At 41.0% G+C, this 144,179-nt stretch overlaps 6 protein-coding genes and 2 long non-coding RNA genes across 12 annotated transcripts in view; 5 read left to right on the top strand and 3 right to left on the bottom strand.

The window, feature by feature from the left end:
• The window catches only part of ctdspla (CTD (carboxy-terminal domain, RNA polymerase II, polypeptide A) small phosphatase-like a), a 26,873-nt gene extending 11,770 nt beyond the window's left edge, over positions 1-15,103 (top strand). The window contains exons 2-8 of one of the 2 annotated variants that reach the window (XM_061666559.1): positions 3,454-3,626; positions 5,957-5,989; positions 8,472-8,573; positions 11,803-11,859; positions 12,633-12,725; positions 13,212-13,397; positions 14,345-15,103. In XM_061666559.1, coding sequence (XP_061522543.1) covers positions 3,454-3,626; positions 5,957-5,989; positions 8,472-8,573; positions 11,803-11,859; positions 12,633-12,725; positions 13,212-13,397; positions 14,345-14,470 — 770 coding nt within the window. In that variant the 3' untranslated portion in view covers positions 14,471-15,103. The remainder of the gene's footprint in view (positions 1-3,453; positions 3,627-5,956; positions 5,990-8,471; positions 8,574-11,802; positions 11,860-12,632; positions 12,726-13,211; positions 13,398-14,344) is intronic. The other variant, XM_061666561.1, reaches the window with a different exon arrangement.
• A 1,135-nt stretch (positions 15,104-16,238) lies between these two features.
• vill (villin-like) lies at positions 16,239-33,572 on the top strand. 2 transcript variants are annotated; one of them, XM_061666556.1, is made up of 20 exons: positions 16,239-16,755; positions 20,069-20,158; positions 20,280-20,354; positions 20,932-21,122; positions 22,295-22,403; positions 22,596-22,706; positions 23,986-24,191; positions 24,807-24,885; positions 24,961-25,059; positions 25,137-25,290; positions 25,982-26,082; positions 26,150-26,287; positions 26,362-26,520; positions 27,536-27,715; positions 27,803-27,948; positions 28,155-28,299; positions 28,931-29,119; positions 29,204-29,272; positions 30,322-30,555; positions 30,630-33,572. In XM_061666556.1, exons 1-20 carry the CDS (start codon positions 16,708-16,710, stop codon positions 30,741-30,743), a joined length of 2,637 nt encoding a protein of 878 aa, XP_061522540.1. In that variant the 5' UTR covers positions 16,239-16,707; the 3' UTR covers positions 30,744-33,572. The 2 variants fall into 2 exon arrangements, with proteins under 2 accessions (XP_061522540.1, XP_061522541.1); XM_061666557.1 differs by lacking the exon at positions 16,239-16,755 and adding an exon at positions 17,202-17,449.
• plcd1a (phospholipase C, delta 1a) lies at positions 32,968-50,997 on the bottom strand. Its single transcript, XM_061666558.1, has 15 exons — positions 50,589-50,997; positions 45,703-45,861; positions 42,305-42,533; positions 42,097-42,226; positions 41,142-41,370; positions 40,864-41,065; positions 40,374-40,518; positions 39,563-39,715; positions 38,549-38,698; positions 37,130-37,286; positions 36,115-36,231; positions 35,854-36,032; positions 34,343-34,478; positions 34,107-34,256; positions 32,968-33,572 (listed from the first exon to the last, which is right to left on the bottom strand). The coding sequence occupies exons 1-15, from the start codon at positions 50,617-50,619 to the stop codon at positions 33,481-33,483; spliced, it is 2,259 nt and encodes a 752-aa protein (XP_061522542.1). The 5' UTR covers positions 50,620-50,997; the 3' UTR covers positions 32,968-33,480.
• LOC133396566 (uncharacterized) lies at positions 45,447-47,873 on the top strand. The gene is made up of 2 exons (XR_009767386.1): positions 45,447-46,407; positions 47,415-47,873. It is a non-coding gene; the product is annotated as an uncharacterized LOC133396566 (long non-coding RNA).
• A 3,508-nt stretch (positions 50,998-54,505) lies between the features above and the next one.
• Positions 54,506-70,734, top strand: dlec1 (DLEC1 cilia and flagella associated protein). Of its 3 annotated transcripts, none has more exons than XM_061666320.1 (39): positions 54,506-54,581; positions 54,779-54,900; positions 55,098-55,220; positions 55,288-55,444; positions 55,830-55,943; positions 56,032-56,189; positions 56,263-56,471; positions 57,559-57,643; positions 57,726-57,813; positions 59,068-59,241; positions 59,322-59,458; positions 59,546-59,638; positions 61,136-61,226; positions 61,291-61,453; positions 61,542-61,734; positions 61,992-62,068; positions 62,137-62,305; positions 62,388-62,484; positions 62,763-62,893; positions 63,167-63,328; positions 63,406-63,536; positions 63,821-63,971; positions 64,236-64,352; positions 64,426-64,547; positions 64,626-64,811; positions 65,020-65,087; positions 65,156-65,307; positions 65,806-65,921; positions 66,011-66,081; positions 66,147-66,346; positions 67,111-67,251; positions 67,323-67,445; positions 68,203-68,297; positions 68,377-68,461; positions 68,530-68,727; positions 69,591-69,740; positions 69,821-69,971; positions 70,366-70,486; positions 70,565-70,734. In XM_061666320.1, exons 2-39 carry the CDS (start codon positions 54,808-54,810, stop codon positions 70,668-70,670), a joined length of 4,998 nt encoding a protein of 1,665 aa, XP_061522304.1. In that variant the 5' UTR covers positions 54,506-54,581; positions 54,779-54,807; the 3' UTR covers positions 70,671-70,734. The 3 variants fall into 3 exon arrangements, with proteins under 3 accessions (XP_061522304.1, XP_061522302.1, XP_061522303.1); XM_061666318.1 differs by having other exon boundaries at positions 56,257-56,471; XM_061666319.1 differs by lacking the exon at positions 54,506-54,581 and having other exon boundaries at positions 54,750-54,900; positions 56,257-56,471.
• Positions 70,735-73,425: 2,691 nt separating this feature from the next.
• map3k22 (mitogen-activated protein kinase kinase kinase 22) lies at positions 73,426-120,558 on the top strand. The gene is made up of 18 exons (XM_061666152.1): positions 73,426-73,748; positions 85,484-85,570; positions 86,583-86,627; positions 94,190-94,299; positions 96,067-96,104; positions 100,921-101,020; positions 101,806-101,922; positions 102,191-102,305; positions 103,409-103,542; positions 104,655-104,728; positions 105,753-105,814; positions 109,884-109,955; positions 110,534-110,704; positions 111,728-111,876; positions 112,774-112,905; positions 114,308-114,437; positions 116,261-116,438; positions 117,766-120,558. Exons 2-18 carry the CDS (start codon positions 85,552-85,554, stop codon positions 118,001-118,003), a joined length of 1,884 nt encoding a protein of 627 aa, XP_061522136.1. The 5' UTR covers positions 73,426-73,748; positions 85,484-85,551; the 3' UTR covers positions 118,004-120,558.
• LOC133396368 (uncharacterized) lies at positions 104,267-104,947 on the bottom strand. The gene is made up of 2 exons (XR_009767364.1): positions 104,590-104,947; positions 104,267-104,466 (listed from the first exon to the last, which is right to left on the bottom strand). It is a non-coding gene; the product is annotated as an uncharacterized LOC133396368 (long non-coding RNA).
• A 3,389-nt stretch (positions 120,559-123,947) lies between the features above and the next one.
• On the bottom strand, positions 123,948-132,072 carry LOC133396821 (xin actin-binding repeat-containing protein 1-like). The gene is made up of 6 exons (XM_061667053.1): positions 131,743-132,072; positions 131,444-131,522; positions 128,931-129,076; positions 128,645-128,692; positions 126,687-128,355; positions 123,948-125,969 (listed from the first exon to the last, which is right to left on the bottom strand). Exons 1-6 carry the CDS (start codon positions 132,070-132,072, stop codon positions 123,949-123,951), a joined length of 4,293 nt encoding a protein of 1,430 aa, XP_061523037.1. The 3' UTR covers position 123,948.
• Positions 132,073-144,179: the final 12,107 nt, after the last annotated feature.

The raw sequence follows: 144,179 nt of genomic DNA, 5'->3' as shown, positions 1-144,179 counted from the left end.
GCAGGAACATGTGGACTCTCAGCTATGTTGTTTGTGTGCAAACGGCAGAAAGGAAGGCGGCGTTCAAATGAGGAGAAGGTGGAGCTAGTATAGGCCGTCTCACCACAGGAACTCTCCCGCCCATCTCGAAAACCCCGTTGGTCCGCCCTTTCTGGCGGGAAATATATAGAAGTCCCAAAAATGGAGACAGGAGAATAACATGTGAGGCCATCTGAGGAGGAAGCCTGATTCAAACGTCTTGAACATGCTAAGCCACGCCCACGGAAATGTAAAGTGGTCAATCACAGCACAGCGTTTTCAACTTTCCTGGCAGGGTTGATCCATTTTTTAAAAAAATGAAATGAAGACTCAAAACAAATGAAACCCAGGCGACTGGCCACATAGCTAGTTTGATGACTGGCCAAAAAACATGAAATGGAAAAACCAAATGTATATACAATATTTGCATTGATTGCACTGACTTAGGCGGCACGTGTGCCCTGCGATTGGCTGGCAACCAGTTCAGGGTGAACCCCGCCTCCTGCCCGATGATAGCTGGGATAGGCTCCAGCACGCCCGCGACACTCGTGAGGAGAAGCGGCTCAGAAGATGGATTGATGGATGGATGCACTGATTTAAAAAAAGTGAAAAAGTGATGAATAAAGTAGTAATAATTAATATTTTTTTTTACACATACATACATTACATAATTCATGTTAAAAAAAGATTATTTAATGACTGTTTATATAGTATTTGCATTGATTTAGTTTTTTCAGTATTTAAAAAAGTAATAAATTAAGTAAACGAAACAAACAAACATATGGTTTACAAGTAATTTATGGATTAAAAAAGATATTTGTTTTTCTCTCCGCTGTTTTTTCCCTCTCATCAAGGTGTCATATCCATATCTTTTTACTTTATTGTATGTTTAATAGTTTTAAAATGATAAATAAAGCAGAAATGCTATTTTTTTTATATTTACAAAAAGTAAATAATGAATGAATTAAAAATGATTTATCAAAAGTATATATTTGCATTGATAGCCTTGATTTAAAAAAGAATAATAATGTATATCCATCCATCCATTTTCTGAGCCACTTCTCCTCACTCGGGTCGCGGGCGTGCTGGAGCCTATCCCAGCTATCATCAGGCAGGAGGCGGGGTACACCCTGAACTGGTTGCCAGCCAATCGCAGGGCACATACAAACAAACAAACAAACAACCATTCGCACTCACATTCACACCTACGGGCAATTTAGAGTCTCCAATTCATGCATGCTTTTGGGATGTGGGAGGAAACCGGAGTGCCCGGAGAAAACCCACGCAGGCACGGGGAGAACATGCAAACTCCACAGAGGCGGAGCCGGGGATTGAACCCCACTCCTCAGAACTGTGAGGCAGACGCTCTGACCAGTCGTACGCAGACCGTGCCGCCTAATAATGTATATTTTGATGGAATTTTAAAATATAAATTCTTATGGTTTAAAAACAGATTTAACTCCTAGAAATGCATGCTTTGGATTAAAAGCTAAATAAAGGTATGTATTTAAAAAAATATATTTCTTCATTTTTTTATTCTGTTAATTATAAAGTAATAATAATTAACCAATGATTTAAACAAAAATATTAAATGATTATCTTTTTTTTTATTTAACATTTTTATTTTAATATTTGCATGAAATCAATTAACCATGTCTCAAGAAAGATGAATACAAAATCAGTAAATGCATTTTAATTAACCAATTTTAGGGGAAAAAAATAATTAATGCATTAAATATTACATGACTCTTGATAATGTCAATGCTTGGTGGGCCGGATTAAAAAAACAGAATGGGCCATATGTGGCCCATGGGCCATATTTTGTTCATCACTGGTATAAATGAAGGCCTGTTTTTTCCCCCCAAATCTAGTAATAATTATGTTTTAGTTTTGTTTGACACTGTCATTAAGACTTTAATAATATGGTTTGTTATATTATTTTTGTGCTGCACTTATTCGATGCACGTACAGTAATATCGTACTGGTACCGGTGTATATTTAGTAGTTTTGTGGGAAGGATCCATATTGAGCTGTAGACTACAAAGATGCTGAGAACAAAGACGGCGTACTGCCCACGTCCCGTCGGATGCAGTCGGAGCGACCCGGGCACGGTTGAGGCGTCGATCTGAAGGCGGCTTCAGCACGCATGGCTAACTGGACCGCGTTTGTCACATTAACCAAGAGGAGGCGGCAAAACGCATCGGTCCACTGTGAGGCGCAGATATGTTGATTGCAGCAGGGTCGCATTCCCCGTTTTACTCAAGCTTTGTTTGGCACGTGTATCATGAATAGAAGAAATAAAAGTACCCATGCCTGAAAATAGAGGTAGTCTGCAATTTGGATTTCATGCAGTCGTTTTGAACATTTCCAGGAACTTGTTCTAGAGATTTGGATTAGATTAGGTTAGCTTCGATTCAACTTTATTGTCATTAGACGTCACAAGTACAAGGCAACAATTGGATGAAATGTATCCTCCGTTATTAACTGAAAAACTCCCCGTTTGCTGTTTTTGTGCTCAGGCTAAGCAATAACAATATTGCTTTGGTGCCATCTTGTGTCATCTAAGTACCAAGGAACTGTTGAAGTGAGTTGAAGAGCTCCACATAGACAAAAGTAGTGCATTGGTGCCATTTTTGGGCATCTTTGTTCCAAAAGACTGTTGAAGAGAGCTGAGGAGCTTCATTTAGACAAAAGTAGTGCTTTGGCACTGTCTTGAGACATCTCGGTGCCAAGGAACTATGTTGGAGTTGAGGTAATTAACACAAAAGTAATGCTTTGCAGCCATCTTTCGGCATCTATGGGAATTATAGAACTTTTAAAGAGGGTGCGTCAATTACTCGTGGATTTTCACTTTTCGCAGCAGGGCTAGGTCCCTATTCCCCACTAGTAGCAGGATTGCGGGGGCACACAGAGACCTTGTCTTGCCGCGAATAGCGGAAATCCGTGAATAATTGAGTTCCTGTAATTTTGTGTGGGTGGAGCATGGCAGTGGAGCTTGATCAATCACCGTAAACCAATTGCGATTGGCTGGCAACCAGTCCTGGGTGCACCTGCCTCTCGGGTAAAGTCAACTGAAATTTTCTAGACTCCAACTCACCCACTACCCTAATGTGGACATGCGCTATTGAAAATGGATGGATGTTTTTCCTTCTTTCCAATCTCTATCTTTTGCAGTACAATGCATGCTCTGTAGGGTTTAAGTCTGGAGATTGACGAGGCCACTCTAATACCTTCCAGTTTTTGCCGCTCATGAAAACCTTACTTGTTTTGGCAAGTTGTTGTTTTGCATCACGGTGGACTAGTGTTATGCTCATCTCACAGTTCTGAGGTTTGGGTTTGAATCACGACGCGGGCTTTCCTTTGTGGGATTCCATTTGATGGAGGGCTGTTATTTTTTTGTGCCTCCGCTCCATTTACATCCCCTTTCTCTTCCAGTCTCCCAGTCCAACAGCAGCCTCAAGAAGCACCGAAGTCGGAGCATTTTCAGCCCCTTCTTCTGCTGCTTTCGCAACTACAATGACTACCACGTGGAGCCGCCGTCCGCCAACAATAAGTCGCACGCCCTGCCGCCGCCGCCACCTCCCGAGGAGAACGGCGCTCCTCCCAAGGTGAAAAGCGCTCGTCTCTCTACATGGTGTGCGCTCTGCACTTACTGTTGCCAGGAGCTTGTTGATGTGTTTTTTTAGTCTTCCTGCCGCAAATGTTTCCAGCTGCTTCAAACTCGCTGAACCCAGAGGTTGTTTACCATCCACGGCTAGCAGGAACAGGCCCGCTGCCCATGTAGCGTTCCGCGCGATCGAAAACAACACCCTCACTTTCAATTTGTAGTCCGCCCAGCACAGCACATATACTACTCAGAAAAGGTTACAGAATTTCGGGTGAAATGTCAAGATGAATCTAACATGCACTTTGACCTTTTCAGGTTATACTAATTGAACCTTCTCTAAACGTCCCAGTGTTCAATATTTCAGTAGTTTTTGCACAACTCCCTGTTGCGCTGAACAGCAAAACTCACAGCAGGTGTTTGATCTATGACTGGACCAATACATTTCCTGGTTAAATTAGAATTGATATTTAAACAGTCCTCTTCATCATGCTGTTCACATTGTGCAACAGATACACAATGACCAGAGGATTCACAAAACGGCGTAGAAGTCCTAGTGAGGACCTGTTGTGAATTTTCTATTACAACCCCAATTCCAATGAAGTTGGGACGTTGCCGATTGCATGCAGTGATTTCTCCAGATTCTCTGAACCTTTTGATGATATTCTGGACGGTAGATGATGAAATCCCCAAATTCCTTGCAATTGTACGTTGAGAAACATTGCCCTTAAACTGTTCGACTATTTTCTCACACACGTGTTCACAAAGAGGTGAACCTCACCCCATCTTTGCTTGCGAATGACTGAGCAATTCAGGGAAGCTCCTTTTATACTCAATCATGGCACCCACCTGTTCCCAATTAGCCTGTTCACCTGTGGGATGCTCCAAACAGGTGTTTGACGAGCATTCCTCAACTTTCTCAGTCTTTTTTGCCAACTGTCCCAGCTTTTTTTTAGAATGTGTTGCAGCCATAAAATTCAAAGTTAATGGTTATTTGCTAATAACAATCAAGTTTATCAGTTTGGACATTAAATATCTTGTCTCTGTAGTGTATTCAATTAAATATAGGTTGAACATGATTTGCAAATCATTGTATTTTGTTTTTATTTCTGTTTAACACAACGTCCCAACTTCATTGGAATTGGGGTTGTAAATTCAAGTTGGCCTTGCGACCACTCGCAAGGCCAACTTGAATTTACAACTCTCTCGATGTCGCGTGGTTGCCGTTAAACGGGTCGCGCATAACAAAGCACATTGCACGTCATTGACAATAATTATTGAAGAATTGAAATGGTAATAGTAACCATTTGAAATGTTTATTAATATACTGTAAACTGTTTTAGCACTATAATTACCGCTCATTAAAGTTGAGTATTTAAAGATATTTATTGAGTATTTAAAGAGTACACCAAAGTACCATAAGGTACAATTTTCCCGTGATAACGCGAGCATTTGACACCCCCCAATCCAAAATCTGACACCCCCCATCCTGTGGCATCTATCAGCAGGTTTCTAATTGCTGATAGATGCCACAGGATGGCAGCAAAACACTACTAATGAAGCTCCTCCACCCACTTCAACATAGTTACTTGCCACTAAGATGGCGCCAAAGCAATACATTCGTATTAGACAAGACTTTGGTCTCGGCACCAAAACAGTAAATAGGTGAGTTTTTCAATGAGTAGGCGAATCTGCAAATTATACTGCAGTGATATTAGAATAGTTAACTTTTACAATTGTGTGACACTTAAGAACAAGCGCGTACCTGAATTGATTCTTATAGCAACTCAATTTTCGACATGATGGTCCACTGTAGCTTTTTTTTTTCCCCCTCCCCATTTCCTACAAAGTGGACTGTGTGTTCAGTGTGACGGATTGACCCCTCCCGCCAAACCCCTCGACATTAGCCTTGACACACAGTTTGACCAGTGTAGCGCGGATGTGTGAAGCTCAAGTTCCAGGCAGCGGACGAAGGCATCAAAAGCCTTCCAAAACGCTAAAAACGGAACGAAAAATAACTTTGTCATCCCTGCTCGTGTTTACCCGAAACATGTCTCGCGTCTAGGCCTGGAATGCGCAGGCCTCGAACCTCGCTGTCGAAAAAAGTGGAGTTAGTGCCCCTCCCGCATGTTTGTCAGAGCCCGGTCCAGCTGTATTTGTCATTTACAGGAGCTCAGTCGTTTGCTTCCTATTGACATGCATCCCGCTCCCTTTCACTCGCTGTGCATTTATTGATTACAATATTGATGTACTTGCAGCGATTTTATTTTATCATTTTTTTCTTTTTTGCTCACTGCTCTCCTCTCCTTCCTCCTCTGTGTTTACCTCCTCCAGTGTGACCAGGTGCAGGTTGCCCCCATCCCCAGTGTATGTATTGTTATTATTATTATTATTATTATGTTTCCCCATCTTGCTTGCTTTTGCTTGTAGGATTGTCCTTTACCATTCAGGCTGCATGTTTACAACCATCAATTCTAATCAATCGTACACAGTGGATCCCGCATATTCGAGGCTCGGAACCCGTGGATTCACCTATCCACAGATATTTTCTTTCCATTATTTTTTTCCTTTTTTTACGGAAACATTTCCTTGTTTTTCTTTTTTTTTTTTTTAACTATTCGCGTTCAGGGCCAATCTCCTAACACCCTACCCCGCGAACAGCGGCCAATCTTCCTTTGTCTGTTGCCATTAAACTTTATGGAAGGGTGTGGTATGAGGAAAATAAAAATAAAATAGAATGAGCCTTTATTAGTCTCGCAATGGGGAAATTCCAGTTTTACATCATTACACCACTCAAGAATAATGTGAAATAATAAAATATCCCAAAATAGCAATGTACATATTTACGACCGCTGAATTTGAGCAGCAGTGTCTACGTCTTCTGTATATAAATAAATACCGTACATGCCATGTATGCATAAGTGAAGCAAGAATAGTCAAAATATACATGTATCAATAAACAGGCTGTATACAATCATTGAATGGCAAACTATACATGAATACAGTAAGTACAACTGTATATATGCAGGGGTATATTTGAACAGCAGCAAGAATAGTCAGCAGCATTGTATGTTGCAAAAAGTGTACGTGGATCAATGAACAGTCGATATATACATTACGTGTTGAATGGCAAATTATACATGGATAAGAAGATAGTAGCATATATGCACAAGTGAATGTGAACAACTGCAAAAATAGTCAGCACCATTGCACTGTATGTCGCGAAGACTACTCGGGTATCGAGTCAGGTCAATAATCAATATTTATAAGCAGTTGTGTATGAAATAAATGGACTGGAGCGACAACTTCACAGTACATGATTAACTCACATGTACAAGATCTATGCTAGGCTATGCAAAAAGCAGCAATAATAGTTAGCGGCATTGTACGTGATGACGATAAATGGATCAACAACAGTATAATGTATTTGCGGGGGAAAACAGCAGTAGGAACATTGTGCTGTTCTTTATCGGGATGGCTTGGCCTTGGCGGAGGTCTGCGCTCTAACTCTGTGCCATTCTAGTTATGATAGGATAATACATATTGATTTTCCTTTGAGCCCGACTGCTGTCTGGCTTCACATTGCATCAACAAATGGATCTTCTTAGAAGGCTTGATTAAATGAGATGATCCGTCTGTTACAGTACATTCAATTGTCAGTACACTGCATTAAGAAGACTGGTGTCCATTTTTTAATTATTTTTTTTTTTTTTTTTTTTGCTTCAGAATCCATGCCGTATTTCTGAAATGATGCGAAATAAACACACGCGTTAACATTCGCCCAGCCTGTTTCAAGCGGTATCTCGGAAACACAGTTTTAGTGTGTCGTTTTGTGGACCTGCACGCGTCGCATTAAACACGATATCATTCAAAGTCATTGTTGTGCAGTTGCTCAGAGCAGGTCCCCGACAATAACTGAAAAATACATTATAGATTTCTATATTGCAGAATGTGCGTGCGCTTTTGCGTGCACGCGTGCCCCCTGCGGCCATACCATCTGTCCCGTCGCGTTCGTCTGTCAGTCTGCGGCTCGTTTGGCAGAAAACTCGAGTGCTCTTCCTTTATTATTTTTTTCTTTTTTTCCGCACTGTCCCCGAAGGCAGCACAGTCACAGAGTCACCATGAGGTCACCTTAAGCAGCCACTTTGTAAAGTAAAATCGCAACAAAACTACAAGCACTACTCAGTAGAAAAACAGAAGTGGTTGCAGGTGCATACGGTTGAATATATTGACATGACTATATTAAATAATGTAACATGTACAGTATATTTAGAAACATTTCGGATTGCATGAACTCGTGCTGTCGTTGCGTGCTTTATCTTAAGAGCAATCATCTATGCAGTTCATATAGAAAATATTCATAATTTTATTTGGATTAAAATGTTCATTTCATTCTTGAATTTTATTTGAATTGTATTTATTGTACTAATTACAGTCCCTCAAGGAGAATTTCAATTTATAATAATAATAAGTCTTTATGAACCATTTTATCCATTTTAGGTGCCTCTCTTAAATATTATTTATTTTAGTGTTATTTTTTTCTTGAGTTCATCATTTAAAAAAAATATATTTTCCCATAACTGTAAAGCCCTGGAGAAGGCAACATCGTGTGCAAGATACTCTAAAATTGGGGGGAAAACATTAAAATTATACATTGAAAGAAAAGAGATCCGTGTTCATATTGGCACTTTATTGATATTATTTTTTTTTTCTTCAAACTGCGATAAAAAGGAACCAGCTCACTCAATGCTCTGCGATTTGTCTGTGTGACAGCCGTTTCCTCTAATGAAACTGTGAAATTCATTCAAGTGTGTGTGTAAGTGTGTTTGTTTGTGTGTTGCCTTCGCAGCCTCCAGCCAAGTTCCTCCTGCCTGAGGTCAGTATAGCAGACTATGGCAGGAACTGCGTGGTGATCGACCTGGACGAGACACTCGTTCACAGCTCTTTCAAGGTATGGTGCCGTAAAACCGCGTTTAACGAAACCCTTTTTTCAATGTATTGTTCTATTATCATATTTTGCCAAGTGTTGTTATTTGCTGTCTGAAAACGTTGGCATCGGTGATCGGAGTGTAAAGCCTCCAACCCAACAAGAAATTTTAAGAAGTTACGGCGTAGTAGTCGACCCATAATGCATTGCGCCCTAAGCCCTGTTTATACAGAACCTGTTTGTCAGGTAACACCGCAAAAGCAGCACAAAGAGGCTACGACGCCCTGGAGCCGCAATATTGCTGAGTTGACATTCCGCAAAAATCAAACAATACCTTGTAAACGAATTGTTTTTTTTTTTTTTTTTACCGTATTGGTGCAATGCATCATGGGATATATTGCTTTTCTAGTGATCATCGGTTGTTTCTCTACTTTTCAAGATGCATTGTCGGCTATAGTGTGGGCAAATTTTGTGCTCCAGGGCTACATGTGCTTTTAAAAATGGACAGATGTGGGAGGTCATTTGTAGATGAGAGAAAAAATTAAAGAGAAAAAGTTCAAATGTGTATGTAATCGTAGTTTTAATAATTAATGAATGAATTAAATACAGTAGTTTTATTTTGGTGTATTTCATATTTATAGTTAAATGTATTACAATTTTAATTCATTTTATATATTAAAATAATACACAATTTGAATACTTGGAGTAATTCTCCTTTTTGATTTGATTATGTATAATTTCATTAACAAGTGATTTAAAACTTCCCAAGAATATTTTACATGTATACATAACTGTCGTATTTTACTGATATTTTTATTTGATGATTTGATGAGATGACAGCATTTTTCCACGTGGGTGTTGTGTATAAACGGCACTGACGAAGAAGGAAAAAAAAGCGGAAAAATACAGTACCAGGATGGAAGAAGAAAACAAGAATGTTTGTCATTTTAGTCTAATTTCTTATGATGTATCAAGTAAGACAAACGCAAACAAATGAGACTTTTCTTCATGATTTGATGAATATACTCTGCCGGATAGTTGACTTTTTGCACTGTCTTATGGTGGACAACAGTACAGAGTGTAGCGGGTCCGCCCATTAGTCACAGTCACATGCGAACAGCACGAGGTCACGCGCAAACACACATGGGAGTGTCCGGCAGGCTGTTTTGCTGTACCAATCCGTCAGAAATCACCCAAACAAAACAAAATGAGCGACCGACGATGCAGCTTCTTATTTACAAAACGATGCCCAAATAAATGCTCACACTTCGTAAATCAACAGGAAATGGATTCGGGCCATGCTATACATCAAAAGCGTTCAAACCGAAAAGCCTGCGGAACTTCCTGCACATTGACGTCTCTTTGGGAAGGTTCGTAGGTTCAAGCCGCTTTAATCCATGCAAATTAGAATGCTGTACAAAAGCGAGATGTGTATGGAACTGCGGCCAGAAATAGCCATGTTACATAACACATGTGTAGCAAGTTATACTGCGTGTTATGTATGAGAATGGTACTGCTTCACAGCCACTTACAACACTGGAAGTGCTTCAAATATTATGTGACGTTATTATGAATTAACCCAGATTAGCATTCTGCAATTATCCTGAATTGCAGTCAGAATTAATTGTAACAGTAATGAGCTCATGCCGTTGTTGGCTGAGGGAGAATTATTTGATGCAATTGTTGTATATCCATTTATTTATAAATGCACTACTTACGATGTTTATTTTTTCCAAAATTATTTTTAGTTTCATCATTTTATATTGTTTTTGTTTAATGTTTTCATTTCTTCTCATTGTTTTATTTTATAATGTTGTCATTTGTTTATTTTGTAATTATTAGTATTTTGGTATATTTTGTTGTTTGTATTTTAATTTGTCATTTAATTTTGCATCTATTGTTTTCACATAGAATTTATTGTTGATTTTTTTAAATTTGTTTTTATTGATTCCCATTACTATTTATTATTTTATTAATTTGTTATTTTATTAGCTTTTTTATTTGTTTTTTTTAGTATTCATTTTTCATTTTATTTTTCTAATGTCAGTTTTTAGTTGTATTTACTGTATTGACACTTTTGGAAAGGTATTATTGGATGTTTAGTTAGTTATTTTTATTTTGTATTTTATATTTCTATTTGTTATTTTAAATTATTTTTACTGTTCTTTTTATGTTTTGTAGTTTCTAATTTTGTTATTGTTTTTTATTTTCAATATTTCCTTTATCTTTTTCCAATTATCTAAATGATTGTTTGCTTTTTTGTTTTAATTATTTTATTAGCTTGTACTATTGTTTGTTAGTTTTTTAGATAGTTCTTAATTTAATTATGTATTTTAAGTTTTGTTTATTATATTGAGACCTTTGGAAAGGCGTTATTATATATACTTTTTGTTGCTTTTTTTTCTTTTTTCATTCACACTATATTAATACATAGTTGAGAGAATGGCTGTGGATCATGGCCATGCAGTATGTTAGGACATCAGCAGTGGCACGCAGTTTTAAAGCTATTTCAATACCTACAGTTCCCCCTGCTGGCTGAGTTGTAAACTGCACTACCTGTAAGTGCTGTAGTAGTAGTAGAAATGATAGAGATGGCAAAATCTGCTCCAGGGTCAAACTTAGGCCATTATGACAGTGTTTTAACAGGGTGTTAATTGTCATGCCAGTGTAAAATAATACCATTTAAAAAGGTAAAAGTCATTTGATTATTGTTTCTTTTGGATTTATTGTTATGTATTATTGATTTATTTTCTCTTTTCAACCAAACTCAGCCAGATATTTATTTTTTTATTTTTATTTTATTTTATGACTGAACCGTCCGTACATTGTAGGACTTTAGGGGTGTTTTATTTTTTTCACCTCTGTCATCGGGAAGTTGAGAAGTCCATAGTGTAGCCAGACAAAGGATGTGGACAGTTACTAAACCTATATCCATTTTTGCAATGAGCAATTTCTTTTCGTTCAAACGAGTGCAATCAGACATTTTGATGAATGATGACTTATAATACTTCTATCGTCCTCACCTTTTCTATACATCAAACGATCCAATCAGCTCACAGCATCCCAGCCATTTCTTCCTTCTTTAATCCCCCTCTTCTTCTTATCCTCCACCCACATTGGTTCCTGCGTGCGCCTCCTCCACTTCCTCCCCAGAGTCTCACTCACAGCGTTTTTCACCTCTGCGTGCCCCCGACACTCGTTTGTGATTGATTGGATAACTCCACGTCATCTTCTTCTCTCATGTTCCCCGCAGCCCATTAGCAACGCAGACTTCATCGTTCCGGTGGAGATTGATGGAACTGTTCATCAGGTATGCGCTCACATACGTTCAAAATACCAAATTAAGGCATAAACATTTAGTTTCCACCCCCCACCCTCCCATACAATTTTTGAATTGGACATATTGCTAAAAGACAGCAAACTAGAATAATTATGTCATTTACAAAAGTACATCTATTGATAATTACTATAACATTGAGTGCATTGATTTTTTTTGGATTTTTTACATTTTTATGTGATTCATCAATTATTTTTCGTTTTGTTTTATTCATAATTGTGGTGTTTTTATTTGTTATTATTTAAGTTATATTTTCTATTATTTTATTTCAAAATTACAGGAATAGCATCGTTTTACATGATTTCGTTTTTGCACTCATTGTGTTTTTAATTGTGCAATTTTACTTTATTCTAATTTTGACTTATTGTCAATTGTCTTGTATATTATAAAAATAATGTTGTTGATATTTTTATATTTTATCTTATTCTTTTAGAATATTTGTTACTATTATTGTTGTTGTTGTCGTTGGATTTTTCTTTTGACTAATTGTGTTGAAATATTGGACTGGATGATAGCATTTTCCGGCCATGTGGAAGCAGCAGACGTCATCGACGTGTAGCTGCGACCTGGTTCAAGTAATCCAGGATAGGCTTTCTGCGTCCAACTCAGCCTCTTCTTGATTACTTGCACCGGGGAGCAGCGGCTATTCCGCGAACACCCGCCGAGCACCAAGGCACCGGAAATATAGATTATTATGAAACTGGTCAAATTTCCCATCTAAGGTATGAACTAATGTTGTATTTCAGGTGTACGTGCTGAAGAGGCCTCACGTGGACGAATTCCTGCAGAGGATGGGGGAGCTGTTTGAGTGTGTCCTCTTCACCGCCAGCTTAGCCAAGGTCAGCACTCAAGTCCTTGAAATATCCTCACAAAATCACAACAGCTGCTGTAAAAATATGATTTAGTCATATTTTCTCCTACCTGAAACAGGTCAATATTTTGAAATGGTAAAGAAGAAGATTAATAATAATAAATATTGTTCGGACGATCAAACATAATATAGACCCCCAAAAACGAAAGTAAAATGATCATATGCAGTATTCATATTTTGTCCCTGCTTCAACTAAATCTCTAGATTTTTGATCATGAAAAAATATTACCCACACTATTTATCCAACATCAATAGTGACACACATTTATTGGTTAAGTAGTAAGACACCCTTGCAGACACGTGTCAAATGTTGCCGCATGCTTTGAATGGAAAGCCTGTCGTCCAATGGGAAATTTCAACACCAAGGGGTGCTATGTTGTGGGGAATAGCTTGAAAATGGCACAAAATATACCCTCGGTCCGACTCCTACTGACCCGCCGTTTTGCGTTTTCAGTACGCAGACCCCGTGGCAGACCTCCTGGACCAATGGGGGGTGTTCCGCGCTCGACTCTTCAGGGAATCCTGTGTGTTCCACAGAGGAAACTACGTCAAAGACCTCAGCCGGCTGGGCCGAGAGCTCGGCAAGGTCATCATCGTCGACAACTCGCCCGCCTCCTACATTTTCCACCCCGAGAACGCCGTGAGTCCGCATGCCGACGTCGCCAACGGTTTCCGCTGTAGTGACCCATGTGCAAAACTTTATTGACATCAAAGACACACATATTGAAGAAAACAGCTTTTGAATAGCTGTTCTCTGTCGTGACTGAATTTGACAGCAAGAATGATGTCTGTAGAAGAAAATGGCTTTTAAGTAGTTGTTCACTGTCGTGTCTAATGTGCAACTTTGACACCCAAGTCTCATGCATAACGACATTTAAGCTTTTGAATAGCTGTTAAATGTCGTATCTGATGAACGTTTTTGGCATCAAAGACTCCCACATATTGGGGAAAAAAAGATTTTTGAGTGGATGTCTCCTGTAGTAACCGGTGCACAAATTTGACGTCAAAGACTGATGTATAGAGAAGAAAAAAAGGAACTTATCATTGTAGTTTTAGATGCACAACATTTTGGATGTCAAAGACACACATATTGAGGAAAATGGCTTTTCAACAGCTGACCTCTGTAGCGACTGATGGGCAAGTTTAAAATCAAAGACCGGCATAAAGAAGAAAAAACATTTTTGAATCGTCTACTGTAGTGACTGATGTGCACATTTGACATGAAAGTCTCACATTTAAAGTAGACGAGAACTAACGACTTGTGACTCATGTTTCATTTTGGCATCATGAATGATGCCAACCAAATGTCAATTGTTGCTGTCGTGACCGATGCAGATCTCTTTTATGCGATTCAAGACACATGCGTTTAGAATAACACAGCTTTAGAATAGCTTTTCGCTGCTGTGGCTGATCCGCAAAATTGACATCCAGACTGATGCAAATAGCAGAAAGCGGCTTTTGAGTCGCTGTCCTCTGTAGTGACTGTTGTTTTGGCTCTGTGAACTAACCAAAGTTGTGTTTTTTCTTTTTCCCCTCTCGGTGGTGGTGGTGGTGGTGGTGGTGGTGGGTGGGGGGATTCTCCCTCAGGTGCCGGTGCAGTCGTGGTTCGACGACATGGCCGACACGGAGCTCCTGGAGCTCCTGCCGATCTTCGAGGGCCTCAGCAAGGAGGACGATGTTTACAGCCTCTTACAGAACCTGAGGGACAGGTAGCGGGAAGCGGACCCCTGCGTAACTCCCCCCAAAAAGACTCCATGTACATACTCCATGTTTTTAAGAGGAACACATACTTCAAACAAGTACTTTTTCTATCAAAGTCATATTTTAGTTACCTAAAAAAAAAAACAAAAAAAAAAAAAAAAAAAGAGATTGTGTTCCAGTGTGGGTGACTTTTTTTTTTTTTCTCGTGCAATATGTTATTTTTTCTTCTCTTTCAGAATGAAGTGCCTTTACTTACATTACTGTGCTCGTTTTCTCATGTCGGGTGTAGGGGGGCGTTCCTCAAATCCCCCCACTCTCCCTGCCAAAAAACAAAGAAACAACAACAAAAAACATACAAGCTAAGCGCTAATCTGAATTATTGCCACACTATTTAAGAAGAAAATATGATTTTGTTGGATTAAATTAATGACAAGTTACTGTTTTGAGTGATTTCATTTCTTTCTGAGGAAGCGCATCAGCATCCACTGATTAAATGTTGAGAAAAAAAAATATTGATTAGCATAGATGATATGAAAATCTATTTATTGGGGGGTTCAGCAAAAGGTTTCGGGTGCATAGTAATATATTGAAAAAAAAAACAAAATGGTACTGTACAACATGATTAAAACTGCAAGTTTGCACACACCCCTTTTGTGCCATTGTGTGTTGTTCTCGTAGACTTCTTATAAACTAATGATGACACTTTTTTTCTCGCAAACACATATAACAACAACTCCATCCATCCATTTTCTGAGCCGCTTCTCTTCACTAGGGTCGCGGGCGTGCTGGAGCCTATCCCAGCTGTCATCGGGCAGGAGGCGGGGTACACCCTGAACTGGTTGCCAGCCAATCGCAGGGCACATACAAACAAACGAGTCGCACTCACAGTCACACCTACGGGCAATTTAGAGTCTCCAATTAATGCATGTTTTTGGGATGTGGGAGGAAACCGGAGTGCCCGGAGAAAACCCACGCAGGCACGGGGAGAACATGCAAACTCCACACGGGCGGGGCTGGGGATTGAACCCGGGTCCTCAGAACTGTGAGGCTGACGCTCTAACCAGTCGCTACCGTGCCACCTTTATTCTTAAAATGGTGATTTTTATTTATTTAATTTTTTTTAAAATTTATTTAAATTGTAGCTTCTGTTAAAATTCAGACTACTCTAATTATTTTTGTTATTACGGGATTCTCTTAAAATTTTGATTTTTTTTTTCTTGTATGTGCAATAGCACAACTCTATTCCTGTAAAATTAAATTCAAATATTTTTCTTTTACTATCCTAACATTCCCATAACGTGAGACTATTTTATTCCAATAAGAGTAAGAATTTTGCTCAAAATAATGCAACATTGTTGTAATAGAATTCTGACTTCATACTTGGAAAATTATGCCTTTTTCTTTTAAATTTATGAAATTTTTCTTATAATGTTACTTAATTCATGTAAATTAAAGAAAAAATTTGCCACAGGTAAAAAAAATATATATATACGTATATACGTATAATATATATAAAATATATTATACGCTTTTCATCATAATATTCTTACTTAATTCATGAAAAGTTAATATTTGTTGGCCCATAATAATACAACTTTGTTCTCAAAAAACAAAGCCTTTTTGTCAAGTTAAATATTTTCTTTTATTATTATCTCATAAAATTAAGACTGTTTCATTTGTAACAATACCTTCTTATTTTCACAAAATTCCTACTTTTAAAATTACAACTTTACTCTTGTAAAAATAGGATGTTTTTTAAGTCATGATAATGCTACTTTGTTATCAGAAAATTCACTTTATTGTTGTAAAATCGTGACTATTTTTATCGTAATATTACGACTTTAGCCTCACATATCTCTGACTTTATTCTAGCAACTGGCCTTTTGTTATGGTTTACTAGCCTTGGAGCATGAACATAAACACACCGCAGTGAGTGAAGAATCCAAATGAAACCAACCAAGAAATGAAATTTGAGGGTGTCGAAAAGGAGGCGACGCGGCGGATGCCGCCGTTCAATGATCTGCAAGCCGCTTAAATCATCAATCATCAAATGGATATCAAGTGGTTAATGTGCAACTCGGAGGAGCTTAGGCTCCTCGTGATATGCCGAGGTGAACTTTTAGCTTTGGCTCTGCTGAGCCCATTGTTTGTTTGTTTTTGTTTTTTTTGTTGTTTTTTTTGCCCTCAAGTTTTATTGTGCAGGCTTTTCTTTTGTGCCTCAGACATGAAGTGAACGGACCTTCATCGTGATGATGACGATGAGGACAGCATCCACGAAGGATAAATCAAAGACGAAGGTATGACTGTTTTTAGTTGAGGGGCCACATTCACCCCTATTCGATCTCATGTGGGCTGGACCAGGATATCTGTGGATTGACAAGCTATGAATAATGACAATTCCAAAATGTTTCCATTGTTTTGGTGCAAATAATTAGTACGTTCTGAAAATACCCTTGTTGCAAATCAGATGAGCAACCTGAAAATTGAGTGCCATTTCAACAATATTCGGAATCAGTTTTTCCATTTACACGTGGAACGTACAAATCACAGTGGATCTACAGTATATAAAGTATGTACCATTTTTTTAAACCGCTTGCTATGAAAGACAAAAAGCGTTCCACCAAACCAGCTTCTTTTGAACTGAGGCTGTTGACTGACACTTAGCAATATTCAGTCTTTTAAAATATTTCTAAAGAAGCCCAGTATTCATTTTCACAGACCTGAATTGTTCAAAGTGCAAAGGTCGCACAGCATTCCCCAGTTATTTGTATTGTTAGGCAGCGCTTTCTTTTGCAAGCGTGTATTTGCAGCACCTTCCCGTGCGAGAATGACAGGACAGGAAATTGCAGGTGTGTTCAGGGAGTGGGCCTGGAAGTAAATACACCCAACCCATGCACACACGCACATACACACATATTGGCTTGCACACAGCACGAGAGGTTCGCCAGTGATTGTTTTTTTCCAACCTGCACAGCTCCCAACAAAGCAAAGGTAGGTTTTGCTTTTATTCTGGTGCAATGAATATTCAGTATATTTTTTGTTTGGTTTTTTTTTTCTTTGGAAGTCATAATACTGCACTACATATCCATATAATTACATAGAGTACGTTTCGGTTGATTTATGATTCGAGCGGCAAAGATGACAGGTTAGTGTAAGTTAATTGAAATGGAACCAGTCCTTCCTGTTGCACAAATATGGATTTTTTTTCCCTTTTGTTGTATGTGTATTTTCAATGAGCTCAGTTTACAGTCCCAGCTGCTCTTCTTTTGTTTGTGCTAACAGACAAGGTAAACACCACTTAATGAATGGCCGCACTTTATTGTTTACATTACTATTACAGACTTAGTTTTTTTTCCGCCGGCAAAGTGGAGAGTGGTATACAGTATGAATGTACTGCATGTATGCTATTCTAATGTGCTTGGGAAGTGAAGCAAATACATTGAAATACAATGCTAATAATAATGATAAAGTTAATAAATTGTGTTAAATATTATATATGGGGACGTAGAGAGATGTCAGTATATGAATACGATACATTAAAATGTGTGCGTGTGTGAACAATGCCATACATACAGTGGATATAAAAAGTCTAAACACCCCTTTTGAAATGCCGGATTTTTGTGATATAATGAAGTGACACCATGCTAAAGCATTTCTAAGCTTTTGCCGTAATTATTGTGATCTATCACCTGTAGAACTCGATTGAGAGAAAAAAAAAAGTATCTGATCTTTGAGAGGGGAAGGAAAAACAAGCAACTGAGATGTGGTTGCAGAAGTATGCACACCGTCTTCTACTGTAACTGGAGATGTGACAACTGCTGAATTATTCTTTCCTGCTGTTTTTCTTCAACTGGAACTGGGTCCTTTGTCAAGGAATTATGAACAGTTCCAAATATCCGTCAGTGTTAGCACACAACCTTTAGTCTTCTGCTAAAAAGCAAAAAAAAAAAAAGAAAATCTGGAAAAGCCTACTAGAACAGCTGAAATGTATTTGAGTTTAATCGGAGGCACTTTAAACGGTGGGTGCACACTTGTGCAGCCACATTTTATTTATTTATTTTATTTTTATTTCACAGTTATAGTCCACATTAATGGTTCAAAAAAAGGTTTGAAAATATTTCTATTTCTTTCTCATTTTTTTACATCACTAAAACCTGGCATTCAGCGGTGTGTAGACTTTTCCCCCTGAACCATGCCGAGTCTACAAATCATATTTAATTTTCTTTGAGACACACAGTATTGGGGGAAACCAAAGAAAGTTACATGCTGGTATATTAATAATACAATTTAAAAGGGTTGTTGCTAAGTCACTCCTTTTAGCTTTTGCTTTAGTCTTTGCTTCTTATCAATTCATTTGTCTCGCTGCCCTCAGTGTTGTTTTATGATATGATAAGACTGCAGCACACAACGATCCTAATGAAGGCGTGTTTGACATCACCTCATCTCACCTCCATTTTCACCGCCATGATGCAATATGCACCATTAATGTGCTCGCTGTATTCTAGTGGCCGCATTTGCATCGACTTCGTATGGAGCTCCTTTGCTTATCGACGTTCCAATCGCGAGCGAGCCGAGCGGTCATTCGGGAAGATTACAAGGGCGTGTCATTGTCACGATGCTATTGTTTTAAATGTACTTTGCTCGTCTTCACCGAGACCACCATCTGTCTACGCCAGGGAATAATAATGATGATGATGTCTAGGCGGCACGGTGACCGACTGGTTAGAGCGTCTGCCTCACAGCTCTGAGGACCGGGGTTCAAATCCCGGGCCCGCCTGTGTGGAGTTTGCATGTTCTCCCCGTGCCTGCGTGGGTTTTCTCCGGGCACGCCGGTTTCCTCCCACATCCCAAAAACATGCATGGTAGGTTAATTGAAGTCTCTAAATTGCCCCTAGGTGTGAATGTGAGTGCGGGTGGTTGTTTGTTTGTATGCGCCCTGCGATTGGCTGGCAACCAGTTCAGGGTGTACCCCGCCTCCTTCCCGATGATAGCTGGGATAGGCTCCAGCACGCCCGCGACCCTTGTGAGGAGAAGCGGCTCAGAAATGATGATGTCTCTCAAACGAAGAAAAATGTGACGCTTTCACACAGCACATTCACAACAACAACATGTTATTATATTATTACAGCATTGTTTGTCATCAAATTATGATTGAATTCTTCCAATTTTGTAGCAAAATTAAGATTTTTTTATTCTTGTAATAAGCCTACTCCAGTCTTTTTTCATATAGTTGTGGCTTTACTCTTCGTAATTGTAGTCATATTTGGATTGTTTTCTTCTATCAGACCTTTACATCACAAAATTGTGATGTTATTCTCATAAAATATTACAGCACTATATTTGTAATTTTACAAATTTAATATTGTAAAATTACAGCGTTATTGCTATAAAATTACAACTTATTACTTAATTATGAGCCTATTTTGACTGTATTTTTTTTACATGCATGTAGACACCATCAATCATCACTTTACCGAGTACATGATATTTGCTCACTTACAATTGGGTTTGCTCACATGGGAAAGTATCACAATCTGCATAAATCAGTCATACAGGTATACTAAATGATATAAAATTCTTGTTCCTGCTTTCAATGCTTGTGTGCTTCAGTCCACAGTACACACGATGATGAATGAGGCCAATAAAGATGCGTTCAGGAGTGTCAACAGAAAGCCCGGCCTTCAGATGTGGACCATTAACGTGAGTCACCCAAAAAAGCAAACATCAGCCATTGTTTACTTATTTGATGTGGACTTCATAAACGGTTTATTTTCAACATTTTACTTCACAACTTTTACTTTTTCTTTTCAATGTCCAACAGAAGCTGCAGATGGTGCCTGTGCCGGCCAGAAGCTTTGGCAACTTCTTTGAGGGCGATTGTTACATTGTTCTGCATGTGAGTACTCTGGAACCCACCTTCAATATCACCGGAGTGTTGATGCACCCGCTCCTGCCCTGTACATCTCCTAAAAAAACAAAACAAAACAAAACAACAATCCCAAACAAACCCTTAAAAACGTCACACTTAGGCAAATATTAAATCATGTAAATTAAGTATAATAGAAAGGTCCGTTAACATCTGGAGAGTGTTGGCGCACCGCCTCTCACTCATATACCCCCTCAAAAAACAAATAAAGACAAAGACCTGAAAAAAACATACAGTGCGGGAAAAAAATGTAAATGTGACTAACATTTTAATTTCACACATCCCAGGGGGTGCGCACACCAAAGCGAGTGTGTACGTGAGTTTACCTGTTAACATCCCAGGAGATCCCCCCCCCCCCCCCGCCCCCCCCAACACCTCCTAAAAAACAAAAACAGAAAGAGTCCAAACAAAGTCCTGAAATCCATCACACGAGGAAAATACTTTTAAATAGAATGTACATGTGACAAACAATGTAATCTCACGCAGCCCTGGGGGTGCGCCAGCCACAGTTTGTGAATCCCTGACATAATACTGTTCTGTCCACCAGATGAGTCAGAACATGGGCGCGGCCGACATCCACTACTGGATCGGGAACACTTCGTCGCAGGATGAGCAGGGAGCGGCGGCCGTCTACGTCACCCAACTGGACGAGCACCTGGGCGGTGCGCCGGTGCAGCACAGGGAGGTGCAGGGCCACGAGTCGGCCCGCTTCAGGGGCTACTTCAAAAACGGCATCATGTGAGTCCTGCATTGTGACCTTGAAGAAAAGGGGTTGAGGGTGCAATACCTGGGGGTTTATGTTTCGCTGGCATTTGAGCAGCTGGTAACGTAATTGGTCGGAATTTTAACCCGTTGCTGGCCAAAATAATAATAATACGCACCATTTTTACATCACTGGCCTTAAAATGCAGTCTAGAAAATGCATCTTAAGCATCTTTATAATTATTTGGTCATATATTTATGAAATGTTTTATTATGTATTTTGCGTATAAATATATTTTAAATTCATCAAAAGTTAAAACTACTCCAGAATTTTCCCCAATTCTCCCTATCATGTAAACATGTTTTTAAATAAAATAAGCATGAATAAAAATGTACATTTTCTAAACTGCAATACAATAATTCGATTTTGATAGAATAATCTTGCCTACATTATATATAAACAAATTAACAAACATTCACAAAAAGGTGGTCAGATTTATTTATTAGATTTAAAAAAAATTATATTTATTTTTATATGGTTTTATATAGTTTGTGTATATTTGTATATTGTTTGTATAATTTTAGATTGTGTTATTAAAGTCAAAAGGTTTGTCTCATCATTAATGATCCCTTAAGTTATTAGGTTATTATTATTATTATTATTATTACGTCAAAGCCTAAAACTCTGCAAAATTTGTTTTATTATCGAAATATAACACAATATTTAATGTAACTATTCTGTTTTGTTCATGGTGTTTGGATGTATTTTCAAAAACTTTATTCTCAACCAAATATCAACAGAAAGCCTTTTGATTTTTTTTTTCTTTTTAAATGAAAAACCCAAAAATAAATTTTCCTCCCTTTTGCCCCATCACACAAAATTCCCTCAAACACTATCATTTTATTGTATTGTTTTTTAATTTTTGTACATGCTAAGGATGCAGCTATACTAGTGTTGCAGCGACTGACATAATTGTTGGGAATTGTAATATGTTGCCAGGTAAAATAATTAAACAGTGTTCTCGTGTCTTTATAGCATCATTAGCCTTCAAATGCAACCTCCAAAAAACACACAAAATGAGTTTTTACCATATACGTCACTATTTGAGGCCGTTAACAAAGCACCACCACGGGGCCTGGTGTGTGTCTGTTTTGTTTTATGGCACTTGAACTTTGCTTGGGTACGTTTGTTCCCTCTCCCTGTGCAGCTACAAAAAGGGAGGCGTGGCCTCAGGTTTTGACCACGTGGAAACCAACGCCTACAACGTCCTGCGCCTGCTGCACGTCAAAGGGCGGAAGCACGTCACGGCCTCGGAGGTGCGCAAAAGCAAATAGCACGGCAACAATACACACGCAGCCTGCTCTCGTGGGAATTTAGTGGGATTTTATTCAAAAATTACTTATTAGTAAAAAAAAAAAATACAAAAAACCTGACATTTTAGATTGGTGTGACATTTCCCTTCAATATCAGCATTTTATGGAAACATTTGTGTGTGCGTGTGTGTGCAGGTGGAGGTGTCATGGAAAAGCTTCAACACAGGCGACATCTTCCTTCTGGACATGGGCAAAGTCATCGTGCAGTGGAACGGAGAAAAAAGCAACAGAAGAGAGAAGCTTAAGGTTGACCAATTTAATCCGAAAAGAAATGGAAATATCTTTGTACAGTCATCATACTGACTTTAAATTCAGTAATGATTCATTTAAATAGCTTATTTTCACAACTTTATTCCTGTCAAATTGCTGCTACTTTAATCTTTACAAATTATAACATGATTGAAAATGTAAATAAAAAAAACCTTTTTTTTTCATTGATGACTATGTTGTACTCTAATGTGCGTTAGATTTTGTAAATATATTTATTTGATATATTTTAGTCTGAAAATACTTAAATTTGTAAGATTTTTGCAATTGTATGATTGGTTTATATTATTATGTTTTATTTTTAATATATTTATTTCTGTTTTATTTTTATTTGTTATTATTGAATGCGGCGGCACGGTGCCCGATGACAGCTGGGATAGGCTCCAGCACCCCCGCGACCCTAGTGAGGAGAAGCGGCTCAGAAAATGGATGGATGGATATTATTGAATGCATTGATTATGTCAAAGCTTTTTTTTTCTTTTTTTCCTGATGAAAAACTTTATATTGCTCTCTAATATGTTTTAATAACATATATTTGATTTAATTATTGTGCTTTATTTGCATATATTTCCCAACATTTTATTCTCTAACAATATTAACAGAAACGTTTCTATTTTGGATATTTTTAATTTAGGTTTTATTCTATTTATTAATGCCCATATCATTTAATATTATGTACATATATATTGTATTTTAAAAAAGCAATATAAAATTGTCATTAATTTTCCATATTGTTAAAGCCTCTAAATATTATTATATATGTTCATATATAAATTTTTATATATTTTTTGTAAATAAACTCTTTTTACAAATATTTACATAATTTTAATATGAAGTATAATAAATCATATTTAATTTTGATTATTATACTTTTTTGAAAGAAATTGTATATATTTTCAAGAGCAAACAGCCTTTTATTATATATATATATATATATATATATATATATATAATGTAATATGATCATTTGATATGTATATATTACCTGACTTTTTAAACTGACTTAAAATCTATTTTGTTCCTTCACAAGAAAGCAAATAATTTAAGTCTATATTTTTTTGCAAGTGAAAAAAGTCATTATACAGTAAAAAGATGCGCATATACTTTATTTTCAAACTAACTTGCTGCCTATTTTCACATGCTCATACAACATGACCCTCTTTTTTTTTTTTTTTTTTTTTTTAATTTTTAATTTTTTTTTTTATTTATTTTTTTTTTTTAAGTTCACATGTGACATGAATGTTGATGTTTTTCCCAGGCCACCTTGCTGGCTCAGGAGATCCGGGACCGGGAGCGAGGCGGTCGGGCTCAGATCGGCGTCGTGGAGGGCGGAGACGAGCGCGAGTCGCCCGAGCTGATGAAGACCATGACGGAGGTGCTCGGGCAAAGGAGCGGCCCGCTCAAGGCCGCCGTACCCGACGACGACTCCCGCAAGGCGCACAACGCCGGCGTGAGGCTCTACCAGTAAGGACTCTCCGTTCATTCAAACTTTAGATCAGAGGTGGCAGAAGTACTCACAACATAGTTCCTTGGCACAGTGATGCCACAAGAGATGCAGCAAAGCCCTACTTTTGTCTAAATGAAAAAAAAAAAAGTAAAGCCCTAAGTAAGTAAAAGTAATGGAGGAAAAAAAAAAAAAGTAAAGCCCTATTTTTGTCTAAATGAAGATGCTCAACTCACTCTTGGTTGCAAAGACCAACGACAGTTGGTCTTTGCAACCAAGATGTCATAAGACTAAAGTAAAGCAATATTTTTGTCTATGTGAAGCTCTCAACTCACTTCAACATAGTTCCTTGACACCACGATGCCACAAGATGACGGCAAAACACTACTGTAGTCAAAATGAAGCGCCTCAACTCCCTTCAACGTAGTTTTCGGCACCAATATGCCACAAGATGGTGTCAAAGTAATACTTTTATAGCTTTGGCCTGAGCACAAAAATGTAGGGGAGCTTGCCAATGCCGAACTGTGAAAATGTGCGGGTTTAACTGTATCTAAAAATGTTTTGTACTTGTTACTTTCTACCACTGCTATTGACATGCATAAACGGTAATTGTGTGTGTGCGCGCTTCTCCTCAGTGTTTATGACGTCAGTGGGAATCTGGTGGTTCAAGAGGTGGCCACGCAGCCACTAACCCAAGACCTCCTTCGGTCCTCTGTAAACACTTTACGCACCATCTATGAAATCTAGTGTCGTTGCTGGTGGATTTATTTGATTTGGTCAATCTGTCAGGACTGCTACATCTTGGACCACGGGGGCTCCAGCGTAATGGTGTGGAAAGGAAAACACGCCTCCAAGGAGGAGAGACAGGGTGCTCTGAACCGGGCGGTGGTGAGCGGCGAGCCCGGCAAAGGTTAATCATTCACAAGAAGCCACCGAGCAGCCGTTCCGTTCTGTCTGCGTGCCAGGGTTACATCAAGGCCAAGAAGTACCCGGCGAGCACCAGCGTGGAGGTGATGTGCGAGGGCGGCGAGTCGGCCGTGTTCAAGCACCTGTTCAAGGAGTGGAGGGACAAGAATCAAACGCAGGGACTGGGCGCCACGCACACCCTGGGCAAGATAGGTAAGCCCCGACAAAAAAAAGTGGAATTGAAAATTGAAATCAAGTCGAAATAACAATCAAATAAAATAGAAAAAACAAAAATGTGTTTATAATTGAATTAAATCAATACAATAATAATTGAAATACATAATTCAAAACAAGAAATAAAATGCAAAAAGGCGGCACGGTGGCCGACTGGTTAGAGCGTCAGCCTCACAGTTCTGAGGACCCGGGTTCAATCCCCGGCCCCGCCTGTGTGGAGTTTGCATGTTCTCCCCGTGCCTGCGTGGGTTTTCTCCGAGCACTCCGCTTTCCTCCCACATCCCAAAAACATGCATTAATTGGAGACTCTAAATTGCCCGTCGGCATGACTGTGAGTGCGAATGGTTGTTTGTTCCTATGTGCTCTGCGATTGGCTGGCAACCAGTTCAGGGTGTACCCCGTCTCCTGCCCGATGACAGCTGGGATAGGCTCCGGCACCCCCGCGACCCTAGTGGGGAGCAGCGGCTCAGAAAATGGATGGATGAAAATGCAAAAAAATACCAATTACGTAAATACATAAAATAATATATACAATGAAACAAAACTAAAATAGGAAAGTAAATGTAATAATAATAATAAAGGGCCATATATTATTTATCAGGTAGTACTTTGTGTAAAAAGTTGGAGAACCACTGGAATAGATGTTGAGCCCATTTCCGTCTCTCCCCAGCAAAGGTAGACCAGGTGAAGTTCGACGTGCTGGAGCTCCACGCTCGTCCCGAGCTGGCGGCGCAGCAGCGCATGGTGGACGACGCCTCGGGGGAAGTCGAGGTGGAATTTTCAACAGTGAAACCTGCTCCTCCAATGTACGGATGAAAACATTTCACGTGTATGTCAGGTGTGGCGCATCGAGAATTTGGAGCTGGCGGAAGTCAACCCGAGAACATACGGACAGTTCTACGGCGGCGACTGCTACTTGGTGCTGTACACGTATCGCGTATCTAACAGGGAGCAGCACATTCTCTACATGTGGCAGGTTAGGTTGTTTCAAACGCATTCCTGCTTCTGTTTGTTCCGATGAAGTCCTTTCCAACGTTCTTCTCCCGCCAGGGGCGTCACGCCACCAATGACGAGGTGACGGCGTGCGCCTATCAGGCCGTGCACGTGGATGCCAAGTACAACGGCGCCCCGGTGCAGGTCCGTGTGGTCATGGGAAAGGAGCCCCGCCATTTTCTGGCCATCTTCAAAGGCAAACTTATCATCTTTGAGGTACGCCTAATTTAGTTTTTGTCAGTAGTGGGAAGTAATGAAGTACAGATACTTTATTGCTGTACTGTAATTTAACTATTTTTTTGTGCAGAGGAGTTTTCCCCCCCAAAACTAATCTAAATGGGTATGGTATATAATTGATAGTCAACATAAATGTTTACTTTTTGCATTTTTACTTCAGTACATTTTCAAGTCTGTAGAGAATCAGCAGTAATACCATTTGTCTTTCTTTCAACTTTGTGACATAAATTAAACCCACTTGTATACTGGTCATCAGTAATATTCTCATTTATTTAAAAAATGGTTTAAATTAATAAAATAAAAATGAATATAATGAAAACTAAACAAAAGGTTTAATTAAAGAAATAAAATGATATCACTTATAATATTGATAATAATCATCATCCTCATCTTAATGATGATTAACCAAGTAAATTCTAATAAAATAATCCAATAAAATGGATGAAATAAAGTAAAACAATGCAAATTTAAAAAATGTAAAAACTAAACTAATAAAAAATAACATAAATAACCAAGTAGTTTTAAAATAAATAAAAAGAATAATCGAAAAAGAAAATGAAATAAAATAATAAATACAATAAAATAAATGAACTGAAAATTATCTTCGGGGTGGGGTACTCAAACTAAAAGATTATATAATGAAAAGAAATGAATTAAAAATGAATTAAATCAAAATGCAAATGAATTACATTAAATTACAATGAATTAAAATAAAGTGGCAGAGTAGTGGTTCACCTTTCTGTCACACAGTCGAAAGGGTTCCAATCTCGGCCCAGAACGTCCTGTGTGGAGTTTGCATGTTCTCCCCGTGCTTGCTTTCTTTGGCTACAGCTTCCTCCCTCATTTCCAAAAACATACATGGTAGGTTAAATTGAAGACTTTAAATTGTCCGTTTATGGAATAATATTATTCCAAAAATGCATATAAAAGAGGCCTAATAGAAGCCTCCCCCAAAACTTGATTGAAGTAAACAAATGCTGCCGTGTGTGTGTAGGGTGGCACCGGTCGACCCGGCGTGGTCAACCCCGTGGGCGGAGCCAGGCTCTTCCAGGTTCGAGGGACCAACGAGCTGAACACCAAGGCCACCGAAGTGCAGGCCAGGGCGTCGTCCCTCAACGCCAATGACGTCTTCCTGCTCAAAAGCGACCACTCGTGCTACCTGTGGTACGGAAAGGTCGGTGCTCGTGTTACGACCGCGTGATTGTTGTTATTAACGCGAACGGATTTGAATGTAAACGGGTCGGGTTTTTCTGTCTCCAAGGGTTGCAACGGGGACGAGAGGGTGATGGGCAAAGCCATTTCTGACGTGCTCTCGAAGCAGGACAAGCAGGTGGTGATGGAGGGTCAGGAGCCTGCTGATTTCTGGGTAGCCCTCGGAGGGAAGGCCCCCTACGCCAGCGACAAGAGGTAAACCCAGAGGATATATATACTGCACAATTGCACAGTGGGGAAGTCATAATTTGATCCCCTGCTGAATTTGTAAGTTGGCTCACTCACAAAGACATGAACAGTCTCAAGTTTTGATGGTTGTTTTTTGGTTTCATCTGACTCTGGATAAAGTCACAATAACAATAACATCAAAGTCACAATAACAATCCCCATTTTCCCCCCAGCTTCCAGAAGGAGGAGCCTCTTCACAGCCCTCGCTTGTTTGAATGCTCCAATCAGACGGGTCAGTTTCGGATGACCGAAGTGGACGACTTTGCGCAGAGCGACCTGGATGAGGAGGACGTCATGCTGCTGGACACCTGGGAGGAGGTGACGCGTCACACCCGCTCCATTTCCTTTTTTCTTATGTGTCAGCCAATCCTGTTCAAGACTACAATTGTGCTCCCCCAGCGATCTGCGTGTGCCTCTCAAGACCTATGCGTTTTCTTTGGCATTCTGAGGCCTATTCCAAACATGAGAATATATTCTTTATCCTTTGCGAAAATGTATTAATATTACAGTAGCTCACTGAGTCAGTTGTGAAACACTTCTTCATATGTGCCTCTGTCAGTATTGTACTTCAGCCAGGTGGCCAAGGCACACACATCAGAAGGAGCAGCACAATGTCCATTGAATTGGAGCAAATACAGTAATGCGGCAGCAACTGTTTAATAAATTTTTTTTTTCCTTATTTGCTGGGAGGCTGGAACAGATTCATTCGGTTTCCATTAATTTCTATGGGAAAAGATGATATGAAATATGAGTGTTGTGCGTCACGAGCGTGGTCATGGAATAAACTAAACTTGTATCTCAAGGCACCACTGTATTACACACCCAAGCCATTAAATAAGTGCATTCTCCATAATGTGTTCCCTTTAAATGACAGGCAGTAATTATAATTCATATGCCCACAAAAGCACTGTACATGATTTGTTTTTTAAAGAATATGAATCTTCCTCAGATTTTCCTGTGGGTGGGAAGCTCTGCCAACCAGGACGAGACCAAGGAGGCGTGGAACTCTGCCCGCGAGTACCTGCGCACCCACCCGGCGGGCCGCGACACCAACACGCCCGTGGTCTCCGTCAAACAGGGCTTCGAGCCCCCCACATTCAGCGGCTGGTTTCACGCGTGGGACCCTCACAAGTGGAGCGTGAGTAGACGAGAAACTAACATGTGGAGCCAATCATCTCAAAGACGATGAAGATGACAAGTCCGTTCATTTTCTTGTCAACAGGCGGGGAAGTCCTACGAGCAGATGAAGAAGGAGCTGAACAACGACGTGTCGCTCTCACAGATCAATGTTGTAAGTGATTGATTAAGGCCTATTATTCTTTTTCTATAAGAAATTTGCACGCCACTGACTGTACTGGCAGAAAAACATCTATGATTCATCAAGGTTTCTGTCACTAAAGAAGGGGAACATTTTTTCCCCCCCATTAAAAACGATCGTCTTGCAAAAACCATACAATATACAATATATATGATATTTTTCCAACAATACCAATAATATCATGTTGCCATCATTGTGTGATATATGTATTGGAAGAAAACCATCTGCAATACATTACGATATCGATTTAAATGAAAAAGTCATCTCGCAATAGCAATACGATTCACCAGTAGCAATATTTTGACAACGTTACCAATGATGTCACGATATTGCCATTGTGCAATATTAATATGTTACCTCACCATATCTATATAACTAAGGAAGGGAAACGTTTTTAATATTTTTTACAGTTGAATATTTTTCGGCGGCACGGTGGACGACTGGTTAGAGCGTCAGCCTCACAGTTCTGAGGACCCGGGTTCAATCCCCGGCCCCGCCTGTGTGGAGTTTGCATGTTCTCCCCGTGCCTGCATGGGTTTTCTCCGGGCACTCCGGTTTCCTCCCACTTCCCAAAAACACGCATTAATTGGAGACTCTAAATTACCCATAGGCATGACGGTGAGTGCGAATGATTGTTTGTTTCTATGTGCCCTGCGATTGGCTGGCAACCAGTTCAGGGTGTTCCCCGCCTCCTGCCCGATGACAGCTGGGATAGGCTCCAGCACGCCCACGACCCTAGTGAGGAGAAGCGGCTCAGAAAATGGATGGATGGATGAATATTTTTCATATTTTTCCAATGATTTATTATAATTTTTTTTGGTCACAAATCCTACTAAATTAAAACATATTACCCAGAACATCCTACCAGAAGAGACTTGTATCAGTCACCCAGTGATGTTTTATTTTTCTGAAATTGCTTATTTCAAAACAGAACTAAAGAGTGTCAGTTTTCTACGAATTTTAGCCAGAACGCTCTCTTGGCATCATGTGTGTCACTCGCTTCCTTCTCTCGTGCCCTGCAGAACCTGAACAACACAACTTTGAATTCAGGCGGGGGTGGTTACCAGGCTCCCGGAGGCCCCATGAGCCCCCCTCCATTCTACAGGGGCCATTTTGGGGACTCGTCCCCCCACACCAGCAGCCCGACTACATCCCACCCATCCTTCACGGCCCCCGGGAAGCACGTGGCCTCCGAGCTCCTCATCAACAAGCCCGCCTCGGAGCTCCCTCCAGGCGTGGACCCCTGCCACAAAGAGGTCAGAGGGCTGAATATCGGTTGTGCACTAGGGGGCAGTGTAAGTGATCTGTAACCTCGTGTTCTCGATCTCAGAACTTCCTGTCGGATGACGACTTTGAACGGCTGCTCGGAATGGGCCGCTTAGAATTCCAGCGCCTGGCAATTTGGCGGCAGAACGAGCTGAAGAAGAAGGCGGGGCTGTTTTAATGCCGTCGAACCTTTTTGAACCAGATTGAAACCCGCGATGAAAAGTTTTTACACCCCCCGGTTAAAACCATAAATACACCACAAACTATGAAAAAAGTTGAAATTTTATTTTTATTTTTCACTTCAATATACTTCCTTGGCACCAATTACTGGAGTACTTTCCTATTTAGACAAGACTATGGCGGCATCTTGTAGCAAGAGCACAAAAAATGCAATTAGATGAAAAGCTGAACATAATTTCCACAGAAAATAACACAAACAGGTGAATTTGTGAATAGCAATTAGTGAAAACAATAGTGCATAGGCGGTGCTTCACTGTTTTTCATTATTTATTCATTTATGTAATTAAACAGTTTATTGATATTGTAAATGATCAAATAAAAATAGTAAAACTTTTTTTTAATTAATTAGAGGTAAATTAATCATAAGTCTATTCTACAATTTCTATCATTAAAATAAACTATTTTACAAATTAATTTTGTACCTAATTTATGATGTTGGCGGCACGGTGGCCGACTGGTTAGAGCGTCTGCCTCACAGTTCTGAGGACAGGGGTTCAATCCCTGACCCCGCCTGTGTGGAGTTTGCATGTTCTCCCCGTGCCTGCGTGGGTTTTCTCCGGGCACTCCGGTTTCCTCCCACATCCCAAAAACATGCATGCTAGGTTAATTGAAGTCTCTAAATTGCCCCTAGGTGTGAATGTGAGTGCGGGTGGTTGTTTGTTTATGTGTGCCCTGCGATTGGCTGGCAACCAGACCAGGGTGTACCCCGCCTCCTGCCCGATGACAGCTGGGATAGGCTCCAGCACGCCCGCGACCCTAGTGAGGAGAAGCGGCTCAGAAAATGGATGGATGGATGGATATATGAAGTTTCCATTTTAAAAGTCAAATATGGCTGTTGCACACAAACGTTTGCCCACCTCTTGGTTATAATTAAAAAAAAAAAAAAACATTCTCAGCTGAAAAAGTAATTTAATACCTAATTTAATATATTTTATATACAGGGTCTCTGCATGTTTAGGGAAGGAAATAGGACCACTCGGAATGGGCGACTGCAGGGCTCAATCTTATACCATGGTTAAAAGATTTGCAATCCTATTATTTTGTTTATGTATATCATCGAATAAGTATTACAAAAATCAATCACGGGAAGTGACGGTGATTGCCTCCGTTCATGGATGAATGTTTTAATCTTCCAGGGAACTACTGCCATGTGAGTTCCGGTGGGGGTGATTATATATAATTAAGGCAATCTTTTGCGTGTGCAGAGTGACAACATTTCTACTCATTAGTGAATGATGCCCTCTGTTGCTAACAAAAACAGTGGCACCTCAACAACTGCAATCATATTATATTGTACTGTATTCAATACTGATGAAAATCAACCAGAGGATGTAATTCACATGACTTCAGTTCATGGATGGCAGTCACATTCCACCGAGCCCATTTAAACTTAGATTCTAACCAGAACAGCAGCACTTAATCAGTGTTGCAGACAAATTAAAGTGTGGAGTCTTAGCTGCATGTTGAAAAGGACTTTCCCTGTGCTGTTGTAAAGACGATCGTTGACACGTGGTTGGGGAACGTTGGAGCTGAAACCAGCTGAACTTGCACTAACCAAATAAGTGGCAGGTAAACAACAACTGCAATCATATAACTGTATGTTGATGTACTGTAATAAAAAATACAAACCAGAAAAAAAACAAAAACTGCCAACAGAAGTATCTGGAATTATTTCAGTTCATGGATGCTATTGTTCACACGCCGCTGAGCCCATTTGAACTCTGTTAATAAACCAAAAAGCAGTACCCACGGTAAGTGATCAAAATTTTTGGGGCATGTTCCGGGGGGGTACGCCATGCGTCTTAATTAAGGATAATATAAGGCCTTCAATTTTGCAAAAGTCTCCAAAAGGTATTTCATTTCGAAGACGAAAAAGATCATGACAAATTAGTCCGTCCACGTTGGATTTTATGTTTCCAAACTGGTAAGCAGAGCTGCATTGAGTTTTGTTGAATGGACAGATTAGTCTTATCTTCTGAGAGGCAGCACACAATTGATTGCTCGGTGAAGTTGTCAACATGGGGCTGGTGGGGGGGGATTTGTGTTTGATTATGTGGCTATACGACACATTCACACAGTGTAGTGTATGAAGTGTTGCCTCCAAGAGTGAAAATGCTTTTATTGTCTTCTCGGGCCTCCTTTAATACAATACAACGACAATACCTTGCTGAAGCTGATGGTTTTATTTGAGAAGTAGTGTAAAAATACAGAGAGACATGCAATTGTTTGGATTATCAATCGGAGAATTTGCCTCAATGGGGAAAAAAAAACTCCATAATAGTAATTCAGGTTTTAATACACAGTTGATTACTTGACATAACAACCCCCAAAAATGAGGCTTTGTGCGTTAGGATGACAAAAAAAAAAGTCACATTAGATTTGCTGATACAGTCTAGTAATGGACAATCAGATCATATGTTTAGACAAAAATATAAGAAACGTCATAAAAAAGCCTCAGTGTAGCCCGTCAGAAAAGTCCATCCATATAAATTAAATACGATCCTATTCAATATTCACTGCTCCAACCTGAGGTTATTGCCCCCAGTGGGACAAATATATTTGAATACTTTCTTTACCCGTTCATCTCGGCTGTGTTATTATGCAAATGTTGTTGGATTAAAAAAATAATAATAATACAAAAACTGATATGAGTGGAAAATTTAGTTTCTTCCGCACTATTGAGTGTCCAGGAGCATGATGTGCAAGAATAAGCCGGCGGACGAGACCACATCGCCGTTCTTGTTCAGGAGCGGAACGTGGCGATAACCTAGGAAAAGTAAAATAAATATATATATATATATATATATAGATATAGATATATATAGATAGACAGATAGATAGATAGATAGATAGATAGATAGATAGATAGATAGATAGATAGATAGATAGATAGATAGGGATAACACCAAATTTAACACACCTGCTCCCAATCACACACATGTGACACTTCGTGATACACTCATGAGTCAAACGACACCGGCAAGGGAAAATGGTTAACTGGCTAATTTTCAGCCTGAGGTTTACTCACTTTTGTTGCAAGCGGTTTTGACATTAATGGCTGTGTGTGTTATTTTGAGGGGACAATACATTTACACTTATACAAGCTGTACACGGACTGCTATAGATTTGAGCAGTGTCATTTCTATAGTCATGTCACATTAAAAGATATCGTCACGATAAAAAGAAAACTTTAAAAAATATATATTTTTGGGCAATTTTTTACATTAGAAACACAAAAGAAAAAAGACGTATCAATTCTATTTCACAAACAAAAAATGTTTTTGTGCGAGATGCTCATTACCGTTCTGTACGCAGGTGAGCGGCAGGCAGTACTGGCCAATGAGATCGTTGGCCGACGTGGCGTCGTAGTCCTCCACCACCAATCGCAAAATGACCAGCTCGGGGACGGATATGTCGAATTGGAACCGTTCATTCCACATGGGGTTGAACCCTATACAAAAAAAAAAAAAAATGAATATAGTATGTAACACCAGGGGCGCTTCTGTATTCGTGTATGTGTGTCTTTGAGCAGTTCACCATTGTTTTCGATGTAGTGCGTCTCCTTGCTGGCATTGTCTGCCCGCACGCCGTGCACCTCCACCCTCACCAGGGGGTCCACGATGGATTTCTGTTTATCAACGTTGAGTTTGGGCAACTGTTGGGCCGAGATCACCTACATGGCGTCCCATAACACAACAATTACAATGGGAATAACTTTTCAAAGGCCGGGATGCAATAGTATATAAAAAGTTCCTTCCCATCCATCATTGCGCGAGGAAGTTGGCAACTTACAACCATGCGCCACATACACACAGTGTAGTGTATAAACTCAAACATATACAAGTACAAATTACAACTTGATGCTCTCTCTCCTAATATTGGAAAAAAAATTACAACTTGATGCTCTCTCTCCTAATATTGGAAAAAAATTTTTTTAAAAATTCTCCACTATAAAAAAAACATGGAACAATCTTTACATTTTGGCAAAAGTTACTTTTTTTTGTCAAATGAAGTCTTTTTCTGGACGAGTACATTTTTTTTTATTAGAGCAACTTTTTCTACTATTAAAAATCTTTTTGGCTGTGCGGTGGGCAACTGGTTAGAGCGTCAGCCTCACAGTTCTGAGGAGTGTGGTTCAATCCCCGGCCCCGCCTGTGTGTAGATTGCATGTTCTCCCCGTGCCCGCGTGGGTTTTCTCCGGGCACTCCGGTTTCCTCCCACATCCCAAAAACATGCACGTTAATTGAAAACTCTAAATTGCCCGTAGGTGTGAATGGTTGTTTGTTTGTATGCGCCCTGCGATTGGCTGTCAACCAGTTCAGGGTGTACCCCGCCTCCTGCCCGATGACAGCTGGGATAGGCTCCGGCACGCCCGCGACCCGAGTGAGGAGAAGCGGCTCAGAAAATGGATGGATGGATTAAAAATCTTTTCATGTAAAATATTTTTTCTCCTATTGTGTTTGCCCCCAGTATTATAAAATATTTTAAAATTTAGATTTTTATCTGTGATGACTTTTTCTCCAAATAGTAGAAAAATATCATAAAATTGTCACTTTTTCCCTCCTAATATTACTGGGTTTGTCTCATGAAATTACAATTTTCTTTCTCATGGATTAAATTATTTGCTCGTAATATTATTATTTTTTCTTGTAATAGAATTGTTTCTTGTGAAATTATGAATTTTTGTCCTAATTACATCCTTAACGTTTTCCTCCTAATATTAGTAATTTCTTGTAAAATGAAGACATTTTTTCTTATTTTTAATTTTTCTTACACATTTTTCTCTCTCATGGAACTAGAATGTTTTTTCCCCTATTTTAATTTGTTTCTTGTCCTTCTCAAAATGTTAAGGTTTTGATGTGAAATTCCAACTTTTTCATTTTTGTTTCAATTTCTTCTGTGTTTTCAGGCTCCAGACAGTAGTTGGTGTTGCATCGTTGTACATTTTCTTTCGAAGAATGAAAAGTTTTTTTTCGTTATTTCTTTTTTATATTAGGAGAAAAAACTAAACGTTGAAGCCTGGTGAGCGTGTCTGCTAAAAGCCTCACCATGACATGGAGGGACTTCTTCTTGAGCCAGGATCCCGCAGAAAGGACGTTGGGATCGAACTGAGACCTGGCGTCTCTTTGGAATTCCGGCTTGAGGATGTAGCCGCACATACCGTTGGGTAGGAAGCGTCCCTGGTTGATGTGCATCTCTTTGTTGGGGGTCTGGAAGTTGAGGGCCACTGCCAATGCAACGTTCATGTTACTTTCAATGGAAGTAGATTGTTGGAATTGCGAATGGGGAATAGGAATGGAGGGACACACCTATTTGGCAACCAGCGTTCCACATAGGTACCGGGTTGTAGTTGGAGGAGTCGGTTCTGGAGCCGGCAGGGTAGATCCGGCTCAGCTTGTCTATGTTGTGGTGGATGAAGGCAGTGGCTGCAAGGTTTGGTTACAACACACTTTGTTCAAATGGGACATACTGGTAAATTCCTATATCAATGGCTTGTACGCAAATGTTTTCTCGTTAAAAAAAAAAGAAATAATAAATTCACCTAATTTATTTTTCAGTCATAGAATGAACTTTTTTGTTATATTACATTTTAATTTTTTTAAATGATCAAAATATTATGCATTTTTATCATCAAATTACAACTTTCTAAAATCCTGATCTTACGTAATGATCTTGTGAACTCAATATTTCTCTATTTCTTTTCCTCTGCGAATTTTGACTCTTTTCTCCCAATATAAAATGATCTCGTTAAATTACTCCTTTTCAATTTATTTTTTTAGAAGAATTATTTTCTACTACTGTTAAATAATAATAATAATAATAATAATAATTGTCCTGTAATTATTTATTTTCCTTTAAAAAAAAAAAAAAAAAAAGAATCACAATTATTTTCCCCCTAATGTTACACACATTTTCTCATAAAATGCATCTTCCTCTGACTACAACAAATTTCCTCATATGATTCTGCCATCTCTCATATAATTCTGACATATTCTTCTATTGTAACATTGTCCTCATAAAATCTTTTCAAGTATTTCAAAAGTGACTCAGGCGTTAGCACAGATTAGCATTGATTAACTGCACTAACATTATTTCTGAAGCAGCACATACTCAAATGTTTGACTGAGATGCGGACATGAGTGTATATCTGTACATCAATTGATAAATGTAATTTGACGTCTTAGTGATGAAGTGCTGCCTCTACTAGTGAAAACACAATCCATGATTTTACTGTCTGTCACAGAGATGTTATGAAGACACCTGGGAACCATTTTAAATAAAGAATGAAAAAAAAAAAAGAATAATATTTCTCTTGGTGGTCACCTGAGTTCTCAGCCAGGTTGAAGGCTTTGCTCTCCTTAAAGGAGGACATCTCGTAGAAGTCCAGCTTGTCCCTGGCATGTTCGAAACCATTGAAGTGGACACTCTTGCAGTAGACAACCACGTCTGACAGCTCCCTGGCCAGTGTGAGCTTTGATTTCTGAAAAGAAAGTGGTGATAATAATAAAATTCGGAAGTTTTTCTTGTGAAATGGCATTTTTTTCCCCCTCATAGACAACAGGTATGTCTCACTAAATTAAATAAACTCATTCTAATTTATTGAGATGGCATACCTAAATAAATTGCGGAACAGAAGCCTGCAGATGACTATAGATCTGATTTATTCTAAATTGTCCGTAGGTGCGATTGGTTGCTTGTTTATATGTACCCTCTGATTGGCTGGCGACCAGTTCAGGCTATACCCTGCCTCTCGCCCAGAGTCAGCTGGGATAGGCTCCAGCACACCCGCGACCCGAGTGAGAATAAGCGGTACGGCTAATGAATGAATGAATGCTCTTTTCTAATTTATTGAGATGTACCTGTACGTCTAACTGAATTGGGGCAATGACGTCACGTGACGTTTTGCACGTTTTCCGCACATAGTCAACTCACGTGTGCCCAAGAAGCCAGCGGCGCAAACACAATGGACGTTGACGACTCTTGACGAGGGATTGGCATACTTAAACTGGAAATACAATCACTACTTCCGAGTTTCTCTCAAGATGACAATACTAAGGTTCGTTGTACACTATGCACACACACACGCACCTTCATGGACAATCGGCAGGGTTGCTACAATCTGTGTCTCTAGCCTACCTACCTACCTACCTACCTACCTACCTACCTACCTACCTACCTACCTACCTACCTACCTATCTATCTATCTATCTATCTATCTATCTATCTATCTATCTATCTATCTATCTATCTATCTATCTATGTCTATCTGTCTGTCTGTCTGTCTGTCTGCCTGCCTGTCTGCCTGCCTGCCTGCCTGTCTGTCTGTCTGTCTGTCTGTCAAGAGTCTTTAAAGAAGTGTGCTGAGAATGGTGTGCTTGTTTATATTTAGCTGGTTATTTGGCATGTCAAGTCTGCTCTAAGTTGCTCATTCAATGTGCCTTCAACTACTCTCATATTTAAGTAATTTTTTTCATGTTGATGACATCATTCTGTTGTGTGGCATACATTACCAATTAATGGGTACGGTTAAGCTAATGCTTTGTTTTTGTACTATGGATAAGTGATATTCCTGCCACTTGACAGCTGCTGAAATTAACTAAAAAGTTACTTTTTTCAAATTTAATTACTTTCGAAATCAAGTAATCAGTAAAGTAACTAAGTTACTTTTTCAAGGTAACTGTGGCAACACTGCCAGTAATGGTCTCACATTTTCTTTTAATGGCTTATGATGACTTCACACACCTTTTGGGGAGGTTTTTGTCCATTTTCTTGCTCCGCTGCCTCGTCCTCCTCGGACACCGTGCCCTCTGAGATTGTGTTGTTGTTGTTGTTAAATGCGGCGTCCAGTTTGTTCAGGCGCTTTCCCTTGACCAGAAACTTGCCTTTCAGCTCCTGCAGAACGCAAAAGACTTTGGGAAACTATCCTCTAAAACAGTGGTTCTCAAATTGGGGTTCAAAGCTTTACTTTGAGGCACGCTAAATGTAATAACCAATTGGTTAAAATTCTGACTCATTTTCTCATTTTTTTCCTCATGAAATAAAAAAAAATTATAATCAAAATACTTTTTTTTTTTCATATTAAGTTTTCCTTGTGATTTTTTTCACCTAATATTCAAATATTTCACATGATTTCAAGATGGCAACTCGCAGCAAAGTCGTCAGTGTCTACATATTAGAGGATAAATTGGTCGATATATAGGCATACGTTGCCTTGTCCGATTTCATGAATGAGCCTGAAGACTAAATGATGTTACTCCTCATATTATTCATTCATTTTTACCATGTCTTGGAATGCCTACTGGCGTTTATTCCTGCCTTTGAAATTGGAAGCTGTTGGATCATAGTTAAAATCATGTGACCAGAAGATGGGTTTTGATTGGCCACCTGACTCTCTGCCCTTAGCACCAAGCTCAAGTAGCGCGCACGGTGAGATTTCGCTTTATGAGGCAAAAAATATTATATATAATATAATATAATATACATTTTAGATATTCGTCTCAAGGCCTCGTGAGGCAGAAAACTCACTGAAAAATCTCTCTAATTACTTTTTATTCAGCAGATGGCACCAGTGTGAGGCAGGTTTTAGCTAAATTTAACCCGCTAGACGCTTTCTTGATAAATAATCGCGAGAGGGATCGGAAAAGTCGTAAATTTGTCAACAATGACAGTGCTTTTGTAAACTGGCTGATATCTGTTTGCAGCCTCTAAATGTTGTAATAGAGTGTCTCAAGTAGGAAAAAGGCCACACACACTAACCTCTGGTGAGGGAAAGGTGGTGGGTACAACGTTCCCAAGGGGCTTCGTGACCAAAGCGTCCCCCAGGATTGAGATTATGTAGTGGGCCATGAGCTTCTGCTGGTCCACGCTGCAGTGGTTCTCCAAGGACAGGATGACCGGGTAGTCCGATGTCTGGGTGAAGGAGTGGATGCCATGTTAGCAAAAAAAAAAAAAAAAAACCTGGAATGCTACAATTTCCCAGCAAGGTAAGATAACACTTATTTAAAACTATTCAAAACAATATTTATTTCATGGCTGGATTGTCAGTCAGTAAATGCTCCTGGTGTTACTTACAAAAAAGGCCAAATACTCTACGCTGCCAACACTGCCGTTTGAGTACGCTTGTGTGTGTGTGTGTGTGTGTGTGTGTGTGCATGTGTTGACCACAAACTGCACTCGTTGTGGTGCTTTTTCAGTTTGAGAGATGTTTAGGGTGTTACATATACAGTTGTAATATGCCGGCTACTGGTGTTTTGTGGACATTGATGACATTGCTTCAATAATTTCTTTCTTTAAATTATGTGTTTAGTTGGTTATAGCTGATCATACTGTGTTTGCTGTTGGTTAGGGTTGACATGATGATTACGTGTGTTAGTGCTGCATGAGTAGAGTATAGGATTATCAAAAATATGTAGCAATAAGTACTGTAATAATAATCCCCCCATGCATTTCATGCGCCCCCCTTAATTCACTGCCATTGACGGCTGTAGAAGTCAAATCTCCATGTGAACTGGGAAGGCTGGCATTAAATGAGTTAAGACTGAAGTCTGGTGACGGTGATGGCAGGCACCCGAAAGGCGTAGTCTTTAATGGCCTTGATGACGTCCCTGAAGAGGATTTTGGAGGTGAGTGTGTAGCCGTGGTAGATAACGGGCTCTCCATTGGCGCCGTCCCAACAGTCCAGCTCCACGCAGCGGCAACTCTTCATCAGAGCTCTGAATAAAAAACGAAACTCTACGCCTGAGTAAATCAATGCCTACTACTCTGCTGAAAATAAAGGCCCCAGGTCGCATTTCAATTAAATGCCAAATACTGCGGAGTTGACTAAATGCTTGCAGCCCTACTTCAAATAAATGCCCAGTAGTCTGCAATTGAGTCAATAAACGCAGTCCTGTGCTGAGAAAATAAATGTCCCTCGCCTTACATCAGATAAACACCAAGTACTGAGTAAATGAAAGCCTAGTATTTTGCAATTGAGTAAATAAATAACCCCCGGCCTTATTTCAAATAAATGCCTAGTACTCTCTGCAGTTAGTCAAAATATGCCCTATTTTCTTTACCTGATGTAGGCCTCGGTGCTGCTGGGTCCTTTGAGCTGGTCTTTGGTCAGGTACGTGTTATGCGAGGAGGAAATGTAGTAATGGCTGAGAGGCTGCGTCATGTCCTGGCAAAGGTTCTTGTAGGCAGGGTTGAAGATGTTGCAGTCTTCGTGCTGAAGGTACATCTGGAAGCCGTCTTTGGTCATGTGTTTATTCTGTTTGACTGAAGGGATAAAGAAGGTAAGGAGGACAAACACTGTAAGTGTTGTTTCAGTTCAATTTTCCTGATGTCTACCAACCCGTTTCATCCATCTCGTATTTTTCGATCAGTCTCAGAGCGTCCGATATGGTCGCGTCCTCTCTCTGCTCATTCAGCAGGAAGTTGAGCAGATCCGGAACGCTCAGCTGACCATCCGTTTGAGCGTAGTTCCCGTAGATTACATCTATCTCCTCTCGGTGGGTCAGAAGCTCGTAAAACGTCTTGATCTCCAAGTCTTCCAGGTAGCCCGAGTTGGACTGGTCACATTTCTACAACCCCATGTGGATTAGCTAGATGGTCTGTGCTGGCCGAAACACTAACAAAAGCACTGACCAATATATCCAAGCGAACTAATATTTGTTCCATGAAATTGTATTAGTTTATTCCCAACAGTTTGTAGGTCAAAGTGACTTAAATTATATTAGCAATGAGACTTCTTTAACCATCACATATCAAATTTGCCTCACAGGGCCAGCTAACTAGCCCACAGTAACAGCAGCATTTTCCCTTCTCTGATTGATCAGTCAGAACAAAACCTGTTACAGTGTTCCCTGACATTTGTGATTGGCTACTCACAAATTCACCTCTTCGCGGATATTTTGTTTGACTTGTCCGCCGTTATTCGCTGAAAAACTAAAAGCCAAAGGTCCAAAGCCCTGCTTAATTTAAAAGTAGTGCTTTAGCACCATCTTGTGCCATTTTTGGTGACAAGTAATTATGCCAGGTTCGTCGAGCAAAACACATCTACAACTATTTGCACACATGAATACATTTAATAATAATAGCTCTGTATGTATTGTTTTTGTCACATTATTAGATAAATATGGATTCTGAACCTCTCCAGATGACGTACGTGGCACAGTTGTGTGTAACTATATTGCGTTTTTGTATAGCATTTATGGTTTCTATAATTGCGATGTGATAGTGGTGGTAGTCGTATAAGTCCCCAAAGAAGAGACTCAGGTACCAAACGGAAGGCTTGCCACTGTACCCACCTTAAAAAGTTCTTCGGCGTACGTGTCGTCCACCTCGATGTTGATGTGTCGCAGGAAGCGCTTCAACTCCTTCAGGTTCATTTTGTTGTCGTTGTTCTTGTCCGCTTTGCGCATGCAGTCGATGATCCAGCTGGCAATCGGATGCAAGGATTTGATTTGCAATTGAACTCTCTAACTTAACATTTGAGGACATTTTTGCCAAGGATACTGTTCGCTCTTCTGTTGCCGGCTGAGGTTGCGCATGTTGGTCATGACTTTCTCAAAGCTTTTGACCCACTGATTGGCCTCCTCCTGATTGCCAGCCATCAGGTCCAAGACCTTCTTGCGGCCCTTGAAGACGATGGAGAAGCAGCGCTCTTCTTCACTCGGTTCCGTGTGTTTGTTGAAGCCCTCAGACTGGCGGCCGTTACGCACCGAGTCGATGTCGTCGACGGAGACTGCATGAAGAAAGGCAGGAGTTTGTGGAAAGGATTCTTTGGTGGTGTGCTTAAAGATGACGGTCAAGGCACACCACACACATCGATCCATCCAAACACAATCAAGAGTCTCGGTCACCCAACCAGAAGTCGATAAAACATAACCCCGACTAAGCTTGCTACCTGATTGACTCGGAGTCGGAAGTATTCAGAGTTGCCCCCACACAATTTTTACAACTGGATCAGCTTTTACCCTAAAATTTGCAAAGAAGTAGTTTCCAGTGTCCTATGAGACCAGACTGTCCTCAGGCTGGAAGAGGGAAAAATACTTTTTTATTCAACACACTGCATGATATGCTACTTCCGGCCAAAAACTGTAAAAAAACGAAAACCGGTGAGCACTATGCTATCACCACTATACTATGTCTAACTATGGACGATGAATATGACAAAGTGAAAAAAAAAAAGCAAACTATGGAAACACTTTCAAAACAGCTAACTACACATAACCAACTGCAGACGGTGAAGATTAATGTCACTGGAATCATTACAGAAACTTCTTTTATTCAAGATGGTGCATGACAAGCTGCCGAGGCTAGAAACAAAAATACGCATTATGTCTGACTGAACCATGGATTTAACTTCCTTCCTCAAACCGGACAAAGCTTCCGCGAGTGCCAGGAATTGGCTGTCTAGTATATCGACAGGAAGCAGTTTGTGTCTGCTCTTACTACTTTGGCCTTCTAGTCAAAAGGCACCGATTTAAAAAAAAAAAAAAAAATTTAAATTCCATGTTGTTGTTTGGCGGCACGGTGATACATGTTACATAATTTCTTTTCATAAAATTGGTTAGTTTTTATTCATTTTTGTATTCATTCATGTCATTACAAAATTGGTGAATAGATTTATTGTAAATGATAAAAACAATTAATAAAACAAGCTATTCCACATGTGACTTTTAAAAAATTATTTTTTTAATTCAATAATTGGTCAATTGATTATAATTACTTTTCTACTGAATAATACAAATGACAATCAATTATTTTATTAGTAAAATAAACTATCGTTGCATTAGTTTAGCCATTTTCCCGAAAAAAATTATTTATGTATTTCATCCATCCATCCATCCATTTTCTGAGCCGCTTCTCCTCACTAGGGTCGTGGGCGTGCTGGAGCCCATCCCAGCTGTCATCGGGCAGGAGGTGGGGTACACCCTGAACTGGTTGCCAGCCAATCGCAGGGCACATAGAAACAAACAACCATTCGCACTCACAGTCACAGTCACACCTATGGGCAATTTAGAGTCTCCAATTCATGCATGTTTTTGGGATGTGGGAGGAAACCGGAGTGCCCGGAGAAAACCCACGCAGGCACGGGGAGAACATGCAAACTCCACACAGGCGGGGCCGGGGATTGAACCCGGGTCCTCAGAACTGTGAAGCTGACGCTCTAACCAGTCGGCCACCGTGCCGCCTATTTATGTATTTATTTATTTTTAATTATTTATTTTTTTATTCATGTTAATGTTTGTAAAATTTATTTTATTAAATAGTTTCATTGGTTGATTGTAAATAATTAGATAACATCAGTAAAATAAACAATTTTGACAAGTTCTTTTTTATTAAATTAGTTGTTTAATGATGATGATGAAAAATGAACATTTTAAAAAATAAGAATTATTATCTCATAGAAACAATTTTACTAGACACACATTTGAACTATTCACTTTACCTAAACTACGGCTGACCTGGCCCATCTGTTCATTTTCAAAACACAATGTGGCCCTTTTGGCCCACAAAATTTTGCCCACCCCTACTTTAAAGTGTCTTACTTGGTCTGTTGCCATGTAAACACCATCCAACAAACATCTTTCTTATTGTAGATATTCCAAGTCGGGTTACATAATAGCAGCAGTTAACTTCCACCAATGTGTATTCGGTAAACAATTACGCCCCGACGGTTGAGCTTATAAAGCAGCCCCTCGAGACGTCGACTTGTGGTCGAGCGGAGCATGACATTTCCAGCACATTCCAGGGGAAGATTTGATTACCCGCCCAGTGTGCTGCCCTCATTTGAACCACTCAAATGCAGACAACAAGAGATGACATTAGCAACGATAAGACATTTTGTTCCATCTGCGTGAAGCCTCAGCTCGCTCTCACGACACTATTGTGAAACTGCTTAGTGTACGGAACAACATGCATTATGTCACCTAGCTAGCCGTTTGTGTGACAAAAACAGCAAAAATTAACATGCTTACAATCTTAGTCTTAAATCTTAAGCGTCGACTAAGCGCCATCTCATGGCATCTTGGTGCCAAGGAACTATGTCAAAGTCAGTCGCGGCGCTATTGTGTCATGCTTCGCTGCTATCTTGTGGCATCTTGATACCAATGAACTATGTTGAAGTGAGTTGAGGAGCTTCCTTTAGCCTGTTGCCGCCATCTTGTGGCAAGCATCGGCAATTATAAACCATTTAAGGGGGCATCAATTACTCGCAAGTGTTTTTTTTGTTTGTTTTTTTTACTATTAATGGAGCCGCTCGGTCCCTATCACCCATGAATAGTGCAGGTACACTGTATTCAATTTATGTTGGGAAGTGATTTGATTTTTAAAAAAAATAAATAAATACTTATAAATACTAAAAAGTGAAGAATAGTTACAATTTTCCTCGACATTTTCTGAAATCATTTTTGCAACACATGAAGTAGACATGATTTGCCTTGGTGGGCCACAAAAACAATGTGACGCAGATTGAGTTTGACGCATGTGGTCTAATAAAAGTCTTTGTTCTGTATAGAGTCCATGCGGAGGCAACACGAAAGGTCAAGCTTGAAAGTGGAGGGAGGGTGGGGGTGGGGGGGTTATGAAACCCACCCAAAAAGCCGGGCGGTGTACTCTGTTCTCAGCTGACTGCGCGCACACTTTGGAAGCTTGAAGAGGAGCGTTTGTGCAATGCTTGGGAATTTGGATGGAAAAATCTGCATCTGGAGGTGGGGAAATATGCAAGGGAAAGTCAGCGGTGAAATATTTCCCCTGCGCCATGTGAGAGAGAGAGAGAGAGAACCACATTCAAACAAACACACGACATGCTTTCCTTTGCAAAGTTAGAGCAAGTGACATGGTTGTGGTGCATCCATGTGTTCTAGAACCCCACTATCAAGTTGTGGAAGGAGGATTGCAGCACTCACATGTCTGCTTGCGCTTGAAAATCTTGTTGGACTCGTGCCACACGGTCTTGCAGTCCTCCTGCAGCCGGTAGAAGCGAGTCTTCTGCCAGGACCGGGACCGAACCTTGGTCAGCGTGCCGCCGGCCAGCAGGAACTGCAGATCCGGGTCGCCGTCCAAACCTGGGGGTAAAGGGGAGAAAATGTCGATATTAGAACTAATATAGAATATGCCAGATCTCGTTAGCATTATACATTGGTTCACTTCACTTGGCATTTTTTTCTCATGTTGTTTTGATGTTTTATTAATTTGAACAACTTGGAAGTCAATCGATGTCGCAGAACGGATTGTGTTCCACTTTTCTGATTTATTTTATTTTTTTAACACATGTAAATGCATTTACCACAATTTGAATCCTTCCCGGCTGTGTGTCTAATTACTGTCATTGTAACCTGGTCATACTACAGTATTATGCAGAAGTGAATCATTTCTTGGATTAAAAAAAAAAAAACACACCATCACAGTCACATGGCTTCAATGTAGTTCTGCATTCAGCACTATGTATGATCTTTTAATATGGAATTAGAGATGAGCAGTGGCTTACGATCAAAGGGCTGATCTCGGCGCTTACGAAAAGGCGTGCGAGGAGTCTGCTGAAAATGAGTCCAGACTTACTGACAACCGTCATGAGGTCAACAAGACGACATGGCTGTATTTATACTGCAAGGGTAAAGTGACAAAATTATATATATATATATATTATATATGCTTTCATGTGGCACAATTTAGATATGTTTCAGGCAAGCGTAAATACAAAATAATCATCATTTAAACAACGAGGGAAGAGTCAGCCCAGGCCAACGAAACACTATGTAACGTTTTTATTATTTCTGCATTATTATTTACTTTGCTTGTATTTACATCACTCGAACTTAACTGTACATTCAATCAAAACTGGACTGGACTACACTGTACACAGTGTGAATCCAGCCTCAGAGTGAAATGAGTTTAAAATGAGCCATGCATTTAAAAAATAATATTTTTTTGTTAGAAAATGCAAGCACCGTCTCATCGAGAGCACCCAGTGCTACAAGGCTTTTCCCGAAGAAAAACAAATCAGGGTCGTAGGCAGAATAGGAACATTGCTGGCATATTCTCCCCCACCTATTTTGACTGTGCCTCCGACTCGCGAGAGCTTTGAGACGTCAGAGATTTGTTCAGTTTGTGGAGAGGGGGGCTCGACACACAGCTGCACCGTGCACATTGGAGGAAATCAAGCAGATATGTGAGACCTTGTTGCCGAGTTCACTACATTTGAGAATGTTGCATGCCCTTGTACTAATGTGTGACTAATATATTATAAGAATCATATGAGTTGGGTTTTTTTTCTTTTCAGAAAGACACTGAATGAGGAATCACGCACTTTCAATCTGACAAAGCCTTATGAACCCCTAGTTACGACACTCTATTTTGGATTTTTTTTTTATTCCACTTTGAAGCTTTCAATAACAAACCCTGAGACTTTTTTTTTTTTTTTTTTTCAGCTGAGGTAGCCTTTCCAGAGAAACTCGGAAAATGTGATTAGACTACACAGTCTGTTCAGTCACATGTAGGGATGCATTACAGCCCTTAAAGTTGCAGTCGTCACTAATATAAACATGATTGGACTCTCTGGTTAACTGTTTCTATCTTTTCTAGTGTCCGTCCATCTTTTCACAGAGCTTGTCCTCATTAGGGTCGCAGGTGAGCCGGAGCCCATCCCAGCTGAGTTTTGTCGACCGTGCACACCGCTTGCCAGTGAATTGCAAGGCACAAAACGCATTCATACCGACGGACACATGTAGAGTCTTCGATGACCCCCGAACATGCATGTTCTTGGAATGTGGGAGGATGCTGCACTGCGGGAAACGTATAGACAAACAACAATTCCCCCTCTTATGTACAACTATGGACATTTTACAGACCTCAATTAACCTAACGTGCATGTTTTTGGGATGTGGACTCCCAATGTGTAGCTACAAAATGTCATAAACACTGTAAACGTCAAGGGTGATGCCACCATGAAAGGGTGTCAAAGGGGGAGTATTTTTACTTTATTGGACTTTTATTACAATGCTGTTAACATGTCTTGGACCGCGCATGACTGTTAATAATGCTAAAATGTTAATTAAAATCCACCCAGGGATGAATTGAATTACGCACTCTTTCCTATGTTTTGAAATGGTGGAGGTCAACTTCTTAGTTTGGTTTAGTTTGTAGTTTCAAGTTGTACCAAAGCAGAACACTGCGACGAGCCATTGTAATTTGTAAGTATCACTAGAGTCACTCCCGCTGGCATGATCTGGCTAAAATGTCAGAATTCAATAGGATAAGAGACAAAATATATGCCGTGTTTTTTCGTGGAAAACTGAAATGTTCTTGTTTCTCTTTTGAAATGGGCAATTGTAGAAAAATGAAACACCATATAGATCACATTGTCATTGAAGGGTGAGTAGTACTTCTTTGTACTGAAATAATGGTTAATAATGCTGACATGTTAATGAAAAACATTTCTGGAGAGCCGATGATGGCGACAGTTCCAGCCCAGATTAATTGACTTTCACATCATTTCCCATGTTTTGAAATGAATGCAAAGTCAAAAAGGTTTTCGGGTGGCTACAGCCAAATTGTACTAAGCAATAACATACAGTAGTGTGCGGCTTTGTAAGTAACCTTAAAGACAGTGTTGACTCTTTTGAGGTCTTTCTGTAAACTCAAAGAAAGAATGCATTGCTGCAGGTAATGTGGTGAACGCCTTGAAGAAACCTTGGTCAAAACTAAAAACAGCCACTTCTTCGGCCTTACACTTGATTGCGTTACTTTTAGTCATGCATTGCAAACATAGTTGCAGATCTCCTGGGTGAATGGTGAGGTGGTGGTCCGGAGGTGGGTGGTGGTCACTCACCGATACGTTTCCCGTTTTCTTGGGCCACTTTCTTCACGTGCTCCTGGTGAGCCAGTTCCTCCGACGGACTCCTTGTCGGCCTTTTTTTCCAGCACGACATTGCACAATAAATATTAAGGAGATTTTAAAATTAATAATAATAAAAAATAAAGTCGGTGCTCGGACCGCAAGAAAAGGAGCAAAGATCACGTAAAAGAGGGGCACGTAGGCGCTCCGTCACTGGGCGGGTCCGAGTTCTCGTCTTATTGCCGCGAGTTTGAGGCACCAAATTACGCGAAAAAGGAAAGAGAACGTCTCATAATCTGAGTCCATCTTTGGAATCCGTGTGTTTATGTACACACGCGCCGGCAAGATTGCAGCGGTCTTATGTCAACTCCGTGCAAGAGCATAAACAAAGGCGTCACGTGACCTAAGAGCATATGCGTCACTTGCGATGACGAACGGTCGACTGACAAGGTCGAAAAATGGACGAACACGATACTACTGAAATACAATAACTGTCAATATACGTAATATCATAATACGCAATGACCATTCAAATTGGCTCAATTACAAAGTAGAATTCGTACAGCGATGACACTGTGAATATATATTTTTGCTTTTTAACGATTCTATATTGAGTAAACGTATTTCTATATTTTTGAAGGCCCCAATTTACCTGCCCGCCATGATAATTCACGAATAAAAATGACAATTGTTTATAATAATACATTATTATTATGATTATTACATTACTACTACTACTACTACTACTACTACTAATAGTACAATTTTAAAGAGTAAATGCTTATAGTAAGCATTTTTTAAAATGTTGTGGAATATATATATACATATATATATATATATCTGGGGTGGGAAAAAATATGTAACTGTCTAATTACTATACCTGACCTCCACTACAATTTCAATCTTGCACACACCCAGGAGGGCGCTAATAATAAAAGTAACATTTTAAAGAGGAAATGCCTATATTTAACCTTTTTCTTGTGTGGAAACAAAATCATGAGTAAAAATAATGTAAATGTGTAATTATTATGCCAGACCAGTGGATATTTAAATATCGCACACCTTTGGAGGAGTACTAATAATCATAGTCAACAATAAACATCAAATTCTATTGAGGAAATGTTTATGTGTATCCTTTTTATTTTGTGAAAATATAATCATTTTATTGTGTCATGATTATACCAGAGGGCCTTTAGCCTTTTTATCTCGCTTGACCCTGGGGATGCTCCACAGTTTGTGAATCCCAGGATCAGAGCACAACAATATCTATGATTCAACTCAGGCCACGGTTGTTTTTTTGCATGGCTTTTGAGCAAACTCTTACCCAATTTTGAAAGCACATCAGCAGATTCCACTTTTATTCTTGTGCGCCCCCAGAAGGGTAGTGAATATAAAAATGTGCAACAATATCGTCAGTCCCTGTAAAGTAAAGCGCCGGATAGTGCCGAAGGTGCTCAAGTTCTTATATATAGTAGCGGGGCAGCGGCGACCGGTGTGTTTAAGCCACGCTAAAAAAAATCAGGAACACTGAAACGGTGAAAAATAGTCAAACACTATATTTTACAATTGAGTACTCCATAGTTCTCAGTCTTTCTTTTCAGTAAGTGTTTTCCAACATGTATAAGGTATTTAAAGATTTAAAAATATATATATATAATAATAATAATAATCTGAATTCACTTTACAGGGTCTTTAATCCTGCACAATGGGCGGGTAAGAAGAAAAGTTACATTCAATGGAGGAAGTGCTTGTCTGGTACTTCAATCCCTCCCTGGGACCCAAATTTACTCAAACGTGATATACTGCCATAACAATCCCCCAAAACCATGGCCCAAGATTTACAATATGTTGACCCGCGAGCCACAAATTGTTCACCCCGCTCTCCGGTAAGCGGATGTGAAATGTTGGATCAGAAGTGGAATTGGGCTGTAAATGTGTGCGTCACCCAATGCAACTCACTGTGTCTCCTGGCAGTGCCGTTGGCCTCCATTACACCCTGGTTCTGATTGTGCGCCGGCGGCCGAAAGTCCACAACTCCGTCCACGTCCTCCCTAATCCCGATCGTAATACTTGTGTGTGTATGTGTTATCCTGCAGGGAGTTCACTTTCCCCCTCCTATCCTCTCTCTCTCTCTCTCTCTCTCTCTCTCCACTCTCTGAGGTGCAGTGCGTAGCTAACAACAGTCCCGTCCAATCTATATGAGTCGGATTCAGTCCACACCCTCTACTGCCGTGCCGGTCTAACAAGTACTTTCAGGCATGCGGGAAGCAGAGCTCCCAGGAATTCAACCCATTCTATCATAGTTAAATACCTTAGCACATCCAGTACAGTAGGTGTTACATGTGCACTACCAGGGTTCTGTGATATGTCGTGAGGTCTTCAGGGACCTCATATGCGCATGTGTGATTAGGGATTTTTCTATTAATACTAATCTTTTCTTTTCACTCTTTGTTTCTTTGCGGGGTTGCACAACATGGAATCTTTTTAGAAAGGGTGGGGCATGGGCCGAGGCAATATCCTTCTTGGCGCACGAACTTAAAGGGGACTTGTGGAATATTAGCTCAACTGCCTTACAGCTCTGAGGTTCAGGGTTTGAATTTCAAGACTAGTTGAGTTTGCATGATCTCCTTGTGCTTGTGCAAGTTTTCTGTGGGTACTCCCGCTTCGTACCACATTCCGGAAAACATGCAAGACGGGTTGACTGAAGATTCTACATTGCCTGTAGGTGTGATCGTGAGTGAGAATGGTTGTTTGCCTATGCATGCACTGCCATTGGCTGGCAACCAGCCCATGGTGTACCCTGCCTCTCGGCCAAAGTGGTGCACTGGTGCATTTGCATAAGACAGGACTGCCTTCCCCCTGAAAACAGACTGATTTTAGCTCGGCTTCAAAAAGAGGTGTAAAGTTTTCTATAATTCTTGATCCTTGGGGTAGTCTGACAAAAGCATGTCATAGACAAGTTAACAAGACACCTGGGAAGTGTTTCGAATAGTGAAAAAATGGCATGCTATGTCTTCGTTAATGCCAAAATGCAGGCACGTAGGCTACGGGTACTGATCCAAATTAGAATTGTTAAGCCATAAGACAACCAATTATGTCTTGTGTTTTAATCAAAATGTCTAAGGTGTGGTTTTTAGCACCTTCCACCTCTAATCTTTCTACACCTCGTCCCAACACTTGTATCGCAGTCACAATAATCAACAGTAAGGCAAAGTAATACTCTTAAGGGTGTAGCCTATTTTTGGGGGATTGACACTCACATATCAGCACATCGCAACATGTGTGCTGTGTCCACACACAAGGTCTTAACACTTCATTATGGCCGCTGACAGTGTGAAAGCTTCATTCTGTAACACTGGTTTTATTACGTGTGCGGCTGAGGATTGCTGAATGAAGCCACGCACGACCTTCAACACCCCAAAAGAGTTGCAGGAGCACCCAATCTCCCTTTTATTTTTTAGTTTTTAAATGACAAAACAAAGCCCGTTTGTAGCCAATAAAGGATTATAGTTTAAATTATGTCTTGTGTGTATCCAATGAGTGCAAATTTCATCGCTATATTGAATTACACTTTTTTTTTTAAAAAGTACATCTAAAACATTGTGCCACTGTTACATCAAACTACTATTTTGTGCACCCCGGGTAAAATATTATAGAGGAAATGCTTACGTATATGTTTTCTTGTATGAAGAACAATCACACTGGGTAAAAATATGCAATTATTATTTGAGACATCGTTACACTTCTCTGATTGCACCTCCCCTGAGGAGGGCACTATTATTCTTTTGAGGAAATGCTTACATTTAGCATTTGTATTGTATGAAAAGGCGGCACGGTGGGCGACTGGTTAGAGCGTCAGCCTCACAGTTCTGAGGACCGGGGTTCAATCCCGCCCCCGCTTTTGTGGAGTTTGCATGTTCTCCCCGTGCCTATTTGGGTTTTCTCCGGGCACTCCGGTTTCCTCCCAAAATGCAAAAACATGCATTAATTGTAGATTCTAAATTGCCCGTAGGTGTGACTGTGAGTGGGAATGGGTGTTTGTTTGTATGTGCCCTGCGATTGGCTGGCAACCAGTTCAGGGTGTACCCCGCCTCCTGCCCGATCATAGCTGAGATAGGCTCCAGCACGTCCGCAACCCGAGTGAGGAGAAGCGGCTAAGAAAATGGCTGGATGGATTGTATGAAAAAAAAATCATACAGAGGAATGTGTAAAAAACAAAACAAAAAAACAAGGACGTGAATACCAGTTGCCAACACTCATCTAATTTCTCCAGGGAGGACACTACTTGTAAAGTAAAATGTTATAGAGGAAATATATATATATATATATATATATATATATAATTTAACTATAAATATCTATTTTGTGAAAATAAAACAATATAAATGTAGTTACTACAACAGACTGTCATTAGGGCTTTTTTCTTGCGCACCCCGGTGGTGCACTTCAGTTTGGGAATCCCCAGTGCGGAGCGCCAAAATATCGGAGCTGATTCAATCAGATGCTGCTTTATTTATTTATTTATTTATGCATAGCTATGAAACAAGCTCCCACATGGCTGCGATTGATGTGAACGGCACGTCAGCAGTCGACACACGGGGCCTCTTGTGTCTCATTAGATTGTTACATTATAAAGACCCGGACACATTCTTCTTTGTGTGCTTTTATTATTAGAGTCAGCCGGCAGCCTGCTGTCTGATGGAGTCTCTCCTCCTCTGCCAGGCTTGTGAAAACAAGATAAAAGCTACAAAGTGGGCTAATTCAAAAGAATCCCTCTCGAGTGTTTGCTGTAGTTGACTACCTCGGCAATTTGCGATACCTGCTCACAGGTTCATGGCAAACAAATGGAAGGCCACACCTCATACAACAGTTGTGTTGGTGTTGATGGCTGCGGGCAATAAAGGGACCTCACTTGATGATAAGAACCTGACACTGATTTACACTGTTTGGTCGCACAGGAGAGCTAGGATAGGCTCTAGCTCTAGACCCTAATGGGGGCGAGAGATGGGGTACACCTTAGATTGGTTCCCAATCGAGGGTACATATAGACATGAGACAAACAACCCTTCACTCTCACATTCACACCAATGGAAAATTTAGAGTCATGCATGGACGAAGTAGGAGTACCCAGGGAGGAGAACCCTCAAAACCACAGGAGGAACATGCAAACTTCATGAGTTTCTATTCTGCCCTGCCCGAATTTTCCACATGCTCCCTTTAAGATTAATGCACTAGGAAGGAAATCATATTAAAGAAGGCCCTTCTTCGATAGGTTAACAAATCCTTTTATTTAGACTTGCACCAGAAGGGTTCATCTCTTGGTCCATGCCCTACCCCTTCTAAAATAAGCTCCATGTTGTGAAACCCTGAAAAAGGACGAGATGGGTTAACAACTACTGCTCCACACATTTGCCTGTTTGCTATTTGTATATTTTCATTTGCATGACCCAACTTTGTATAGTTGTTTTATCTAGAAAAGTATTATTGATTCGTCTGAACATGGGAACATTTTGTGGCTGGCCCACATTTCTCGTGTGCTGCCCCCTTTTTGGTTGGAAACAGTGCTGTTCGAACCTACAGCGTTTAGTCAATCTATAATAATGTTAACAAGCCAAACATGTCTTTTGTGTCAATTAAAATGATTCACGGAACCATGTAGTAAATTTTAATTATTATTATTATTATTATTTTCTTTGCACTTTAGGCGTCATTCGATTTTATTTCCGGGTCCTCAAGACGTTGCCCGGCAACTACCTGTACACAAAATGGCCGCCGGTGGTTTAAGTCAACAAAGTTAGAGTTTAGATTGTAATTCAAAACTCGCGTTGTCTTTTAAGTTCATCCATCTTGTCTTCGCTCACATTTTTTTGTGGATTTGTGCAGCTAAATGTCGACTCGAAATACTGCATGATGAGAAGAAAAAGTGCAGTGAATGGCGGTCGTAACAACCAGGTGGGTTACCATGACGACGATTGCGACGTCACATTGCCAGCACTGTCTTGACTTCAGAGGAAACACTTGGTCTCACATTGGCTAGATAAACTTCACCTCTGCGTTTCCCATATATAAAATACTCTTAAAGAACTTTTTTAAACCAAACATGTAGCCAACTAACTTGGAAGATGCTAACACTGGTGCTTGGTTGCTAGGTGCTTTGTTGACCTTTTTTGAGTCAGTCATGCTGGAGGAGCAACAAGAGCAACAGGAGCAGAAACCATCTCGGTGTGATCTGCCCGTAGACAGTCACACTCCTGCTTCTGCAAAATCACAGGTAAGCTAGCTCCAGTGGTTCTCAAACTGGGGTCCCTGAGCCGTCACTCGTTGGTCTCCAAAATGATTATGTCGGACCATTTAATGTATGTTTAATAAAGTCCAACAATCCCCGAGCTCCACACATACTCATATAAACACACAGAATGAAATTATTTGCATGTAATACTCAGATTTATTTTTTATTTTTTGCAAAAGGACATTTCACACGTGTTGGCCAGCACCTTTAAAGAGCTTTACACCAAAGTCACACCATGCAACCTTATGAAGGCAAAAGGAAGGAGCAGCTATCATGACAAATATGTCGAAGAGCTCAAACGGGTAAATAAAAACGTGTGAAGAGAGCAACGTCACAAGATGTTTGGGTTGTAACCACATCTCGTAAAAGGTTCGAGCTGAATACAACCAGCGTATAAAAGAGGCAGACATGCTGGAGAGCCACATCATCCAGGCCAGAGCTCGAGCGGCAGCCACAGAGCGGCGGACCGCGGAACGGATGAAGGAGGACTTCAGGGATGTACCCGATCTCCAGGGCCTCCCTCCAGGTGACAAAAATATTCATCTACTTTTGAACTCAAGTGAGATACACACGTACTGGTTTTTAACATCTTAAACCATTTTTAAAATGGGAGGACACACATGACGAGGAAAAACTGGGCAAGTGTGTTCTTATTGCTCTTATAGTGTGTGGTGTACCTGAGATGACTGACAAAGCACATCACACAAATGGAAATGGTAAACCTGGTCAATATTTAATACAGGGTACACACCTACCAATAATCAGGCCTAATGTCAGCATTTTCCCCTCTCTTCCGGTCAAAGTATGAAAATGGCCAACTGTCACGTTATCTCTGAGCATGGGTAGAAAATGCTCATATTCGTCCCAATTAGAAGAACTGTCTTCTGACATCTCATTTGGATCTGTTCCAGTCAAGTCAGCCTTTATCTGGCATGTTGATGAAGGTCTTCTCCAAGTAAACAACCTGATTTCGCCGCTGGACTATTTAAAGTCACAAAAAATGCAAATGAAGGCTCCAGCAGTTGGTACTCTTTCTCCCCTCTAGCATTTTTTGAAATGTTGATTCATGTTGTGTTTATCCTGTAGTCACATTTTGTCACATCCCTCTCACAGTAAAACCAGATCTTACCAGACCTACTATGGCTTACACCATGCACACTGCCACCGAGGCACATGACAACGCCCTGTGGAGGATGAGGAACGAGTCCGAGTCCAGCCAGACTATGGAGTGCAGCTCACTGGCCCTAAAGAATAAGAAAACACCCGATGAGGTCTGGAGTAAGATCTTTAAAATGCATTTTGAAAAAGTGACTTAACGAGTCTTTTTCGATGGGAAAGATGCAGAACAGACCCAAGCCCAAGTGGAAGGATGAGCCGAGCGCAACGGATCGGGCAGATGGCAACGAAAAACTCCAGAAGATGAAAGAACGGCAACGCATACTCCAAAACCCGCGGTTCCTGCCTCCAAAAGCCCAACAGGGCGCCACCTCCCTTATTCGTCCTCGGTCGGCGAAGAACGATCACGGGAGGGACAGCACCGAGGCGGCGGAAAGGTACATCAAAACTCGAAATGCACTTTTAGTACAGTGTGACGTGAGACTTAAGAGCATCACAGGGGGCTGCATGGGAAAAAAAGAAATTGAGGAAAGAGTTTGTTTCCAGTTATAGATATTCAAGTGTTTCTTTGTTACTTTGGTTTGATTATCTGTTGTGGGACTTCGTTCAGTTTTGCTTTAGCCAATATCCTTGTTTCCCCTTTCTGAAGATTAAATATTATTTTGAGACTCCCGCACTCCTGCCTTGCCTCCCTGCTTCCCTGCAATTGGGTCCACCATGTTCTTGCCTTGCGTTACTCGCCCTCGCCCTAACCACGTACGTGACAGTATTAAAACAGTCTGTATCTGTTCAAAAAGATAGATCAGAATCATATACAAATATTAAAATAGCATTTGAAAAAAATATTAAACTATGTATTAGAAAAGTATAGAAATATGATATATTAGAAATAAATATAAAAACAGCTGAAAAAAGTAAAAAGTAACAGAAAAAAATATTAAAACTATTGTACATTTGTTGACGTTATATATTAGAAATTAAAAAAAAATATTACATATATATAAATATATACATTACACTACATTATTCGAATTTTACAATAATGTAATATATGTTTGAAAAATGGAAATATTTGAAAAGTATCATATCATCATATCATCTATTTAAACAAAATATACATTGGAAAGATTTTAAAATATATATTATAAAACATTAACTTATTATACATGGGGGGAAAAAATTAAAAGCTCAATTGTGCCAATGATGGCACATGAAAAGAGTAGTCTAGAACAGGAACTTATTGTGACATAGGAAAAGGTTTGGCATGTCAGTAAAATATGAGCAATAGACTTAATAAATATCAATTACATACAGAAAATCATTTTACTAATAACTATTATTTTATACTACAACATACAATACATACATAAAACACAAAGTGACAGTACGTAGAAGAAGAATGGGTTGTGTTTAATTTGGGATTTTGCACTTATGTAGACTAATCTGACGAAGCAGGAATGACTGTGAATATGCCTCAGCCTCTTCATGGGGGAATTAAATTGTTGTTCCTTTTCTCATTCAAAGACCCAAAGACAATCCCGTTCAGGTCTTCGTGGCAAATCCTCCTGTTGTCCTTTTCACTGTCTACAGCGTGGGACAGGTGTATGAGGTATGCCTCTGTGTGCACTGAACAAAATTTTGTGTTTTGTAAATGATACCCAACATTGTGCTTCATCTTGATCTTGTCCTAGACAACACTGGAGCTACAAAATGTGACCTTTTCTAGCCGCGACATCCGAGTTCTGCCGCCAAACAGTTCTTACTTCACTATCGGTCTAGGTGAGCTCAATCTTTGTTTTGGATTGGACTTCAATGCATTTTTTTCAATATTTTAAACAGTTCCCAGGTGTCTTAATGTCGACGTGCTTTCATCAAAATACCCTACAAATCAAGGAGAATTATAGGACATTTTAGACCCCAATTGTCGAAGCACTCGCCCCGTCCGCCTCTACTGTGGCAGAAATGCTGAATATGGCGTTCGTTACAATAAGGACCCGGGTCGGAGGTAGAAGAAAAGGAAGTGCTCGTCATGACAGTAAAAGCATTGATTGTATTTTCACTAGTGGAGGCAGCACTTCACCACCAAGCTGCCGCATTACACTTGTCCATGCGGCGAATGCACCGGACACTTAGCAAAAAAACAAATCAGCACCTCTGTGATGGCAACTGAAGTTTTGAGTACAGTATGTGCCATTTATCAGAAGCTAACACTGATAGTTTACATTTGTTTTGAGCTAACGCTACAGCACTTTTATGATAAAAGAAAACAAAATTTAATTAGAAATATTTAATATTAGAAGGAAAAAAGTCATCCTTTTCGGGCAAAGAAATTTCAGTATTAGGAGCAAAGTCCTTTTATATATAAAAAAAATTGATCTGAAAAAATGTGGAATTTTGGAGAAAAAAAGTCTTACTTTTGTGGGGACAATGTTAGAATATTTGTAGAAAAAATGATTTTACGTGTAAACGTTTGTAATAGTAGGAGAAATATATATATATTACGGCAAAAAATGCAATATTAGGAGGAAAAAAATTTCGAAAAAAATTGAAGAGGCAAAAAGACCATTTTGTAGTTTGAGATTTTTTTTTACAAGAAAAACCTATTTGCTGATAATGCTCTTAGTGAATGCGAGTATGTGCTAACTGCAGGGATTTTGTAATATAAAGAGAAAAAACTTCAAAGAATTAAAAAAAAATAGGAGAAATATTACTAGAAAAATGTGTAGCAATAGGGGCAAAAGTCTTCCTTTTACAGCAAAAGTGTTAGGAATATTTGGACAAAAGCTTTGCTTACCTTTTGGCTTTGCCATGCTAGTACTTGTAGTCATACTGTCACTAGGAAATGACAAAGCTCCCAGCCTAGCTGCCAAGATGTGGGTGGGAAAAATAATGGGGGGCGATATTATGTAAATTAGGCGAAACGTGTCACAATCCATCACATTTCTCAAGTTTGGAAATAAAAAATATAAAAGATGTACTTGGCTTCAGCCAAAATGTGTGGCATGTTTTTGACAAGATTATGACGTTTTGTAGGGAGATTCCCTGGCAAGGGCGGAGTTGTTGCTCCAGGCATGAGTTGTAAATTCATGGTGCGCTTCGCACCAGACTCCCTGGCCGACTACGAGGATTGCATAGTGGTGGAAAGTCAGGCCGAGCATATCCTCGTGGTCCCCATCAAAGCGCGGAGACCGCCTCCTGTTCTCACCTGTGAGTCTTCTCCAACATTAAAACGCTTCAACAGTAAGTCCTCAGTCGGTATCCTGATGACTCTGAGACCATATTCGCAGTGCCAAGTGTTCTGGACTGTGGTTATTGTCTCATTGGGGGAGTGAGATGTGTCGAGTTCTATTGTCAGAACGTCGGCCTCAGCGCTGGCACCTTCTGTATCGTCCCAAAGAATCAGTGGCCAGCCACCAACCCCAGGGTCAGAAAAAACCCTATCTTGCTTACCTTAGTGATTGGTTTATCTGTTTCATTATTATTAAAATAATCTGTTTTTTTTTCTATCCAGTTGGTGGTTACAAATAGTTATTCTGACCAGCCTCCCTTTGCCGTCAGCCCATCTTTCTTTGCCCTGCAGCCCGGAGAGACCACTGTAGTTGAGGTGAGGCAAACACAATTGGGCTACTCAAGGAATAATTTAAGGCAACTAAGTAACTTAAAGAGAATTTATCGCATAATTTAGGGCAACCTAAGGGGCCATTTTAAGGCAATTTAAGGCAGAGATGGGCAATAGGCGGCGGCCCCCGAGCACACTAGTGTGCCCTCAATTCATTTTTAGAAATCGAGGGAAAAAAAAAAACTGTTTTTGAAATTTGAAACGTGGTAGAGGAAACTTGGAGTGCCCCCTAGATTAATTTTAGGGATTTTTAAAAAAAATTTATTTAAAAAATACATAATTTTATTTTTAAACATGTGATAGAGGAACCATGTGGCCAGCGCCCAGACTTGGAGTGGCTCCTAGATTAATTTAAAAAAATTATAAATAAGTTTCCTCCAGCGGGGCAGTTTTAAGTTGTAATAATACCATTCAACAATAGAAAGCAGACCGCCATGATGAAAATTGCTATCGCGCCAGATCTCCTCCATCAGAGAAGAAGAGTGGTGACGCCATGATGAAAATTGCAGGAAGAGAGCGTAAGGATGCAATGGCGAAAAGATGCAGTTTGAGAAATCTCGACCAAGAAAATGATGGTCCCATGTGCCCTCGTAGCGCTGACAAAAAAATGTGGCCCCTGCCATCATAGAATTTGCCCATTCCTGATTTAAGGATAACCTACAGGCAATTTAATGACGATCTTAAAGCATCTCAACGTTCAACTTAAGGTGTAACTAAGGCAACTTTACGAGTAACTCAAGACCAAACAAGGAGTAACTTAAGGCAATCTAAGGAAAAACTAAAGGCAACTTAAAGAGTAATTTGAAGCAACTAAAGGAGTAACTAAAGGCAATTCAATCAATATCTTAAGGCATCGCAAGGACTAACTTGAGGTGAAACTTTAAGACAAGTAAAGGAGTTACTTAAGACACATTATGGAATAACTAAAGGCAACTGAAGGAGTAATTTAAGGCCAAATAATGAGTAACTTAAGGCAAGTTGAGGAAAAAGTAAAGGAAATTCAAGGAATAATTTAAAGCAAGTTAATCAGTAATTTAAGGTAACTAAAGGAGTAAGTAAAGCCAACAAAAGGAATATCTTAAGGTATCTCAAGGAGTTAGTTAAAACAACTCAAGGGGGACTTACAGCAATTTAAGGAGTAAAAGGAACACACAGTAACAATTTAACATTTATTTACACTTCATTTATTTAAAATAACTGTTTCAATTTTAATGACATTTGTTGTAAATTATTATTAGTTAATATTTCTAATAATTACCAACATTAAAATTAATTATTAATGTATTATTGAATCATCTACGAATGACCTGGACCATGTGTTTTAAAAGTAAATATGGCCCTTGAGCGCAAAAGTCTGCTCACCCCTGCTTTTGAGACGTCAGTCATGATGATAGTTTAAAGTTCTGTATCATTTTTGTGATATACATCGCCACAAATTGTTGGTAGAACTCAAGTTCAATGCATATCGTGGTCTCCTTGCAGGCAGTTTTCTTTCCCACCACCACCAAAAGGATTTGCCAGCTCTTCACCGTCGTGTGCGATAACTGCCAAGTCAAAGACATTTGCGTTCAAGGTGGGACCACTTTATTTTTACTCCACCTTAAAAGCGAGACTCACTTACACTTTTCTGCTCGTAGGCGAGGGCCAGCTCATCGCGCTCGAACTTTTGTCTGTTTCTGGTAAGGAGCAGCCCCCCACGTTGGGGGAGGTGCACGACATGACCGCCGACCATTTTGTCCGATTCGACCCGTGCAACCCTCACGCGGTGCAGCAGAAGGCGGTGGTGATCAGGAACAATGTGTATGCGTGCTTCACTCAGTTTTGATTTACACTGAGAGGGAGGTATTTTATTTAACATACTAATCATGTCCATATATCTTTACTGAAGCCACTTGGAGCTACCGTTCCACTGGCAGGTCATGAAGCCCAACCTCCTGCTGCTTCCTCCGGGTGAAATCCCCAAGCCCTGCAACATCCAGTACCACCACGACAGAGACGACATTTTCCAAGTCAGCCCCGCGACGGGAATTTTGGCCCCCTGCCAGGATCGAGAGTTCACCATCGCCTTCTGTCCCAAGGAGGTAGAAATGCATACGTATTGTGTATTGCATGATCAATTTTTTTATGCGGGTACTCCAGTTTCCTCCCACATTCCCAAAACATTCACGTCGTGTTCAAGAGTCTAAATTGTCCAAAGGTCTGACTTTCTGTGGGGGTTCAGTGTATACCCCACCTCTCACCTAAAGTCAGCTAAGAAGGCTCCAACTCACCCCTGACTTAAATGTGCTATAGGAAATTGATGGATGGATGGATGTTTAAGTTTTGTTTGTTGTTAAAGATGCAGGATTACCACAGCGTGTGCCATTTAGTCCTGAGCGACGTCCCCCAGCTGCCGTTGGAGTCCTGCGACGAGGGGTAACACGTCATCTCCCCGTAAAGTGCTCTTTTCCTCACCCAACTGACAACTTTGAATTTTGCGGCAGGTCCGGCCTCCTGCAGCCTGTGCGCATCGGCTCCCAGGTGGGCGACGCCACCGTCATGGAGATCGAAGTCAAGGGGACTACGGAGCCCTTCAACATCCTGCTGGAGCCCTACGCCCTCATCATCCCTGGCGAACTCTTTATTTTTACCACCACCCAGCGGCATTTTAAGGTGGTTTGCTTAACCTACTGTTATTAGTCAGCCATATACTTGTACAATAGTTTGTTTTCAAAGTTACATCTGTATGTGTTAGATGTGGAATCACAGCAAAACCCCTGTTTTCTTCCGATGGGACACGGTTAGTAGCAGTTGTCACCAAATAGAAGTGGAGCCTGCGACTGGAAAAATAGGTGAGCCACAGGTGTTAGTCAATGCTAGCTCTCTTTTATACTAAAAGAAGGGTGCCTTTCTTCTGTACAAACAGCACTGACACGGAATAATATTGGCTTGACAATGTTCACCCTTCAGAGGTAGTAATAGAGCCGTAACAGAGGCGGGATGGGGCCTCTGTGTAAAGGGAAATCCTCAATACCAGGACCGTGGTCCCTGGGTTCTGTGTAAAACAAAAACAAAAAAGCCGTCTCATTAACAATTCACTGGGCCTCCGTTTTTCTCCTTTCACCTCCAGACGAAAAGGAGTGTTTTGTCTTCAAACTGATTGTGACTGGCGGCAAACCGGAGAAGGTGGTGACCAGTCTGCTGTGTCACATCGAGCACCGCTCTGAGCCCGTCACCTTGGCCGTGGAGGTCACCTTCAAGGTAAGCAGGACTGATGTGGCAACGATCATGGCACACCAGAAGAGTCATTACAGGTCCATTATTATTCCGTGTCCAATTAGACTGCACAAATCAAAAGCACTAGGGAGCATTTTTTTTTATTTCACCTCAAAATTACTAAGGTTTTTAAAAAATAGAAATGTAGACATTTTTATTTTGTATGTATTTAAAGGAGCCAATGCATTTTTTCACAATTTCAACATCAAAATACCTCAAGGATTAAGAATTAGAGTATAGTACACTTTTTCTGCAAAGGGTCCCAGCGTGAGCATAAGTGCGCCCAGCGTGGACTTTGGTCTCATGAGACTCGGGGAACAAAGCCAGAAAACGCTGTACCTCGACAATGTCACACACCTGGAGGCTTCCTGGACGCTGGAGGAGGTACACAAAAGTCAAGATGATGGCCAAGACCCGCAGGTACAACTCACACAGGGTAACAACACACTTGTGGTAAGTCGTTATCAACCGTCTTGTGTGTGTATGTGTGTTTACAGCTGATTATGGAGCCATGCAGCGGTGTGCTGCCCCCTTTGACCGGTTGCAGCGTGGTCATCCACTTCAGGCCACAGTTTTGTCAGGAGCTTGAAACGGAGCTGGAGCTATCAGTGGAGAATGGGACAGGATGGTAGCAAATTCTTTTTTTCATTTATTCGTTTATTTAATATGGACATCACAAAAACTTTTCACAAACAACATGATGTTTTAGCAGAAGTGCAAATTCTCAATAATTGTCCATAAGAGGCTTTTAAAAAGGTTGATAATATACACAAGGTAGATAAACTACAAGAACATAGATAAAATACAAGAAGGTAGATACATTTCAGAGGCCAATGAGTGTCTACTGGATGTATAGGGTGGGCCAAAAATAGGTATACTTTTTTAGTTTATACAAATTTTTTGACTTTGCAGTCACCTGCTGCTGGGAGCAGATGTGCAGTCTCCTCAGCTGTGTCTGCTCAACTGCAAGCTGCTCCTCTCGGAACTCTACATGGGCGTGGCTGCAGAAGGGACCGTGACTCTCTTCAATCAGACACTCCTGCCGTCCAACTTTTCCTGGATGGTGGGTGTTCACATATAATTATAATTATATGTGAATTAGCCACAATGTTACATCACAATTTGGCAACATTTGGAGTGGTTTGCTCACATATACGTTTTTGGAATTCGGTAGGTAGCAAAATATGGTACTTGTTTTTTTAATTTCACACTTGATGTGTGGCCAAGCATGCCAGAAACGCAACTATTTCTACACAAGCAATGAAACAGTCAATTTTGTGTCCCCTTTAAGATTGTGTTCTATAAGGTTTCTTTACTACTCCTTCAGGATGCGCTCAAGGGTCAGCAGGCGTCTCTCTGTTCAGCCACTTTTGAGCCTCCATCGGGTACTCTGGGACCAAATGCCCGCTTGGACATCACAGTCTCGTTCATATCCCAAACAGATGTGAGACATTCATTTTATTCCAAACATGAAGCTTTTATATTGTCTTTTTCTGATTAGTTTTCTCTCACTCCAGTCGGCACTGAATGACGTAGTTGCGCTCTGTGAGGTAGAGGGCATGAGCTCACCTCTTGTTCTCAGCATTCAAGCACCCACCACACAGAGACTCCGAGTGTCGTACTCGCTCCCCGGCATCAAGTTAGAACATTCACCTTTGTATCTAAACATTTTACCCATCATCAAGAAGTCATTGCCACTCTTCTTTCTCTCTCCCAGTAGTCCCCCTCCGGACAACACGGGGCAATCGGAGTTGACGGTCGACTTTGGCGACATGCTGCTGGGGAAACCCATCACCAAGCAGCTGCTGATGACCAACCACACCGCCATCCCGGCACCCTTCACCATCCATGCGGAGTATTTCAACTCCGACGCGTCAAAACCCAGCAGCCAATCAAAGAGAAGGTGCTTCTCTGAATATTTATCCATCCATTTTCTTTAGCGCTTCTTCTCATAAGGGTCACGGCTCGGGTGAGCTGGAGCCTTTCCCAGCTGACTTTGAGCAACAAGTGGTGTACACCCTGACTGGTCACCAGCCAATTGTAGGCAGCTTGCCTGAATAGTTAACAAAAAAAATAAATCCTTTTGTCGTGACTCCCACTTTGTAATGTAGATTCCAGTACATGAAGAAGCCGCTTCACTCCGTTCAAGCCAGGAAATTAGAGGAGCAGTCACACAAGGGTATGTATGAGTTCTCAAACGTTACGTTTTAAATGAGCACCAAATGCAATTTTAATATCCGTTGTCAGACTTTTTGAGCAACCTGCTGGCTAACGGAAAAGGCACAGCCTTCTTCATCGTGCCAAGCGCCGGAACACTCGATCCCTTTGAGACCCAAACTGTGGACGTGACCGCCTACAGCGACATGTGGGGGGAGTACAGAGATAATCTTGTATGCAAGGTAGGTAGAACAGTTATTTATGCTAAAAACTACAACAACCTTTCGACTCACAGTTTAATTCAGTATTTATTAAGTTTGTTTTACTGAGTTTTTATTTATAATAAAATAATAATTCAATAAATATGAAAACTCTACCTCACACTTGCAGCCCACTTTATTCAGTATTTTTAAAATTATTTGTTCATTTAAAAAATATAAATAAATAAAAAAAGGCCACATTGACACTAATTAATTCAGGTTTTAATTTAGTATTCATTCCTAAAAAAATATTTTGAAAATTAAAATCAAATTGTCCTCCACCCAACTTCATTATGTAGTTAAAAAAAAATCACTTGATTAAAAAAAACAAATCTGATAAGCTTTACACAGAGGCCACTTGATGTGGTATTTTCTTATTTTCCACTTTTTTTTGCCACTTTTCTTCAATAAAAATATAAAAAATCTGTCTGATAGCAGAGTAGTTCAGAGACCACCAGAGACTCTTTGTTCACGCTACAGGTCGGGGACCTTGAGCCCAGCCTCCTCCCCATGCAGATGACCGTGAAAGGCTGTCCGCTCTACTTCCAAATCACGGGCCCGCGTCCCGATGATCAGCACCAAGGACCAAATGTACAGTGAGTACCATTATTCACTCTCTGAATTTAATAAACCCAACACAAGTTGGATATGTTTTAACAAATTTGTCAATATTGATGACGTTTAGGTTTGGAACTCGATTATCTGGAGGCGACACTATTACCCGTTCTCTTCGCATCAACAACCCCACCTTGTTTGGTAAGTATCACTTTTTTTCTGTGCATGTTCAATAAAACAAACAACTTTTTTTCCTTTATTGACAGATATTCGTCTGGACTGGGAGACGTACAACGTCGTCCCGAATGATCGCAAACTGGTGGACATCGTGATGTCGTACGGGGAAAGCTTCCCGCTCAAGGATGCTAACGGCAACCCGAGGGGAGCGTCGACGCTTTCCAACGGAGAGGCTGCCTGGAAAAGGCCTCAGGGGTTAGGGTCGGAGGCTTCTCTCCACAGTTCCAATGTGAGCATAAACACTACCAGGCACTTAAATGACATACAATAACTGAACATTTGGACTTAATGGGGGTGTGGGTGTTTCTGCATGACTGTGCCTCTGTCTCCATGATCATGTTTCAGACAGTGTCATCAGTTTAATGTGCCGCTGGATCTTTGCCCAGCCTAGCTGATCCCATCATGGGTGGAGAAACTCAATTTGGAGGCGGTATTATGTAAAGGAGCTCCACTTAAATCCCAGTGGGGCAACCTTTTCAGAAATAGGAGGCTAACAAAAGATTTACTTTTCCCCACACATAATGGGTTTTATGATAAAAGGATTTTCCCTAATATGTGCCCTGTCAAGAGAAAAATGTTAACCTTTTAAACGCTTTGACAATAATGAGAGATGCAATTTACTAAAAAATTGCATGTGAGGAGACAGTTCAAATAAAGCCAAACGGCTCCGCTACGAAGTGCATATTTCTCCTTAGGGGAGGTCATATCTATATAGATATGAACAGGCAGTTATCTGCCTCATCCAACTGCTGCCCCCCAACCACAGACATCTTGCCTTGTTCACATCAAAGTGATAATACAATATCAGAGAGACAGAGGAACATGGTCTGCTTTCTAAATACTTGCACTAAAACAAAAGTTTATTTGTTGTCATAATTACATCGAAAATATATTTTATAAGTGCAATGGCATCTGTTTTTGTAACTTCCCCTAAAAGAGACCTCCATTGCAATAAATAATTTCTCACTTTTCTCCCTCAACTTGTGATTTCAGGCCATGGAGAGAGAAGACTGCACAACCAAGGACGACAACAACAGACTTTGTCCTGCAAAGAGAAAAATGCTGTCTGTCCACATTCGACCCCATGTGGGAGACAAGTCAAATGAGCCCTACTGCGTCACACCGCAACAAATTGTACGCACACGACAGTTTAAGCCACTTGGCGAGTATTAGTTGGAATCGATAGTGTAATTTGTGCCTCCCAGGTGATTCCGGCTCAAGGCAGCAGCACCGTACATGTGTCTTTCACCCCACTCGCCCTGTCTGCAACATCTTGCGAGTCAAAATGCATGGGCTTGGCTCTGGGCTTCATTAGTCTGGACTCTGAGGTAACACGCTCAACACAATTAAATGAGAGCCAATACAAAAGCTATATCGAAAAACTCTGCCCATATGATGATACCTTATTCTCAGTTTTCATTGACCTGTATTAAATATCCTGTCTTCATTGGTGTGGGTTTTTCTGTTTTTATTAAATTTCCTGTCTGCATACCTCTTCAGGGCTTTATTTTTTGTTTTTTATTAGACGTTTTGTGAACCACAAAAGAATACTGGTAATGGCAAAGCTGAGATTTGAGCCCCTCACGCTTAAGTTGTATTTAACTTTTAAGTACAGTACATTACATATGTATTTAATCTTTAAAAACAAGTTTGTTTTTAAACAATTATTTAAGTAGAATAATCAGTTAACTTTTATGTGCAATACATTTTAATTGACTCATTATTTGTATGATGTTACAGTGGCTTACAATAATAAATACAGGTGTACTTTGTAGGAATAAAACCACCACCTCGTTTTTGATTAGCCATTTACCTTACTGTATTTCAATGTTGGTCATTATGGTTATAATTAGAGAACAAAGTTTTTTTTTATAAAAGGGTTGTTGTTAAAGGCTGGATGGATGGAGCCTTATCATTGCACATTTTCTCTTTGCCTTCAGTGGTACCCTTCTCCAGTGGCATCGCACAAAAATCCAAAGAAAAAGCTAAACACAATTTTGGAGTTTATCCTTTAGAGCTGAAGTCTCACAAGATTTGCTAACGAATGGGTTGAACTCACCTTTATCTTAGTTATTTTTGTTCCAGGTGGCCGTTTGTGTCCTGGGTAAGGTGGCAAGGGTCCAGGGTTTGGATCTGGAGCCCATTAGAGTGGAACTCCTCGCGGTGGTCAAGCCTGCGGTGTAAGCAATGGGAATATGCCCATACTCGGAAAGTGTGCTTCCCTAGAAAGTGACTGAATTGTATTTATCTGGGCTACAGGCTTTTAGTGCAGATGGAAGACGACAACAAGGTGGTGGAATTTCATACCTCGGCCGGCGATTTACTGAGGATAGAGGAAGATAAGGTCAGTCCGCCGTAAATACAAACACGACCGATGAGCCGTCAAGTTACTGTATTCATAACATTTCGCAGGTGTATTTGGAGGAATTTGACAACGTGCAGAGCTTCCTGCTAAAAAACACCACTGAGATGCCGCTGCGCTTTAGACTCAGGACTCAGCCGCCATTTTCAGTGCTCAAGGTGCCGCCTCGAGCCGGGTCCAGCGCCTCCAGCAGATCGTCGGCCGCCGACCCTCACGCGCTGATTCTGCATTCCCAAAATAGCATACTGGTAAAACCGACACATACCACTCGGGGCTGAGTGAACAATTCTAGTTTATTGCTCAAGATGATTTTTTTTGGGGGGGGGGGGAAATATGTTGGTCGTTCAAAGCGTGTCTTCGCCGACATCCATTGTTCACACTAATTTGTAAAAATAAATTCCTTTAACACATTATAATAATCATAATAATAATTATTATTATATTTTCATCCCACTGGCGCAATGATGGGACATGAAAGATTGGGGGTGTGGATAGATACATGAAGTGAGCGGACAAATGTAAGTGGCCAGCGGTTATTACCAGCTCATTCTGTATTTAATAAGGGTACCCGTTCACATTGTCTGTTGCCACACCGGCCAAGAGCAGTGACAATGCTCCATTCATGCACGGATCGCTGCGATTATGCATTGTGCTCTTCCGCAGAGTGACGTCTCCATGCGAGACTGTCATTGCGCAATATTTAAAGGGAATGAGAGTCGCCGCTTTGATTGGACATGATTGAAATTGGTTGTGTTCACTCCCACAGTGGTGCAAACGCTCCTCTTTTAAATACGCCATCTTGCACTTGTCTGCAAAATTACCAAAACTCAGTCACCCGCCGTTATGGTGCCCGCCGTGCTGGATTTACGCCAGTCATGGAAATAGGGCCCTGAGTCTCTAGTCTATTTGAGGTTGCTTCCTTAGAAGGCGTTTTCCTTTGCCTCCGTTTCCTCGTGCTTGCTCATGCAGAGTTCTGTTGGTTTCCTAATGTGTGAGGAGCGTGCTACCAGACCTTCTCCAAATATAAAGTGCCTTGAGATAACACAATGTTGTGAATTGGCACTAAGTACATCAAATTAAATAGATTTTTCAAAAATATATTAATGTCCAGGTGAGGGTCGCCTTCTGTTGCTCACCGTCACTTTTGGAGTACACTGAGCATCCAACGGATGGTGTGACGCTTGTCCCCAGTGACAGCGGATACAAGCAGCTGAGGATCCACCAAGATCTCCTCATTCACTACAGCAACAACAGCCTGCAGGTCAGGATGGAACTGGCTCAAAAGTAAAAAAAATTCCCCCTCGGGAAGTTGATCCTGTGAATATCACCCTCCCATTTCAGATGGTGCCACTCTACGCGCACTTGAAGCTGACGTCGCTGTGCCTGTCCACCGACCACATCAATTTCGGCCTGTGCTACTTGGGCCAGACGCAGGCGAAAGAAGTCAAGCTGTACAGCCTCGGCTCCCAAACCCACTGGTCATTGCACATAGGTACACGCCATGAAGAATATTGAGGATTTCATTATGTCAGTGCAATGCAACTATTTAAGGTTTTAAATCGAGAAACTTTTTATTCCACCACCTGCTGCTTTTTCTTGTACTTTAGTTTTCTTTTCCTGTCAGGTGTTCATAGGATGAGTAATTTGACTTTATTGCAATTTTATTATTTATCGTTTAGCTTTTTTTTATTTGACTTCTTCTTAAAATGTCACTTAAATAATTCCTGCACAGTTAGTAAATGTTTTATGCTGGTAATTTGAGCCTGCAACAAATTAATTCACTTTGACCCGGTGTCCCAATATTTTTTTTCCCTGTACTATAGTTTCCCATGTTCACGCTCGCACTCACCTCTGTAGCCCCGTTTGTCTTCCTTGGTGTCCCACAGAGTCGACCGAAGACAACTCCCACGTCTTCAGCGTGACGCCCTCCTTCGGGCTCCTCCGCTCCAAGGACCACCAATCCACGGGCGACCACTGCCAACGCCTAGAGATCAGCTTCACTGCCAGGTAGCGCGGCGTGACATTATCAGACCACTTTATTTCGGACTTCATTCGACACATTTGTGTGTGTGTTATGTTTTGCAGTGAGGTGAAGCACTACAAGTCCACAGTGGTGATTACCTCTATACTGGAAAGGAGTCCACTCCTCCTGCAGCTTCAAGGAACAGGATCACGCCAGATGTATTTGTAAATGGTATTTTTTCTTAACGATTCATTTGTTTGTAATAGCAGTCTCAATTCATGCATTCTGGACAATCCACCATCCACTTCTACTAGCCTATGTCTTTTTTATTAAATGAGGCTTGTATTTTTTTTAATTTTATGAGCAGTCATCTGAAACAAAGCACTCATGTAAGTAAGAAACGTCACCTGACAGAAAGGTTGACAACACCACCACCACCAACAACAAGAACAACCACAACAACAAACACAAGAACAACATATTAAAGAACATATAATTCCCAAAATATTTCCAAAAGTATTCTAAATCTTTTTGGAAATATATTAATGTATTTCCAAAAATATTAAAAAAAATCTATCTATCTATCTATCTATCTATCTATCTATCTATCTATCTATCTATCTATCTATCTATCTATAATGTGTGTGTGTGTACTTGCCAATTTATTAAAAACATATTTACAAAAATATATTTCAAAACTTAATAAAACTATATATCCAAAAATATACTTCCCAAATTATTAAAAATATATTTTCAAAAATATATATTCTAAAATGTTAAAAGTAATTTTCTAAAACTTATTTCCCAAAAATAATAAAAACATATTCCTTAAATGTTATTATGAAAAATATTAAAATGTTATAATACATACAAAAATGAATATGTTATAAAACAACAATGTGTGTAATTTTACTTCATTACAGTTGTTTTGTACAATTGACAGAAATGTTAAAATGTTACTTTAAAACAGGGACTTTACGGGTAACAAAGGTTTTGTGTCATGTTTAACTAACTTTACATTATTTCATCTGGGGAAACATTTTTGGAATAATGTGATGGAAATGAAGCCTGGTTGGAGGAATCATAGTAAATATGCAACACAAAAGGTGCATCTAATCTCTGCAAACATCAATGTGAAAGAGATGTTTCATAATGAATACTTGTCAAACCAGCTCCATTCTTCTGGACTTACCTGACTTGCTCTCCAATAAAAAGAACGGTAACATGATGGCGGTTCATGTGCCACACAGATTAGCAGCATTAAAAAAAAAAGCACCCTCAAAAATCCACTGAGAGTTGCAAATATCCAATTGATATTCTTTGCACTCTTGCAGTCTGACACACACACACAGAAAGGGCATGCTTGATCACAATGAAACACTGCTGTGTGCAACCCAATGTGAAGGTCAATGGAGTCTTTGTCATTATTGTCCTCTGCTATGTAATCAACCGCTGCCCCTCGTTATGTGCTTTCGGAGCATTCCAAGGAAACATGCACAATCCTATTTTGTTTCTCCCCCACTGACACCTTGTTGCCCGCCCTTCCGGGCAACGTTCCCACTTTAGTGTCAGGCAGAAGTTGACTCATTCGGAGGGGAATCCAGTAAAACAGTTCAAACAAACCACCATCAGTGCACCCTTATGACTGGCTTCTGGGGAAAATGACTTTGCAAAAGTGACTTGCGTGTAAAGATCACATGACAATGTTACCTACCTACCTACAAGGCTAAATACTTCGAACTTGTTTTCATTGGACAAAAAATACATTGAAAAAAACCCTCTCCCCCCCACAAAAAGTCAGGAAAAGCCTACTAGAACATCTGAAATGTATCTGGGATTAAATAAGATTGAACTGGGGCCTTAGGCAAGGTGGAAGGAATTTTGAACAGTTCAAAATAGCACCTAGTGTTAGCACAAAACCTTCAGGCTTCTAATCGAAAGCAAAAGAAGTCAGGAAAAGCCTTCTAGAACATCTGAAATTCATTTGGGGTTAATCATTACTCCTTTAAATGGTGGCCCGTGTGTGCTGAGTCCCATGCAACTTGTCTGAATGTGATCAGTTAATTCTGATTCTGATTCTGATTCTGATTTTAACTTAGGGTGTGCACACTTGTGCAGTCAAAATATTTCAGTTGTTTATTTTTACTTTACCCCCTTGCAACGATTAAGAAAGATTAAATTGAGTTGTACAGGTTATAGGTCATATTAATAAAAGTGGGAAAAGTTTTGAAATGGGTTTATCTTGGTCTCATTTTTCTTGGCATGTGAACAGGGATGTGTAGACTTCTTATATCGACTGTACCATTATGCACTATGGTTATCATCGCACTTGACCCCCTCTTGCCATCACTGGCACTTTTATGTGGTTGCATCACCCCCCCCCCCCCCCCCCCAAAAAAAAGCCAAAGAAAAAGCTAAACATGAATGAAGCCATTGAGGTGAAGCTTTTGAGGCATACGTTCCAACCGATTTTGGTGTAAAACAGAAAAAAAACCATTCAAAAAAATCATTTAATAATTTACAAAACGGCGGCATGTTGGCCTACTGGTTAGCACATCTGCCTCACAGTGTGGAGTTTGCATGTTCTCCCTGTGCTTGCGTGGGTTTTCTCCGGGTACTGCGGTTTCCTCCCACATCCCAAAAACATGCGTGGTAGGTTGATTGAAGACAGGGTGCACCCGACTCTCGCCCAGAGTTAGCTCGGATAGGCTCCAGCACGCCCGTGATCCTAGTGAGGATAAGCGATATGGAAAATGGATGGATGGATGGATGGATGGAACATCATTTTGTACAGTCAGATTCTGTCTTTGTTAATCAATTGTTCCTGATGTTGTAGTTGCGTCGCTTGTCTGCTAGGGGGCAGCGTCAGCCACTTTTCTCCGCTGCTGGTTTGGAAACGCGCCAACGAAGAGCGTCACCGCTTCCTGGGCGTGACGCAGTTGTGACGTCAGAGGCGCGTCCCCTTCGCCGCCGCCGTGGCTTTGCTTGTGCAGTCTTCGCGGAGGTTAGCGCGACGGATAGAAAAAGTTTTCCTCGGAGAAACGGCAACATTCCCGGATCTGGAAACCACCATGTCTCTGCTCTGGATGTTCCTTCGTTTTTCATTCCAGTTCGTCGTTTTCCGGATGTCAACGTGCTGTTTTATTTTCTCCTTTTTGGTGCAAGATTTGCTCAGCAACAGTTCGGAGTCTTTTCTCTCTCTCTCTCTTTTTAATTGATTATTTTATCAAATCTGGGATCCCCTTCCCCTCTTCTCCACTCGTCCTGCAAGGCACATTAGAAGCATGGAGACGCTGAGGTAACAAGGTAAGAAATGCCCACTTAGTTACACACTGTTATTTCCTGTTTAGTTCACTTACTGTTGCAGTAAACTTGCTGCCATGACAACTTGATTGCATTCTACACTATGTTGCAACCTGACAACTTTGCAATTGATTTGATTTTACACTCTTGCACAAAATATTGTCAAGTGTCCATCATGCTGTTGTTTACATACGACTGACATCCTTTTACGCGGCTAAGGTTAGCTTAAGTGGTAGCTCTTTAGTTTAAAAAAAATGTGTACAAACACACACACACGTAAAATTTTGACATTTTTAATTATTCATACATTGTATTTTTGAAGTTGGAATGCTAAATGGCAAGCAGCTGCTGTTCCGGCCTTGCAGTACCACCCTTTACCACAAGCGATGCTCATCAGCGCTCTGCGAAAATAAGAGGCATAAGAAAAACAAACGGTAGCTAGAGGCTAAATTGTGTGGCTGGTGTCATAAAAATGTAAAAATATCAAAACATGCAAACATGTGTATCGCAAAGAGATGCCAATGAGACCGTGGTGTTGTGTTCGGTCAGTCAAAACTAGAGCGTGAAGAAGATAAAGCGCTAGCTAAATGGTAATTTTTGTGTTGTATTACTGACAATACAAATGCATTTTATGTAGTTTATAACTAGATATGGACGTTGCCATGCTAACTGACTAGCGGCAGGCGTTTACTTCTTGTAACACCACTCTTTACCACTAGAGGCGCTAACAAGTCATTGATATTCTCAGCTAAACCAAGAGTGACGAAGAACAAGAGCTATCTAAATGCTAATTTGTGTCGCTGTTAGTGTTGGAACAATTAATCGATTATCAAAAATATTTTGATAATTGATTAATCGTTTGGAGGAATTGTTAAACTTAAAACGTTTAGAGACATTGGTGAACTCGAAATTGTCCAAATTCTTGGAATTTCATCCTCTCAACAGAACAGACGGACTATTTTTGCTTAATGAAAATGACATTTGCAAACATCTGCTATTGTCTGGTCTTGTAGTACCACTCTTTACCACTAGAGATGCGAATGAGTCACCGGTTTTGTCCATCGCAGCAGCTAAAGTGAAGAGTTTGCTAGTTACTCATATCTGTAGCTGTTGTATACACTGCAATTAGTATAGCTGATTATTAGAGTATTGTAACATGGCCAAATAACACACAGATAAACCATACTATACATAAAAAGTACTGAAGTAATAATTTATACATTTTGTTACTTGAAGTTAGTATATCAACCGGATGATTCCAGTGTTTTTTATCGTCTTGATGCTTGTCTAGTGCTAGCTTCGACTTGGGCAGTATGGAGGGGGGAAAATGAGTGCCTGTCAAGATAGCAAAAGAAATTCAACTTTTGGAGGCAGTGGTTTATATACTACACTATATGGGTGTGGCGCATGGACACTTCACGGAACAATAATATACCGCCACTGCGTCTACAAATTCACAGAGCAATTGAGTAAGTGCCGCTTATCAGAAACTAATGCTGTCAGTACAACCGGCAAAACTCAACGCAGGTCTGTTTTCCTTTTGATTTTGATGTGATAGCATGGGGTGGTGCACCCGTGGGGGATGTGAGTGTTTTTGCATCACAGTATTTCAGACAGTGTAGTCCGGCTGTCACTTGGAAGTGGCCCTGGAGCCTAGCTGTCAAGTCACGGGTGAAAAACTTGGTATGGGGGATGCTTAATATGTAAGTTAGCGCCACTTATGTCATAGTGGGGTAGAACGGCTCACTCTCAGACGCATATTCAGAAATAGCTAAAAAAAAAAGAGTTAGTTGGTTGTTTAATTTCACACTTGTTTGTGATTATTTGTATACAAATCATTTAAAAAGTAAATTTTCAAAAGTCTGTGCCCTTTAAGTGAAGTTCTGGCATCGTAGAGCCACAGAAATGGGCTACTTGTCAAGACGCTTACTGCTGCTGTCAAAGGTTACGGTGACTCACAGGACCCTGCATGTTGCGTCAAAAGGCCTGGTTTTAGACGTTGCGTGGTTACAGTACAAAGCTGAAGCAAGTTTGCTTTGTGGGTGGGATGCGTTCACGCTATATCGCCTCATAGACAGACTCTATAGAATGGAGCTTAGTTGCACAATGTATACGGAGGAAGACGGCTTTGTTGTGACGCACCAAACTGAATCAAGACAGGAAACACAAACGCGCAGACCGGTTTTTAACTTTAGCCCGACGGCGACTGAACCCTTTCAGGGCCCAGCCGAGGTCGCCCGTCCTTATCTGTGAGAGTTCAGAGGTTGAACCCCCGCATCCCCCTGCCTCTGCCCGACCCTATGGAGAGGAAGTTGTCCCGATTGAGCTGTGTCTGCAATGGCTTGTTTGAGCGTAAAGACAATGCTGTCTACCGTGAGGGCGGGTGGATAGACAACACACACTTGCACGCCAACTTTGGACAAGTCTCGCTCGGGGCATCCTTGTTTTTCATCTAGGATTTTTAGGGATAATTAAAAGGCTGGATTCACCCTGCAAGTCCAAGTGCATTATCCTGACTTTTTTTCTTCTTCGAGAGGGAGCGTTGTCTACGACAACACATGCAAGCATCTTCTAGTGGGAAAAAAAATATGACATTAGACTCATTTTAAATTGCAAGATGAACTCAATGAGCTCTTTTCTCTTTATTCCTGAATTCAACAATTGACAGCCGCAAGCAGCATATCATGCACTGTCCTGAACAAAGAGCCGTATTTCTGTAACCGTTCCCACAGTTCAGTAATGAAATGCTAGTATAGTGCTTCTATTTTCCTATTTTTTGTACTTTTTCCAGAATTCAGTTAAGCATAGCGATACATCCACTGTCTTTCCGTAACCAATCACTTACATTCATCTTCATCAGCCACAGTTTGGAAATATGACCTTAGAATAGCGCTTCTATTCATCATCTTTTTTTTGTTTTTTTTTGTTTTGGTCCTTTTCTTTTTTTACCTCTTCGGTGTTTAGTGAGACATAGCAGCATATCATACACGTTCTTGAATAAATAAGTGTATTTCTGCAACCAGTCCTTTGTCGTATGTCGTCGCTCGCCATCCACATTTGGTTAGTGAGATGCTAATGTCGTGCTTCTTTTTTCTCACCTTTTCCAGTAGCATCTCATGCACTGTCTTGAATAATGAAGTGTGTTTGTATGTCCATTCCAGAGACAACACAGTTTGATCTTTTGATGCCAGCAGCAGTTTAAGCATAACAAACAATAAGTGAGATGGAAGTTTTTTTTGTTTTGTTTTTTTAACAAATCTTGATGCATTTTTAACGCTGTTTTTCTTTTCTTTTTTTCACTGCTGAAATGGAAAACTCTTGACTACCAAGAGCCCTAAGCCCCAAACTGCTTGACGGTAAAACAAACACGCTCTCTCTCTCGCTCTCTCTCTCCTGTTGCTGGACCACAGCTGTTTGACATTCTGTCTCACCGCGAATGAATTGTCAGCACATAATGGAGATGACGGCTTAACTCCAGATCCCTCTCGGGGTGAGAATACAATTCTCCCCGATCCAACCGGCGGCGATGCTGTCGACTCTGGGCGAGAATCGGCTATTTTTAGTTCGTGTTGTGTGGCCGACAGTAATGGCCGAGAGATCTAGCTAGCTAATAGAGCCGCCATTTAGTCAGAGGTGGATCCTTTTCCACTGTAGTCTCATTTCTGTAGCCTTATGAGTTATTGGTGTATTTACCACCCTGCCAAAAAGTTGTCACTTCAATTTGTAATTTTATTGTCTTCTGTACTTTATCATGTTGTGGTCTTTTCGCCTCTCCCAAGGACGTTGTGTTTTCAATGTTCATTTGTTAGATTGCGGGATAATATACTTGATGGTTTTCCACTAAACTTTGTGGACTTTTGAGTACAGGCCAATATTTTTTTGTCCAGGGTCCTTTGGCAGTGTAGTAGTTCACATGAATATGTAAGTGTGTGGGTGGATTTTAGTGTCTTTGTAAGGCGCATACATAAGAAATGCTTCACCATAGAATACAAAGACGAGCTACAGAGACGTTTACACAACCTTTATGCAAAATTCGGTATTAACAATAATTTCAATTTAAAATGGTAGTACTGACCGTTTACAATATTTCATGATTTATTGGTAAACGACCTCGCCTTTATTCATTTTCATTCTTATGCATCAGAGCAGCGGGCGGTGCGAAGGCCCATTAAATGAATCGTCTTTTTGGGGATCACAGCATTACCAATAATTAAACTTTAAAATAACATTTGTGCAAGTGTGTGTATCTTAGTGTATTTAAGGGGTCATAATGCACTCTGAGGCACCCTTGGAGTTAGAAAAAGAGTTGTTGACACAAAATTTGGTGGACATTTCTATCAACCTGTCAACCATTTTGGGCAAATTTTAGGTCTGGGGCAAACTCCTACCAGGGTATTTGTCCAAATGAGCACCAATCAGAAGGTATCTTTTAGGGCTGCGACGATGAATCAAATAACTTGATTAATTTGATTACTAAAAAAGGTCGACGCAAAATCTCTGCCTCGAAGCTTCGTAGCTATCATTTTCCCACACGGACTAATGTTACTGCAGACTCATGCACCACTGCAGTCAGAAAAAGACTTTCAGAATTTCACTTAACAGGGAAAATAAGGGGTAATGTGTACCACAATAGCACCTCTATGATCATCAAGGTAAGACATAAATGTTAGCTAATTTAATGTAGCCGAGCATCACTACTTAGAACGTATTGTAATGCCCTCGCAAGTAGTCAAGGACACAGGTGCTGGTGCACTTTCTTTATTGAACAAATTGTGAAAAAAGCAAACACATAATAAGCACATTCATACACAAACTGCTGATGGCCACAACTCACGCAGAGTCACTCAACACACAGAATGGCTAATGGGTTAGGCATTTAACAGTCAGCCAACTCTACACTCTCATTCGCTGACGCCCACGGCACTCACCAGGCCATGCCCCATCTTTTAAAGCCATTCACACACTGAAAAGTTAGTCTACTGTAGAACGTGAGGATGGCGAGTGGCAACCCCTAGTAGACAAAAATAACTGCACCTCACTTGCATCTTTTTGTTTATTAATGTAAAATAAATTTGTATGCGATTACTCGATCAATTGCTGGGGTCATCAATAGAACACTAATATCTTAGATAGTGATGCAAAATTGCAAAGCCTCTTTGACTATGCCAGCTAAGGTGGGCAGAGCATGGTGTCAAAGTTTGATGATCATTTGGAGGATTAACCATGGAAAAGAGGACACAAGGGCCTGTTCATTGCTCTTCACAGCTCTGATTAGAATTGTCAACTGAGGGACAGTTGTAAGTTTCCAGAAGACATTCTACAGGGGAGTCGAGTTCGTGTCTGACAAGGCCTCCTGCAGGGTGACATTCTCTCATCCGCACACCTCGAAGCCTGGTGCGCCTCCCTTCCCAGAACTTGCCAGCTGGTGACTCATGCAGGGCGACCACAGCGCAGCACCGTCTTGGCCGTCGCTCAGTGGACGGACGGACAGACGGACGCACTAACGGACGGACGGGACACCCCCACCACTGACATTTTGTTTTTCTTAAAGGAGCCAGTCACCGAACTGTCTCGCTAAATAATCACTCCTCCGCTTCCTGGCCCCTGTTGCAACTCCTCGTCCGCCGGGGGTTGTGGCCACCGTCCCCTCGATGACTTCATCCGCTGTTGATGGTTTTTATTTTGGAAACCACATTTAACACCCCGCCATGACTTGCTTGCGTCCACAGTGTGAGCACATGAAGACCTCTTTATGGTCACAGTCTTAGAATCGGTATTTAAACAGTCCTCTTCATCATGCTGTTCACCTCTTGTCATGATGAGACCAAGCAACATATTCTGTGCTATCTTGACTAAAGAAACATGTTTCCATCAGTATTCCAGTGACAACACTATCAAATCTTGTGATGGCAGCGACTATTTGTCTGCAGATTTTTGCAAATTTTGGTTGCAATGTATCTCTCCCCCTTATTCCTTAGTTTTGCGCGGGATAGTCCAAAGCAACGTGTCATGTACTATCTCAAAAGAGGCATGTCTCTCTGACTTTTCCAATGACATTTATCCTCACTGTCCAAAATTCCATCCTGTGACGCAAATATTGCCGCAAGCAGCATATCATGCACTGTCTTGACTCAAGAGGTGTGTTTGCATCACCATTCCAGACTATGGGAGGGATGGCAGCAACTATTTATGATTTTGCAGGTTTCAAATCAAATCTTCCCCTTATTCCATAATTTGGCAAGAGAAAGCCGAAAGCAGCATATCTTCATCTGTCATCTTTACTTTTCAGAGTGAGAATGTGACTTCATTGTAGAACATCTTTTGGTCTACAGATTTTGCAAATTTTCGGGCTCCACTGTCGTTTCATTACTGCAACCAGCATGTCATGCACTGTCTTGAAGAGGTGGGTTTCTGTGATGTTTACAGTGACAGCACAGTTCGATCTTGTGATGCCAGCAACCACTTGTCTGTAGATTTTTGCAAATTATGGTCCTAATGTATTCCCCCTGTTCCTGAATTTGGCGAAAGATAGCGGCATATCATGCACTCTCTTGAATAAAGAGGCGCGTTTCTGTAATCGTTCCAGTGACATTCATAACTCACCGTGCACAGTTTCATCACGTGACACCAGCAGAGAACCGTGATTTTTCTGCAGATATAGTTGCAAGCAGTATATAATGCATTGTCTTGACTAAAACGTGTTTCCATCACTATCACAGCGCCAGCACAGTTTGATCTTGTGATTTGTCTGCCGGTTTTTGCACAGTTGGGATTCAAAATATTCTTCCTCCTCCTTATTCCTGAGTTTGGTGTCGGACAGTCGTGAGCAACATATCATGCACTCTCTTGAATAAAGAGTCGTGTTTCCGTGACCATTCCAGTGGCATTCATCTTCACCGGGCACGATTCAAGGAGAAGGACATGGAACTCCTTATTCCTGAGTTTAATGAGGCATATCCGTAAGGAGCATATCATGTATTATCTGACTAAAGACACGTCATTCCGTGACCGTTCCCCCATGCCTGCAACAGATTTTTGCAGTCGATGGTGTACAGTCAATCCAGATTGTTGAAAGGCAACAGGCAATCGCGACAAGTCGTTGTGCATTTTCTCTACAGCTGCTCCTTTAACAGCTATTCACAGCCACACAATTTAAACATCCATAACTCATGATGAGTGCATCATCGCCTGCAGGAACCCCTTCAGGAGTCTTGATGATAGTTGCTCCCTGTTGATTTGTTTGTTTGTGCAACTGTTGTCAAGTGCAGTCAGAGGCCGTTTTTCACCTGGCTACGTGCAGGGTTGTGTTATTAGAAGTGGACATTCCCATTTTAATTTTGTGTCCAGCATCAGATTAACTGGCGTTTTGCAGCCAAATTTCGCTGCAATGTGGTGGGGCCAAAACAAACTGTTTTTGTGGAAAATCCTTATAGCGTTGGGGGATGTTTTTTGGCAGAAGTCTGCACTCTTTTCCGTCAGCAGGATTACGCAAAACCTCGCTTCTCTTTGTAGAACTCCCGGCTGAGGATTATTGTGAAAGCTGTCGAAGACACTTCCAGTCATTCAAAACGGCACAGCCAGAATTTTGATGGAGAACCCTGAGTGACTTTTTCAGGGAAGAGAGTCTCTGTGTGTTCAGTGAGGAAAAGCAGATCTAGCTGAATGGCAGCTGACATTAAAAAGGTTGGCAGGGATCATTGTTATGTTTCCCGAAGTCAGTGTGAATGAGTCCCAATTGGAAGTAGGTAACCTAGACAGGTTGATGACTTTTTTTGCCGATGTGGAGCATACCATCAAAGTTTGTTGATCATTTGGAGGGTGTGAGGTTCCGGTTCAATGCTGTTTGCAGCCTTAATTGGAATTGTATCTCGCTTAAGGTTTGTTTAAATAAAAAATAAAAAAGACTGTGTAATCTTGCTAATACTCCAACAGACAAACTAATACCAGAAAGGTAAATACACCATTCTCAAAAAGTTAGGAATTTTTTGGGTTTTCGGGTGAATTTTCTGGAGGAATCTAAAATGTGTTATAACCTTTACAGGTGAACTTAAATTGAGCTTCTCTAAATTTTTAAGTGCACATATCCAACTGTTCCGTGTTTGAGTAGTTTTTGCTTTTTGTTCCCTAACAAGGAGCTGAATGGCAAAATTTGTTTGATCCATGAATCAACCAATATGTCCTTGTTTAATTAGAATTGGTGTTTGTACAGTCCTCTTCATCATGCTGTTCAAATTTGACACCATGAAACCTCACAATTGATCAACAGTACCTTGCAATTGCGGGGCTTCAAACAAGATGTTCTCAAAGGGACCACTGAGCTCACAGTGTCATCAGCAGGTTGCAACAGAGAGAGACAGACTCAGAGTCACAGAAAGACATACAAGTGTCTTTGGAAATAAAAAGACAAAAACAACAACAAAAACACCTGTTGTGAATTTTGCCATTCAGCTTCTATTTCAAGAACAGCACATTGTGCAAAACGTACTGAAACATTCAATAATTAGAGATTCACATTCAAATGTTTAGCAAAAGTTAAGTTTACCTTTAAACGTTATAATGCATTTTAGACGAATCCTGAAATTTCACCTGAAAGCTGAATTAACCTCTTTTTCGGAGTAGTGTTTTTGCAGATCTGTTCTGGTTTCTTTTGCAGCATTGTGTACATTAGAGGGATCCCCACATATCCGTCCGAAGTCGATCTAATTTCTTTGGGACTCCGCGAGGATGATGTCAGACGTGAGATCATGCCGTTCACACCGCAAAGCAGCTGCAGAGAAAACCTTTCACCTCTCAAGTCTCCAGAGAGAGCGAGAGAGAGTGAGAGAGAGAGGAGGGAGTTCCCCTGTTTGGATAGTGACGCAACGTAGCTGAAAGACGTTAGCGTGGATGGGCTGTGACTTCCCTTTAATCGGAGTCTTAAAAATACGACTGGAGCGGGAGGTTTTTGGGCTTTGTCCGACATCAAAGCCGGACCTCTTCTTCATGTTTTGAAATTGCGCCACAGGTTGGGCCTCATGAATATTTATGAGTACGGAGGCTGTGCCACCCCACCCCCCCGACCCCCTGGGAGGACTCACCGCCTCGAGAGCGACCTGTAGTCACCCAAGAAGCAGCACTGGCTCGCCAAGAAGTGTGATCGGCATTTGGATGGTGATCAGTGGGCACCACAAGCCTGGCATCATGCTGGGCTATGGGTTTGGAGGGGTGGAGAAACAGATGGGCCATCTGGTGACTCGCTGGCACCGGACAGGTGCGACTAGCATCAACAGAGCGGACCGTGCAGTGTTCCGAGACCACCTGCCGTACTATGACTCTTTCACGTGTGGTCAGAAGCGCCGTTGACACGTTTATCAAGGTCTGACTCGAGGAAAAAAAAAGGACATTGGTCAGTGTTGTCCAAGTTCTTTAGAAATTGTAATGCGCGACATTTTAGTTACAGTGGGTGTTCAATTTAAGACAGACTTATGTCCCTTTGGTGCTTATGCAATCCAAATTTGCACACAAGTCAGACCGTGACTAACCCAAGGACCCCCTGTACAAACCACAAAAGTTACTCAATAAAAGGCTTAAATAGCTTAGGGTCGACATTGGGGCAATCTGATGGAACACACAGTAGGCCCAAAAAAATCCAATATATTGGAAACGACGCATGTTTTGAATGACAAAAGGAATCGCTATATTGTTTCGAACTAGTTCCATATGTTGCTATTTGACTGAATGATGCAACTGCTTTTACCTGCCATTCGAAAGATGGTACAGGGGGACCTCAGTTTACAATGGTGTTCCATTCCTACGGTGGCGACATAACCCCTAACTCGAAACGCCCTGTAGTCTATCACTAGCTTATGCTAATGCAGTAGTAAAGTCATTATTAGAGTAAATACTTGTATGAAAAACACCAATATTTCTGCATCTTACTGAGTCACTTACAGCAGTAGTGGAAGAAGTACTGTTTCTCATTGTTTGTTTCTGCATGACTGTGTTATAAGTGTGTGACTATATACTCCGTTTCTCTTATTTACAATATTACATGAGCCACTAATATAATAACTATTATTATTCTAATCTGCCATGATTATCGTGCTCCAGTTGCAGATGTTTTGCACTTTCATACAGCCCTTCACTATGTTGCTGTTTGGTCGTTTTGTTGTTGTTGTTTCCACACACACAAATACACAACTTTAAAACACGTGCACACTGGGGACATAGAAACACACATTGGTGGAAAAAGAGACAGACAATCTGGCGGAGGGTGGCTATTAGTCTCACTGCACGCTTTCTTTGGATAATTACACCATCCAATATATCTGTCTGCCTGTCTATAGAAGTAATCTTGTCTATACTTTACTTCTGAACTGCTTGTAATGGAGATGGCACATTTTTGGTCCCTGGAATTTTTTCATTTTATCACATGGACGAAAGTATCGAGACACCTATTGATCAAGACTCATGACAAGATACATTTTTTTATGGGGTTGTAAGATTTTTATAGTGGCATTTGTACAGTATCAGTTTCACAACCCTAAATAACAACAGCCTTTCCTTATTGTGTGCTTTAAAGATGCGACCGTATCCCAACTCACAGCTGTATCCTGACATAACCAATAGCAATAGACGTACTGTTATCTACGACAGCGAGCCTCGCTTTTTCCATCAACAAAAGCGCAATACAGGTTTTTCTCATTTAAAAAAAAAAGGAAACAATGCAAAGTCAATATTTTTTTTTCCTAGCGCACCATCATATACGCTATGCAATTGGCTGGTGACCAGTGGTCTGGCCCAACTTCCTCCTCCATTCGAAAAACATGCGTGTGTGGTTAATTGAAGACTCTAATTTGCCAATTGGTGTGAATGAGGGCATGAATGTTTGTTTGCTAGAACATCTGAACTTCATTTGGGGTTAATCAGAGGCACTTACAGTGGCAGGTGCGTGCTGACTCACATTTTTTAAATGTGATTGGTTAATTCACACATCTCAGTTATAAGGTATGCAGACTTGTGTCATCACATTATTTGAGTTATTTTTACTTCCCCTCTCAAAGATTTTAAAGAATGGAATTGAGTTGTGCAGTTTATAGCTCACATACATTAGTTGTGGAAAATGTTTTAAAATGATCTATCTTGATCTTTTTGTTTTATGGAACAAAACATTTGCATTTGTTTACCGGGTGTTTAGACTTTTTTTGTATGTGCCCTGCAATTGCCTGGCTACAATGCTAGGGAGTATCTCGCCTCTCACCCCAAAGTCAGCTTGGATAGGCTCCAGCTCATCTACCACCGTAGTGAAGACAAGCGCTGTAGAAAATGGGTAGATTCTTATCATCGCACCTTTTGTCTGGGTCATCACCAGTACCTGTCTTCTGCAGTGGTTCGTTTTTCATCCCTCTCGGAATACCGGAGCAATGCGTGCATGTCACTGTGACAACCTTAGGCGGGAGTGTTCGTAGGGAGGGAGGGTAGGAAAAGGCTTGGAAACAATATCAAAGACGGCGCAAGACCGCTGTCTCTCGGAAACCACGAAGACTTGAGGGTATTCACAGGATTCCGCAACCAGCTCTGCTGTCAAAAAGGATACGTGGCTCTCAGGAGAGCGTCCCTGGTTAAATAACGATTAAATGCCAATCTGGTGGAAAGTGCAGAAAGTACCACCTGCGTCCTGTTTTCACAATCTTCGAAAACACACTTCTCGTTTACATGCGCGTGTGTGTGTGTGCTGAAAAAGTGTTTCTATTTTGCAGGGTGAAGTGTCCGCTGCCGGCCGAGAGAAGTTGAGCTCCGCGCTCGAGTTCAACAGGGCCACTTCCTGATGATGACAGTAAACATGGGTGAGTGGTGGTGCACGAGCGGGAGCGCACCTTCCTCACACTTCCTCTGGTGGGAGAAAAGAAAACAACACACAAAAAAGTGCACAACCGGCAGCTCCAGATGGCCCGTTTTGTTTTACGACATTCTTTTATGAAATGTTCCCTCCGTTTTATACACTTTATAAGACTATACACTGTGTGGGTGTATTTCCACTATTTAGACCAGGGGTCCCCAAACCTTTTCCTGTGAGGGCCACATAACCTTTCCCTTCTCTGATGGAGGGGGCCAGGGTCAGTTTGTAACAGAAAAAGTGTGACGATCGCAGGGGTGCCTAAACATAAACATTTATTGTTTTCCAGAAAGCAACACATAACCAAATATTAATAACCCTTTCCGGGATCTTCACAGAAAAAAAAGTCAGGAAATACGTACATATGTATTCTGCTGAGCTAACAGGCCACCTTTTAGCTTTGAGAGTTTGTTTGCTCGCATTTGGCCTTGCAAGCTATCATACTTGTCTTTGTGACGGGATTCATAGTGTCGGCCCAGATTGTATTCTTTGAATACCGCCTCTCGACAGATAAGACAAACAGCCTTTTCTTTGCATTGAACAAATAATAATAATTGTTTGTCCACTGCAGGTTAAATGCCCAGCATTCTGAATCAATTTTTCTCTTTCCTAACCTTTAAGGCATTATTCTGTTCTATTTAATAGGGGCGAGTCTAGGATTTTCTTCTGGGGCGGGGGGTTCAGGTAGGGGCACAGATTGCAGAAGGGTGGAATAGAATGTCACGTTCTATTCGTGTATTAGTCTCGATTGCGTGGCCAGACTGGAAAAAAAAAAAAAATCATAATGCGTCTCTGGTATTGTTCAGAGGGCCGGGCCAAATGTGGAGGCAGGCCTTATACGGCCCGCGGGCCGTAGTTTGGGGACACCTGTTTCGACAATAAAGCACTGAAATAATCAGATCAATATATTTTGTCCAAGCAGACTAAACCTAGCATGTTTTGGATCTGCCTTGTTTCCACAGATGACGGTCTCCAAAATGGACCCCGACAGCCCAGGAACTTACAAGGTCAGTTTTCTGCATTTCATCACACAGTGGCCGCGTTCCTCGAAGGCTGGATTTACACTGCAGGTCCAAGTGCCCAATTCCCATTTAATCTCTATTTAATGCCAACACTTGCGATTCGTATCTCAAATAAACTTTTCTCATTGAAATGAATGGAAATGCGATTAATCCATTCTAGCCGCTCCCCCTAAAAAAACAAAATTATTTTAAATAAGAAAAATAGCACTCTATAGTATTGTGCTGTATTAAAACATACAATAAGAACTTAATAAAGTAAAATGTAAAGAATTAAGTTTTTGCAATGTTTTTTCACTACTTCACTTCACTTCTGCTGAACTTAATCCTTGTTACTATTTTGGCTTTTTTGCGATACTCCCTCTCACATTTTTCTATGATGTCATGCTTTAAATTAATTTACATCATCGGTGCTTCTCCGCTCTCACTTTCCTAGGACCCATGCTTGGAAAAAATACATTTGGCAAAATAACTGCACAAAAAAAAAAAAAAAATGGAAAATGCGAGCACAAAACACAACAGATACCTACCTGCACAACAGATACCTACCTGCACTGAGGCAACCAGCATGAACTGATCATGGCCAGATGTTGTGAGGTTGGCTGCCACCACAGAAGTTAGTGTACATGTCAACTCAAGGTCCCATGCCTGAAAATTAAAAAGAAATGGGCTAATTGTGTTTGAAGCAGCCAGTTTGGGTGAATTTCAGAGCTTTGGCAAACTCCTACCCTGTAATTCACCCAAATAGTTCAGAATCAGAACCAGGTACACGCGACAGATGGACGTCGGTAAATTGGGAAGCTTCTCCTGACTATCCTATCTAATGTGGACAGAGCATGGTGTCAAAACTTTAGGCTATCATTTGGAGGTTTAGTTATGAAAAAGGGGGTGCAAGGTCCCTGGAAAGAAAAGGGGGGGGGGGGGGGGGGGGGGGGGGGAATGAGCCCCTGACACCAGTTTCACCAATCAACACGAAATTGAGTAAACATGTTTATCATAGCAGGATGCATGCAAAAATCTCAAGGACGTGGCCTGATTCCAATCTGGATCGCGTGCGTGTGTGTGTGTGTGTTTCATTTATTCACGTGAAACATGCAGTGTAAATCCAGCCAAGCGTTTTGTGTAATCAACAATGAAAATGGTTCATGTCACATATTTTTACACTAACGAAGTTTTAACATGTTTTTGCTATGGAATAATTGTGAATTATCCTTCTTTGAAGCATTGTTATTGAGAGAGAAGAAACTAAATATTGATAAAAACCATTATATTTGGAATTCTTTTTTGTTTGTTTATCCCAGTTTTGGATAATTGCACACGATCCAAGTATAGGCAGTTATCGTTCACACACACACACACACACACACACACACACACACACACACATGCACATGAGTTAACTGCTGAGCCCCATATGAACTCTGTTGGTAACCAAAACAGCAGCACCCACCGATGCATGTGAGCAGTGTCTCTTAGTGTTGACTCTTACTGCATGTTCTGTGTTATTCAAGGAAAATTTGTGTTATGCGGAGACGCCATCGTTTGTGATGATTAGGGTTCCAGTTGACAACACGACGTGAGGGTGCTCCGCAATATTGTGTGCGTCCATGTTCATGTAGCATGTGTACACAATAGTAATTTCTATAGTTTCGGTAGCTTTGTAGTACGTACAAAATAAATACAAACTCTTCTCTTAGTTCTTGTCAGCATTCTAGCAGGTCAGTCAGTCAGTCAGTCAGTTTAAGAGCAAGGGTAGTCAATGTGATTTCCCGAGGAAAATTCCCGTTCTGACCCCCCAGCCCCCTCTGCCACGACAATATATGAATAGAGGATTAACTATGTTCACATCCTCTTTTAAATCAGAGCCTTTCTTGTTAGTCAAACTTTAACTTCTCAAACACGCTACTGTCAGTTTTTTGCAAGCTGGAAGTTTTCTAGGACCACGTTTTTGATGGTGCGTTGCCTCGTGTAGTTGGTGTGTGTGTGTGTGTGCATGTGTGTAGGTGTGTGTGTGTGTGCATGCATGTGTGTGTGCGCGAGCTTGTGTGTGGAAACGAAGTTAGTACAAGTTTGTCTCCGGCTGCTAATCCTGCCGGATGCCTATGCCATGATGTGTCACTCGGCACCAGGAAATCCCCTCAATGTCTTTATTCAGACTCTCGCGTGCACACATACACACACACACATACACACATAGTTTTGCTTGTCACAGCTCTGTTAAATCTTTACGCTGCCGTTTTTGCATGCGACTTTGAAGGTGAAATGAAAGCAAACACTCATACGGCAGCATATACTGTCGCTACCGTGAGAAGCTAACGTCTCAGTCCCCATCTTAACTACTTCAAATTGACTCAAATGCATGTTGTGGTAAAATGTTGACTAAAATAACACATGCAAAACACTACCTTTGATCATAAGTGACAAAGCAAATGGGAGCATATAGCCAATTGTCGCGAGAAGCTGACATTGCAGTGTGTCTATTGTTTTTTCAAACAGATGGACTCAAGAGGACAGCATCAGTCACAGAAGAGTCAAATCCACGTCCTTTGTTCACAATAATTAAAAAAAAAAAAAAGGTCCTGTGAGGACACATTTTGGTCAAACTCCCATTTTTCTTTTTTACAAGCTTTAATATGTTTGTTTGAAAAAGTCCCTTATACTTTATTAGGTCTTTTTTTTCAGTTTATCCTAGATAGAAGCCTGGGAAAAAATGACTTGCAGAGCAATGATGCAATGCCTAAGCAATCGACCTCCATTGTATAATGTTGCTTGCTGGGAGCTCCTTGCTGTAATGCTGGTCGAGATTTTACCCAAACACCGGAGAAACAGCATCAGAATTCATGTGCAATACAGTACATCGAAAGAGCAGTCGGGTCACATTGACACCGCCGTTCCTTGGCAGCGATATCGCCCCCCCAGCGTTCCTCTGGGCTGGCGGTTAGCCTTGGCGAGTCGGCTCCTCATTTATATGCAAAACGAAAACACGCAACAAAGACGATACGTGATGTTCATACCTGTAAACATATTTTACTCGTAAAACGTATAAAACGTTAGGCACCATATACAGCACAGGTGTCAAATTCAAGGTTCGGGGGCAAGATCCGGCCTGTCACATTGTTTTATGTAGCCCGTTAAAGCAAATCATGTGTGTCTACTTTGTTTCTTGCTCAAATCTGTACCAAAATTTCAAGTTGGCTTAATTTCTAATAACGGTGGGATATTGCGACCTTTTTTGTTACCACACCCCTTTTTTAAAATTAATTTTACAGTAGTTGAACAAACTATTTTGCTTGACTTCGGATTTCATTAATATTATTCATTCATTTGTTGCCTATGTGTAATAATATGATGAGGTGATAGTTTCACAGTCATCACAGCCCTTTGACAAAAAGGAGTTTGACACCCCTGATACAGTATTAAATTAGGACTGGACTATCATGCTTGTATGGATATTGCCTCATTTTCATAACATAAAAGAATTAAAAAAAAAAAAATTTCAAGTCACCCCGCCCCCAAAATTAGTCTCTTTCCTACTTATTAGTCTTTTTTTTGGGGGGGGGGGGACAAAATCTTACTAACTTAAATTTTACGTTGTTTTTCTTACGGGCGATGTTCAGTCATTTCATTGTGATTGAAGCATTATTCTATGAAAAAGGGTTAGTGAAAACCTAAAAGAATTTAAAAAAAAAAAAATTCAAGTCACCCCGCCCCCAAAATTAGTCTCTTTCCTACTTATTAGTCTTTTTTGGGGGGGGGGGGGGACAAAATCTTACTAACTTAAATTTTACGTTGTTTTTCTTACGGGCGATGTTCAGTCATTTCATTGCGATTGAAGCATTATTCTATGAAAAAGGGTTAGTGAAAACCTAAGCTAAGCTAAGTCTCAAGCTCCACTCTGTGCTCTGTTTCGTATGGATATGGACTTAGAGCCATAGATCCATTTTTCCCAGACTTACAAGAATATAAAACAGTAGTGCCGCCAAAATAAAGTCTATTTGATAAAAATGTTTGTGCATTATTTTTGAACAAAATGTTACTGGACGGTATGTTATGTCATTCGAAACCATTGAGATTCCTGGGATTTGGACTAGTTGTCATCGATATTAATGTTGTACTTTCTCAAATAACAAACATTAACATTAGCATGAGAAGGTAACGTAGCTGCATCTTCACTCAGTGGTCTATCTTGTCAAAAGGATTTGCTTTTTGAAGTCTCGAGGGATGAACGTCCTTATTCCGAAAGATTTTCTGATTGAATTGATGGGAGGACATCCCGATGTTCCCAGACTTTCCCAAAGGCGATACCGTTTCTTTTCGGAAGTGTTGACAGCAAAGAGCAAACCGAACCGAGGCCCCCCCACCGTCGCCCTGTGAATGACGACGTTGTCCTCCCATTTCATCACTCGTGCGTTTCTTTAAAACGTGTTTCTGTAGACACACACAAGCGCACACAGGCAGGCTTCTGTTGTTTGTTTTGTATCCTTGACTGCGAACACACAGTGTGGTGTGCGGTTCTCAGGCTGTAACAACACAGAGAGATGAACAGCGGCCAATGAGAAACAGAACAAAACTCTCTTAACTTCAGTTAACTTCTCTTAACGCTTTCAGATGCACTCAAATACACGTTCAAATATAACTGACATATAAAACACAGTTCTTTCAGAATGCAATTGACAAGCACATGTCTGCATATAGCCTGTTGGTGGTGAACGCGAGAAGCTAATGGCGCAGTCTACATCTTCGCTCTCTTGTTAAAGAAGGACTTAAATGCACGACAGCAGTCACGGATCATCTAAAATCTGAAACATATTTTCCCCGAGTGCCCATCCATGTCTTAGTGACTCAAAAAAACCAAGATAAATCGTTAATTTCCTGAAGTGGAGTAATTTGTATTCAGGACAGACATAGTGACTCACTTCCTGACATGGTTCCAGTTAGACGTGCCGCTAGAGCCGTTGGCTTACATTGTAACTAGTTAGAATGTAACTGGCCCTCTGAGGTATGCCAGCTATGTCTTTGTGCTATCCCTTTTTCTTATCGCTATCTAATGCTTAAACAAGAAAAAGACATGCTAATCGCCTCTTTTCAATATAAGCAGAAAATTCCTACTACATTATCATTTCATGGTTTCTCTCAAAACAATGAAAACATGCTTGGTAAGTGTTTAAAGTAGGCATATGCGAGTACTGTTGATGAAACGGTGTTATGAGTTCATATCTTGATGATATTTGCTAATGGTCGTGGCACAGGTCAAAACATTAGGTACACTTTTACATTCTGATGAGATCCAAAGCAATAATGCTCAAAGTATTACAGAAAATAAATTAAAAGAAAATCTAAAAATATGACAAAAATACATACTTTATTAAACAATGTAAAAAATGCTTGGCAAAAATACAAATGTATTAGGAGATAACCTAAAACTCTAGGCAACAATACAAAAATATTAGGGAAAATAAGATAAATATTACATAAAACTATTTGGAAATGTTTATTTGAGAAAACATACAAAAATATTAAAGTAAAAATCTATCCATCCATCTATCTGTCCATCATTTTCTTCTGCTTATCTGAAAAATAAAAAAAACTCCTAAGATTAATGGAAAACAATCTTACAGCCATTTTTGAAAACAAAATATTTTCGACAGAAAATACAATGTTATCCTTTTTTCAATTAAAAACAGTATTACATGCACCCTAAGTCTGTGCTTTCACCCTTTTTATCGTGTTATTTAGGAAATAACATGAAATTGTTGAGCCCAGTGTTTGTGCGGCACCCGTATAGACATTTTTAAAGCTACTACAATTAATTAATTAAAACGGTACATTTACCAGTATCTCTATCCACTCAACTGCTCCATTTGTCTGCATTTGAACATGGATATCCCCCTTTTGTGTATCATGACCTCCTAGAGGGCCCCACCAATGCGTTGTGAATGTCTGGCCTTCTAATTAGAAAGAATGCCGTCTTTCCTGCTGTTGCTGTTGCACTGTACAGTGTGTGCGCTTGGTGTCTGAGCATCAACAAAGCTCCTCTTAAGATTAGAGCACCACTGGCATAATTGCTTCTATTAAAGTCTTGTGCGTGTGAACATGGGAGAGTGCGGCTCGACGTGTGTGCTATTTTTGCAGCGGTAACAAAGGTTCAATGAATGAATTCTCATGCTTTGATAAAAACGTGTTGTTTTTAGGGCTGTATGTCAAAAAATGAGACAGAAATAAAAAAAAATATTAAGGAATAGTACAAAACATTATACCAAAAAATATGAAGAATAAGAAATTAGTGAGAGAGAAATCAAAATTCATATCACAGTTGCCATCACTGGCACTTGCGTAATCTAACGAGAGCTAAAGCAAAAATGCTCAAATTATTCCAGAAAACTCAAAAGAAATATACATAATATAAAACTACCCAAATATGAGATAAAAAAATTATTAGTCCAAATAATAATGAAAACATTACATACAAAATACATATTGGGAAACAATACAAAATATTAAATTAAAAAAATTATTTAAAATATAAAAATTAAAATATTACTCAAAAATACAAAGCTATGAGAAAATAATACAAAATATTAGAGAAAAGTTACTAAAATATAAAAGGAATAATACAAAAACATTTGGTTAAAAAAAACTACAACAATATTAAACAAAAAATACAATACTAAGGTATCGGAATTTTTTTTTAATGAAAATGCAATGCTCCAAATAGTACAGAAAGAAAATATCCAAATGATCCACAAATATGCGAAAATAATAATATAGAAAATATTGTCCAAAAAACACAAACTACTATACAAGAGATGTATCACTTTAACATACTTCCTCAACACCAATTAGTACTTTCCTTTTGAGCCAAGCCTTCTGGAATCTTAGGGAGTCACAGAAAGAGCGCACAAAACACGAAGTGGAGTTTTTACGCAAATGGTTGAGCGCAGGTTCCACAGAAGAAAAATTTAAATAGTTGAATTCATCAAAAGTAAATAGGTGAAGGTTAGCTGTAGAGCAAAACCAGATCATAATACCGACACATGATGGATGATAATTATCAGTTTACTAGCTTTTCGAAAGTGGCTGAGTGGCTGTTGGTATTTGTGTGTATGTGTCTTGTGTGGGAGGGCGGACTTTGAACGAGACACGCGATCATCATGAACAATAAAAACTTCCAAAACAGAAGTTACTCAATGCCAGAAATATGTCAAGGAGGGAAAGTCTTACCTGGATGACTCGCCCTGAAACTTCAGGGTTTTTGTTTGTTTGTGTGTGCATAAACAGTGAACTCCCATTCATAAGTTCCAGACTCCTCTGCTATAGTTGAAAATCCACAATACTAAGAGACCATATCAATTTATACTTATAGTTTTACCCCTACCACATGCTTTAATCTGCAATCGAAAAGTATATCTGCAATCTTGCATGCCAGCTAGCAATAGGTGACCAGCAATATAGCGGGGGAACCCTCTTCAGTAATAGCAACTTATATGTCCTCTGGAGTACAATGTCGCGACTGCGTGTAACTCACCTGTTGTGCTTCCTTGCCCTCTTAGATGATGAAGAAGCACTCAATTCCATCATGAAGGACCTCGCAGCCCTGGGTTGCTGTTACACTCAGCACAACAGCCACAAGCCCAAGAGCAGAACCTTGCTGTACAAGCAGGTAATCAAGTCCAATCAACCAGGAAACCCTGTGATAAAACTTTAAGTGGTAGTTTTTTACCTTCTCACCAAATTACAACGATATACTCCACAAACATGGCTGACACGCTTGCTGAAAACATTTCACAAAGACATGCTACCGAAATTGACATGCCACAAACATGGCTAAAATGCTACAATAAGAATAACATTCTACAAACACGGCTGACACTCTACTGAATACTGCCTTCCACAAAGATGGTGGACAAATTGTGAAACGAACAACATTCCACACACATGGCTGACATGTTTGTAATTGGGGAAAAAAAGTTATTTGTTAGTCCGCTTTTTTTACTGCAATAGTTAAAAATGCTGCTCTCAGTAACCTTTTTTTTTTAGATTTAATGACTCTTTCCAAAGAAAGTGTGGAGCCAGAGATCAACTATAATGGTAAACTAACAGTGAGCGAGAAGAGTTTCGGGGGGCGGGCCTTCACTTTCCTCTCAGCCAATCGGCCGCTCGCTCTCCTTGCGCTATGACCTCACGCAGACTTGCAGGCTCCTCTGGATTCCTGCGCCTTCGGGTGACGCTTCTATAAATAGAACTGCTGCGATTGTGTCATGCTGCTGCCTTGTCGGACTCACGTCACATGATGGCGTTATCTGAAATAAACCAGAGGATGTCCAAAGTCCAGCTCGGGGGAAATTTGTGGCCTGTGGCTTTTTCTTTTTATTGGTCCACATAGAAATAAATGAAAATAATTAAACTTGGCTTCAAAGGTGTTACAATCCTTTGATGCCAAGTTATTTGAATTTCCTGGTGTATGTCGAATTGTCACAGTCTATGCCCACATCTTCTGCCACAGTTAATATTTCCATTTGTCTAGTATCCCTGATTTCAGTTTGGGTTTATTTGACTGAATTCATTCATTAGGAGGAGTTGGTTATCGTGAATTCACCCAAAATGCTTCAAACCAAAATGGCCAACGTCCTCTTCAATATTGGGCATGAATCCCTGCGACGGTTTCGTGTGCTCTGTTATAACATACATGTCCGCCCAAATATTCGTGTTGATGTGTGAATCTGGTTTCCGGGTCACATTGTTTTCCAGGGGCACACAAGCCCCCATTTTCTTGACGAATGATCATAAAACTTGAACAAAATTAGCTAAAACTAATTCCATATTTAAGGCAAAATGGCTTCTTTATTTATTTTGGTGCATCCTGTCACACTGCAAAAATTGGTCTTCAACAAGAAAGAAAAAAAAAAAAAGTCATGAAATTAGGAATGTACTACATTATTTAAGGAAAATTATCTGCCAATAGAATGGGTAGATTTCTTAAAATACTGGAAGTTAACATTGCTAGTCACATCTGTGGTTAAGCGCTAACAAAACAGTTTGCCTGCAGTTAAAATTGATTTCACTTCTCATAAAACTGTGAATTACTGAAGCATTTGGTGAGTTTTTGATTACATTCAAGCCCCCCCCCCCCAAAAAAAAAAGGCGATGTCGACATCCGTGCAGTTGCAAACTCATCTCACGTCAACTTTGCCATTAAATTGTGAATCACTGAAAGCTTTGAGTTTTTTTTAGAATGTTAAAGCCCCTCAAAAAGGCGAGTTAATTGCCGGAATAGAAGAGATTTCACATCCATGCTCAAGCCATAACAAAAACAGTTTAAGTGCATTTGGACAGACACTGATTTCACTCCAAATTTATGCCGTAAAAGTGTGAATCACTTTCAAGGTCCATAACTCCCTTCTGTTTTTGTCGTTTTGTTTCTCAACAGGATTTAAGAGTCAAGCTGGAGCATGACAGAGAAAAACGGTACGTATCCCAGCCTTAACTCTTCAGTCCGGAGCTCTTTTTGTTATGGCTGGGATTTTGTGTCAAGAGAGGGGTGCGGGAGTAATCACAGTTACATGCTCGAGTGGCGCAAAGAGAAGGAAACATTCTTGCATTGACATTTAGCCGAGCACTTGCGTTTCTGGCTCGGGAAGCTCAAGTCTCACGAGATTATGCCAACGTCATGCCTTATGATGGTTTGAACGGCAAGGTTTGAGGCATATTTTTCTGAAAAAAAAAAAAAAAAAAAGTTCAACTCCAATTTTGTCCACGTTTAGGGGATGTTTAATTAAAATAATGAACTAATTGACCATTTTTTTCCAAAATACTTGCCCCTGCGATTGGCTGGTGAGCAGTCTAGGGTGCACCCAAACTCTCATCCCAAAGCTGTCTCACCTGCCACCCTAATGAGGACAATCACTTGAGAAAATGGATGTCCATGTTTGGAACTGGAGGTTCCAAACAAACCCTCTCATTATTTTTCCATTTGACATCCCAAGAATCCTTCAAGACAAACAAGGATTTCTCAAAGAAGCACCAGTGGGAATCAGACAAGAACTTTCTAGAATAATTGTCTTGCCTTGATTCCAAAAAATACAGCTCAGTGCATTTGGCCATTGTTGCGCCTCCAGCAGAAAAGGACTTCACACTGGCTTTGGCCACATTTTCACAGCTCCTAATTGGTCGCCGGCAAGGAGAGTACGAGATGTCCGTGTACCCGAGTTGCCTTTGTTCCGCTGTCTAGCTCATTATTATTTTTTTTTATTATTTATTTTTTTTTCTGTTAATTTTTTTCTGTGAAAGAAAATGTGTGTCAAATATTTGTTGAGACTGTCATCATGTGTGTCATAGGAAGTGCATTTTTCTATGGGTTAGTGTGTGTGTGAAATTGCCATGTTTTTTTCCATTTTGTTTCATGTATATTTTATTTTTGCACAAACAGCCGTCCATATATGAGTAATTAGATATTTAATTCATTAAATATTACATGCACATATATATTTTACCAATCAGATGCAGATGTAAATTCACACACGCTTATTGATTCCATCAATAAATAAACACAAACACCTCTCCATTACCGTATCAGGCGTCTTAAACCACTGAGTAGTTTTACTTTATTATAGTTTACTGCACTGTGTTCTGTTATTATATTTGCATGTCAGTTCCGAATGTTGAAGTCTCACTTAAAATAGCGCCTGTAACATTAATAAACGGTTTTACGACAGCCTGGAACAAATGAATCCGTTTCCCAGGATTTGGCCGCCGTCTGCCGGTCTGCCTGACTCAGTAGAACCGCGTCGCCCGTCCACAATGGAATCTCATTGGACCGTCTCTCTTTTCATTGGCAAGCAGTTCAGGGCAGGAAATGGGAACTGAGTTTTTTTATTTTAATTTTTTCCCTCTGGCTTTGCCTCATAGCCTGAAGGAGCACACTGTAGCTCTCTCTGAATATGTACAGTAAATACAGTATGTACAGTATATGATTTGACTGTGTTATTATTGTAGCTGTCCGTCAGCTTAATCAACAGATGATACATTTCCAGACGGTTGCTTCACTTTATTTGCAAATTGGTACTATCAGATACAGTGTGCTCTGCGGTCATTTAACACCATGAAAACGAAGTATAAAAGAAAACTTATCTGTTCCAAGATCAATACAAATTACAGTCAATCATGCAACTATCGTTTTATAAGTACAAAGAAATTACCTCTTTCCGCTCGCCACAGGCGCTAATCTAAGATCGAAGAAAGCTTTGTTTCTTCTGTAGGAAATATTCAAAGATTGAAATGTGAATAATAGAACGATTAACATAAATAGAATTACAGTTATTTGGGCAAAAATCTGTGCACTTTTGGGTGACTGTGACTGTGCGCGCTCCCACATGCTTGCTTTTGACAGGAAGGAAAGGCATATCTGTTTGGAGCAGCATCCTCTAAGCAGTTCTTTATCACACACATCATCTGGGAGTATAAACAGAGATGGCAAGTGTTTAGCTGTGATCTGCAGGCCTGCCCTGTCTTCCCAGAATCCTCTTGTCCAATGAGGAAACTAGCGAGCGCTCATTAAGATAGGCACGGTCTGGTCCTCTGATGGGGAAATGACGTGGGTAAAACGAGGCATTTTAATCTTTTTTTTGTCGTAGAAATCAAATAAATCTCAAACTTTATAAGTTAGGCAGCCCCTTCAGCATCCCAACGGAGCTGGCGCCATCTCTTCCCCCAACACACACACAACCTCAAAAAAAGACTACCGTCTAAATATCCAAACGGCATTGTTTTGAATTCTTTTGGGGGTGTGTGAGGGGGAGATGAGGTGCACCAACTCTGTGGGGATTTGAAAGGGGGTGCATGGCGTAAAGAGTTTGATGAAGACTGTGGTAAAAGTATCCAAAAGGCGTTGTTTTGACTTTTTTTATGGTTTGGACAGGGGAGAGGGGATGGGCCAACTCTGTTGGGATATTGAAAGGTGTGCTTAGCTTAAAGAGCTTTGTAAAGACTCGGTTAAACAGAATCCACAAGGTTTTGATTTCACAATTTTTAGAGTTTGCGCGGGGCAGAGGGGTGGACTAATTGTGTTGGAATGTTGAAGGTGGTGCGTATCTTAAAAAAGTTTGGGAAAGGCACCACTAAAAGTATCTGCCAGAATTAAATGTTAAATATTTGTACGTCACGTCCTTCATCCCGACAGAATTGGCACACCCCCTCTGCCTTGCCCAATCCCTTAAAAGAGTCAAAACAAACCCTGTTGAAAGCTTTTAGAGCAGTCTTTTCCAAATGTTTAAAGGCTCAAACCCCCTTCATCCAGACGCACCTCTTTTCCCAAACACACCCGAAACTTTTTAGGCCTTGCACTATTGAGTTCAGTGCCCAAACCCGAGAAGAAAAGTCAAAACAAACAGTTTTGTATTCTTTAAGAGCAGGGCCTTCTCAACTTTTTGAAACAATGCACCTCCTTTGCATTGTCATCAAGGTGCTCTGAATAAACAATTTGATTGGCTAAGACGTGTTGCAAAACACGCGATTGTTGTGTGTATTTCCTGTGTGCATACTTTTACTACCGTAATGAACCAAAATGTTGCACAGGTTAAATTGCCGTTGTTGCTCCAATAATAAGTGTTGGTCCGTGCAGAAATGTGAATAAACACATTTCTTTCCTTCAGTTTTCTCAGGCATGTCGGCGTTATCTGTAAATATCTCAGCGTCTCTCGCTCACTCTCTGTCTTTCACTCGGTAAAAGACGAGGAAAAGACAGACATCCGGCTGCGTTTTGCTGCCGCTCCACTTTTTCTTTGTTTTTTTTTGTTTTTTTCTTACCACCTCGCTTCCTCTCAGGAAGTTTCCCATCTGTCTGTGTGTGTGTGTTTGTGCTGAGGCTGGGATGATTAGGGGGAGGCCCGGTGGTGTTGAAACGGCAGCCAACATGCACCCTGATTGTGAGCCTGTGCACCGATTTATTTATTTATGTTGTTGTTTTTTTGCAACCGTTTACATGGCACCGATAAGAAAGCACACTTACTCACACACGGAGGCGCATTGCATACGTACATTAAAGACGGCTGCTCTATGGTTTGTAATTGCTACTGGCAGCATATCATCACTTAGCACCCCCCCCCCCCCTTCAACATTCCGACAAGACGTCAAAACAAAGCATTTTGAATACTTAAAAAGCAGACTTTCTCAAACTTTTTAAGATACTATTCAAAATGCTTTGTTTTGGCTTCTTTTTCGGGGGAGTGGGGATGCACCAGCGCTGTCAGGTTCCTTTAAACGTGGTAAAGACTGCTCTAAAAGTTTCCAAAAGGCTTTGTTTTGACATTTTTTAAGGGTATGTTTGGGGTGTACCAACTCAACTGTTGTGATGTTGAATGGGGTGTATAGCTGAAAACGCTTGGAAAAGACTTGGAAAAGGGGGTTAGCACACCCTCGCTCCCCTGCCTAAACTCCCCCAAAAAGTAAAAAAAAAAAAAAAAAAAAGTCTTTTGGATACTTTTAAAGCATCCCAATTTTTAAAGCCTACGCACTCTCCTCAACATCACGACAGCGTTGGCGCACTACCTCTACACCACCTAAACCCTAAAAACAATTTTAATATAATAGCCCTTTGGATTCTTTTAGAGCAGTCTTTTTCAAACTTTTTAACGCTAATGCGACAGGGTGGGCACACCCACTTTCTTCTGTCTAAACCTTTGGAAAAAAGTGAAAACAAAGCCCTCTGGATACATAGATTGCTACTGGCAGCATAGCATCAGTTAGCATCAATCGCATATCAATTAGTGGCAAGGACAGTAGTCTCCCACAACCACCACTTCCTACTTTCCCAACCTGCTGCAGTACGTTTTAAATAGCTACAGAATTGCAGACGTGGAGCCAGGGTTCCGCTGCAGTATTTCATCATGTTCAAAAATAGTTGCGCAAATTGAGAAAATGAAAAGGTCGTTGTAAAGTTAATTCAAAATGGCAGCGCACCCTGCAATGTCATACAAAGGACACAAGACATACTGTATATGCAGTTTTCCACCAAATCACAAATGCTGATAAAAAAAAAAAAAAAACAGCCCCTCAAAAGAATCAATTCCACACAGTTGATTGATTTAATTAATCAATCTATTATAATGGTCATCCCTAATTTATAAACAAATTTACTGAGGATAAGGTTTATGGTACTTGTGTTTAACCCTCTATTGCTGCAATGTCCAGGCCGCATATTGGGGGGAAAAAAAATCCTGATATTTGTTCCCATTTATTCCGATCAGTATATAATATACAGTATATTGGCACTTCTCATCCCTCCTAGGATCATTCCATTCCAGAGGCCGCTGAAGTTCAAGGAGCTGCTCCAGAAAGTGACCGAGGCCTTTGGCCAGCAGATGGACATGTTCTTCATGGAGAAAGAGGTGCTTTGAGATTTGTTTGGGTGTTATTGCGGAAATGTAAAAATTTGGAGGTAATATGTCAATAAGCGACTTTTTGTTTGATATCAAATAAAATAAGAAACATTGCCTTGATAGAGCTCAGTTATAGTAGATTGATGACACCCCCCAGCCCCCCCAATAAAAAAAATATGAAACAAGCTATCCAAAATAAGATTAAAGACTACAATGATGTATGACACCCTTCAAGTAAAACTATAAAATAAGGTTTATCAGGATTTTATGTACTCCTGCTGTCTAAAGATCTGAGGGTCATAAAGCAATCATTGTTTTTTTTATTTTTTTATTTATTTTTTTAAATCATATATAGGTAGCCCTTTTTATCTCTTGAGCTAAGTCCTCCTGCTGTCTAAAGATCTGAGGGTCATAAAGCAATTAGTTTTTTTTGTTTTTTTTGTTTTTTTTACATATTAGGTAGCCCTTTCCGTCTCAAGGATTAAATTAGGGTAGATGAAATGGACTGCTCCCTATTTCAGACCGAATTATTATTATTTTATGAATACATTTTGAGATCAAAGGCTAAAAAAATTTATGTACGACCTCAAATAAATCCATAAAGCACCGTACATTTTGATGTTATGACCTCCTGTTGCTAAGAGGGTCATAAGTCAATCATTCCTTTTTTACATAGGTAGGTAGCCCTTTCTACCTCTCTGTCCCACTGATGCGTTCACATGCCCTCATAATGGAACAATGGAGTCATAACAGAAAAGGTCACACTGCGTGTTGTTTTCTTGTTCTTTATCAAGATGCTGCTGCCGCTCAAGAGCCAGGAGGAGCTGGACCAGGCTGTGTTTTCTCTCAGCTCCAGCACAGTGACCAACGGTCTGCTCAGAATACTGCTGAAGACCCCCAAAAACAACCATGTGAGACCCCCCCCCAGCCCCCCCACACACACACACCCCATGAGATTACATGATTTATTCTATATATTGTAACACAAGAAGGAAGTCACCCTCGTTTTAAAGGTGATATGCATTTAGAGTCAACAACATGAATAACACTGTTAGCTGAAGTGAGTCACTTAGAGGAAGCGCACTTCCTGCTTCCATGTCATGACGTGTGGGTGACATTTCCTTACTTCCTGTCCCACTCCTTCTGTACCCCCCACTCCATTTAATTTTTTCCCTGCAGTACCCTCAGGTGAACAGCAGGGACAAGCAGAGTGAGATGAGGTCATCGCGGTCGCTCGGCGATCTGAAAGGCTCGCTGCTGAAAGGCTCGGAGAGGGTGCGCAAACACTCCACAGGTGATTAATGTTCGTTTTTTGGCAGGGGTGCGCTCCATCCATTTTGATGTGTTGAGATCTACAATTGTGAAACAAACTCTACATTGACAGAAATTTTATCATGTTTATGACTATTTGCAACTTCCGTCCTGACAGAATTGGTGCACCTCAAGCCCCTTAAAAATCTCCATTCCATTCACTTTTACTCCTAGTTTTTACAAATAAAGGGATAAAATTGTTTGCGTGAGTTGGTGGAAACATTTTAAACCTCGCACCCACTTCTACATCCAAACAGAGTTGGCGCACCCCCTCTCCCCCACACACCAAAACAAAGCCTTTTCGGTATTTTTAGAGTTGTCTTATCCAACCAAGTTAAACTTCACACCCCCTTTTACATCCGACTATGTAAGTGCACCAGCGCTCCCCCACTTAAACCCTCAAGAATTTCAATCTAGGAATTGCATTTATCAGGATTAATTAATCCTATTTTTGCACACCCTCTACCTCACAGACTACATTAAAAATTCCATACCATGAATTCCATTTACTCAGTTGGCATTTATTGCTCTCTTTTTTTTCAGGGACTGTATAAGGTGATAGACATACTCCATAAAAATTGTGAAAACAGAGCCTTTTGGGATACTTTGAAGCCCGGCACCCTCTTCTAAATACCTACAGTTTTGGCACACCCCTTCTCCCCCCGCACACCGACTCAAAAATGTAATTTCATTAATTCCATTCCCTCAGTCAGCATTTATTACTCCCTTTGTTTTAGGTATAAGGTGTTATAATCGAATACATCAGAGTTGGTGTGCCCAATTGCCTCAACATTTTAAGCTCTTCACACCCTTCAATATCCCGTCATTGCAACAGAGTCGGCGTAACCCCTCTCCCCTGCACACACTCCAGGAAAAAAAAAAAAAAGTATTTTTGATACTTTTAGTATACCACTTGCCCCTCAGACCCCCTCAAAAATGCCATTCCATTAAATCAATTTATTGAGTCAACATTCCTTACTCCACTTTTTGTAGGCATTAGGTGATCAAATTGTATGTGTTCGAGTTGCCAAATCTGTCAACAGATTTATTTTGACATCCTGTAACTTTGTGTTGGCTTCCACCTAGGTTCCCTCCACACAGGTCGGACGTCGCCTCCCCCCGGGAGCGTCCCTGAGGAGCAGCAGCAGATCGCCCGCCAGGGCTCCTATACCAGCATCCACAGCGAGGGGGAGTTCATCCCTGAGATGCAGGACCCCAATGTAAGCGCACACCCACTGGTTCAAAAATATAGAAACCCTCACATTAAGAAGTTACAATTTGGGTGACAAAGGAGCCACATGGTCAACAGAGGGTATGCATTTGACCGAAAAAAAATAGTCAAAGCAAAGCCCTTTAGATACTTTTAGATCTAGCTACCATAAAACCTCAACATAGCGACAGGGTTGAAAATATTTTTTTTTCAGAGGCTTTTGGATACTTTTCTAGTCAGCTTTCAAAAACTTTTTAAGCAACACACCAACTTCTATATCCCGTCAAAGTTGGCACAACCCTTACCCCTGCACACACCCTCACCACATCCCAAAAAATGAAACAAAGCCTGTTGAGCACTCCCTTTAACATGGGGGCAGTGTTTGTGCAACCCCTCTCCATGTGCCTCCCACATAAAAGGTCATAACAATCGTCATGTTAGGTAAAGTTTATTTATAGTATATAGCCCTTAATCACAAAAGTGGGGGGAGCAGCAACAGTAAAACAGGCCAAAATCCAGATGTCAGGGGGTTAGGCAGGGCGACAGACCAGTTGTTTACTAGGTGTGGTTTAATCAAATGCAAGAGAGTAGAAATAAATCCCAAATCGAGATTTAAACATTTCTACAGAGGTAACCCCGCTAATTTCTGCTAGTTGGGCATTCCAGAGTACTGGAGCCAGAATAGAGAGTGGTCTACTCTAGAGCCTATTAGAACGGCTACCTTTTTGGATACCTTTACAAAAATCTTGACCAAACCTTTTAAGCCTCACTTCCCGTCAACATCCCAATAGAGTTGGTGCACCCCTCTCCCGCGCACACCCTTAAATGCCTTTTGGATTCTTCTACAGCAGTTTTCCCCAAACTCTTCTTTACACTGTACATCCTCTTCAACATCCCGATAGAGTTGTTGCACCCCTTCTCTCCCACACAGCCTCTAAGAAAGCCAAAACAAAGCCATTTGGATACTTTTAGAGCAGGCTTTCCCAAACATTTTAACCCATAGACCCGCTTCAAAATCATGACACGGTAGACACAGCCCCTTTCTCCCTGTACTTACCCTCAAAAAACTGTCTGGAGGTTGACCATCAGGACTGGTACTCAATTCTTGTTGTCACATTTTAGATGTTGGATCCCTTTGGGAGTGCAGGCAATTCGCTGTCAAGCAGCTGTCAATCCATCGACCAAGCTCTGGACAGGTGAGTGGTCGCCTTCGTGATACTTTCGGCTCATAAGATGTGTTAAAAGGTCAGTGCAGAGCGAGTGGAATTGGGTCATTTTTGCTGTTGCCATGGCGACATGACTCTTTTTATCTCGGCGCCCGGATTCCACTGCCATTATCATTAGAGGAGAGAGAGAGACAGGACACGAGAGTGGGGCACCAACGAGGGGAGTGAAAAGGGAAAAGGGAAAAGAGAAAAGGGAGGCTTGGAGAGCGAGCAAGCGGCGGGCGGAAACGGCTTCTACCTGCACGAGGCTTATCTGCGCTCCAGCCCGTGTGAACAATGGCAGGAAACCGGCGCATTGGAACTTTTCCCTGCAAGCGGGCATGCGTGCCCCCTTATCCAGGGTCTCGTGGCCCCCGCGACGCCCAGCGGTCAGCAGAGACGTCACGCTTCTCTGACGGGTCAGCCAGGGGAGGGGCCGGGGAGGGACCTGCCAGATTTAGTGGTAAAATATTACACAGGGTTGGCGCACAAGCAAAATCCTGCACATGCTTTCTCAAGTCGAAACAAAACCTTATGGATTGTTTAAGACCAGTCTTTGATGAACTTTTTAAGCCATGCATCCCCTTGAACATCCGAACAAAACCCTCCTCAAAAGTCAAAACAAACCCTCTTGGGTACTTTTGGAGCAGTCTTCAATATCCTGGTACAGGAGGAAATTATAGAAAATTGAGCCCAAAGTGTTTGAAATCGACCTTGAAACGATTGTAACCTGATTCTATTATATTTTTTATATTTTAATGAGTTTTTTCCACATTCATCACAAGCTTATACTCCGCCTGCTTATCAAGTCTAATTGAGAACGTTGTTGTTTGATATCAGTTAAGACTCAAAGCTTTGTAGCACCAACACAAAAAAGTAATTTTTTTGAAGAACTCTCTTCGACTCAGCAGCAGCTGGAGACAGACTGCGTTTGAAGATAAGGGCAGTTGGAGGGGGAAAATGCGAGAGGAATAGCAAATGATTTTTCTTTCTCCGTCTGTTCTTGTCATTGCAGCCCGCCTTTCTCGCAGAACAACCGCGACAATAATTACCTGAACCTCAGCTATGAATACAAAGGTGAGTTTGCGATAAAACGGCATCTTGTGCTCACGCACGGCACAAACACAGAGAGGGAGACTTAAATTCTGTGGAACTCTCTATGGGAATTAACTAGAATAGTATTTACAAGATTAATAACAATAAAGTGAAAATTTAGCATGCAAGCATAAAAGAAAAGTTTTTCATTGAATGGTGGCACGATGCGAATTCATAGGAAATTCAAAGGAATAGATAAATAAATTAGTATTTACAAATAAAGTAAAAGTAGAAAATATATACATTTATTTTTTTTTAGATGTGTAAAATGGCAATGGCGCATCAATTACTCTGTGTTTTCTGCTCTTCGTGTTTACTCTATTTTGTTAGCCTTGCACTACTTTACAGGAACGTAAAAAAAAATGGTGGGTGTCCTTTTCTCCTGTAAACCAAGGAGATGCAGGATTGCTATGAATGTTCCAACGAGGCGGCTCTCTTTGGCACATGCTTGCACACGCACACATACATACATACACACACACACACACACTTGCCTAATGTAAATCTATGCCTGTTGAGCACTGCAGTGTTTGTTTATCATTCCCCGTGAGTCAATTTTTCCTCTCCATTGCGCCGCCAAACACAAAAAATAACTCTGCGTCGCCACGGGAGACGGCCACAAACACGAGGGGGGGCGGAGGGGACAAGCCGCATCATCTGACAGCTGCTTTCAATTGCTTGTGGCTCGGCGCTCTTCTGCTTCTCGTGTTTACGTCAGCACTCGTCCTCCACCTGCCTTGGGTTACTGTTCCTTTGGGCTGGGTGCTAAAGGCTAAGCTAGCAATCCATGACCTCATTTTCCTCCGTGGGAACTCCATCCCTGTCTCTTTTCTTGATGCCGGAATTCTAGAAACACAACGCACTAGCCTATGTTGGTCTCGTAGCTAGCCGCTAGCTTGCACATTGCATGACTAGCTAGCTGCTGGGGTTACAAACTTGATGACTAGCTAGCTAGTTACTAGCTTCTGGGGCGACAAGCTACTTGAGCAACTAGGCGGCTAGTGGCTAGCTACTGGAACAACATTCTACTGGAGTGATAGATAGCTAGTGGCTATCTACGAGAGTGACCAACTGGCTCGAGGCTAGGCCAGGGGTGGGCAAACATTTTGGCTCAGGGGCCACATTGACTTTTAAAATTTGACAGGTGGGTCAAGCAAGGACCAGATGCTTATCGTATTTTCACGACCATAAAGCGCACTTAAAAGTCTTAAATTTTCTCCAAAATGGACAGGGCGCCTTATAATGCGGCGCGCCTTATTTGTGCACCAAGTTCCAACATCTATAAATGTTGTGTGATGAGCGCTCCGCGAGAATTTTTTAAAATGTATCTATTTTTTAAGCATTTCCTGCCAACACACTGCTTACACAGGAAAAGCGGACGTGGCTGAGGGCAGGGGAAGGACGCTATAGTCACGCCCCCAGTAGGGATATATCGTCGGGGTGTTTTTTTGTTTTTTTACCACTTTACTGACTGGGGGCATTTCCGGGGTGTGCATTGTGCAAAACAACATCGGTTTGGCTAAAGACCCCCGAGCAGCCGCAAGAGAATTCAAGATCAACGAATCCATGGTTCGCAAGTGGAGGAAGCAGGAAAACGACCTTCCCCAAGTCAAGAAGACGAAGCTGAGTTTTCGCGGGAAAAAAAGAAAAACAAAACGCGGAAACAAGGCGAGGTGGCCCGAGTTGGAAGACCAACTTGAGCAATGGATTAATGAGCAAAGAATAACTCGGGGCTTGCCATCATTCCGGGAGGCTTGACGAACCGTTGGACATCCGTGTAAACAGGGCGTTCAAAGTGAAGTTGCGAGCGGCGTGGAAGCGATGGATGACAGATGGCGAACACAGCTTTACTAAGACTAGGAGGCAGCGCCGGGCGAGTTACGCCACCATTTGTGAATGGATTGTGGATGCTGGGCTAACGTGTCTGCTTGCACTGTTGTTCGAGTTTTCCCACGTCAACGAGACTGACTCGAACCTGGCGTGTTTGATTGAGAACTTGCCCAGCTATTCATTTCGGATACAGAACATTAGGACTTTGATGGATTTGTGGATGAGGATTGATAAAAGAATAACGTGAGTACATTGTTAAATAGTTCAATAAAGTACAACTGAACTCAGTTTTCCTACTGTTGTCTTTTTAAAAAACATTGTTTTAGCGTGCATGCATGCTACAGTATGTTTTAAGCTAGCTACCATGCCTGCGCCCAATAATACGGTGTGCCTGATGTATGTGTTAAATACAGAAATAGACCCCATAACTGAGACTGCGCCTTTTAATACGGTGCACCCTATGGTCTGAAAATACATATATATATATATATATATATATATATATATATTTTTTAAAAAGGCATTGTAGTGTTAATACTTAGATTTACTTTTAATGGGAACAGTGTTGTTTTGTTGATCACCTCTTTTTTTTTGCCAGTGCATCCAAGTCTGGTGTTAGTTTTGTTGTGGCAATTCTCAGAACACATCTGAGGTGTTCATCACTCAGCTGTAGGATGTTTTGTTGGTGTTCATCACACTAAAAGTCTGTTCACACACGTGTAGAGCCAAACACCACCAGTATCCTCTGTGCCGCCATCTGGATTTTTGGAAATCTGTCTGCGCTTAATGAAGCATAGAACTCATCCAGTTTGAGAGTTGAACCTTTTTAAGACAGTATCACATTGGAGATCAATCAGTTCCATCTGTAGCTCCCGTGGCGCTGTTTCAGGGTCTTGTGTGACTGAATCTTGGATGGCAGTTTGTCAGATAAAGGTGTTTTGCTGAGCCTCCAAGCTTGATTTTAACCGCTGACTCGTAGTCATCAGTTCCTGCGTTGATTGGCTGTTAGCATAATCAGCATGCTTGGTAGAAAGGTGACGGCTGATGTTATAGTCCTTTAATACCGCAATGGTTTCTTAACAAATTAGACATACAGCCTTTGACCGGACTTCAGTGAAAAAGTATTTATTAGTACATTCTATATTCAACACTCAGCACTCACTGTTGAATTGTCTTTTCTTTTCCCCCACTCATGGTTGAGAAGGGTTCAGAGCATTAGCAGAGTAAAAACAGAACAGCCAAAGTCAAGTCAATGTATCAATGTACCTACTGCACTACCTGGTGGAACCACTGGGCATTACAGCACAACCTGGTGGAACCACTCGGCATTACAGGAAAAGGTCAAATGAATGTAGTCATGATTTTTTTTTATGTTTAGGGCGCTTCTGTACCAATCTTAGGCGGGCCGGATTTAAATGATCAACGGGCCGGATGTGGCCCACCCCTGGGCTAGACTATCTCAAATGAATAGGTGTCTTAGTCTAGCTACTTGAGAAAATAGCTACTGAAGCCACAAGCTACTGGAGCAACTAGCTACCTGGATTGCTGCTAGCTAGTCATGTGACAATCTGCTAGAGCAACTAGGTAGCTAGTGGCTTGCTAGTTATTACCTCCAGTGGCTAGCCGTTAGCTATGCAGTCGCTCCAGTTGATTGTCAGTCCAGAATCTAGCCGCTAGCTAGTAATTCGCTCCTGTAGATATCTGTTCCAGTAATTAGTTGCTCCAGTGATTAGTGGCACTAGTAGCTATTTGCTCCAGTGGCTAGCTGCTAGCTAAGTACTAGATTCAGTAGATAGCTGCTAGCTAATCAGTCTCTCCAGTAGCTAGCCATCTCTTGGCAATAGATTGTCTTTCTACTAGTCAGCTGCCAACTAGATCGTTGCTGCAGTAGCTAGAGACCCCAGTATCTATTTGCTTCGGTAGCTAGCCACTAGCTAGTGGGTTGTTGCTCTCGTTGGTAACAGCTAGCTACCTACTTGCTCCAATAGATTGTCACTTGAGTTACAAGCCCCTAGCTACCTTCTCACTCCAGTTGATTGTAGTCCCCGTAGCTAACTACCAAGCACATCCAGTAGCTAGTTGCTCCAGTAGGGAGTCGCTACTAGCTAGCTGCTAGCTACCTTGTCACTCCATTCGCAACACACCGGCGGCCATTTCTGTTCCTGTTTCTGTCACCTCCATTTTAAACTCAATTAAGACCAGCTTTTGTCTCCTCCTTTAGGTCGCCACGGGAAAGGCGGAACTTTTCCTCGCCAGTTCCAATTGCCCAATCGGACCAAAGACTATGGCGATCGTAAGTATAACGACAAATATCTAAAATTAGCCTCTCTTTCCGTCCTTTAGGAGTAATCTAAATCGGGACGAGTGTAAAGGCTCGTTCACACTAGAGATCTTGCAAATAAAAAACACAGCAGAGGAACAGAATATCCTGTTTTTTAGTCGTAACTACACTGTGAAAAGGGCTATTCTTGTCTCTCTGTGTGAAAGTCCACACAGTTGGGGGCAAAATCTGACCTTTGCTGGGTCCTGAGTAAAAGGAAAAGGCAGCAAAAAAGCCAAATCTTCCAGCTCTGATGCTGCAATTTTTGCTCAAACTCTGTGTGAAAGAGCATGCAGTCTTTAACACAGGGAAAAAAGCAGAGAATCCCGGGTTTAAAGAGCATCTTAAAAAGGGCCTCTCAGCCATGCAATGATTTACATTTCCTTCTGTTGAACATGAACATGTTTAAAAAACACAGCCGTCCTGGCTTCCCTTTAGAGGGAAAGCCAAGCTTGGCCGAGACGCACCTGTAAAGCAAACACGTGCACGGCGGTATCCCCACATGTGGAAAAAAAAAAAAGTTCATATGTCCAATACTTCTTTTCTCGCAGGTCGCAGGACACTTCCGCGCAGCTTCATGCCGCAGGAAAACCTGTTCCATTTGGTTCCCTCCAGCCGCACGCGCAGCTACAATGGTGACGGTAGTGGCGGCCTCCAATATGGAGAGCTAAGAACGCTGGGACGCAACGCAGACAAAAGCTGTCAGCGTGGCACGGCCAAGTGTGAGTTTGCTCTCCTATTAAAGAAACATGCATTTACCAATAATGTATAGTTTTTGTATCTTAACAGGAAACTATAATCTGAGAATGTTTTATCTAGCTACTGCAGTGACTAGTTGACTAGCTACTGGAATTACTAGCTAGCTAGTTGCTGAGTAGTTTATACGTCACAATCAGCGACTAACTAATAGAGCCACTATCTAGCAAACAGTGCAAGGTTCTGGAAGGACTACATAGCGAGCAGCAAGCTACTGGAAGGACTACATAGTGAGCAGCAAGCTACTGGAGCGACTAGCTAGCATCCTATTTGCTACTGATTTTCTGCTTTGCTGTGACGACAATAGATAGCAACATAGGTAGATGCGACACACCTTTTTTTTAGATGCATGCCTACGGTGACACTAAGATAGTAAGGGCAAACTTGTCAGCGCATTCCATGTATGGGAACGGCAAAAAAAAAAAAGAACAAGGATGCTGGCACATTTTGCTTCATGCGGTTGTGTACAAAGGCGTACAATTACAACAAAAGAACTGGTTAGAAAGAATAGAATAACCTTTCATTGGTAAAAATATTTTTGGGACTTTTTTATGTCCTGTCTTGATCGCACACGCTTTGGCATTGGCATAAAAGTCAACCTTATGACCACTGGTTGAGAAATTATTAAGTTACGTCTTAATTTCAATGTTCATGAATTGTCTTTGGGCCTGTTGGTTAGCCGGGCTGCTATAGCGCTATGCCATATCTAGTCTTATCTTCATATCTGTGGTGTTGACTACTCTGCAGCTAGCTAGCTAATGGCTACCTAGCTAGCAGCTTCCTCGTGGAGTGACGAGCTTCTGGAGCAACTGCTTCCCTCGTGGCTAGTCATGTAGTGACTAGCTAGCTAGTTAATGTGTATTTGACACATAGCACCAGCAACGATTAGTTAGGGGATGGTTAGCTACTGCAGCGACTAGCAAGCGGCTGGCTGCTGGAGTAGCTACCTCGTATTCATGACCAATGTATTGTCATCGTTCTCTCCGCAGCCCCGCGGGCGCCGGTCAACTGGCGGCAGGGGAAGCTGCTGGGGCGTGGTGCGTTTGGCGAGGTCTACTTGTGCTACGATGCTGACACGGGCCGTGAGCTGGCTGCCAAGCAAGTGCCCTTCGACCCCGACTGTCAGGACACCAGCAAGGTGAGTGGAGGAAAGACATGAACTCATTAACGAGACATGTTGCCAGCACCTATTGGTAAGAGACATTTGTTGAAACAGATATATTCACGGTTCACTATTTCACCTTTTTTGTGCTCTTTCTGAAGATGCCAAGATGGTGCCAAAGCATTGTCTAATTGGAAAGTACTTCATTGGTGTCAATGAACTATGTTGTATTGTCACTTGACTCTCGGCTCTGATGTGGCAACTGTGAGATCTCTTGGTGACATTCAATTGTAATACCGGTCGGTCATTTGTATAATTCCAAAGATGTGTGCATGAAAAAAACAAGAACAAAAACAGATGCCTGCCCCATCTAAAGTTAAGTAAATAAACAGCCAATATTTATGCTCTTTTGACCAGCCAGCACTCTTTCCAAAGAGGTTTTCTTTGTCAGTTTTCCCACACTATATTGCGATCCAACTAGCGCTCACCCCGCTACATTGCAAATGTTTTTTATGTTGTTGTTGTTGCACATAACTTCTTGTCTGCTATCGTTTTTTGGGGTTTTACAGTACACTGAACCCCCGTTTATCGCAGGGGATACATTTCAGACCCACAAGCATTAGATGAAAATCTTTCCACCACTCTATTTAAACATTTAAACTAAACCATTTCATTTCTTCGAACAAGTCTACTAGCGGAATGCTAACATATAATATGAAATTCCATAGACGGGCTAACCGAGATTAGCATAGATGTCAAAGTAAATCTAAACCTTCAAGCAACTGCTATTTTATTATACGCGGAGCAGCAACACATACAGAATGAGCATGCAATAATAGTCACAGGAACATATTCTATGTTACTATACTGCAGTTTAGGGGTATGGAAACATATCACCCTCACTCAACCGTGTATAAATTTTTGTGTGTGTAGGAAGTGAACGCTCTGGAGTGTGAGATCCAGCTGCTGAAGAACCTGCGTCACGAGAGGATCGTGCAGTACTACGGCTGCCTGCGGGACATGGAGCAGAGGAAGCTCACTATCTTTGTGGAGTTCATGCCCGGGGTGCGTAGATAATAAAAAAATAAAACTAAAAAAAGACGTCGTAATTCCAGAGGTAAAATGTCATTTACGTCGACATCTGCCCGAGACGCTGGCGGAAATGTCAACGGCCTTCCTCAAACGTACTTTAAGTCAGCCCAATGACTCGCTTTATGGGATTATTTTTCCCAAAGAAAGAGGAATACTATCCTTCTGCCTGTTTTTAATGTTTCCCGCAGCACCATTTTTATCACCCGTCTCGACATTTACACTGCAGTGTGCTGCCAGACAAGGCGATAACACCCCCACCACTCCTTTATGTGCGATATTTTAACAGCTAAGATGTCAAAAGGGGCAGCACTGTAAACTAGTGGTTAAAACATCTGCCTCACAGTTTTGAGGTTCTGGGTTTGAATCTCGGCTCAGGATTGACTGGTGACCAGTCCATGGTCTACCCTAAAGTCAGCAGAGATAGGCTCCAGGACAAGTGCTATGAAAAATAAATGGACCGAAGACATGAAAAGTGCTCGGCGGGTGCATTAAATAATGCACATTTTGTTTTTTATGTCATGGTTACTTCCACCAAGAAGGATTGACTATTGTTTATTTCCTTCATTTTTCAGTGGATTTTGAGGACTAAAAGGAAAATAAATTGTAAAAAGATGTAAAAGTTGTAAAGTTAAAACAATAAAGCCATAATATTACGGTCACAAAGCTGTAAAATTATTAAATTAGTACATGTATAGTCTTATAATATTACAAGAATGAAGTTTTAATATCAAACTTTAATCCCTTTACAACTTTATTTCTGTAGTATTATGACTTCTCATGATAATAATATAATAATAATTTAAAATCTTGATTCTTGTAACTTTACATCTTTTTGTAACTTAGAGACTTTATCTTTGTAATATTTCAGCTTTATCACAACTTTTTTTTCGTACTATTATAGCTTTATTCCCTTATCAGCTTTATCGTAATATTAAGTTTTTCTCGTAACTTTACGACTTTATATTTTCTCACTGACATTAACGTCATAATAATCCGATTTTATTCCATCATTATTACGACTTCAACTTCATTATATTACGACTCAGTGCTAAACACTCCTTTTTAAAATCCACATACAAATGAAAGAAATACCCTCCTTGGTTTAGGCCATTAAGAGCCTTTTTTTTTCGACACCTCCCCCTCCCATCTGCAGTTACTTTAAGTAACTTACCCACGTACCTATTCATTCACATCTTATAACTTTTGAGAGGCTCCTCTCATACCAAACAGTGTAAATCTATTTCCGTTAGAACTTTCCAAGCACACATTCAAAGATCATCTTCTAATAACACTCCTGGGCTCATGCATTTCTCTTCCTCATACTTGGCAAATAAAGATGATTATGATTCTGATTCCGGTCTTTGGATGTGCTCAGGGTTCGATCAAGGACCAGCTGAAGGCCTACGGGGCTTTGACGGAGAAGGTGACGAGGCGATACAGCCGCCAGATCCTGCAGGGCGTCTCCTACCTGCACAGCAACATGATCGTCCACAGAGACATCAAAGGTAAAAAGAAAGAAACACATTTTCCCACATTTTCCGCTTGTAAATTGGCTTCCGGAGCTCGTCCGTGTTTAAAAAAAAAAAAAAAAAAAAAAAAAAAAGTCCCACGCCGGATGTGAAATTTTTTGGTTTAGCGGTTTCGAAGCGCTTTGAGTCATTTGACTTGAAATGTTGCGTCTGGCCTGGAAAAAGAAGATAGCGGGTGGCCCGTTTGAGCGTATGTGTGGCTGGGATTTTTCCACTTAGAAATGCAACACAATACTTGTTCTAAGCACGTACACTTTACTTTTCTGGCAGGGGACAAGATTGATTGATTGGCTTCAAATTTTTCAAGTTTACTTTATTTTTGTAATGTAGCAACTTTATTCTTGTATGACTTTATTTTTGTAAGTTTAGAGCTTTTTCCTCAATCTTATTCTCATAACTATGCACTTTATTCTTTGTACCATGGCAAATTTATTTTTGTAACTTCATGACTTTATTCCTGCAAGATAACTTTTTTCTCATCTTTACGACTATATTCTTTTTTTTTTTTGACTGACTTCCTTTTCATTACTTTTCGACTGATTCTCAGACCTTTACAGGTTTATTCCTGTAATTTTACACTTCATTCATGTAACTATGACTTTTTTCTTGTATCTGTGACTTCCTTTTCATAACTTCACGGCTTTATTCTCGCAACATTACAACTTTATTCTCACAACTTTCCAACTTTATTCATGTAATTTTACCACACTAAGTACAACTTAATTGTTGTAACTTTATCACCTTATTATCCTAACTTTACAACTTCGTTCTTGTAACCATCCATCCATCCATTTTCTGAGCCACTTCTCCTCACTCGGGTCGTGGTCGTGCTGGAGCCTATCCCAGCTATCATCGGGCAGGAGGCGGGGTACACCCTGAACTGGTTGCCAGCCAATCGCAGGGCACATACAAACAAACAACCATTCGCACTCACATTCACACCTACGGGCAATTTAGAGTTGTCAATTAACCTAACATGCATGTTTTTGGGATGTGGGAGGAAACCGGAGTGCCCGGAGAAAACCCACGCAAGGACGGGGAGAACATGGAAACTCCACACAGGCGGGGCCGGGGATTGAACGCGGGTCCTCAGAACTGTGAGGCAGTTCTGAGGACCCGGACTAACTAGTTCTGAGGACTAACTAGTCGGTCACCGTGCCGCGTTCTTGTAACCATTTAACTTTATTATCTTAGTTTTAGAACAGTATTGCCACAACTTTGCCATCTTATTCTTATAATGTTTCAATTTTATTCTTAGAAAGTTATTTTTGTAATTTGTTTCTCGTAACTTCACGACTTTATTATTGAAACTTTTTTTCTTGTAACTTTGACTTTTTTCTCGGAATTTTGCAACTTAAATATAACTTTAGAAATGTATTCTTACAGTAATACAACTTTATTCTTCTAACAATTACAACTTTATTTTCATAACATTAAGACATCATTCTTTTAATATTATGACTTCTCAGAAATTTCAACTTTATTCTCATAACTACAACTTTACTCTCATGATTTTAGTACTTTTTTTTTTTTTTATCATAGTAGAATAGTACTCATAGTGTTACAACTTTACTCTTGTATTATAACAAGTTTGTTCTTATACCTATGCCACATTTTTCCTCTTCTTTTACAATTTAGTTTCCTTTCAGTACTTTATATTCCATTGTAAAATTGACTGAGAAATAAAAGAATTGAATGTAAGGATTAATTAACCTTCTTGGTAGAGGTAAAATGTTATGGATGAGACTGTTCATGAGACTAATCCACCGCCGACCTGGTTCGTCTTTCCTCCCACCGAGGTGCCAACATCCTGAGGGACTCCTCCGGTAACGTAAAACTGGGAGACTTCGGGGCCAGCAAACGCATCCAGACCATCTGTATGTCCGGCACGGGCATCAAGTCTGTCACCGGCACTCCCTACTGGATGAGCCCAGAAGTCATCAACGGCGAGGGATACGGACGCAAGGCCGACGTCTGGTAAGAAGTGGTTAGCATGTCTGCCTCCAGAGGTTCTGCATTTGAATCTAGCACAGGTATACTTCCATACAGATTCCTCCCACTTCACAAAGTTATATAGCCGTAAAACTGCCATTAAGTTTTGGGATTGAAAATTGAAATAAATGTACCGAAAAACGAGTATTGGCATTGGAAAATGTTCTTTTTAAAATGAAATGTATTGCTGCTTGGTTGATTTCCCCATCCCCCACGCCCCCTTGCTTGGTTTCAAATTAATGGCAGTGTTTTGACTTGTAGTGGGTGAATAGGCTTTGAGAAGGGAGTAGTGCGCCCTCTGCTGTCCGGTGCCTTTTTTAAATCCTACACATCGGCCCTGTCAAGTTTTACATTCAAAAAACATGCATGTTAGGGTCATTGAAGACTCTACATTGTTCACAGGTGCAAATGTGAATGTTATTTTCTTTCCATCTGTGCCCTTCCATAGACTGGCAACCAGTCAAAGCGATTCTTGTAATATTCCGATTCACATTTTTGTCTTGGAAAAATTATAAACATGAAAATGTAATTTGGCAAGAAAGGTTGTAATATTGCAGGAATAAATTAGTACTGTTACAAAAATAAGAAATATTATGGGAAACAAATTTAGTAACAAAAAATCTATTTTGCCATTTAATATTTCACAATTTTTCCTTTAAAAAGTGCAACTTTATTCTCATACTATTACACCTTTTTATCATTAAAGAAAATATTTAAAATATTATTTTATCAGAAAAAAGGTAGTAATATTTCCAGAATAATATGTACTTTTACAGGAATAAACTCATAGTATTATGAGAGTAATGTAATTTAACAAGAATTTTAAATAAATATTACAAGAAAAAAAATTAAGGATATATTCTAGTAATATTACAAAAAGATTTCTCGTAAAATTAAGAGCAAAATAATTTAAAAAGAAATCTTACGAGGGTCATAAGAAAATTGTAATATTACAATAATAAAGTAATGTAAAAGTCAATTTACAAGGATAGCTTTGTAATAAGTTGTAAAAAAAAGTTGTTTTATTATGATAATTAAGTTTAAAATGTGTTTACTATTTCATGAAAACAAATTTAAGGAATTCATTCATTAGAAATTTTTAATTTTGAAAGACTAAAATTGTAGTATTATGAAAATACACAGATTTGTTTTTTTAATATTACAAGGAAACAAATACTGATTTAAAGGAATACAGTACATATATTTTTCTAAAACTGTACAGCTTAATTCTTGTAACTTTTCAACATTTTTACAATTGTCTTTGTATTGGACAAGATCATATTGTGATGAGTATTCGCTGTGTGGCCTTCAGGAGCGTGGCGTGCACCGTGGTGGAAATGCTCACCCAGAAACCTCCGTGGGCCGAGTACGAGGCCATGGCGGCCATCTTCAAGATCGCCACGCAGCCCACCAAGCCCGCATTGCCAGAGGGCGTGTCTGACGCCTGCCGGGACTTCCTACGCCAGGTCTTCGTCGAGGAGAAGTGGCGGCCCACTGCCGACGTCCTACTCGGACACCCGTTCGTCCAAGGCGGCTTTGGCCCTAAATGACTAGGCACCCCTCCCCTAACACCAACACCCCGCTAGAGTGAGCACTTAGCGGCAGAGAGCTTTGTGGGGCCACTTTGCTAGCTTAGCTTAGCATCAGAGCAGCTGTGATTGGCTGTGGTAGTACTGTAAACGCCACTAATTAGCCTCCGTTAGCAGGCGATACTTTTATATGACAATGCAAAAAAAAAAAAAAAAAAAAAAAAAAAAAGTCATCCTGTTTTTGGTCATCGAAGCCTTACGATAAGACTGGAGCCTGCGAAGTGACCTAATCGGAGTCGTAACAGGAGATACGGCATTATGTGTCCTTTTTCGCCGAAATCCCAGAAAAGTGGGATATTGTGATGCGCTTTCACACAGCCTATTGTCGACACTGGTGGAAGTGGCAAAGTAAATTGATTATGGTGCTGTCGCTGTATCGTGATACTGTATATATCGCGATATTGGATATTGTCGGTATCCCGATCGTGCGATAACCGATATAGTTGAAGAGATTCACAACCTATGAAAAAGTCAATGTGACATCAGACAGCAACAATTTTTATTCTTGGTTCATATCAATAATATATGGCCAGACATAATGATGCGATACGTCACTGTTTGCCTTTTACACACAGAAACAAGATATCAAGGTGTACTTCACACAACATATCGTTGTTTGGGGTGATAAGCGTTAACTCCCATACAACGATATTGTAATACTATCCGTATCATGAAGTGATAATTGATATATTGATACATCTCATATCAATATTGATATTATCGCAGCATAAAGCCATGATACGTTATTGTGATACTGCCTGAGGATACAGCAGGTTAGCTTTATCGTTCTATTGGCTAGATTCACAATGTGAAAAAAGCGAATACTCATATTGACTTAACCATATATGTCACGGCATAGGTTTTTTACCCCGCCTTTTACGTCTCGCTACTTGACGATATCTTTGAAAAGTGTTTGTCAGGTTTTAAACTTCTCACCCTGTTCCCACTATTGCGGAATACAGTGTTCCCCTGCCGCGAATATTGAAAATGTGTAAGTAATTGACGCCACCCTCAAAAGGCGGCAACCACTACTTTTGACTAAATGAAGCTCCACAACTCACTTCACCATTGTTCCTTCCACTAATCGGCAAATTGCCGCATGCCGAAATGCGAAAATACGGGGGTTCACTGCACTGGTATTTCTATTTTTGCTTCGTACACTCGTGATACGATATCTTGATAACGCACCACGATACAACAATATCTGTGATGGTCGGTCTATTAGAGATATTCACTACAATCGACATGATACTGATAGTATTGCGATACCACCGTTGCGCGATATAATAAGCAGAAACGAAATTTTGAGAGAGATTTAAAACCTGGTAATAAGTGTGACATCAGACAATAACAATATCAAGATGATATTGATACGATGCAGTACAGTATCATTATTTTTCAGAGCAGACCGTGGCCTCTTTCACAGAGAGATCCCACATCGGAGCCGTAACAGAAAAAACATTTATCCGGGGGTGCCTTCAACATAGAACCCAACGAAGTCAGGATATTGCAGATGTGCTTTCACACAGCTTCACGGCATTGCAAAAATGCTGGGTAGGGTTTATACCCACCCAAGCTGGCTTGTACTGACCGAAGCCTCTTTCACACAGAGATCCCGCAAAATTTCTGCCATAACAGAAGAACATTTTTCCGCCAGTGCCTTGTACACAGAACCCAGTGCAGGCGTGGTATTGCCCAAACTTTACACAGTTATGCGGCATCCCACAATCAAACGTCAGTGACGATCGCTTTCAACACAACAGGGCTTCCCCAGCATTCTCTTACCACACGGGCGCTGTCCCGCCTCTGTTACGGCTCCGATACGAACTCGGGAAGCGGAAAATGTCTGCGAGAATGTCTTATTTTATTCCTTGTTTTTAAACATAATGGAGGGTTCCGCCAACTCTCCGTTAGAATTGTACATTGCACTTTTTGATATCGGGCCACCGTTATTTTTTTTTTTTTTACCCGACATGCCGGATAATCAGCGGATATTTTTCTAATATTTTTTTTTTACACACGTGAGAGTTTCACACAAAGTTTTCAGAGCAATACCGGCAACTCCTCCTGTTCGGGGTACCCTCAAATCCATTCCAGTCTGTTGACAAGTGGCCAAAGAGAATGTTGAAGCACATTCAAGTGTTGTTGTTGTTTATTTACCGCAGGAGGGGATGCGTGCACTCCCCTTTTACTTTAACAGTATTCCTCTTTGTTCTCCCCGCAGCCTCGTTCTACGTTAATGGCAGCTTCTAAATCCGATGCAGTCCAATTTCAATCACGTCATTGCCTTTATTTTACTTTGTACACTGTATATGAAACAAAGCAAGTCACCCCCCCCCCCCCAAAAAGGGGGGGAGGTGGGTTTGTTTGACACTTTTGGAGGAACGATCAAATGTTTTTATTTCACCCTTGTCTGTGCCTTACCTGCTTGGAACAATGAATTGCTGAAACTCTTATATGGATAAAAAACTATATATATATATATATATATATATATATATATATATATATATATACATACACATACACACATATACATATATTCTGTAAATACATATGGTTCTGCACTTTTATATGGCATTCTAAATACACAAGGACATAAACTGTGTTCCACAGTAGATTGTAATGTGACTTCGACCAGGGTTTGGATGATTGTCTCTTTCTGAGGCTTTCGATCGGGAAATGCTTTTGTTTTTGTCTGAATGACAAAGCCTATTAAAAAAACAAGCAAACTGCATCACATCATTCATCTTTTGTACATTTAACTTAATAAAACAAAGGTCCAAGTCAGCTTTCTTTGTCTTATTATTTATTTACTGCTTTTAAGCTACGCTCCACTTTCAAGATGGTGAATCCCATTTCTCCTCACATGCCCTCAAAATAAGCAAATACAGTACTTGATTTCGTGACAGCAGATGAGCTATTATTTATTTATTTTGGGTATTTCTGGGTGCGTATGGAAGGTTTCCCAGCACTCCTGGACTTTTGTTTTAAGAACGTTAACAATGAATGTGTAATTTTCTCCCTATCCAAACCTATGAAACTCGCGCACCTGAAAAAAGTTTTTGAAAACAACAGTGAGACTTTATTTTTTAATGATCTTTCTCGTAAAATTAAAAGTGGATATGAAGTCGATGATCAAATCTTCAACTGACTCACTGTCGCTAACTGAAAACCTAATTTTTATTTTTTAATTTGTTTTCATAATGATGAAACTTTTGTCTGTCACAGCATACAGTAGTATAAGTTACAATTCGCTACTTAGAGGATGAAACGAAAAGTAAAGCATATCATGTAAACCATTTTATGGAACCTCTTGCACAGCTTCAGGATTTACTTGCGTTGTCACAGTCACCAATCCACTGAGAAGAGCACAAAAAGAGTGTTATTACTGGTGATAAATGATATGGTGTAACAGCTCGTGTCTACTCACGTTATCACACCAGGAGGAACTATCTAAGCCTCCGATTCGGCACGCGAGTTCTTGAGAAGCCATCGGTTCTTGTGCTGAGTGTGTCCAAAGCCCTCGTCGTAATTCCCTTTCTTTTGGAACAGTTGTCGGTAGTGGAATACGCAGTAGAATTCCCCGTGTAAAGGTGCGTAATTGATCATGCTACGAATTGAGCACAAGTCGAAGGTTACGGTATGCAAAAAAACAGGAGGATAAAGCTTTGCTATCGTTAGCATAGTCGTTTGGATTCCACAAGAATCAACAGGCACACCGCTATCTGCTCGGAAAATTGTCCATGTACTAAATGCTCTGTGTTACTAGTGAAGTTTTTATCCCCAATACTGAATTCTGCACACTCGTAGACTACATCTAGTGAGGCAAAACTGTGCACTAGATGCCCTGCGCAGTATACTAGTGAAGCACTCGCTGTTAACTAGTACAATTTTATAATGTCACGCAGTTGCCGACTGATGCGCAGTTTTGCTTCACTGGTAACATGGTCAGCAGCCAATCGCATGGTACTTGACAAACAATCATTCACATTCATATTCACACCAATGGACAATTTGGAGTCTTCACTGCTTGTTTTTGAAATGCTGGAGGAAGCCAGAGCACCCAGAGAAAACCGACGCAGGAAGGCCGTGAGCTGAAATTGGAACCGCCAACCTCAGAACTTTGAGGCCAAAGTGGTAACCACTATTGCACTGTGCTGCCAGGTTGCAATTATATCCATGTTTTATGTTTAGTAGTTCCTTGTCATTTTTCTTATGGGTTAATTGGAAGAGAAGGAAAGAGCTAACAATTTAATAAAAAATAAAAAAATTAAATAAAAGCTAAGATATGGTTGCTGAAATGTGTTGTTAATGAAACAACCAGGAAACTACTTTTAGCCTTGAGCGCACCGTCACCATGGTAAAAGTAACTTGTTGACTCCCGTGGATTTCCCTGCATTTTAACGATCAAATGAGGACAATAATGTAAAATATAACATGATTCAACACTCCAAAGTTAGCTAGTGAAAGTGTGACTGCTAAACAGGGCGGCCATGTTGTAACGGTCATTTCCGGGGTCATGGCTTGAAGTTTCAAAATGGATGCCGCCACCTGTGCTTTTTCTTTTTTTGGAAGGTCTAACAGCTTGTGGGAGGACAAAAGCTTTTTAAAATAACAACTTTAACCATCTTTGGACAGGTTTAACAGGTACGATTCATTAACTATTATTAAATGGTGACTAATTACTGTCCAATGCTATTTAGAGCTGGATTTAGCTGCTAAGATGAGGGATAATATGCAACAAAACAATGGAAAGAAACATGTTTTGGGTGGTTGTGTTATGCTTCTGTTGAGATTTTACTTGGTTTAGTGTTCCTTGTGTGTTTCCCAATATGAGTTTAAATCAAGTTGTTTGGTCATTAAAAATGAAGTAGTTGCATTGCTCGGATGGGTCAATGCAAATGTAAAAAATAAATAAATGTATTTTTAGCTTATTTAATGTGTGTGAATCAATTGATGATGATTGAAGTCAATGGTGTGGAATTGCTTGTTTAGTAATCACCCCTTGGCCCTGAGGCGCTGATAGTTCAGTCTCAGCAAAATTGCCGTCGAAAGAAGGAAACATGACGGCAACTATGAAACCTTGTTGCATCGAAAATCTCTCTCTCGCTGTAGCATAAACGTCATTCTGTTCAAAATGACACTGTCAGGGCAGCACGGTTGCCTAGTGGTCAGCATGTCTGCCTCACAGTTCTGGAGTATGGTTACTCTCACTTTGCCCACAGGTATGAGTGTGAAAGTCTATATGTTCTCTGCGAATTGGCTGGTCACAATTCCAGGCTGTACGCAACCTCTCGACCAATGGGAGCTGGGATTGGCTGCGACTCTAATGAGGACAAATGCTGTAGAAAATGTTGATTGCATGGATTAATACTGGCATCGAAACAGGAGTTCTGAACATATAGAGAGCTACCCACCATAACATGAAAAATCACCCAATTATAGTTTCCCCTATAATCATTCAAGGAAATTTAATCAAATGCCCAGCCCTCATTGAAGAATCACATTTATAATTGTAATAATGTTCCGATGCAAGCTCTATTTTGTTCGGCCGGCATTGCTGCCGATTGGTTTTACGATTGATTTTGTCAATGGTTTCCGACATCTCACCTCAGTGTTTTCTTGCACTTTTTACAGCAGAAGCAACTTTTGTGAAAAACGTATTTGTCTGCGCTCATTTTTTCCATGGGATAAACCGGCTTCAAACAGGCCGAGCATGTCTCTTGGCGAATCGGTTGGAACTGATGAGACAAGTGAGACAGGCAGTTGAAAACCAATCATCTGTATTTGTCTAAAAACAACAGCAGTGCATCCCGACATCAATATGAAACCCAACAAAAATTCTGTACACAACAGTCATCGTAAATGGTAAGAAATCACCTAGAAAAAGTAGTGTTCTCGCGTTATGGATTTTGGTTAACAGGCAGCAGAACCTCCGGGTATGTAGCGAGCTGATGCAAAGCTGGCTTGAGATCTGTGATAGACGTTTTGGTTTCCGGCTGAGTGGTGACAACGGTGGAGGTGGTCGAAGAGTAAATCCTGTTGCCGTGGGTTTCCGTCCTCTCGTAGTTTTCTGTAACTGTCTTTGTGCCCAAGATTCTGCTCCCCTCCAGGTCCGTTTGTACCTCGAGTACACTGATCTCTCGTTGCGGGAAGCAGTCAGCGGGCTCTTCTCTGTTTAGAGCAGGGCCGTTGCACTGAAACAGTTTGGCCGAGCGGAATTTCTCTGGGCTGTGCTGGCAAGTTGGGCAGATTGTAGTCTCTTTGGGCAGAGGTTCTGGTTTGTCTGACTTTCTAGAAGCTGACTGAATAGAGATGAAAGCGGGTGTACATTGAGGACCTTCTCTGAACTTTGGGGTTCTTTCAGCGCTTGCATTCTGGCCACCAGGTGGAGCTGTGGGGTCTTCTTTTATCTGCAGGGATGCCATTTTGCCTGAGCCGATGCTTATTCTGCTAATGTTACCAGACGCAGGGGATCGTTGCACACTTCCTAACGACTCCTTGAACAGGCATGATAGACCAGTAATATCAGACTCTGATTTTAAAGTAGAGACAGAATAAAGCGCCTTCTTTATGGCTTCCTCAATGTCAACAAGCCGTGCTAACGTCTGTTCCTTAAGAGTCATAATTTCCTCACTGGCTCTTTCGAGATCTCCAAAAACATGTGCCATCGAGGATTTACTCGCTGTTGCTAATGGCGTCTTTGTCTCCTCTTTGTGTTCTGCTTTCACTTGCTTTAGCTTCTTTTTGTTTGAGGGTACCACCCAGTCGGGGACGTTCTCGAACACTTTTCGGAGCGACCTCACGTCAACCTTGCTCGTGTCCTCCCCGATCTCTTCAACTCGACTGAGGATGCCCCGCAGCTCCTCTTGCTTTCGCAAGTTGTCGAAAATCTCCACGGCAGCCTCTGTGTTGCCCCGCAAGATCTCGTCCATGTGGACCGACAGACGCTGACGGCGTTCATCCTCCGTCTCCGTCCTTCCCTTCTTTGCCCTCAACTCGACCTTGCCTTCCTGTTTAATTTCTTGCTCATCTTTAGCATCTTTTTTGTTGCCTTGGATTACTGCACAGAGTAACGGAGGTTGTGGTTCTGCACCTACCTGTGCAGGAATGGTTGACATTTGATTGTCACATTGAGCTATTTTCACTCTTTTGGGTTTAATAAGAGGTCTCTTTTTTGGAAGATCATTTGTGCTCCCTAATTTTTTGCATGCCTCATTGAAATCTAAATGGGCTTCCTCTGTTTCAGTCATCTTTTCTTTGATCAGGATGTCCTGGAAGACTTTCCGCTGGGCTGGTTCCTTTATCTCTCCTTGCAGGTTGTCTTTGTCATTTTTACCCATGGGGATAAGTGAGCCATGGAGTTGTTGTTTGGGAAAATCCTGAGGGTTTTGTAATCCTTCACCCAACCTTCTGTGGCTCACTACATCATGTTCTGACTCTATACCAGTGTTTATTTTAGACATAATTTCAGTTTGTTTGGCAGTATCTGTATAATTTTTATCTATTAATAGCTTTAATGAGTTTTCTGTGTTGTTTGAATGTTTTTTTTGTAGTTTGATTTTCAAATGATCAGGCTTTGGAGGGATGGTTGGCTTTGGTCCAACAGGTCTTCTACTTTTCTGCGGTGCAGGGCTGATTGACTTTGCATTCGCAGTACTTGTTCCCGCTTCGATGACCTTTTTTGGACACACTTGAGTTTGGGATGCCAAAGCACAAACATCTTGGTTGATTGTCTTATCAGGAAAAACTGCTGCATTTTTCACAATTTCTTTGGAAGGTTTTGAGGAGTTCCGGTATATCATAGCTGCTTTGAAATCTCCTCTGGTGACATTAATGTTGGACTTCTCTAAGGAATCCAATGCTGATTTGAGCTTACCCTGAAAGACAATTTCCTCTTCCCCATGTTGTTTTTCTGAACTATCTGGAGAAAGCACAGCAGCTTGAAAATGTTGCACCGGGACCTCCTCTGTGCTATTTATGTTTTTACTGCTTGTAGCTGTGTGGATTTCCTCTGAAACAATTTGGTTAAGGCACTCAGTTTCATGTTTAATATCTGGGACTGAATTGATCCTCAAACACATTTCCTCTGATTTTCCACTGTTACGGGGCGATGTGTTGGGTTCCTGGTGTATTACCTGTGAATTGATATCTTGTGCTGAGATAATTGGTCGCTCAATAGATTGTATCGATTTGTTTTTCTGTTTTTCTTGAGATAAATGGTGTAACAATCGCGCTTCCATTGTGGCTTCTTGGAGGCAATGGATCACATTTTGGATTTTTGAAATTTCTTCATCATTATTATCATCTACAACCTCGATTAATTCAGCCTGGATAACCCGGTCCCTACACTGAGTCTCAGATTGTATGAGACTGAGGGAATCCTTTGATTCTTCATGAGCTTGGCTGTCACACGTGACCATTTTATCTCGAGCTCGTCTTTCAGTGGGAACATCACAGTAATTCACTGGAGATGGGTGAATATTATCAAGGGTCACATTTTGTCTTGTGAAAGACTTTAACATTGTGATTGAACTAGAAAGATCTTTATTGGCAATTTTATTGGACTGGCTTTGGATTTGATCTCCAGAGAAAATGTTTCTCAGTCTCTTTATGTCCACCGGTGCCCACTCTGGAGTACCCTCATCTGCAAGATCACCTCTCTGTTCAGGATCAGTATCAGTGCATTGTCCCATCATCTGTTTAAGAGGAACTTCCTGTTCTTCAACCACTGACTTTGCCTGAAGAGTTTCCAGATCCTCCAAGTCGGCCTTTTCAATACAACTCTTAAATCGCTTCATTGTCACTTCAGGGCTGACAGATTCTTGACAGATGCTGTCTGGAGAGATTAGGGGTGATATTCTTTCATTCGCTCTTGCCAAATACTCTCGAGGACAATACTTGTGGAGGGAGTAAACAATAATGTCTGCAGATTTGTCAGAGACCTCCTGGATAATCGCTCCTTTCCTCAGAGAGTTGTCTTGATTAAGAATATCCTCCACAAGTTGAACCACATTGGCAGTGTTACACTTTGTGTCCTGCCTACCAGTGAACTGATGCGGGTGTACGGGTACGTTGACCAACGTTCTTTTAATGCCTCCACTACAGGCCTCCGTTAAGTAAGTGACCTGAGGCTTTAGGTTTGCTCGTGGTAGCACACGGAGTATGAGATTTTGAAAATTACCTTCAGACACCTCATTATAAATGATCTCGGCTCCACTCTCTGATAATGCGTACTTGGCCTTTTTAGCTCGCATGGTCTCGTTCACCTCGATGATCGAGCCATCTGCATGAATGACGTTAAAGTGATGAAGAAAGCTCAGTGATTCCTTGAGTGCCTCTACCATTGTCTCGTCCTTGTTTTGATGTCTGATTTTGTCAAATGGCATGGATTCAAACAAATGGGCTTTATTCTTGACCTTGGCGGCACAGTCATCATCTGCTGTTATTTTGGGTTTTGCCATATGGGCATAGAAATGTTCTATGTTTTTAGATATGAATGGATTGTTTTGCATAAGAGATGCCCTGGGTTTTATACTGTCCTTATGTTCTTCTTTAACTTCAAGACTGGATGATTCATCATCTACCTTCACTGTGCTATGATTAAAATCGCATAGCCTTTGTTTGGGTTGTTCTGTCCAATTCACATTGCTGGATTTTTCTTGGTGCTGTAGATTCTGGTGGTCACATTTCTCCCTCCCTTGTTTTTGGACTAAGCCAGTCAAAGCACCAGGAGTGAAAACCTTACCCTGAACGTTATCTGGACTTGACTGTGGTGTGTCCACACACGGACTCTCAAATATCTTTCTGGTTGCCTGGACATCTATTCTGATAACATCCTCCTCACACTCTTTGCTGGGCTTGGGACTTGAGGCCACTGTTTGATCAACAGAAGGCCTCTTGTCTGGGTGCTCAAAAACAGCTGATGTTTTACTGATGTTGCTTTTTTCAACTATTTCCTCAGACATATGCATCTTGGGGGTGTAAACTGACAGTTTATCACTCTGGGAACAGTTCTCGAATATCAGCCGTCTGGAGCGGACCTCTCCCTCATATCCTGTTTCATCAGCTGTCACCTCCGTCTCCGAGCTCAAGACCTCAGCAAGCTCCTCGTCTACGACCTCATCCAGCATCTTCAGCTCGGGGTGCGTGTGCTTCAGGAGTCTTCTCAGCTCACATTTTTGCCGCTGTTGGTACAGCCTTTCTTTGCACGTTTGGGATAGCAAGAATTGTTGTGACTGTGTCTCAGGGTTGTCCTCTGGTCCTAGCCGACAGTGGTCTTCTCTTTTTAGTAGGCTTTCTTCGGCCATCTTAGAAGAACAAAGCAATGCAGTCATCATTTGACTCTTAGTCGGTTCTTAAGATGCCATGCTTCAGTGTGTGAAAACATGCTTCAGGTAATGAGATCGTATTACCTTCCAAATACCACCTGATTGATGCACATCATCAGTTTGTTAGCCGAACTCCAAAGCGGTAAACAACTGTAGGCACTTCAAATGTGAACCAACCAGATGAAGCAACGTGCATCTGTCTTGTCAGTACACCGCAAATGTTATGCATTAAGTCTATGTTACAAAATTATGTGCAAGGCTAACTCACTTTTATTTGTTTCACTTGTTTCCCAGTTTCAGATGGCTGATCTTGTGCCTGGTAGGAAACATAAAATAGTTGAAGTGCTATTTGTAATCAACATTTGAACTTAATGGTAATAAAACAAAACCATTGTATTCCCTGATCCTGAAATAGACCAACCAAAATCAGAATAGAACAACAGCACAATTCCTTAACGTAAAGCCTGTAAAGATACTAGTAGTAATAAAACTATGAATTAAAGGTATAAATTCTGTGGATAGTCAAGTCGAAAAGATAAAATTCAGATAGTTACCGGTTTTAAAACTCTCAGCTTTGCTTCCTGAGTTGCCACTTTGGACAGATAGAGCGCAGACAAAGCTTTGACAGAAACACACAGTTTCTCCCTCTCTTGGACAAAGGAGTTTTCTCTGAAGTCGGCGACTGATCTCTGTTTTTCATCTGCAGATAAAGCACAACTTCGCACGTAAGATGGCAAGATGCAGTAAGACATCTCGTAGTGGAATGGACAAAACAATAAAACTTGCAATGCTGTCATGATTTGCTACTGCACTCACTTGGAAGCTTTTACGTAGCAGCTGCTGTACATCAAAGTTTATAATATACCACTTGTGATGGTAAGGGGAGTTACCTGACTCCACTGACACACATACTGACGAGGAAGTAAAAGGCAAGTCACTGTTGACTGAGCACGGAAGAGCGGACACATTTTTTTTTGTTTTTTGTTTTCTATGTCCGAAACAGGACAAAACCTAAAATACTGTATGACAATTTTTGTAACATTTGGGTGAGTCAAGTCATTCAGTCGTAAACATACAAGAATACAAGTTCCCTTCACCTACAAGAACCAGGTCTCTGTCTCCGGCCTAGGAGAAAGACTTCTTGATCCTCTGTCTCAGACGCAGTTCCGTTCCTATGACAGCGAAGTAACCCATATTGCATGTAACTTGGAATGCGTCCTAGTCTATCACTCACCTAACGTGGTGTTAAATTCATAATTACGGTCAATATTTGTATGAAAATCACTTCTAGGCCATAAATGTGAAAAAAATTAAAGGGAAAACAGTAAGTACGGCAGTAACAGAGTTTGCCTTCTTGTGCAATGTATAATGACTTATTCTTCCACCAAATGCCATTCCTCACTTCGAAATGTCGTATGGCAGGGACATCGTAAACGAAGGACACCCTGTAATTAATCAGGGTTTAGTCTGGAGCTCTTTAGTTCCCCTTTTCGTCTTACAAATCTTTCCAATCATATTTTGTGTTTGTAACTGCAATGAAATCTATATGGGCCATAAATGGTGAAAAGTTAGGACTGACAGTTTCATTTCAGTCTTCGGTTATTATTGGAACCCACATTTCAGTTTCGTAACCAATTGGTGGAGGCCCAGTGGTCGCCTATGACTGCATCAGAAATGTTTTTTTGTTTGTTTTATTTAATCAAGAAGCTGTATAACCGGCATGCAAGATCCAGTAGATGCTTCTGCTTACAGTCTTGAGAGAAACTAAACACAAATCAGTACTCACCATCAACGAGCTGCTCCTTAAAAATCGGTCTGTGTCTCCTTCAGTAATTTCCAGTTTGTGTCCTTGCCGCGCTCACGAGCTATCTGGCACTCCTGCCCTAGTGACAGCTGACACCGTCGCACACCCACCGTTGCACTTATTCCCGGGTTAGTACAGCGACTATTTCCGTCCCATGCCGGAGTGCTCCACCACATTTGCGCCAGTTGGAGTCAGTCACTGGCTCTTGCAAAGTCACCCGCTTCCCCTTTTCATTCATGCCACCAGCTACTTTGACCCACAGTCACACTCCGCTTTCTAGGGAATGTGCACCAGGCGAGTTGTTTTGGTTTTCTACCAGTAACATGAGGACAGCACTCGATTTGACCGAGCTACTCATAGAAAACAGACCAGATCCTAAATATTAGACTGTGTCGATAATATGGTGGGCATTCCTCAATATTTCTTATGCATTGAATGTAGAAAGAGTGATAATGATGGACATCCTTGATACCAGTGCAATCTTCCAAACAAAATTGTAGGCCAAATTGTGGGTAATTCATGCCTTGTTTTCAGAATTGACCATTTGGTAAGCCAGTTTTTCCCAACCTTTATTTAGTCAAGGCACACATTTACCAAAAGAAGAAATCCCCCCCCACACACACACACTCCCTCTGGAAAAGTAATTTCTGCAAGGGAGAATACGTCCACAATGCACCCCTCTCGTATAATGTTATGCTGCATTTAGCTACAAAAAGGATATGTTATGCTCCCAATGTAGTCTAACAGTAACCTATGCTAACTCATGATCACTGTAAATATTTGTATGAAAAACAGGAAGTACAGTGGTAACTGAGCATGCCGCCTTGTGCTGCACGGCGACATGTTTGCCACTGTGCAAAATACAGTTCGTAACCTTGTATGCCGGTGCCTTTGTAAACGGAGGACCCTCCGTAATAGTAAATAGAAGACGAAATAGCTTTACAGGAACAGTCCCTGTCCTTAATATTGTCAGCTCGGCGATGCAGTGGTTCAAAATAAGTTGTACGTATTTTATGTAGTGCTTATTTAATGAGGGTTCATCTGTGCAAAGTTTAACTAAGGGCAAAGTCTGGGAGTAGATATTTGTGTTGTTTATGGTTTTATAGTACTGTCATACAAAACTAAATGGGATGGGTGCATGTGTTTGATACATGCAAATCCCATTCGCTTCAGTCTGTGCTGTGACCTCCAATTTGAAACTTACATTATATTTTATGTAATATTTTCATTTTAGCGGGAATGATAATTTGGTCTTCTACTCACCGGCTTCGGAGATCACAGTTCTTTCAACATTGGTACCTCCAATTGTTTTCTTTCTTTCTGTCTGGGTTTGCATCACCACCTAAATGGACACAGTACAAAAGTATTGGCACGCCTGCCCAAGAAGTGGAAAGGAAAATATGGAGTTGATACGTCGCTTTGCAGCTATTATATAACGGCCTCCACTCTTTAGGAAAGATGTGTGTGGGAACTTTGAATCTTTAGTTAATTTCGCAGTAAGTTAAAATTTCCCCTTTGCGACCCTACTCTCTTTGTTTGTGTGTGTCAGTAACTTTCTTCACCTTTTGTGGAGCATTCCCTTCCTTTGCATCACTCTTGCTGGGATGCGCTGCCTTCTGCTCCCCTGCTAACTTCTTGATCTCTCCATCCATCACTGGCTTGGCATCTCTGGAAGGCCTTACCTCGTCTGCCAATTTGAAATTGCTTGCCGGCTTATTTCTTGACTCAAAACGTGCCTTCAGGGACCCGATTGACCCGTTGGAGTTGTTTTGAAGGTTCCCCATCGACTTGCTCCGACTCAAACAGATTTCAGGCAAAGAACGTTCCCATTTGTCGTTTATGGTCTTCGGAGGCTGCAGCTGAGGCGCTTTGTTTTCCTGAGGACCGTTCATGGGTGGAGTCGTCGCTGTATTCTTACATCAGGAAAAGATTCCGTTAAGTCTATACAGAAGGACCTGAATATGTCGCAAAGTGAAAAGTTAACCTCTTGAAGGGATGGCTTCGCTTTTGTGTCACCATTTTCTTTTGAAGTGATGTGAGCATCTCCGGTTGTAGCTTGAAATCTGTTTGGGGCATAAGGAAGCATTAAAAATGTAGGCAAGGCTTACATAAATAGATCATCAGGACAGTGCTTCCGCCACCTTTCGACCAACTTGGACACGGACACTGTCCTGCTGAGAATCCTGGGATCCATCCTGGCTGGCTTGTCGTATGATGAGTGGACGCTACGTAGGGAATGGCTATGCGTCAGCATGCTCTTCATTTCCATGGTCGATTAAACCTCCTACAATTTTGGGCTATTTTCCAGTGTGTCTGGTGTTCTGATGGTTAAACAGTTGGAGAATATTTTGAATGACAAGTGGCATTTTATCAGCCTGACTGTCAAAAGAAAGTGGTTTCTGTAGTGTTATTAGGCTGGATTTACACTACACGACTTAGTGCCCAATTCCGAGTCATGCCTGTATGCAAATGGTTTACTACGTCCATGTACATTTCAAGTGATACATATTTGATATGGCTGTTTACAGTCACAGAACACATGAAACAACCTTATCCCTAAATTGCACGTAACTAACCGCACAAACGTCAACACGCATCTCTTAAGACTCGCGGTGATCGGAATAGCCGAAGCTAGCGAAGCTGACTGTGACGCTCGACCACAACCATCTTATTTTCACACACGCAGACGTATGAAGACTAGTGCCTTGTTGGTCGGACGTTTTGCTACTTACTACAGAGCATAATAATCCAGCGATGGCAGCAGACAGGCAAGTCAAAAGTCAAACAAGTCAAGTCAAGTCAAAAGATGTCAATTGACCGATTGGAAGACGAGATGCTAAAAACAGGTGATTAGTTATTGGTCATCTTCAAGTGGTAAATGTCGATGTGGGGTAGTAAAGTTGACTAATTGGTTGAACCTAGTGTGTATACATCTGCAATCGGTGTAGTTTGATTACGTCGGGACGGCATTGACAGGATATATCTGATCTGTGCATTTGTACTCAGCCAAATTGGCAGACATCCAAAATGTCTCAATTTCTTATGCACATTTCTGCAGCCTGATTGCCATCTGAAGATATCCAATGACGTGACTTTTTATTTTATTTTAATGTTTTTCTACTGAAACTGCCAGACGCATATCCCAATTGTGAAACTTGACAGCAAAAAGTTTGAATGTGATCGTATCACTTGAACCATGGAGCGTAAATCCAGCCTTAGGGGTACAGTAAGTGTTACTCGAACGGTCCGTACCCTTATTCAAATCTGTACCTTTATTCTGATAGCATATTGTTAGCCTATTAGCATAGTTGCCCAGGTCATATTTGATATTATTTGTTACGCTCCATATAAATGTTTTTTTTTTGTTGCTCCGATTAAATGGTCAGTTATTAAAGAATCTTTACCTTCGGCGATGTCACTCTACTCCTCGAGTCGATCTGAATCCCTTCCGAAGCGTCACAAGACTAGTGGAGCAAGACCAAAGTCCTCACAAGCGCTGACTGTGTTAAAGTCATTTCTACTCATGATGGCATCAAAATCTCTCACGAGGATATTAATTTTGTGGTTCATCTGGTCAGATGATTGTTGGAAGGTTTGGGCTGACCTATTACAGTTGCAAATAGAAAATCCCCAACAACAAGTAGAGCACATACGTACTTGAATGTGTACTTATTTCATACGGTCAGTCGGTTATATAGTGAATAATTTACTGTACAAGATAACAACACCCAATGTGCCCGTCTGTGCATGTAAACTCATTTTACTGCACCTAGGGTTAGTCAGTCACGAGCCCATACATATTTACATCATCACTTACTCATCACGTACGTCCTCAAACGTGTCTGCGCCCATGATTTCTCGTTGACTCGCTGCTACTATAGCTTTGATTGTGCTTGAAAGTGAATGGAAAATACTTATATATTATATTACACTTAATACTAAAATACTTGATGTCATGAAACTCATCGATGAGATTGGTGTTAGTGACCAGGGGCCTCATGTACAAAGACTTGCGTGGATTTCCTCCTAAAACATGGCGTACGCTCAAATCCAGAAAACGTCGTACGCACAAAAATATTCAGATGTATGAAACTCTGCGTACTCATGAATCCAAGCACATTTCCTTCGTACCTTCCAATCAACGTGGAAATGTTGGAGTAGCCGACTCCTCCCTGTCCACGCCCACATTTGAATATGCAAATCATATTTAAATGAACCCTGCACCTGAGATGCCGATTAATAGGTGTCCTCGCCAATATCAGTGGTTCATTAAATACGCTGGTTAACTAATGAATTCAGAGTCCTCGCCTCAATTGCATTGTTGAAATCAAATGTTGCCGGGCGCGAATTGTTCATCAGTGCTAATTATTCATGTGTCTCTGGTGTGCAGATTTATGAGAACAGTTTCCCAGCACCACCGCTAAGTGTCGCCAAAGCACCAAAAGCTGCAGAAACGTGCGTACGCCAGCCACGCAGTTGGCGTGAGGCGCCGCACATTTCCACGGTCATGTCCCTCTTGATACATCTGAACTTTGACGCCACGTTTTTGTGCGTACGCACCTTTTGTGCATGAGGCCCCTGGTCGGCAGATTGCACGAGGAAGCTTTTGCTGATGTTAGTCGCAATCTATCTTGAAGATAGCAGCAATGCAGAAGATAAATGACTGCAATCAGTGTTAGGATTAAGGGTTCATTTCAATTGAGTTTTAAGGGTTAGTTCAGGAGACTGTGGTGCATTTACCTCTTCTCATTTTTTTAAATCTACAAAGCACAATACCATTTCAAGTGCAAAGTAATGTTATAGATATGTAATATTTTTTTATTTGTGTTTTTCAAGAAAATTATTTTCTTGGAGTTGTCTGATTTTTGCAATGAAATGACATCAAAGACCTATTTGAAAGACTTTTCCAATAAAGCGTCTTTATTGCTTAATTAAAATAAAACCTTTACTTAATAACAAAAAAAATGGCGTTTGCTTATGAGATTTAACTCTTTCTATGTTCCCTTTAAATGTGCATTTATAGTTTTTGGCCATATAGGGGCAGCAGAAACAAGCGAAAACCACAATAACGCTTGATTGTTCATAATCTTTCTGTAATACATGTATTCTGTGAACATGTCTTACCTTTCTGTTGAGGGTTACACTTTTTTTTGAGTTCGTTTTAACAGGATTCTATTACCATTTTTTTGCTCAGTTAATGAATGAATGGTCTTTGGTGTGGTGCTAACTTCCACTTCACACGGACACACGTGAACTGCAGTGAAGCTGTGAGAGACAATGACAGCTTTTGTCAGCCCACACAATTCCTTCTCTCTCTTTAGCTTGCCTTCCCATTAATAAGTCCTCAGACAAAGAGAGAAGCACTCAGCCCTGAGGCGAAAAAAAGAGAATCCCTCCCCGACTGGAACCCTCGCAGCCTCCCTCGGCCTCAGAGGCGCTGCACAGATGAAAGGGAATATGTGATGTTGCGCCTTTTGGACCGTGAACCCTGCAGTGTTGACAGGCTCTTGTCTGAGTTTATTATTATTTTTTTTTAAAACATGCTCGCCAACAACATTGGCCAGCTGTTCAAAGAGAGGGAGGGCTTCTGTGGCAGGTTGGGCTCAAATACCCGCGGCAAAATAACAGACATTGACCCACTAGCACTGTGGAAAATTGACAGGAGTGCCTGCCTATCCATCGAGTACGAAAGTAAACAACCAAGTGAGCCTTACCTTATCTGGCTGTGCCCGTGAGCACGAACACACCTGCAGTTACATAACAGGGAGGCTTATTTACATGCCCATGACTTGTCTAGTTAGGCTGGGTGAAAAATCCGATGCCACGTTCAAAGCCCACCCCACCCCCCCCAAAAAAAGGTAAGCAGAGCCGCACTGAGTTTAGTTGAATGCATAGATCCGTGTTAGCAATCAGCGTTAGCAATACATTTTAATGCAAAATTAATCTTAATCTGATTAATTGATGGAATAATCGTTAGAATAATCAATTTTAAAAATATGCACAAGGGACAGCCCTAATGTTTGGTGATATGTCCGTGCGCCACATACAGTCACTGTGGTGTATGAAGTGCTGCCTCCATGAGTGAAAATGTCTGCATTTCTTGTCTTGATGGACGCTTGTCTTAGTAATGGAGTCTGTACTCGTCGTTGGCCCAGCAGTATATGGAGCGTGGTGTCAAGTCGCTCACTTGCATGAGGCACAGTTGCCCTGCTCAAATTGGCTAATATCAATGAGACGAGAATTAGGGTGCATCAAGTATACTGTAATTTTCTATCTTTGGGGTATTTTGAAGATTCAAATCACAGACATATTAAGACATCTGGGAACTGTTTTAAATTGTGGTGGTGGAGGGGGGGGGGAATGCATGTCTCCTTTCAAGCAGGGGAGACAGTGTTTCACTAAACTGTGCTGTTTTACATTTTCCTTTGTTTGTCAGAAAGTATGCTGAGCATGCTGTGTTTTTGTCTCGTTTCCTCAGCGTGTTCCCGAGGCGTGACGACCAGCAGATGGTGCCAAAGACCACACAAACGCACATTGGCGGCTTCTATGGAACATTCACCGGTGAGGTTAGTCCGGGCCAATTTGTGGCCTGCAGTGAGAAAAAGGGTTCAGTTCAGTTCAGCTCAGTGACAAGTAAACACACCACATTGTGTGTAGTGACTGTGTAGTTAGTGTAGCACCCCATCTTGCGCCAGACTAATACTGTCCTCATTTCACCCAAGTGCAGTCGATAATGTTATTTCTTCTCAAAGAGCTTGAATTTAACACGAGTTATGTCCTTGAATGTGTATGAACACACACACACACACACACACGCACGCACACCTGCCTCATCACATGGCTGGTCATGATTTTGCGCACGATGGGTAATAATAATAACATGCATCGTGACATCAGAGCGGTGTGTGTTAGCGTGTATTTGTGTGTGACTCAGTATTGTGCGTGTGTGTGATGCATTCGTCTCCTACAAGTGACGTGACTAAATGTTTTGATCAGGAAAAGAATATGCCGTGTTTCCAAGCCATTTGCGTTCAAGGAAATGGAAGCTATTTTAAGGCTTCTGAGTAGAGCTGGGCGATATGGCCTTATGATAATTTCTCCAATTTCAGATTTGAATCATTCTTATTCCTCTTTTGCTTATAAGAAAAAGCAATGGACAGATAATGGGAAAGTTGGTGCATGCTCTTGGGGGGGGGGGGGGAATCCTTTTTGCCAAAAGTTTGTAAACACAATCCTTAATAAATGTACACTACTGGTCAAAAGTTTAAGAACATCCCTGTTTTTATGTTTTTTCAACAATTCATGTCAAATCAATAGCTTGAAATATGTAAAATAAGTTGGATGGTGAACTGCCTGAAGTAAAAAAACTAAATAAATAACAATAAAATCTGTAAAGTTACCCAAAACAACAACAAAAAAGTGCATTTCAGAATTGTACCAAAAGGCACAGTCTCCAGACTTAAACCCCATCGAACTGAGATGAACTTGAGGATGAACTCGACAGAAGACTGAAAGCAAAGCGACCTACCAGTGCCACACATTTATGGAACATCAACAAGAGAGTTGGGGCAATATAGTGGGGAAAAACTATGTTCAATTCATTTCTGCTCACTTGCTGCATCGAAAAGGAATTTTTTTTTTCTCCCCCCCCCCCCCAGTCCAGCTCAGGAACACACGCTGCTCTGCTTCCCGCAACACATGCCTGCCATTAGTTGGAACACTCGCTCTACTTTCCACATGTGCACGACATGAGTAGTGTGCTCACTCTGTCCTTCCGCAGGTGTGCGTGCGCCTTTGTGTGTGCGGCGCCCGAGGAGCAACGTGCCTCAGTACAGCTGAGTGGGAGTGACCCGGCCCTAAGCCCTCCTCTCCCTCGCCGGCGCAAACGCCGCCCACCTCATTAGTCTTGCACAGAACCGTGGCGAGGGCTCGCCTCGCATGTGTTTGTGTGTCAGCGGGAGTGCACGTTTCACACGTGTGGCCGGCGCAGTGAAGGAGCTCTAAGATGCTTTGGCGGGTTTAGGAGGCCCAGCGTTCGCCGCACGCCCCGAGGGGGTGACGGCGTGGCTGAGCACCCGGGGTTACAATAGGCCCTCCCGCCGAGGCGCTGAACTGTACACGGTCCCAAACACGGCTCTTGTTTGAGCGTCAAAGCAAAGTGACAGGATGAATCAGTCAAGAAAATGCTGAAGGATTTTGTTAACGCTTGCCTGATTATCAAAAAAGAGACTCTGTTTATTGATCTTTGCATGCATTGAATGGGATGCGTTTGAGCTCTCTGTTACTGATTGCTTTTCCTAGGGTGCTTATTTCTGCTGCATTCCCCCAGAATTCAGAGCTCACATTGTCAATGCAATGGAATGCCACTCGTAGTCGGATCTCGTGGCGAATTGATGTACGCCGACCTCACGCAGATGCAGAAAATATCAATTAATAGCCACTCAGCAGAGCTAAACATATACGGATCTTCCGCTAACAACCCAGGCTAAATTTTATATCTTAGAACAGTTGAGATGTATCACTTCAACATACTTCCTTGACACGATTACTACTTTCCTATTATCCAGGGCGTTGGCATGCGAAAGAGCACAAAAAAACGCAAATACGTTAATATACGTTATGTTAGCCTGTCTGTGGTGTTTCGCATTATAAGTTAGCAGTAAGCTACGGGACTTTTTGTCAGATGCAATTGTATGATTTGGTTGAACATTTTGGTATTTAAATATACAAGGTTTAATTCTCTTTTGTTTTTGGTGAACATTAAACTTCATGTAGGAACGATGAATCAAGAGTTTGAAGCAAGCACACTTTGTCTCTTATTTGGAGAACTGCGAGATCATCCATCCATCCATTTTCTGCTTCTCCTCACTAGGGTCGCGGGCGTGCTGGAGCCTATCCCAGGTGTCATCGGGCAGGAGGCGGGGTACACCCTGAACTGGTTGCCAGCCAATCACAGGGCACACACAAACAAACAACCATTCGCTCTCACATTCACACCTACGGGCAATTTAGAGTCTCCAATTAATGCATGTTTTTGGGATGTGGGAGGAAACCGGAGTGCCCGGAGAAAACCCACGCAGGCACGGGGAGAACATGCAAACTCCGCACAGGCGGGACCGGGGATTGAACCCTTGTCCTCAGAACTGTGAGGCTAACGCGCTAACCAGTCGTCCACCGTGCCACCCTCCGAGATCATATAGTCTTAAATATTTTGACAATGAGAGAGAGAGAGAACAGAGACGAAATAATACTTAAAAAAGTGTTTTTTACAGCATCTGGGAAATTATGAGGTCTCTATATCACACATTTCCACCTATTGCAGGTGGGTCTGGACCATCCCCTGTGATAAACGGAGTTCACTGTATTGAAATCTGCTTGCTGCCACTTCAACCATATTCTACTGAGCAGCCAGGACAGAGAAAGACGGGTACTATTTCTCTTTTTTACTTTTTTTTTTAAAACTACAGTTCGAGATGCATAGTTTAAATTTAACAGTGACGACATCCGCTTATTGAGGTCGGACCTCAAGTTGGGGGGGACATTACCAACTTCCAAGTTTTCTCAAACACACGGCTTTCAAGATGAAAGCCCGCACACACACATTCCCCGGCGTGCAGGGAGCGCGTGTCTTCCTGCAGGACTTGGATGTTCCTCCCTCGTTCAATTCAGTGCACGTCCAGAGCTGGAATATCAGGTTTCCTGCCTTGCTTTGCACACTTTGTTCCTTCTCCGTCAGCACACAGCAGCGCCGCATCAGGGCGCTCTCTAAGGATATTACCCACTGGCTAAAAGTGTCACCGCTGTTGTTGAGGTTGCTAGGCGATCATAATTATCATTGCAGGAGTTGTATTTGGACGGTGCACGGGGAATCCAAATGAGTTGGGATTCTTTTTTCTTTTTTGTGCATGCGCATGTGTGTGTGTGTGTGTGTGTGTTTCATTCATGTTTCATATTCTGCACATGGAACCCCAGATGACCCCCGCCATGGCGCCAGCTGAGTCCTGGCACTGCAAGCAAGGAAGAGGAGGTGGAGGACAGGCGGGGCGAGGGAGTGTACCAAGGGAGAGTGGATGACGATATAGGCGAGAATTGATGAAGTCGTACAAAAAGAGGACAAGCATAAAACAATGAGAGGGTGGAGTTTAGTTTGGAATGAATTGCTCCTGTGTGCGCGTTCCATGTTATCTAATAAGTCAGCTCCAGCGGTGAAGGCTGCCGATGCAATCAGCTGTGCCAGAAAACAAGTTTGTGGTTGCACTGTGGGTCAACTCCGCTATTTTTTTCCCTCCCTTTTTGAAATGTGATCCGGGCCCGAGAGACGTCACTGCGCGCAGCTTCTGGAATGTCCTGCGTAGAAGGAGGCAGGCTCTTATCTCTTATCGCTCAGGCGGTGACCATTTGTTCTGCAAAATGGCACATATCTTACATAAGCAGATGTGTCAGAAGCCACAACAGTGATATTTTTCAAAAGTGGATAGAGCTTGATTAAACGGTAAACATATGCCGATGTTTTCAATGCTGTTATAATGTGTGGCGTACTCGAGATTGACAACAAAGTACGCCACACATATAACAATTTGCCATTGTAATTTTTTTTACAGGTTAACATATCTGTTTTGTCCCTGACTGTTTTCTGAGCAGATCAGAGAGGAAAATTCATCTTAACACACCCCACACCACAGGATAATACATTTTGGTTAATCATTTAGGGACATCCGATAATTGGGCCTTTTCTGACTTTGATCGCAAGAAAGGAAAAAGGCTCACATTTGAGCTGATTGCTGATTGTAGGTCAGCTGTCTGCATTGAAGTTAAATCGGGCCAAATCAACGCACACGATCAGTGGTATGGAAAATACTGTGAGACTTCAGCTCAATAAGACTTTTTTATTGGGGGGTGGGGGGGGGGCAGTTATTGGTGTTTGTCTTGTGTTTATGTTGTGTAGACACAATTTGTGGAATTATGTGTAGATACGTGATTTATGTGTAAAAAAAAAAATTGTTTCAGCCTCCAGTGGCCTTGGCAAACCAGTCGTCTTCACCTTTAATGGGTTTGGCCTGATTTACTCTGCCGGAGCTTAGGGGGGCCGTTTGCGGGATCTGCTTTCTCAAGGCCGATTAGCGGCATGCACCTGGGATATTAGCCCGCTTTGATATCATTGGCAGGCAGCAAATTCAATCTGCGGTCTGTTGTTATGGCTGGTAAGCTTTTCTTATTGTTTAGCAGATGCACTGTGACTTAGCTGGAGAGAAGAAGTGATGGTAACCTCTCTTAAGATGGACAGACATGTTGCCAATCTAGACTGTTTCTAGCAGTCAGTGGGCTAACTCCATTTTCAATCAGCGCTGCTTCTTGATGTTGGGTGGCAATACCTCATCCATAAGGACTTTGGCTGGATTTCCAGTGCAGCTCCAAGTGCTCAGTTCCAGTTAGGATTTCTATCTACATTTGAAGTGATTCATATTTAATATATTTAGACCATACTCAATTGTTTTGGTTTCGCTGTAGTTTAGAATTCCAGTGGGTGTTTTCAATGTGTTTATTTGTGTTGTGTGGGGTTGTTTATGTCACTAATAGTCAAGCTGGCATTGACGGCTCTATCCGAGCTGTCAGTTTACACCGGACTTGCATTGGCAGATACCAGCTACGTATTGGGTTTTTATCCACAATTTCAACTGTTTTTGCCCTTCGATTATATATATATATATATATATATATATATATATATATATATTTATATATATAACGCAAATGACAATGACGTTGCTCCCTTCTGGGATTTGCTTGAATTCTCCTGCTATCAAACAAGCTTTGAAACAATTTTTTACCGAGTATTAATTTACGTCAATTTCAAAAGACATTTTCAAGTTGGCAACATTGACTAGCAAATGTCTGTTTGCAGACATGTTGTAAGTGTGAGCAGTGCATGTCAGTGAGGATGCGCATTGACCTACTGAAGCTGCAAAATATTTTGATTAAGAACACATTTCCAAACATATACAAACGAATGGATTGATTAAATCGATTAATCGCCCAGTCCTAGTTGGTTGTGCGTTATCCTCAGTTTCGGAACGACATCCCTGCAGCCTCAGTCCCACCCGCGCCTTTTCCACTCACCCTTCACACTACCGTGCAGTCCCTCCTGAGGCAGCACTTCGGTCACATTGGTTATTAATACATTGCATCGCTCAGTGAGTGTGCTCAGCACAGGAGTGCAAATATCTGACAGTGGCTATTTATAGAGCCTGCAGGCAGACGGGTAGGAATCCACGGCAACGTGATCCAACCTTTTCTGGAGTTGTGTTCCACAAGAAAGGCCCTCGGCGGGAAAAGAAGCGCGGGTCATTGGCGGGACTTTTGCCATGAAGGGGAAAGTGTGCGGAGCTGGCTCGATGCATAAGCAAACTAAACACCTGCATAGGGCCCCGCGACCACTAGATGCCCACCTAAAGCATTTCACTGTCAACTGAGCTGGAGTACAGTATTTAGGGAGAACAGTCACATGAAAACATTTGGATTAAGATTATTTTGATTTATTTTTTAACGAAAGCTTTTTGCTAATTAGTCAACTTTATTTGTCTTCAAACCATTTTTGTCACCTTGTTTTAGGTACGGTATCTCTGTTCAGGTACATTATTATTTAATTGCTTGCCTGACATTTTATTTTTCATTGTATTATTATTGGCAGAAATAGAGGGCCCCAAAATGAAATTTTGCCTCTGGCTCCATGGAGGCGTGTGCCAGCTCTGAAAGTGTGTCTCAACGGAATTCCCGGTGGCAACGCTGGTGCGGCTTACAGATGAAAGCTGCATTTCAATAAAACTTATGACGTAACACGACTGTAAGCGTGTGTGTGTGTGTGTGTGTGTGTGTGTGTGTGTGTGTGTGTGTGTGCCACTCAGGGCCTCCTCACACCGGGTCGTGGCTTTGCGCTGCGACCGTGATGACAACCTGAAGGAATGCGTGTGTTGTTATGAGCTCATGATTCTCAGCAGGCCCATGTTTAGAATGCACGCCAGCTGCATGAGGTGAAGAGTGTCAGATGCAGGTCAGCTCGGGCTGCCCGGACTTCGTCTCGCTCGGGCAACATCAACCGCTTTTACGTTGCCTGGAAAAGATGGCAGTTTTCCTCCTTTTCCCCCCAAGTCGCTCGGAAAACCATCAATCGTTTAACATTTACGGTCGCAAAACCTCGTTTATGGTCAACCCTGAGTTTGGCGGTACACACATACGATTTTTTTAATTTGAGAGACTCCAAACAAGTCAAGAAAGAATCAGTATGAGTGTGCTGACTGCTCTCAATCATGATTGTCCTCCCCCAAACCTGACTGGCTATCATTCCATTTCACCTCACAATCACAAAGTCTATGGCTCATGCCAATTCAATATTGACCACACGCATAAGAATTTGTGATATTAAATGTTAAATAGTGAATAAAATATTGAACATTTGCAATAATTGGCTCCGACATTTTTCTAGCAGATCAAGAGGAAAACTTAACACAGCTCACACCACAGGATAATCACTCAGAATAATCTTTCAATGACATCTGATAATCGGGCCTTTGCTAACTTTGGTCGCAAGGGAATGAAAATGCTTGTATTGCTTCCGATAATTATTATGGAGGCAACCTAAAACAGGTTACACACATTTTGATAATTGGGCCTCATTTGACCCCTGACTTCCGATCTAAATGATCAAAAGCCCGGTTATCGGATGTCTCTAAAAGATTATTCTGACCGATTATCCTGTGATGTGGGGGTGTGTTAGGAGTGATTTTAAATATATTCAATAAAATCTGCAACTGTGACAGCTCCCACTCTCTTGGGAAGAACCCTCTGGAGGGTTTCTCTTTAGTTAATTCCAAAGGTGTTTGATGACTTTTTTTTCCCAACTGAACTCATCCAAGCACGCCTTCGCTGGCCTTGCGTTGAACAGAAAAGAGCAACGGTTCTCACACCGTTGGAAGCATATACAGTGGTCCCAAATGTCCTGACA

The sequence above is a fragment of the Phycodurus eques genome, chromosome 21 (assembly GCF_024500275.1).
Source record: "Phycodurus eques isolate BA_2022a chromosome 21, UOR_Pequ_1.1, whole genome shotgun sequence".
In the NCBI taxonomy this organism is placed as follows: Eukaryota; Metazoa; Chordata; class Actinopteri; order Syngnathiformes; family Syngnathidae; genus Phycodurus; species Phycodurus eques.
The sequence above is the reverse complement of the archived record's forward strand: the minus strand, read 5'-3'. Positions and strand labels throughout refer to the sequence as shown.

Bases quoted from the DNA above. Each gene is read 5' to 3' on its own strand.
- plcd1a (XM_061666558.1), bottom strand. From the start codon at position 50,619: ATGGAGGCCAACGGCACTGCCAGGAGACACA. The intron at 34,479-35,853 runs GTGAGGCTTTTA...GACGCCATGTAG, and splicing joins AGAAGTCCCTCCATGTCATG to GTGATCTCGGCCCAACAGTT. The intron at 34,257-34,342 runs GTGAACTGCTCA...TTTTTTGTATAG, and splicing joins GCACTACATCGAAAACAATG to GGTTCAACCCCATGTGGAAT.
- LOC133396821 (XM_061667053.1), bottom strand. From the start codon at position 132,072: ATGAACGGTCCTCAGGAAAACAAAGCGCCTCAGCTGCAGCCTCCGAAG. The intron at 129,077-131,443 runs GTGAGTAGAAGA...CTTTATCTGCAG, and splicing joins AACTGTGATCTCCGAAGCCG to ATGAAAAACAGAGATCAGTC. The intron at 128,693-128,930 runs GTAACTATCTGA...GTTTCCTACCAG, and splicing joins AGCTGAGAGTTTTAAAACCG to GCACAAGATCAGCCATCTGA.
- map3k22 (XM_061666152.1), top strand. The intron at 101,021-101,805 runs GTGCTTTGAGAT...TTCTTTATCAAG, and splicing joins TGTTCTTCATGGAGAAAGAG to ATGCTGCTGCCGCTCAAGAG. The intron at 116,439-117,765 runs GTAAGAAGTGGT...TGTGGCCTTCAG, and splicing joins GGACGCAAGGCCGACGTCTG to GAGCGTGGCGTGCACCGTGG.
- vill (XM_061666556.1), top strand. From the start codon at position 16,708: ATGATGACGATGAGGACAGCATCCACGAAGGATAAATCAAAGACGAAG. The intron at 25,060-25,136 runs GTGAGCGGCGAG...TCTGCGTGCCAG, and splicing joins GTGCTCTGAACCGGGCGGTG to GGTTACATCAAGGCCAAGAA. The intron at 26,521-27,535 runs GTACGCCTAATT...GTGTGTGTGTAG, and splicing joins GCAAACTTATCATCTTTGAG to GGTGGCACCGGTCGACCCGG.
- dlec1 (XM_061666318.1), top strand. From the start codon at position 54,808: ATGCTGGAGGAGCAACAAGAGCAACAGGAGCAGAAACCATCTCGGTGT. The intron at 55,445-55,829 runs GTGACAAAAATA...GATCTGTTCCAG, and splicing joins TCTCCAGGGCCTCCCTCCAG to TCAAGTCAGCCTTTATCTGG. The intron at 65,088-65,155 runs GTATGTATGAGT...ATCCGTTGTCAG, and splicing joins AGAGGAGCAGTCACACAAGG to ACTTTTTGAGCAACCTGCTG.